Source organism: Macaca mulatta, chromosome 2 (genome assembly GCF_049350105.2).
Source record: "Macaca mulatta isolate MMU2019108-1 chromosome 2, T2T-MMU8v2.0, whole genome shotgun sequence".
Taxonomy (NCBI): Eukaryota; Metazoa; Chordata; class Mammalia; order Primates; family Cercopithecidae; genus Macaca; species Macaca mulatta.
In genome coordinates this window covers 7,394,885-7,539,063 of record NC_133407.1, presented here as the reverse complement: position 1 = coordinate 7,539,063, position 144,179 = coordinate 7,394,885, and the positions used below count along the sequence as shown (strand labels likewise).

The following is a 144,179-nucleotide window of genomic DNA, read 5'->3' as shown; positions in this document are numbered from 1 at the left end:
GTTTTCCCCCAAGTCGTGTGAAAATCCTTTATTCTGAGGGTGGACGTCACATTGGACATGGCCACATAATGCTAAGCTAAATTATTCTAAATCAATTGCTATTAGTACCTCTGTAATGGAACTTCCCTTAAGAAAATCAGATGAAATTTAAAATTGATTTTGTGACCAGAGCTCTGAAGCATATGATATAATAAAACAAAACATTCCTGTGTTTCTATCTGGGGTCTAAAAGACCAGACTGATATACTGTCAAGTGCTTTAGTTTATGAATCTAAATAGTCAATGACATGTCTGAAAAATATACATATAATGTACATATATACGTACATTAATACACAGAGAAAATTGCTTATATACATTCCATTTATTCTCTGATCTATTTTCCCCTAAGCTGTCAAGAAGCAATACAATTTTAGTTTATGTATTTTTCCATAGAGAAAACTTACCTAGAAAAAGTCTCCAATAAAAAGGTTGATTCCTCCTCAGTTCTCTTTAGCCAAACTATTAAGCATATACTTCCTAATTATTCTTTCTAAAGCACACCTTTGACCATGCTACTGCCCTACACAGAAACTGTCAAGAGTTCCTACTGACTTCCAAAAAAGGTTCAAAACCTCACTGAGATAGTCCAGGACCCATCTCAGTCTGCAGCTTCTTTCTCTGAATTGTTTTTAAATGTAGTGTCATCTCTATATAAAACAAAACACTCGCCACTCCAAAACAAACCCTAAAGTTTCCAATCTTTAGACCTGTTTTTGTACCATTTTTCCTTACTATAATGCAACTCTATACAAATTTCATTCTTCAACATATAAATGTACTATAACCATTTTGCTTAGCATTGTACTAGATATAGGAAAAAGATGTACACACTTTGATGGACTTGGTAGTATTTATTTATTTATAGATTTATACCAAATACCTCAAGGTATTTGTTAAGAGCTTACAAATAGAGAGGTAGGCCATCATTTCAGCTTCCTAGGAATCTAGAAATATCTGCATAATTCTATTTAAGTTTTTTTTTCTGAAAATAAGTTTAATGAAAAGAAAAATTATTGTCATTTTATTTCTTCCTAGCTTTCTTTTTCTTTTTTGAGACAATCTCATACTGTGCCCCAGGCTGGAGTGCAATAGTTTGACCACAGCTCACTGTAGCTTTGACCTCCCAAGCTCAAGCAGCCCTCCCACCTCAGCCTCCCAAGTAGCTGGGATCACAGGTGCATATAACTGCACCCAGCTGATTTTCGCAGGTCCATGCAACAACATCCAGCTGATTTTGACAGGTGCGTGCAACCGCTCCCAGCTGATTTTCGCAGGTGCATGCAACCGCACCCAGCTGATTTTTCTTATTTTTTGTAGAGACGAGGTTTTGCTATGGTGCTTTGGCTGGTCTTGAACTCCTGAGCTCAAGCGATCCTCCCACCTCAGCCTCTCAAAGTGCTGGGATTACAGACATGAACCACTGTGCCCAGCCTCCTCTAGCAATATTTACTCTCAAAGTGTAAGAAAAAAAAAAAAAACAGTATACACAAATATTGCTATTAAATATCCCATGAACATTTATTGAATAACTTCCATGTACTTCGAAGTACAGGAGACATTTGAAAGTGATGGAAAAATACAGAGGACAGTTATAAAGGTTAGTAAGAATTTTCATTCTTTAAGAGTAATGAAGCATAACTATAATACAAGGTAGAAAGTGACATTGTAAATAAAAAATAAAAATAAAATAAAATAATAAAAAAAAGATTTGGCTTTGGAGTTAAAAGGTAGAGATTTCTCCTGCTTGGGAAGATCCAGAAAACTGCATGTTAAAACAAGATGTTTCCATTTGTCTTCAGCAAGCGTCAACCACAATGGGAACTCATTAAGACAATTAGGTACCAAACTCTTCAACATGGATCTGTTTCCATGGTGTCAGTTCTATATGTTTATATATTTTTTTTCCTTGATCTTTGGAAGATTTCAATAAATCTACACACACAAAAGCACTGAAAACCACATTTGCCACAAAATACCAAAGTTCTTAAATATTAGTGATTTGGAATTGCTGTGTATATTCCTAGCACGGACTAGCTCTTTTTTTTTTTTTTTTTTTTTTTTTTTGGGATTTGGGAAATTATTTTCAGACTATTTTCTCCTTAGATGCTTTATGACTTAATCAACAGTAAATAGTTTCATGAGTAGTAAGAGAAGTGCTTATTTCAGGACCTCTGTTCCGTCTTTCACAAACTTAAAGTGCTAACGGAAACCTTATGAATTAATGCCTGTTCATTTCAGGGCTGCTCTTGCCCTTAGTGTATCTCTGGAAAGACATGCTCCAGAAAGTGTGCTTTCCTTTTTAAATGAATACATCGATTCCTGTGAGGAAGGGAGAAGCAATGAACACATCCTTTTCAATATTAACTCCGGAGTGTTGCTATTAATGAAGGATACGTGAAACAAAATAGTAGTTATTTGAAAAGCCAAACAAAACGATGGATTTTTAATATAGTTTAACAAATGTTAATTTAGTTTCTACAAGGTGCCACAGTTTTAGGCATAGTAGACAAAGAAATGAAAGTGGCAAACAAGGTCCACGTTTTCTACATATCTCATGTTCTGGATGTATGCGATATGGCTTATAGGGAGACAGAAGGCAAAAGGTAGGAGAAAAGAAATAAAATATATGTCATTAACAAGGAAACAAATTTTAAAACAATTTCAAATAGTGATAAGTGCTATGAAGACAATAGCTTAGGGTGAGCTGATAAAGATGAAATTGGTAGGGATCTTATATTAGGTGGAAGCTGTGGTCTAGAAGTTTGCTCCTCTGCCCCCAGTAAATTTTTAGGTTGAAATTCTAACCCCCAACACAATGGTATTAGGAGGTGAGGGCTTTTGGGAAGTGATTTGGGCTCTGCCCTCATGAATGGGATTAGTGCCCATATGAAATAGGCCCAAGAGAGCTTGTTCACCCTTCTACCACATGAAGACACGGCTAGAAAGGTATGAACCAGGAAAAAGGTGGGCACCTTGATCTGAAACTTATCAGCCTCCAGAACTATGACTAATAAGTTTCTATTGATTATAAGCTACCTAGTCCGTGGTACTTCATTATAGCAGACTGAGTTGACCAAGATAATGAGCACGGAAGAGGTAAAATAAGGAAGTGACATTTGGCCTGATTCCTAAATTATCAACTTACAAACAGCAAGACATATAAAAATTCAAGCAGTAAAGTCGCAAAGACAAAGACCTCAAGGTGGAAACCAGCTTGGAGGATTCTAGAAAAACCAAGAAGGCCTGTATAACAGAGGCATGGTGACTAAAATTGGGATGTTGCAAGATAAAATTGTAAGAATTGGTAAGATCACGTAAGGAAGATAATTTAAGTTTGCGTAGTGTACATAAATAGTTTGGATTCTAGAAAGACTGATTTGAAGCCATGATAAGGATTTCTGTATACCCTCATCATACGTTGGTGAAACCAAACTTTATTTTTATATTTATTGAAGAAGCAACAATTAAGGAACTCCTATGTGCCAGAGTCTAAAGTTGAGGGAGAAAGTAGAGAGGTAGAGACTTGGTGTTTGTCCTCCAAGAATTTTTAGAGTGAGAGAAAAGAAAGTGCTAAATTCCCTAAATACACTACATTTATTCAGTATTACAAATATTCTAAGAACTGATATAACTTCCATTGTGTAAAATCTTTGTATATGATACATCATGTAATTTTAGCTTTGAAATATAAGTATTATTTGAGCGTGTTGAAATGGAAAGTTTAGGGTGCTAAAAGTAAAGACAGAAGGAAAAATGTAGGGCCTTTTATGGAATACAGGAAGTTTCATTTATCCGTGTGTTCATAATACAGTCCATATAGGTGAGGTAGTGACGGAAAATGTATTCATTCATTCAGTGGATATTTACTGAGCAAGTACTATGGGAAGAGCAATCCTAGCTGCTCGTGAACTGTATTGAATGAGATTAAAATCATCTTCTTAATGGAGCAGTCCAGTAGGGGGAGACAGGTAATAAACAAATGAGCATAGAATACAAGGGGGCGATATTGTAGGTGGTTAAACTTTTACAAAGGGTAGTCAATAAAGGTCTCTCTAATAAGTGACATTACAGCAGAGACCTGAAGGACATAATAGAGGGACTCATGTGAACGAACATCTGGGGAAAGGTCATCACAGCAGAGGAAACAGTAGGTGGGCATGCCCTAAAGTGGGAAAACATCTGAAATGTTCAAGAAAAAGTGTAAAGAGAATGTTATGGCCGGGTGCGGTGGCTCACGCCTGTAATCCCAGCACTTTGGGAGGCTGAAGTGGGCGGATCACCAGGTGAGGAAATCGAGGCCATCCTGGCTAACATGGTGAAACTCTATCTCTATTAAAAATACAAAAAACTAGCCGGGCATGGTGGTGCACATCTGTAGTCCCAGCTACTAGGGAGGCAGAGGTTGCAGTGACCTGAGATCGTGCCACAACACTACAGCCTGGCAACAGAGCGAGACTCCATCTCAAAAAAAAAAAAAACACACACACACACACACACAAAAAAACGTGTAAAGAGACTTTATGACTAAAATATTATGGTGTTGAGAAGAGTCCAAGAAATTGCAGCCAGGACAAAAGCAGAAAGACCAAATAGTGGGCTACTGAAGTTTTCCAGGTATGAGGTAATGGTGACTGGGAGCTGGGAGTTTAAGGAGGAAGTGATGAGAATGGTTAAAATCCTGGATGTACTTTAAACAGACTGGATCTCATAATGTATCAAATAATCACAAGGGAGGAATCAGATTGACACCAAGTATTTTAGCCAAAGTAACTGGAAGAATAGAGTTGCTATTCTTTGGGATGAGGGAGAACAAGTATTTGTTAGGCAAACTAGACGTCAGTTTTAGGCATTGTCTTAGTCAGTTCGGGCACCTAAAATATGTTACCACGGATGGCTTAAACAACAAACATTTGTATTTCACAGTCCTACAAGCTGAGAAGTCCAAGATCAAGGAACTTTTGGCTTTGGTTTCTGGTTAGACCACTCTTCCTGGTTTGTAGATGGCAATATTTTCATTGTGTTCTCACGTGGCTGAAAGCAGAGAAGAAGGTAACTTTGTGTGATATTTTAATAAGGGCATTCATCCTATCATGACAGACCCATTCTCATGAAGTAATCTAACCCTAATTACCTACAAAAGGCCCAGTCTCCAAACACCATGAAATTGGCGATGAGAATTTCAACACACAAATTTTGAAGGGACATCAACATTCAGTTCATAAAAGACATAGTAAGTTTGAGATGCCTATTTATAACTAAGTGGAGATTTTGAATAGGCAGCTGGATTATATGAGTGATATGTGAGGCTAGAGAGCTCAAGAAAAATGGCTGGCCTAAAAATAAAAAATGGAAAATCATCAGGAGATACATCCTATTTAATGCCTTGTCACTGGATGATATGAACAATGGGGAAACTCTATGTAGAGAAGGGAAGGCAGCCTAAAATTGAGCCCTGTGTCACTGCACAATTTAGAGGTCAGAGAGAAAGGAAGAATCAGAAAAGCAGAAAAGGAATATCAGTAAAGAGTGAAGTAATAGGAGAGTCAAAAGAATTACAATCCCAAACACTAAGTGAAGCAAAGAGAAAGTGATCATCTATAACAAATACTCTTAAGTAATTTGAGAACTGAAAAGTGATCATTAAATTTAGCAGTGGAGAAGTAACTATTGACCTTGACCAGAGGAGTCTGAATAGACTGGTAAAAATTAAAAGTTCAGGAAAGTAGGGTCAAGAAAGAAAAGTTGGAGAAGAATTAGTGAAGATTAACTCCTTTGGGGTTGTAACAGGTGGCAAGAAATGGGAGAGTAGCTGGAAAAGAAGAAATGGACAATAAAAGGTTTGTCTGAGACAGGAGATAGGTTAACCTAATTGTAGGCTGTTGGCAATGTCTCAGTTGAGAGAAATTGATGAAATGAGACAAGGAGAATTGCAGAAGTGATGTTTTGAGTACAAAGGTTATGTATAAAAGTTGGTATCTGAGGCATTAATGGTTTATTCATACTCATAAGATGGAAAGCAGAATGTATTTGTATTAACATTTACAGGTAACTAGATATGGTAATGGAAACTTACGGAAATTCTTTTCCATTTCCTTTTTTCTTCTCAGTGAAAGAGAAAGCAATTTTATTAGCTGAGAGTTAGACTGGGAAGGAAGTGATTGTGGTAGTTTGAGGAGAGGGAAGTTTGAACAGTCCTCTAAAGGAAAAGGTAGAGAATGAAGCACTTTTCCCTAAATGGACCTTGGTTGAGAACAAAATATCTACTTGAGATTAGTAGGCATGCATTTTAAGGGGTATCGTTAAGTAATGTGTGTATGTTTTTCTCCAACATGACTTTAGGTCAATATAGGAGGAGCCCTGAGTTTAATCAACTTCAGTTTTGTAAGATTAGTAGTATGAGAAGGCCAATATGATGCATGGATGGACTCTAAGCTTGGGAGGGACAAGATGGGACATAAATTTAGTGAGCGGGAGGCTGTGAAGCTGTTAAAGTTATTGATATTAATAAAGTCTAACTATCATCAAAGTCAGTCATCAAAGTAGGATGGAAAGCAATATCATTTAGATGAGGAAATAAAGAAATTAGGATAAAATAATTACATGCCAGCATAAGAAATAAAGACCACAGACTTAATCTTAGTGTAGCCAAGATGCTCAAGAACTTTTCAGGAGGAAAGTGACATGATCACTATAAAAAAGATTAATAGAGAGGAGCAGAGAGGATAAATAGAGTAAGTGGAGATTGAAGGTGGGAGAAAAATATTATCAGTTTGCTGCCATAACTCAGAGCAAAAGCAAAGCAGGCAAAAACGGAGGAGGAGCATAGAGGTTGGGTTGTGCTCTGTTTTGAGTGTAAAGAAATATATAAATGGGATGCATCCCTCCAAGAATTTGGCTTTCAACAGTGGAGACAGGCATAAAAATAAACAATTTTGATCAAATATGAGAAATGCTATTGATATGGTTTGGAGTTGTGTACCCACTCAAATCTCATGTCAAATTATAATCCCCAGTGTTGAGGAGGCACCTGGCAGATGGTGATTTGATCATGGCGACAGATTTCCACCTTGCTGTTCTCGTGGTAGTGAGTGAGTTCTCACGAAATCTGGTTGTTTAAAAGTGTGTAACACCTCCCCCTTTGCTCTCTTCCTCCTTCTCTAGCCATGTAAGAAGTGCTTGCATCCCCTTTGCCTTCCACCATAACTGAAAGTTTCCTGAGGCCTCCCCAGTGATGCTTTCCATACAGCCTGTCGAACTGTGAGCAAATCAAACTTCTTCTCTTATAAATTACCCAGTTTCAGGTATTTCTTTACAGTAGCGTGAGAATGAACTGGTACAGCTATCCCACAGGTGTTCACAAAATTTTACAAAGACACACAGAGAGAATTAAATAATTCTGATGATTCTGCTACAAGCAAAGATGAGGGATGAAATAACTTAATTGATAACATATATATTTTAGCTGAAAGATGAGTATTAATTTTCCATATTGAGCAGGTACAGTTGGGAATGCTATGTAGAAAGAAGCATAAGCTTAAAGTCAAAGAGTCATAAATAACATGGCATGTCAAATATATAGTGATGTTTTGGATTAGACTAAGCATGTGTGATAAGGGGAATATGTTCAGATATAAGGTTATACTTATAAGTTGAAACCAGTTAAAAAAGGGCTCTACATACCAAGTTTTGGAATTTAGAGTCTTTTTCTGTAGATGAGAATTCACTGTGCTAATTGTGTAGTTTGAGAGGTTTTCTGTGTATTTATGTGTGTGTGTTTCAGTGTAGTGAGCATGTGTACAAATATCTGTTTAAAACAGTACATGATTTTTTTGTGTGAATAAATTTGTGCTTATTTGGTCACATTTTTATCTCCCACGAAGTTAGTGACAGCATAAAGCTGGTTTGGAGCTCTAATAGTCTGCCACTGAACAGAGTAAAACTAGCCATTCTTTATAGTAATCCAACTGGAAACATTGACCTCATCACAATTACACTTTAACAAATGAAGATGATCAACATCTTCATTTGCTTCTATGTGCTAGAAGCAAGACCAGAGAGACAATATTATTTGGGGACAGTTTCTCTTTAAACCCACTTCCACATCTGTACAACATTGGAATTGGCAAACTTGATAAGTCTACAGTTCATTTCATGTCTAAAACTGTGAGGACTGTGTAAAGAAGGAAAACAAAAAGCTATAACTAATATTTTGCTGTGAATACACACATATCCAAAACTAAAAGTGGCTATTCCTCTTTTTTCCAACTTAGGAATAAAAGGTAAAATCTCGTTTTTCAAAAGAGAAAGTGGCGAAAACACTAGTATGTTAACATCTATGAGGTAAACAATCATATTGAATGCTATTACATATAAACGGATTTTTAAGGGCAGCGTGGAACATTGCTGGCTGGTCTAATTAGCATAATTTTGTTAACATTCAGTTCTTACTGAATATATTTCATTTGAATTCTGAGGAATAAGCCAAAACTTTAAAACAAAGCCAGCATGCTATTCCCCTGTTTATATGTTTATCCAATTTTTGTGACAAAATGTTGTGACAAAACCACAGCTTTCAGTGGGTGCATGGAGGTTTAAGTGGTTTCATCTCAAACTGGAACCAGATGTGAGAAGTCGTGAAGTTACCAAATGTCATATTACAAAACCAAAACAAAACCGCTGTTCGATGTCTTCGTCGTTGCAAAGCACCAAAATGATGTGTTTCAAGGATCAGCAAAGATCTGAATGAAATTTGTCTTCACTGGGAATGAGGATTTAATCCAAGACCAGTAAAGGATTAAATTGTCAAGGGATTTGGGTGAAATATGTGTAGATTTCAGAGGAAACTGTGTCAACTGTTGGCCAAACTCATGGAGCCTGATGATTCATCGTGTTGAAGTCTTTTCACTGTTCTACAAACACCATGCTCATATCCACTTTGACATTCTCCTTCGTTTATGTCCCGTAGTGAAACTACTCTTTTTTTTTCCATCAGTTTCATTACTCCTCGTCATTGATGATCCAGCTCAAATTCAGTTGTCGTACAACACTTTGCATGCATACTACACTGCTTTCTGTCTGTGATCTAATGATCAACTAATCCCCTCATTTTATTAACAGGCAAAATATGTTATTCTTTTTTGTAGATTATCTAATGATCATCTAATCTCCTCATTTTATAAATGGGCAAAATATGTGTCAAAGATTCAAAGACTTGGAAAAGTCACATAGCTTACTCAAGGTTTATGATTTCTTTAAATTCCTAAAACTTTATCTATAACACAATCTCTATCTTAACTACCTGTTTATAAACATCCAGTGTGTGAACAATGTAATCCTGTGTTGTACATTAGGGGCACTACCCATTAAAAATCCTAAAATGTGAGCAATAGTTCTCGAGTGCCACAATCTGTTCTCTACATTGGTACTTTTTTCATAGGCCCAGAAATATGGGAAGAAACAGCACTACTTCCCATGTCTTTTAAACTGGTACCAAGATCTGAGATGAGCACTTTGGCTTGACAGGTTCTCTACTATTTATTGCTCTATAAACTATTTGTGTTATTATAGTGTTATAGTTCATTTTGCCTGCTTTAATAAAATTTATGACTGCCATAAATTGTGTGACTTATCAACAATTAAGACATATTTCTCACAGTTCTGGAGGCTGGGATGTCCAAGATCCAGAAACCAGCATATTGGTGTCTGGTGAGGGCCCATTCCTCCTAAAGGATGTCCTCTTGCTGCATCTTTACATGGGGAAAGGGACTAGCTTGCTCTCTGGAGTCTCTTTTTTAATAGCACAAATCCCATTCATGACGGTTCTGCCCTCGTGATCTAGTTGCCTGCCAAAGCCCTATCTTCTAATATTATCTCATTGAGAATTGGGTTTTATCATATGAGTTTGAAGAAGATACACACATTTAGACTATGACATGTGGTATTAAAAACCCTGAACTTTCTATTTGTCTCTTATCACCTATTCAACCAGGGAAGAATAACAAGATAAATTTTACTATCCCTTGGACATAAGATTTCAAAATAATGTCTAGTCGCTTGGAATCAAGTAGTGACATAGAAAACAAAATAATCTGGCAATCTAAAGTGTCTTAGTAATGAATATATATACACACATACATAGATATTCATTATTAAGAAACTAAGAAAATAATATATATACATTACATATATATTCTTACATACACATATATGTATATATCATGTATCACATAAACCTATAAACACTAAAACTCAAAAAAGCAAAATAATTTGCCTACAATCACCCTGCATATAACTAAAGTCAGAAACCCAGCTGTAAAACCAATGTTAGCATCACTGCCATTTGTTTTAGTTTCCCAGGCCAAGATTCTACCCACCATCTGATCAATCTCTTCTCTATAATGGTGATAAATTCCTTTCAAGGTGGTAATTTGTGAAGGATTCTGAAATAAGGGAAATTAGTTATATTTTTCCTCTTGAAAACTTTAAGTGCCTCACAGGACATGGCATGAAATAAGAACACCTAAGTGACACCCAAATATGACTAAATGAGTCAGCCTTCTTACTCACATCCTGGAAGTCATATTGCAATATATTCAGGATATCATTCGGCTCAAACACTTATAAATAGCTCCTAAGTGACTCTTTGATTTCCTGACTTCCCCTAAGGATGATTGGCTTCAATATGTAATCCTCATATAAATTAGCAGATTTAAGTTAACACCAAGGTCAGCAATAGTCAAGAGTGTAAGAATTTAAGGGAATAGTACCACCAACATTGAGGAGAAGTCACATATGAGGCCTTCAAGATCAAAGATTACTACTTCACTAAATTCATTTCTCATCTCTCTTCTTTGCATTCTCTAAATTTATAATTTTCTTAGATACCATTACCATTAGTTATAGTCACTAGCATTCTCTAAATAAGAAATCAGATCTGGATCCTATGATTCAACAGTTCATAGGACAAACAGTAACATATACTGATTACCTAATATGAGCTATGTACCATGCTCAGTTCTGAAAATATAAAAAATGGTAAAATGATTTTCTTTGAGAAGTTTGCATTATGGCAATTCTGCAACACTTAGAAAAGAATAAAATATGTAATTGTCTAAACATCTCTAATCAAATATCTCACGAGCATCTCAGATTTAAATGTCCTCTTCAAATATAATCCCCAGCACCATCAATCAAGTTTTCTAAAATACATCCTTTCACCAACAGATCCTGTTGATTTTTCCTCCACTGGTTTTAAATATGTAAAATACACACTATTCTTTATCTCTTCTGCTGTCGCGCTAATCTGAGCCACTATTCTTTTTCACTAGGATTCCTACAATAATCTCTTTAGATCTTCTTCCTCTTCTACTGTTTCATCCTCTTCATCAATTTTCCATTACATTAGGGATATTTATTAAAGTTATAAGTGATCTATCTGTATCCATGAAGCCATCAATATTCTTTTCATTTCATTTAGGCTAAAAAAAAAATTAAATCATGACCCTATTCTACAGCACCATGAATGCCAATCCTTATACTGTTCTTCCAATCCTATTTCCTTCCAACTTTCTTCTCACTTTTTACGTTCCAGACATTACAGATTTCTTTCTCCTCCTGTGGGGAAAAGAAAGAGAGATCAGCATCTTACTGTGTCTATGTAGAAAGAAGTAGACATAAGAGACTCCATTTGGTTCTGTATTTGAGATGCTGTTAATCTGTGACCCTACCCCCAACCTTGTCCTTGCAAGAGACATGTGCTGTGGTGACTCAAGGTTTAATGGATTTTGGGCTGTGCAGGATGTGTCTTTGTTAAACAAGTGCCTGAAGGCAGCTTGCTGGTTAAAAATCCTGCCCGTCCCTGGGCAATGGAACATCTCGGTGTGAGACCCCATTGTATGCTCTGTTTACTGAGATAGGAGAAAACCACCTTATGGCGTAAGATGGGACTTGCTGGTGGGACTTGCTGGCGCAATGCTGCTAAGAGGTTTGTGGAGATGTTTACATATGCATATCAAGGCACAGCATTTTCCTTTGAACTTATTCATGTCACAGAGATCTTTGTCCATATGTCTTACTGCTAATTTTCTCCCTTCGATGATTCTATTGTCCTGCCACTCCCTTATCTTTAAGATGGTAAAGATAATTATCAATAAATACTAAGGGAACTCAGAGACCGAGATCGGTGCCGGCGTGGGTCCTCTGTAAGCTGAGCGCAGGTCCCCTGGGCCCACTTTTTCTTTCTCTATAGACTTTGTCTCTGTGTCTCATTTCTTTTCTCAAGTCTCTCGTTCCACCTAACGAGAAACACCCACAGGTGTGGAGGGGCAGGCCACCCCTTCACCTCCTCATCTACTCAACTCTTTTTCTATCTTACAGTCTTTACATGTATTATGTCCTGTGCCTGGAAATCCCTTTCCTATTCTTTATTGCTGCTAATTTGTTCTCAACAATATATCTCAGCTGCATCTTACATTAAAAAGGAGGAGCTCAAGAAACAAAATACTTTCCTTTTCTCCACAGAAAAAATACAAGCTGTTGTGTTTCTAAGGACCAAGGCCTTATTAATTCAGAATAAAGGCAAATCGTTTTTAGGAAATGTTAACAGTTGAACCCTCTCTTGATGGCAGAAAATGGGCTAAAATCCCTCTCTTTTTTCTGTAATAAACTAAATGAGAAGGGGTGAACCTGGAGGAGATTTAAGGAAGGATTTAGAGAAAGAGTACTGGATCTCAAATTTGGATACCTGGGTCTCATTTAAGGAGTGATTGAGAGATCAGCCAGTGACCTGTAAGCACCAAGACAATGGACTGGAAGGAGTAACAACCCATTGTCTTGATGCCTGCAGGGCCACTGGCTGAGGACAGCACGCAGTTGCTCAGGCCTGTGCAAGTCTTGGGCAATAATTTCAGTATAAGTGTCCGAGAATGTTTGACCAAGGCAAGATAAAACTGTAGTTACAACTCTGATGATTAAACTTAGTGTTTGACCTTAAGTACATCACTTTATCCTTACATAGCTCATCATTTAAACTGGTAATCTCAAAGATTCTTTAACCGTCTAGAGCCTCTAAAAGCTTAAATTCCTGTCAAAACTTTTTTTCAGTCTATGGTGTCTTTGTTTATCATGTCGGGCAACATGATCTGGAAATTCCTTTGGAAAGAAGCCAGTAATTAGGCTACGTTAGGTTTGTTTTACCTTACCGTCATTTTATCCCGTATCTGAGAAGCCAGAAAAGTACTTGTGTAGTATTCACTCTGTCCTGTTCCCACCAAGTGACTTCAAAATGATTGCACCAGACACAGGTTACAGATCATGCATATGTTTTCAAACAATAAAGATGTAATTTTAGAAACAGCTGAGAAGTTACCCTGTCCTTGTTCTTCAATTAGCTATAATGTTGCTGGGCTGGAGATCTACTTGCAACAGTCCCTCATGCCTAGTTTGTTTTGCTCTTCAGTTTATATGATAGGTCTCTGGATGCCAGGAGGACATGTCAACCCCAGAAAGTGATTTTATCAGGAAGCCCAATTTAATTTTTCTGTTTTCACTCAGGTAGCCATTATTTATACTAATAAAAGATTTCTAAATTGACTTCCAATGTCAAGTGTACAAGAGTACCAGTGCTTTGGTGGCCTGAACAGTGAATAAAAGGGGTTAATAAGAATCCGGCGCATGCCACTGTTCATTGAGCTGACTGACTTGACAGCATGGCATACTTTTGAATGTCAACTCAACTTGTAAAAACAACTTGGACTCTTAAACACTTAGGTCTGTATAATAATTTACAGACATCAGATTAGAATCCCATAGAGTGCTTTGGAAATTTATTTAGGTAGACTTTATTCCAGGAAAATCTCATCATGTAAGTTTGATAGCTAAAACAGTGTGTTAAATGTTCCAGGCAATTTCCTGCTAACTTGAAATCGTGTACACTCAATATAAAAGTGATGGCCACTAAATTTTCAAGGAAAAATATGACAGTTTTTGTTTTCTTATTGAAGTCAGTGTATTTATAACCTAAGCTCATAGATCCAAAGAATTAAAAGCAAAATAGTATCAAACACAATCTGACTCACTCTATATTTTTCATATAAGAAAACTGAGGCTAGGAAGGGGAAAGTGGTTAATATGATTACACAGTCATTTACTGCAGACCTAAGAACAAAACACGACTTCCTTTACCCAGTGCGCTTTTAATTGCACCTCAGCTCACACCAAGTCTAACTATACATAAAAGTGTTTGTGTTACAGGATGTGAAGTTTCGACCTCTAGTTCTGGCATATCAAATACCAAAGTGAGACAAATTACTTTTTCACTCACATAAAGGTAAAACAAAGAAAGTTTTGATGGAAAACAATTCCCAAAATATGTATTGAATAATTAATAATCTCTTACTGGTTAAGGTAAAAAGCAATTTATCACTGAAGTCCTAATAAAATTGGAATTTTTAAATGATGGACTTCAAGTAAAAAGGAAAATAACCTGAAAGGAAAGGAACTGAGTCATTCTCTAAGGATATTTAATCAAATCTAACCAGGCACCATTTTTAAAATGGTAACTATGTTAATACTTTAACGTTTAACATTTTAACATCTGTCAAGATAAAACAAGAAGTGATAGCAAAAAAACTTCAAAGAAAATGGCCTCCTTATTGAGTTTTTCAGTGTATTAGCTCATATTATCTTGCATTATAGTTTATAATTTTTTTAACTTTTATTTTAAGTTCAGGGGTACTTGTGCAGGTGTGTTACACAGGTAAACTTGTGTCATCGGGGTTTGTGGTACAGATTATTTCCTCACCCAGGTATTATGCATAGTACTTATCAGTTACTTTTCCTAACCCTCTTCCTCCTTCTACCAACTATGCTCCCATAAACCCCAGTGTGTGTTATCCCCTTTTTGTGTCCATGTGTTCTCATCATTTAGTTCTCACTTATAAGTAAGAACATGTGGTATTTGGCTTCCTGTTTCTGCTTTAGTTTGCTAAGGATCACGGCATCTAGCTCCCTCATGTCCCTGCAGAGGACATGATCCCATTCTTTTCTATGGCTGCATAGTATTCCATGGTGTATATGTACCATATTTTCTTTATCCAGTCTATCATTGATGGGCATTTAGGTTAATTCCTTGTCTTTGCTATTGTGAATAGTGATGCAATGAACATGCACGTGCATGTGTCTTTATAACAGAATGATTTATATTCCTCTGGGTGTATACCCAGTAATAGGATTGCTGGGTCAAATGGTGTTTTTGTCTCTAGGTCTTTGAGGAATTGCCGCACTGTCTTTCACAATGGTTGAATAAATGTACACTGCCATCCAACAGTGTGGAGCATTCCCTTTTCTCCACAACCTCACCAGCATCTGTTATTTTTTGACTTTTAATAACAGCCACTCTGACTGGTGTGAGATGGTATTTCATTGTGGTTTTGATTTGCATTTCTCTAATGATCTCTGAAGCTGAGTTTTTTAATTAGATCCCATTTGTCAATTTTCACTTTCATTGCAATTGCTTTTGATGTCTTCTTCATGAAATCTTTGCCCATGCCTATTTCCTGAATGGTATTGCCTAGGTTGTCTTCCAGGGTTTTTACAGTTTTTGTTTTTACGTTTAAGTCTTTAATCCATGTTGAGTTAATTTTTGTATATGATGTAAGGAAGGGGCCAGTTTTAATCCTCTGCCTATGGCTAAATTCTGACAGCAACATTTGTTGAATAGGGAATCCTTTCCCCATTGATTGCTTTTGCCAGGTTTGTTAAAGATCAGAAAGCTATAAGTGTGCAGTCTAATTTCTGGGTTCTCTGTTCTTTTCCATTGATCTATGTGTCTGTTTTTGTACCCGGACCATGCTTTTTGGTTACATTAGCCCTGTAGCATAGTTTGAAGGAGGGTAGCATGATGCCTCCAGCTTTGTTTGTTTTGTTTTGTTTTTTTGCAGAGGATTGTCATGGCTATTAAGACTCTTTTTTGGTTCCATATAATTTTTAAAATCATTTTTTCTAGTTTGGTGAAATGTTTAATAAGAATAACATTGGGACCTGGAGCAGTGGCTCACACCTGTCATCCCAGCTCTTTGGGAGGCTGAGGCGGGTGGATCACCTGAAGTCAGAAGTTCGAGACCAGCCTGGCCAACATGGTGAAACCCCATCTCTACTAAAAATACAAAAATTAGCTGGGTGTGGGGGCAGGCACCTATTGCACCAGCTACTTGGAAGGCTGAGGCAGGAGAATCGCTTGAACCCAGGTTGCAGTGAACCAAGACCGGGCCGTTGCACTCCAGCCTGGGTGACAGGAGCGACGAAACTCAATCTCAAAGAAAAAAAAAAAACCAGAATACTATAAATTGCTTTGGGTCGTACGGCCATTTTCACAATATTGATTCTTTCCATGCATGAGTATAGAATGCTTTTCCATTTGTTTGTATCATCTTTGATTTCTTTAAGCAATGTTTTGTAAACCTTCATAAAGAGATTTTTCACCTCCCTAGTTAGTTGTATGTCTAGGTATTTTATTCTTTTTTGGCAATTGTTAGTAGGAATTCATTCCTGATTTGGCTGTCAGCTTCATTGTTGGTGGTGTATAAGAATGCTAGTGGGCAACAGAGTGAGACTCCATCTCAAAAAAAAAAAAAGGAATGCTAGTGATTTTTGCACATTGGTTTTGTAATCTGAGACTTTGCTAAAGTTATCAGCTTAAGATTTGAGGCTGGGACTATTGGCTTTTTCTGTTTTGTTTTATTTGTTTTGTTTTGTTTTTGAGACAGGGTCTCACACTGTCGCCCAGGCTGGAGTGCAGTGGCACAATCGCGGCTCACTGCAACCTCCGCCTTATTAGGGTTTTTTAAAAACAGAATCATTTCATCCGCAAACAGAGATAGTTACACTTTCTCTCTTCCTATTTGGATGCCCTTGATCTCTTTCTCTTGCCTGATTGTCCTGGCCAGGACTTCCAAAACTATATGGAATATGAGTGGCAAGAAAGGGCATCTTTGTCTTGTGCTGGTATTCAAGGGGAATGCTTTCCGCTTTTGTGCATGCAATATGATGTTGACTGTGGGTTTGTCATACATAGCTCTTATTATTTTAAGATGTGTTTCTTCAGTACCTAGTTTACTGAGAGTTTTCATGATGAATGGATGTTGAATTTTATCAAAAGCCATTTCTGCATCTATTGACAAAATCATGTGATTTTTGCTTTTAGTTCTGTTTATGTGATGAATCACGTTTATTGATATGTGTACGTTGAACCAATTGCATCCCAGGGATAAAATCTACTTGTTCATGGTGAAGAAGATTTTTGATGCGCTGCTGGATTCAGTTTGCTAGTATGTGATTGAGAGCTCTGCATCAATGTTCACTAAGGATACTGGCCTGAAGTGTTTCTTGGTTTGTTTTTGTTGTTGTTGTATCTCCACCAGGCTGATGCTGGCCTCATAGAATGAGTTAGGAAGAATTCTCTCCTCCTCAGTTTTTTGGAATAGTTTCAGTATGAATGGTACCAGCTCTTCTGTCTACATATGGTACAATTTCGCTGCGAATCCATCTGGTCCTGGGCTTTTTTTGTTTAATACACTATCTATTACTGCCTCAGGTCTGTTCGGGGATTCAATTTCTTCCTGGTTCACTCTTGGGAGGGAGTATGTGTCCAGGAATTCATCTATTTCTTTGAGAGTTTCTTGAATATGTGCATAGAGGTATTCATTGTATTGTCTGATGGTTGTTTGTATTTCTGTGGGGTCAGTGGTAATGTTCCTCTTGTTTCTGATTGTGTTTATTTGAATCTTCTCTCTTTTCTTCTTTATCAGTTTAGCGGGCGGTCTATTTTAATTTTTTGAAAAATTCAGCTCCTGAATTTGTTGATGTTTTGAGTGGTTTTTCATGTCTTACTATCCTTCAGTTCAGCTTTGATCTTGGTTATTTCTGTCTTCCAGCTTTATGGTTTGTTTTCTCTTGGTTCCCTAGTTCTTTTAGTTGTGATGTTAGGTTAACTTCAGATCTTTCTAGCTTTTTGATGTAGGCATTTAGTGCTATAAATTTCCCTTTTAACACTGCCTTGGCTATGTCCCAGGGATTCTGGCATGTTGTATCTTTGTTCTCATTAGTTTCAAAGAACTTCTTGATTTCTATCTTAATTTCATTATTTACCCAAATGTCATTCGGGAGCAGGTTATTCAATTTCCATTTAATTGTATGGTTTTGAGTGAATTTCTTAGTCTTGATTTTTAATTTGATGCCATTGGGGTCCAAGAGATTGATGGTTATAATTTTAGTTATTTTGCATTTGCTGAGGAGTATTTTACTTTTGGTTATGTGATCCATTTTAGAGTATTTCTCATGAGGTAATGAGAAGAATGTACACTTTGTTGTTTTTGGGTGGAGAGTTCTGTAGACAGCTATCAGGTCTATTTGATCCAGTGCTGAGTTGAGGTCTGAATATCTTTGCTAATTTTCTGTCTCACTGATCTGTCTAATATTGCCAGTGGGGTTTTGAAGTCTCCCACTATTATTGTGTAGAAGCCTAAATCTCTTTGAAGATCTCCGAGAACTTGCTTTATGAATCTGGATGCTCCTGTATTGGGTGCAAATATATTTAGGATAGTTAGCTTATCTCATTGAATTGAACCCTTTACCATTATGTAATGCCCTTCTTTGCATTTTTTAATCTTTGTTGGTTTGAAGTCTATTTTGTCTGCAACTAGGGTTGCAACCCCTACTTTTTTTGTTTTCCATTTATTTGGTAGAATTGTCTCCATCCTTTTATTTTGAGCCTGTGTGTGTCACTGCATGTGACATGGGTTTCTTGAAGGTAACATACCAATGGATCTTGGGTCTTTATCCAACCTGTGTATTTTAATTGGGGCTTTTATCCCATTTACATTTAAAGAACTTCCCCAACCTAAATAGAGAGCCCAACATTCAAATTCAGGAAATACAGAGAACCCCAGTGAGGTACTTCACAAGATTACCCCCAAGGCATATAATCATCAGATTCTAAAAAAAAAATCCAAACCCAAATAATTTTATGATCAATTATACTAAACTTTCCTTAAACACTCTGTTATAAAAAAAAAAATAAAAAGAGAAATAGCTATGTAATTCATTTTATTAAACCATATGATCCGAAGCCCAAAGCAGAATAAGGGGGATCATTCAATAGACACACAAAAAATTATTTTACAAGTGAGAAAATTGAGACATACAAAGATGAAGCTGCCCACTCAATGTCACACAATTAGTTAAGTAGAGGATCTGGGTGGTAAGACTTGTTAATCACAAAGGAGTCTTGTAATTGGCATTTATAGTTATGGTTTATGAAATTAGTATAATTATATTTTAATTTTTGATATTTCGGAGTTCTAGATACAAATTTTTCCAAAGCATAATAATCTATTTGTAGAGCAATAAACTAAAAATGAGCCTGGAGGACTATCAGGTTCAGTTCTGTTATTTCACAAAGGAGGGAATCAAGACAGAGGGCCCTGCATTGGTGACTCAGTCATGTATTCTTATTCCATTTGTGCTCATTAGAATAAATATTAAGTACTATGTTTAGAAAAAAAGCATGTAAAGCTAGAAATACACTAGAACTTTCTTAATTTAGCCAAAAACTTTTTAGGAAACCTCAGGATTTATTTAAAAATATTTACTTGGATGTATTTTCTTCTTTATTTTATTTTATTTTATTTTATTTTGAGTCCATGTCTCACTGCGTTGCTGAGGCTGGAGTGCAGTGGCATGATCTTGGCTCACTGCTCACTGCAGCCTCTGCCTCCTGGGTTCAAGAGATCCTCCTGCCTCGGCCTCCCTAGTAGCTGGAATTACAGGCACGTGCCACCACGCCTGGCTAATTTTCATATTTTAGTAGGGACAGGGTTTCACCATGTTTGCCAGACTGGCCTTGAACTCCTGACCTCAGGTGATCTGCCCACCGTAGCTGCCCAAAATGCTGAGATTACAGGTGACAGCCACCGTGCCCAGCGTATATTTTCTTTAAGGTCAGGAATAAGATAAAAAGGCCCAGTTAACATAGGAGTATAACAGGGGAAGAAATTAATAGGTGGTATAAAGATACCAAGGGAAGAGACACAATAGGCATTATCTGCAGACAATAGAACTGACTACACAGAAATTGCAATAGACCAAAAAAATAGAATTATGGAATTTATCTGGGATTCTAAATTCAAGATGAATTTACAAAATGCAAAACATTTTTAGATTTAAAAAAAAAATTACATTAGTAATATCCTGCTAGAGTATATATCTTAGATACCATTTGTGACAGAAAAAAAATGGGAATTTACTTGACAAAAATTTACCTTGCACTAGTAATTTATAAAGAAAAAATAATAATATTAAAGATTATGAAGAATATAAAACATGAACTAATAAAGAAATTCATTTCATGTTTATGGATGGATTAACATTATGAACATGCCAATGCTCCCCCAAATTAATCTATAAATTCAAATCAAATTTGAGTCAAAATCCACCAGGTTTTTTTTCTGGAACCCAGTAAAATTATTTAAAATTTTACCTTGAAGTATAAAAATACACAATGGTTAATTTGTAGAAAGAACAAATATTCATCCTTCCCAATAGTGGGATATATCAAAAAGCACAGGAGTTTTAAAAATACTGTGAGACTAGTTCAATAACTAGACCAATAAAACCTGAGTGAGAACTTAGACAAACATTTATGCACATATGAAATGAAGTGGAGTAGAAAGCTGGGGTTAAGAGCATAGATAACAGAGATAGACTGCTTATATCCCAAAACGTGGTTCTAGTACTTATTTATGTGACCTTGGCCTAGTGCTCACCATTCTGTGCCTCAGTTTTCTGTTCTCTAAAATAAGAATTAAAAACAGTTTCTTCTTTATTTGTTTGTTGTAAGAACCAGTTGAGTACAGCACTCAGAACAATAGTCGGCATAGGGTAGGTTCTCCATAAGTATTAGTTATTATGAACACCTATCAGAGACCTGTGTTGAGAGGCTGTGTCTCAAAGGATGTTAAATTCCATCAAATGTTTTTTTTTAATCTATTGAGATAATAATATGCTTGTTATACTTCATTTTGTTAATGTGCTATATCACATTGATTAATTTGTTTGTTGAACCATCCTTGTATCTCAGGGATAAACACTTCTTGATTATGGCACGTGAACATTTTAGTGTGATGTTTAATTTCATTTGATAGTATTCTGTTGAGGATTTTTGCATCTATGTTTATCAAAGATATTAGCCTATAATTTTCCTTTCTTGTACTGCCCTTGTCTAGTTTTGGTATCAGGATAATGATGGCCTTGTAAAATAAGTTTAGAAATATTTTCTATGCTTTAATATTTTGGAAGAGCTTGAGAAGAACTGGTACTATGTCTTCTTAAACTGTTTGGTAGACTTTACCAGTGAAGTAATCTGGTCCTGGACTTTTATTTATTGAGAGATTCTTGATTAAATCTTCTTCCTTATTATTGGTCTGTTCAGATTTTTTATTTCTTTATGATTCAGTTTTAGTAGGTTGTATTTTTCTAGGAATGTGTCTTTATTTTCTATGTTATGCAATTTGTTGGCATTTAATTGTTAATAGTATTCTTTACTATTTTTTTCCAGTAATATCATTTGTAACATCTTCTCTCTCTCTCTTTTTCTTTTCACTTTTTTTTATTTTCTTTCATTTTTGGAGAAGGAATCTTGATCTGTGGGCCAGTCTGGAGTGCAGTAGTGTGATCAGGGCTCACTGCAACCACCACCTCCCAGGTTCAAGCAACTCTCCTGCCTCAGCCTCCTGAGGAGCCCTTTTTCTTAATCTAGCTAAAAGTTAGTAAATTTTGTTTACCTTTCCAAAGATAAACTCTTAATTTGGTTTATTGTTTTTATTGGTCTCTGGTCTTTATTATGTTTATTTCAGCCATAATATTTGTTTCTTTTTTTCCTCTACTAACCTTGGACATGGTTCCTTAAAAGTTATGAGTTAGTTTGTTTATTATTTATTTATTTATTTATTTATTTATTTATTTTGAGAAGGAGTCTTGCTCTTGTTGCCCAGACTGGAGTGCAATAGTGCAATCTCGGCTCACTGCAACCTCCATCTCCTAGGTTCAAGCAATTCTCCTGCCTCAGCCTCCCAAGTACCTGGGTTTACAGACATGGGCCACCATACCTGGCTAATTTTTGTATTTTTAGTATAGACAAGGTTTCCCCATGTTGGCCAGGCTGTTCTCAAACTCCTGACCTCAGATGATCCACTCTTCTCAGCCTCCTAGAGTTCTGGGAATACAAGCGTGAGCCACTACACTCGGCCATTAGAGTTTTTTCTTAATATATGGTAAGTATCCACCAGTATAAAATTCCTTGTCGAACTGTTTTGCTGCAGGCCCTAAGTTTGGTATATTGTGATTCTATTTTCATTTTTCTCAAGGTATTTTTAAATTTCCCTTTTGATTTCTTCTTTGATCCATTAGTTCAGGAGTATGTTGTTTACTTTCCACATATTTGTGAATTTTTAAGTTTTCCTCCTATTATTGATTTCTAGCTTCCTACCATTGTGGTTGAAAAATATAAGCTTGATATGATTTCAGTCTTCTTAAATTTGCTAAGACTTGTTTTGTGGTTTAACATATGAACTATCCTGGAAAATATTCTGTGCACACTAGAGAAGATGTGTATTGTTCTGCTGCTGTATAGAATGTTCTGTATACGTCTGACAGGGTCATTTGGTTTAAAGTGTAGTTCAAGTCCATTGTTTCTTTTTTTATTTTCCATCCAGATAATCTGTCCTTTGTTAAAAATAGGATATTTACTTTCCCTACATTGCTGTATTGCTGTTTATTTTTCCCTTCAGTAATGTTAGTATTTGATTTTTATAGTTGGGTATTCTGATGTTGAGTTCATACATGTATTTATAATTCCATATCCTACTGAGGAAATGCCTACTTTATTATTATGTAATGACCCCCTTTGTCTCTCATTATAGTTTTTTATTTAAAGTTTATTTTGTCTCGTATAATATATCCACCCCTTCTCTATTTACATTTACATGGAATCTCTTTTTTCTTCACTTCACTTTCATACTGTGTGTGTCCTTAAAGCTGAAGTGAGTTTCCTGTAGTCGGCATATAGTTGGGCCTTGTTTTCTTTTATTCGTTCAGTTACTCCACGTCACTTTCTTAGAGAATTTAATTAAAGTAATCATAAATAGGCAAGAACTTACTACCGTTATTTTGTTAATTTTGTTCTGCCTGTTTTTTAGTTCCTTTGTTTCTTTCTCCCTCTCTTGCTGACATCTTTTTTTATTTAGTGATTGTCTCTAATGGTATGCTTTGTTGCCTTTCTGTTTATGTTTTTGTATCTACTATAGATTTTTGCCTTTTTGAATCTACTATAGATTTTTGTATCTACTATAGATTTTTGCATTTGTATCTACTATAGATTTTTCCATGGTAAAATCTATTATAGATTTATAGTAGGAACTAAAAAACAACCAGAACAAAATTAACGAAATGACGGTAGTCAGTTCTGGCTTATTTGTGATTACTTTAATTAAATTCTCTCAGAAAGTGACATGGAGTAACTGAATGAATAAAAAGAAACAAGGCCCAACTATATGCCGAGTACAGGAAACTCACTTCAGTTTTAAGGACACACATAGTATGAAAGTGAAATGAAGCAAAAAGAGATTCCATGTAAATGGAAATAGAGAAGGGGTGGCTATAATATATGAGACAAAATAAACTATAGATTTATAGTAGATTTTATCACAAGGCTAACATAAAACATCTTATAGCTGTAACAGTCTATTTGAAGCTTTTAACAACTTAATTTTGATTGCATACAAAATTCTACACTTTTACACCCATCTCCACATTTTGTTTCTGATGTCACAATTTATATCTTTTATACTGTGTATCTATTAACAAGCTATTATAAAATACTTTGTATTTTAACTTTTATAGCAGAGTTAAAAGGGATTTACATACCACCATTACAGTATTAGAGTATTCTGAATCTGGAAATATTAGAGTATTCTGAATTTGGAAATATTTAGATTTACTTTTACCAATGAGTTTTATACTTTGATATGCTGTAATGATACACATTCCTCTTTTTGGCATGAAGAACTCCTTTGAGCATTTTTCGCATGGCAGGCCTAGTGGTGATAAACTCTCTCAGCTTTTTTGTTTTGTTTTTTTGGGGGGTCTAGAAAACTATATCTTCTTCATTTCTCAAAAACAGATTTGCTGCATAAAATATTTTTGGTTGTTTGTATGTTCTTTCAGCACTTTGAATATAGCATCACTCTCTCCTGGCCTGTTAAGTTCTTCCTGAGAAATCTTCAGATAGTCTCATTATGTTTCCCTTGTGTGTGATGAGTTTTTTTTCTCTTACTGTTCTAAATTTCTTTGTCTTTGATTTTTGACAGTTTTCTTATGATATTTTTTGATAAATTAATCTTTGGATTGATCTTGTGTGGAAACTTTGGAACTTCGTGTCCTTGAATGTCTGTAGTTTTTCTCTTATTTAGAAAGTTTTCAGCCATTTTTTAAAAATACGATTTTTTTCCCTTTCTTTCTCTTTTCTCCAGATTCTTTCTTCCTCTTAATAACGTCTGCTTTTGATCATCTCTATTGCATTTTTATTCTATTCATTGTGTTCTTCAGGTCCAAAATTTCTGGGTTCTTTAAATGATGAACTTCTCATTTGTACATGTATTGTTTTCCTGATGTTATTGAATTGTCTACCTGTGTTTTCTTGTAGCTCACTGACCTTCTTTAAAGCAATTATTTTGAATTGTCAGGTACTTCATAGATCATCATTACTTCAAGCTCAGTTACTGAAAAATTATTGCATTTGTCTAGTAGTGTCATGTTTCCTTGATGTTTTATGTTCCTTGTAGATTTTGGATATTTTTGAGTTTGCGGAAGTCATCTCCTCTAGTTTTTAATCACTGGTTTTGGGAGAAAAACACCTCCACAGTCAACCTTCCTAAGAATTCAGGGGTTCCCTAAGACCTTTCCTGTAAATGTATTCCCTACACAACTCTTCTTCCCTCTTGGAGTTGGAGGTGGGGGCAATTCTTATGATTATATGACTTCTCTTGATCCTGAAAAGTCATTCTGGGTGCTGACAGCCATCTATTTGTTTTTCCTAGAGTGGCCTCCTAAGATGTCCAAGTTTGTGTGTCTTCTAACAGTTCTGCAGAGTTGAGCCAGGTGTCTGCCCATGTCTATGAGCCATCTGCAGAGGCTTACACTAACATTTTAGGGGAGCTTACATAGGAAGCTTGCCACAGTGTAGGATGGGTATGACACATGAAGCATTAGGGTGTTCATGGGCCATTTGAGTCATTCTACAGGTGAAGAATTCCAGGTGGATCATCCCAAAAGGCTTTTTGGTGTCTGAAGTAGTTGGTAGAATCCAATATCCATTTTTGGGTTCTGAGCTCTCATTTTTGTAATTGCCTATCTCTCTTCCCTGAACCCAGTCTCTCCTCACCACTCCACTGTGCCAGTCATCTCAGTGTTCTGCATAGGGTGAGAAAAAATGGGCCTTTTGTGCATCACTCTACATATCTGTGGAAGCTAAGTGCTTTTGCACTATTCTGTCACTTTCCCATATGGGTGAAATCATGGGCTGAAAAGTCTTTTATTTGTATTGCATTGTGCTGCTTTGGGGAGGGGTTGATGCAAATGAAGTGAAACTGTTTTTCTTACTCTTTTTCAATATGTCTCTTCTTGGACTTTTTGTTCCAACTATGTGCTGAACTTTTCTGCTGGATTCCTGGACTCTTTCAAAGGTATTCTCATCTGTAGGTGGTTGTCAAAATTTATGCTTCTGTTGGAGATTGCAGTAGAAAATTTTTATTCTGCCACTTTGCTTTTGTCATTCAAATAATTATGGTTAGTGAAGAAGATATAAAGTGATATATCTTTATGATAAATAACTACCACTCATTAAGAATTAAGATGATGAAGGCAAGCATAGAATGTAGGAAGGCATATGTTTACAAATCCTCATTCTTTCAAATGGAGAGATAACAAATTTCAAAGCTTATAAATTAGGAAATAGTTTTAGAAATGCAATCAGAATACAGCTATCTAAATTATTTTAAAAAAAAAGAAAGAAACATGAAAACCAAAGCATGCTAAAGAAAACAAACATAATCTATAAAGGAGATCAAAAGAAGCCCTGAAAACAAAGTCAAATATAAAATTATTAGTTATAAATATAGAAAATGTGCTGAATTTCCAAAGCCCATCATTGGTACTTTAATATACTTTCTAGCTCGCATTTTCTGTCTGTGAAATACTATTGTTTCCTACTCCCAAGAGCTGGTTTAATATTTGATTCACCTTTGTGTCCAGTTCCATGCATACAGTAGGTGTTACGAAATTTAAAAATGCTCAATTTATAATGAATATATTAGAGAACTTACAAAAAGATCATGGAAATGTAATTAATAGACAAAAATTTTAAAAATTAAACTTTACTTCTCAACATAAACTTCATCTAAGTCAACACACTTTTGTAAGTGATCATCCCAGCCATTTAGTTCACCCCTAAAGAACTGAGGGTCCTGGGAATGTAACCATATCAATACAGTCTATTTTACATTATTAACATAATTTACATAATTATAAATGGGTGCCCTCTAAAGACTTTTTTAAAGATTTTTAAGATTAGGAAACAAAAAGAAGTCAGAAGGAGCTGAATCAGGCCAGTGAGAATTGTGTAAGCTGAACCAATGGAGATGTCTATGGTGTTGGCTATTGTTTGTGCTGTTAATCATCAATCCTCTTCAATCAGAACATGAAGAGGATTAATTTTTTCTTGCAAATCGATGTGGATGATCTGCTGTTGTGAGCTTCATCTTCAACATCATCTCATCCCTTCTTAAAATGAATTATCTGAGTGTTAACTGCTGATTTCTTTGGGACATTGTCCCCATAAACCTTTTGTAGAGAACTAATGATTTCACCATTCCTCTACTCAAACTTCTCCATACCTTTGATGTTCATTCTTGCTTCAGTTTTAGCAGAATGTGTGTGGCTCTCTGTTAGGGGCTGTTTTTAAGTTGATGTCTTATCCTTAGTGCCTCGAATGAAATCCTGTCCAGACATATTAAAACACGTTAGTACAAGTTTATTTGAAGACACCTCATATATATTTAGAAGCCTAGGTAAAGGAAAGTGAAAAAATTTTTAAATACCATTCAAAGTTGATTGATTCTACCTTTTATAACAACATGATTTTGAGGAGGTTTGAAGAACAGTTAAGAATAATGCATTAAGCTTTACCTGCTTTACCTGAGGAATTCAGTTTAGAGCCTCAGGAAAAAAGAAACCACATGCAGACACACACAAAATGGCACACCCAAACAGGAAATTAGAGGAGGGTTTTATAAAGCCTTTCTTTTGGCAATACTATGTTTCTGTGTAGGAAAACTGTAACAAATTGCTCACTATCCTAGGACTACTAACAATGAAACACTGCTACCATCCTGAGTCTCCTGAGAGTGAAGTGAAGAAATAGTTTTCCAAAGAGAGAGAGAGAAGTCTACCTGACAGAAGCTGTGACCTTCCATCCAGAAAGCCAGCATGTAACAATCCTTGAGAAAGACTGAATAGGAGAACAAAACTCTGACTTCACTCCCCTCACACTCACCAAACTCTTGCATTGGTTAAACAACCGAATGCTAGAAGACAAAGGAGCCAATTGATTCAGCTTACAAGGTGAGCCTCCCTGAGCAAAGTAGAAAAAGGTGGGTAGAGATTCTGGAAGGACAAACAGAAGATTTCAGCACAAAGACTTTACTTCTTTTAACTGAGAGGATAAGGTTTATGTCAATTTTTTCCATGGTATTCAGATAAAAAATGCATTGTATTAATAAATGGAATGTGTTGATTCTGAGCTTCTATTTGATCCCTAATTACAGCCTCTGCCTTCTTTATATCTAATATCTTTTCAAATAAAACTGAAAAATGACATTCTCCACTCTCAGATAAAGGATTCTCAGTCACAGATCTTATTTCGTTTTCCCTGAGTTAGAAAATTGGGTTTACAATATAGTTTCTGGTCAATAAAAAATAAGTCATGAATAAATGAGTTTTCTATTCTGCAGCAATTTTCTGACCATGCAATTCTCAGTGTAGCAAAGATGAATTTATTTCTCTGCAAAGCAGAGCCAAAGAAATACCTGAAGAGTGTCTTCTCTCTTGGCTTCTAGAGAAGCCAGTCCTTTGGTGCCAAATATTACATGACCCTTTTTACCACATCATTAATAAGGACAGATATTTTGAACTGAGGATCACACCAAAGCCAAAATATGCTCTTGACCTTAAAAGACAGGATCAAACTCCACTGTACGATAATGCTTTTTTTTTCATCCAAAGACATTATTTTGGTGTGCATTATTTCTGTTACAAATCTGTCAAGCAAATTGAAATGCTTTCTTAGTCTCTCTTAGCTAGTTGAATTTGAGCTCTGTAGCACTATTATCAACTGCTCTTAAGACAGTATAATGTAGATGATATTCTCATCAATGAATTGAACTTTAGGTCTCAGGTTAAAAGAAGGTAGAATGCCATGATATATTTTCATAACCTCTTATTTTCATAAAATGCACATAAAACATGCCAGATAATGGTTCTTCACAGTAAAGTTTGAGGTTTATAATATGTTTTTATAATCTAGTCTATTTATTTTCCCACTTACACAATCATGATTTCAAACGTTCAGTTCTCTACTCCCATACCCACCTTCTTATTCTCAGAAGAGTTAAGAGATACCTGAAGAGCTCCACTTAGATGTCACATTGGTACATAAATTTTTTTATTTCTTCTTTAAATATTCCTTTCCTCTGAGATTTTCTGCTTTATTAAATGGCATATCTATCATCTAGTTTCCAAAGCGGAAATCTGGGAGTTTATTGAATTACCACTATTCATTACACATCCCACCCCATTTGCAATTGCCATAGATTGGGCTCCCTAAGAAGCAAACTCTGAAGCACAAAGTAGTATACAGAAGTTTACTAGGAAGTACCCTTGGGATCAACAGCTGTGGAAGGGGGAAAATAAGCAGTATTGGGTAAAGGGAGAAGTTGAGTTGAGATGCAGTCTCAATGGAAGCCTCAGCTAATCCCACGGTTATTCCTGAAAAGACAGTTATAACTTCATGATGATTAGTCATTCAATATGTGCCACTCCAGGATGGTGTGCAATCTCAGGAAAGAGATATTTCCAGCTAAAGGTGAGGCTTGTTAGCAGTAACATTCCCTGAAGTGTGAATTCGATTAATACGGCATCCGCTGCACCAATAAATCATCTTATCCTATCGTTTCATTTCTTAAATTGTCCTCAAGTCAATCCACTACTTTGTATCTCTACTTCTACTATCCTAGTTCAAGTCATTAACATCTTTCCCATAATGTCAACTTTATAAAGGGTGTCACTGTATCCAGTATGTTTCTCTTGTAATTCATTTTCTGCCCAGGTGTATAATCTTTATAAATCACTTATTGAACTATCTCTCTCTGCTTAAAACTCCTATTGCTGTTATCATAAAACATCAGTTCCTTATTATGACCAGTAACGCTCTAAAAATCTTTTCTCTGCATGCCTCTTCTTTAACATCCTGAAACCACTTCTCTCCCCTCAAGCTATCCTCTGGCAATAACTGCCTCCCGTGAGTCTCTAAATGTTGGTTACATACATCACTTATCATTTATCTTTATGTCCTCTATCATCAAACTTTCCTACAAAAAAAGAAAAGAACTTTCCTGTTATAAAAATGTTTTACAATTTTCTACCACTATTAGTTTAATTTGTACAAATGACTTGCTAAATAGTCTCATAAAGACAGAATCAACATGGCCCAGCATATGGCACATGTTAATAAATGTTAATAAATTTGTTGAGTGAATGTATGAGTCTCATCTAAAGTAGTTGCCTAAGTTGATATAGGAGACTATGTCAACCTTTCTGAATCATTGATAAGTGCAATGCAATAATATGTCCATCCTAATTTGATAATATAACTTTTTAAGCTTTTCATTTTTCTGCAGGAAAATTAAGCCAATTTATAATAATTGCTTATAACAGTGTGTCCTCAGATAGACTTCTGTTTGTACATCAATATATTATCTACTGCACAAGGTTGACTGAATGGTATTTTTACATTGTAGAGACTTATAATTTTACATCTTCTTCAATAACCATAATTAAAAGATCACACTGGAATAATACGCAAAAATACTGCTGTGAAGGAAAGTAGAAACAGTGAACTCATTTTGAGAATGTATCAGTTTTCTACTATGCCCTGTGAAACTTAAAGGCTTAAAACAATACAAATTCATCATTCTTTAGTTCGATAGGTCAGGAGTCAGACATCAATCACACTGAGCTAAAATTAAGGTATTTGGCACCGCTGTGTTTATTTCTCGAAGCTCTTGGGTGTTGCCTTGCCATTTCCAATTTCCACAGGCCTTGTACAGTCTTTGGCTCACAGGCCCTTCTTCTACCCTCAAAGCCAGCAACACCAAGTTAATTCATTCTTACATTGTATCTCTCTGACTAGGCACATCTGGGAAAAATTCTCTGTTTTTAACAGCTCACAATTAATTTAGACCCTCCCAGAGAATCCAGGACAATCTCTAATTATAGTCTGTGCCCCTAATCAAGTTTGCAAAATAGTTTTTGACATGTAAAATAAATATTTACAAGTTTCATAAGATTATGGTATCAACATCTTTCAGTGGTCATTATTCTACCTAATACTACCTGAGGTGGTTCTTAGAAAGATAGTCTAGTAATATTAATTTATTAATATTTTAATGATCAAAGATTTTTTAACTTAGAGATTTTTTAGTTGAATATTTAAAGTAACATTTAAACAAGTAACATTTGAACAAATAAGTATATAGAAATATATTTATTTTTATATGCTATAAATAAATACATATATTTACAGTATATGTAAATTTTATGCTAACATATACTGTTGACTTCAAATTATAGGAGATCCTCATTATCCAAAGTACTTAAAACTAATCCTTTTAAGGGGGAAACATACACTAATAAATAATAAAAATCAAGTTTAACTAATAATTTATCTTTTAAAAATATCTAAAATTCATTCGAATTTATTTCATTTCCAATTTAACGATGTGAACTATACTTGTAATTATATGGTAGTTCTTAAAATTAAAAAATGAAGCAAGCGTCATGCTTTTTTTTGTTTTTTGTTTTTGTTTTTTAAGGCAGAGTTGCACTCTGTCACCCAGGCTGGAGTGCAGTGGTGTGTGGTCTCAGCTCACTGAAACCTCTGCCTCCCAGATTCAAGTAATTCTCCTGCCTCAGTCTCCTGAGTAGCTGGGATTACAGGCATGCGTCACCACACCCGGCTAATTTTTGTGTTTTTAGGAGAGATGGGGTTTCACCATGTTGGCCAGGCTGGTCTCGAACTCCTGACCTCAAGGGATCTGCCTACCTTGGCCTCTCAAAATGCTGGGATTACAAGCATGAACCACCAAAAAATTAAAAGTAATTTTTCAGCAAAATTGTACTATAGCATGATACAACATCCTGTTCATTGACCCCTCAAAGTAGTATGAGAGAGAACACCATCTTGCTAATTAATATCCCATTTCTGATTAAGGCATACTAGTTAATTTAGATAAACATTTCTATTAAAAATAACTAGAGAAGCTAGAAGAGGTAGAGAGGTAGATGTGTAGATAGATAGACAGACAGATAGATCCATTGGAGAGATTTTGGCAAGCTAATAAAATAATGAAAAATTGCCTGTTTGATGTAAGAAAAATAAAAATGAGGCTGTGGACAGTGATCCCAACATTTGAAACACTTTGCCTATGGGGCTATCTGCCAAAAGCTACTAAGAGAAAGATAATCTGAGTCACACTTATGACAACCTTATAAGGCTGAATGGATAAAAATTAGAATTGAGGACCTGCTAACATGTCAGGTTGCTGGTAAAGCTCTGCATATTTTTGGTTCAAATTTGGAAATAATATATCCCAGGAGAAAGTGTGAACTGTATGAATACAGACTGGTACTTTCAGGGACTGCATATCAACTTCAAATAATCTTCAAATCATCTCAAAAAGTTTTCAATAAACATAAACCAAAACAGTCAGCAACACATAAAGACAAGACTACATGAAGGAAATGTAGCAGAAACAAAATAAAATAGAAGCTTATTCACAGGAGCTATAAGTATTAGAGTTGCCAGACCCACTCTGTGTAACAGAGAAAAAAATCTGCAACTGAAAGATATAAAAACTGAAATTGATCATTGAATGATAAGATTTAACATAAGCTTATGTCTGTAAGTTTAGACATAATGTCTGTAAGTTTAGACATAGCTGAAGAAATAATCAATGATCTTGAAGATGAGTCAGAAGAAAACATACTAATTAGTCATGGAGGAAAAAGAATGGAAAAGACAAAATAATTGAGTAAAACATTTAAGATATAGCGAGACAGTCTGACGTAAGTATAATTGGAATCTCAGTAAAAGAAAAAAGAGAAAGAAGGAGCACCAATATGTAAAGAGATACAGGATGAAAATTATCCAATGATGAAAGACAAAAACATTCAAGAAATCCTTTGAGATAAAAGCAAACTCTTTTGTATTTTGTATCTTTACTAATAATCCTGTAAATATGAGACAATAACAATATGTAAAAGAAGATAAAAACACACAAAAAAATCAAAAGTGCAACGATTTGACAGAAAGCTAACTGCTCAAAAGAAATAATACTTTTTAAGTGTTATCTTTATAATGCTGAAATAAAATAAATATGAATCAAGAATTCCATACTAAGAAAAATAATAAAATAAGGATCTTAAGTAACATATGTGAAATAAATTTATCTTCATATTAATAAAAATTGAGAATTTTTCCCAACAGACAAAATGAATTACAAGGAGTATTTTTCAAGAAGGAAAAGAATCTCAGATGAAAAATCAGAAATGTATGAGAAATGAAGAGCAATAAAAGCAATCAACACCAGGATGAATATAAATAAACATTGACTATACAAAATAATTACACTGTTTTAGGAATAATATATAACATACAATACAAAGTACATATGTAATATATGTAGAAAGAAAGAATTAAAATATATTACAACAATAAAAACAATAGCTAGAAATGTAGGGCTAAAAAGATTTGAAGTGTTATAAATTCCTTGTATTTTACAAGCATAATGTAAAAACACCAACTAATATTGCATTAGTCAAGAATATTGTATTCCCAAAGTAATACAAAGAGATTAATAAAAAAAAACTTTCACTTACGAGGGGAGAAAATAGAACCAAATAAACATGTATCTACACAAAAGATTATGAATATGAGGAATAAGAAAAGAGAGAGGATGGATAAATAGAAATCAAAATAGAAACATAATACATTTAAATATAAATATATCAATAATTATATTACTTACAACTAAACTAATTAAAAGAAATATGTAACTGACTTTTAAAAATGGTACGTGACTTACAAAGATGTCTAAACTGTAAGAATACAATAAAGTTGAGGTTAAAGACTGGAAAAAGTGGTAGAATATGAACAATAACTGAAAAAAAGCTGTTAAGTCTACCAGTGTTGAAGTAAACTTTAATATAAAACATTATTATCAGAAATAAAGACAGACACATCAAATGGTAGAACATTAATGCATCAGGCTTGTAGAGTATAAAGATATAAAAGACACATTTGTATATACCTAATGCCATTGTCTCAAAATGTATGAGAAAAAAACAGATGAATCCATATAGAGGGATATCTCAATACAGCTTAATCATGTACTAATAAAACAAGTGGATTAAAAAACAGTAAGAATAGAGAAAATTTGTACTATGACTAACAAACTTGACCCAATTGAAATATGTGGAACGCTGTGCCCTACACCTGCGTAACGCACATTCTTTCAAGAAACACATGGATATTCATAGAAAATGACTAACCAAAATAATTTAGTGTACATGTCTTGACACGTTCTACTAAAGGTGAAGAAATAAATACCTTATAATAGAGCAATTCCACTCAGTATATACCAAAATATATATATACATATGTGCACCAAAAGATATGCAAAATTGTTCATAGCAGCAGTATTCACAATGGCCAAGAACTGGGAAAATCCCAACTGTTCATCAACCAAAGAGTGAATATTTCACTGTCAGCATATTTATACAATGGAATACTACCTGATAATGAAAATAAATCACAGCTAAACATACCGACATATTAGAATATCACTCACCTAACACTAATCACAAGAACTCAGTCAGATACATACTGTATGTTTCCGTGTTTAAGAAAGTTTTAAAAATAAACGGTAATGAAGGCAAAAGTAAAGGGTAATATTACAGATTAATATATTGTTATGTTTGTTGAAAGGGAAGGGACAGTGTGGGGGCGTGAAACAGATGTTGGCAGCATTCTGTCTCTGAAACTGAATGATGATTACATAGGTGTTCTTTGTGAGAGTTGACCTCTGCAAATATGTTTTCTCTATGTCTTTCCCATATGTGGGCTATAAATTAGATTATATATGGGGATGTATAATTATATATGTATACATATACACATACATATACAGATGTATAGGTATACATTGTGTGTATGGATGATCCTCAACATATGATGGAGTTTCATCCCAGTAAAGTGATAAGTTGAAAATATTCTAAGTCAAAAATGCATTTAATACACTTAAACTACCAATAATCATATCTTGGCCTAGCCTACCTTAAATGTGCTCTTACATTAGCCTACAGTTGGGCAAAATCATCTAACACAAAGCCTACTTTATTATTCAAAGTATGGTTTCACTGAATATGTATTGCTTTCACACCATCGTACAGTTGAAAAATCAATAAGTTGAACTATTGCAAGTCAAGGCTCATCTGTGTGTGTGTGGTGGGGGGAGTCAGAAATTAGAGTATGAAAAATGTATACAGATTAAGAATCTCTAATCCAAAAAATCCAAAATTCTAAATACTCCCAAATTCTACACTTTTTGAGCACCAAGATGAAGCTACAGCGGGTAACTCCACACTTGGCCTGGGCCTCATGTGACCAGTCACAGTCAAAATGCAAATTCACAAGACACCGTTCATTCTGTGTCTCCAAGGAAAACAAATTACCTTCAGGCTATGTGTATAAGGTGTACATAAAACATACGTGAATTTTATGGTTAGATTTTGATCCCATCCCCAAGATACACAGATATTCCAAAATCCAAAAACTAATCTGAAGCACTTCTGGCCACAAACATTTCAGATAAGGGATACTTAACTTGTATCTAGTCAGATATTGAAGTATGAAAAAGTCTAACCTTATTTCTGTAGTTGAATGCAATGTACTATGAAGTCCCTCTGACGACTGATAACAGACAGCACTTGACCTTCACAAATAAAGGTATTTCATTCTCTTCTTTTTTTAAAATAGTCTATTTTGGGTAGTTAGACTGGATGTAGCACCAGCTGTCCTTCTTTGGCTCGGATGCCTCCTCAACAGAGCATTCAGAGTCTCCTCTAAATTAACATTGAACAAAAATTTCAAGGATATAATACTGAACTAGTGTTAAAATAGTAAGCTTGATAACACACCTACATAACTGAGTTGTTCCTTTACGTCAACTATTCATATGTATCTGTTCCATTTCCCCAAATCAGCATTCTTTTCCTTAAAGGCAAGATTCATATCTAACTCTTAAGTTTTTGTTGTTTCTACTCCCTAAAATAATATACTCCACAAACCGGGCATTCACTAAATTTTTGTGAATACTAACCATAGTCATATGCTATTAAGGCAAAATAAGTTGGTGCAAAAGTAATTGCAATTTTTGCCATTAGTGTTAAATGGCAAAACCATTACTTTTAAATGGCAAAAACCGCAATTACTTTTGTACTAACCTGATAATATCTTCATTTTGCAAGAAAAGAAAAGAAAATTAAATAAATTAAACTACTCATAGGCACACAGAGAGGAAATGAGAGTTAGTATTTAAATAAAGTGTGATTCCAAAACTAAGACTCTAACTTCCAAGCTCTGCACCTTCCCTAAATAAAAACATTATTTTAGATTAACCTGAAGGTTCATTAGACTTTTTGTGTGTACTTTTTGTGTAATTTCACTGCTCCCAGTGCCCAGGCCAAAATTGCTGGTGCCCATGCAGAAGATGGCATGATGCCCATGTGTTGACAGAGTTGTCCATAAATGCTAAAGCATGACATATTTCTCTTCTTTTATATTGACCCATTTGCTGGACATTGTTGCCCACTTGGGCTACTGTGTTTACCACAATCATGAATTGCATATACACTGTACACCATATGTCTTTAACAGAGACTTAAGACTCAGATCTTTCTTTCTTCTTTTTTTCCTCTCCTTAGGACCTAAGTACATGTCTGCAAAAGGAGAGCCAAATAAAATTCTCTCTTCCAATGAGATATGGACTCATTTTTTATACATCTCAACCTACTCTACTACTTGGAATTATTTCCCAGAAAGCTCTTTGTTGTCTCGTACATAGAAATTCCAGATAATTCTCCAATGTGGAGCCTCCAGGCATGTCCAAACATCTAAATCCTCTAGGGAGAATTAATGCCAAAATCTGTGAGCCCCTAATATATAAAAATCAAGTTTGTGTTTCCACCAAAAAAAAAAAAAAGGAAATTTAACATTGCATCATGTTAATTATTTTAGTCGCCTTACAAAAATCATTATTTATGTGTCTCTTTCTCTCACTGGTAGATTTCGGAAGAGTAGAATTTTCATTCTGAGTTTTCTAATCACTTTCTAAGCCCTTAACACAGTGCCTAGTACAAATAAGCATTTAGTTACCGTTTGTTGTTCAAATTTGCATTAAAATGGAGTAACAAGTCAAAAGATGTAAAGGAAAATCTAATGCTGTGTTCATATTATTAAGGCTAATCATTGTGCTCTAGTTTATTCAAAATAACCAAGATAATTTTCCTGATTCTACTCTGCCTTTCATGTATTAACAAGTAAAAAGAGAATCCTAAAGATCACTCCCTGTAGTACGTGTGGAAATATTTCCTTAAACTATTATATTTGCAAGGTTTTCCACTTCTACACTAAGATTTGGTAGCTGATGGAGCACATAGGGCCAGTAATAGCCGTTGCTAATGGCAACATATCTTGAGGACAAACAGGAGGGAGATCCTGGGAAGCAGCATGGAGAAAATTGTAGAGTTACAGGGAGGATATCAAACTAAAAATAGAATAATTTAGAAATCACCATCTTTCTTTGAATGGATATCCTGTCAGTCAAAGTCCCCAAACAGAAGCTGCTTGAGCCAAAACTTCCTTTGAAACCACTTCTATTCCATGGAAACTAATTTTTAAAATGCTCAGTGGTTTGGGAACATGAAGAGTCAGTTTACAAATCATCCTCTACTTTGTGAAAAGAAAAAGAAAAAGAAATCATCAAGGACTCGGATTTTAAAACCATATAACGAAGTTAAACATTAAGTCATGTGACAAATTAGAGGGACACCAGAGTAATTTCAACACAGTTAAATCATCAGCCTTCAGTCCTCATAGTGATTATACTCTCAGCTTACATACATCTCTGCATTACTGTGGTGTCTTAATAACATCTGTTAAAAATCCTGACATGTTAGTAATGTGAGGAGAAGACATCCTTCAGTGTACCTATGCCAATAAGCAAATGTCTGTTCTAGTTACTGAGGTTTTAGTCTTTTGGACTATATATAGCTCACACTTCTCTAATCTCTGTACTTCAGAATGGAGTATATTTGATAGCTCAAAGAGAATAACCAAGCTGTGATTATTAACTCTACCTGGTTAACGTGTTGGTGTAAAGGCCTGGGTCTATTATAAAATTTTCTAATAATAGACATGAAGTGAGTGTGAGTTAAATCTGAACATGATAGGGGAACTGCATTATTTTAATCTTAAATACACTACATCCATCTTGTTACTTATTGAGGTAGTATTTTTAAAATTTTTCTAACTTCAAGATTGAAAGATTATGTCCCCAATTATCTCATATTCTGCTTAAGTATAACACTTACTTCCAGAACATGCAATTTTATCCCGGAATGCCTTTGCACGTAGTGTTTACTCATCCCTTAATGTTTTTACACACTCTTCAAGTCTTAATTCAAATACTCCTCCTTTATGAAACCTGTCCCCACTCTCCCAGATAGAGGCAGTTAGACTGCTTTCTTCGTGTGCTTACGGAATTGACAGCAGCCTTTGTGCTTGATATAACATGCTTATTTTTCTACCTCTTGTCTCAGAATGCATTTCTTAGGAGCAAGAGTAACATGTCTTGCACTTTTTAGGGCTCTAATGTTTAGCACACATAGCTGAGAAAAATAGTGATTTGTTAAATGAGGCAACCTGCCTTCTACATTTTACCTCCTATAATCCCTCACTCCAGGACCACATACGCATTTTATTATGCATCAGACAGAGAGAACTTTCACTATTAAAAAATAAACTTTCACATTTTTAGTTGCAATAGTTTAGTTCAAAGATTTGTATCAGCCTACATTGCTCATCTCCTGGATGAGACGGAAGATATTCATAGTATATAATGTGGAAGAGTTGCTCTCTGTTGTATTTTTAAAAACTCCTGAGAACTGTCTCAGCTGCCAGAACATCTACCAGAGTATCTTCATTTACGTCACAACCCAGTCCTATTTTAACTTTCAAATCTGGAGAAACTAAGCATTATTGTCTGATACTTTCCAATGCACAAATTTTCTGAGAATAAGAGAATAATTTATTCAAACTTCAAGACAATCTCTGTACTTTATTGGATATGTGATATGAACCCGGTCACTTCACTTTGTCTCAAGCCCTCAAATAGAAAAGTATGATAATGATAATGACCACCTAAAAACATAGCTATCTATAGAGTCCAACTGGATGTGGAACTGTGATGATAGTCACCACCTTATGCATTTACTTTTGCATTACATACAATATTAGTATTAATCATCCCTGTAGCCTTACAGACTATGTATTGGTATCTACCTTGTACAGAAAATTTACCCAAAGTCATGGTTGTGTGTGTGTATTGGCACAGAGGATTAGGGAAACCATTAGTACAGTAATCTGGCCAATTAGTTGAAATGTGATGAGGGAACAACTGGAATGTGGAATGTGATAGGGAAATAGGACCACTCCGTTATTTGGATTTATTTTTTTATTTATTTTTATTTTTTTTGAGATGGAGTCTTGCTCTGTCACCCAGGCTGGAGTGCCATGGCTCGATCTCAGCTCACTGCAATGCAAGCTCTTCCTCCTGGGTTCATGCCATTCTCCTGCCTCAGCCTCCTGAGTAGCTGGGACTACAGGCGCCCGCCACCACACCCGACTAATTTTTTGTATTTTTAGTAGAGACGGGGTTTCACCGTGTTAGCCAGGATGGTCTTGATCTCCTGACCTCGTGATTTGCCCGCCTTAGCCTCCCAAAGTGCTGGGATTACAGGTGTGAGCCACCATGCCCAGCCCCATTATTTAGATTTTAATCAAGCGTAATACTAAGTTGTTAGAGGAATAAACCAGCAATCAACTTTTACAGGAGCTTCTATATTTAACAAAATAATTACAAAGCTAATTTTAGCAAATAACTAAAAAGGACTCATGAGATGGAACCTCAAAACAGGCCGTGTAATCCTGGTGAAGCTTAAACAAATCATTTGTTCAATGGAGGGAAAACTTACCATTATCTTAATACAAGTCAGGTATCCAGCTTCACTGCTGAAATGAAAGTAAAGATGGTTTGATGCTGATGTTGCTGTGAAGTATCAAATAATGTCATAGATGAATCCAAGTTCTCACATGGATTCCATAAATACTTCTCTCTCTGAAGTATTTATGAATGAACCACCATTCCCTACATCTTCCACTCATCCTACTCCATATGGGTAAAGGGGAATAATAATTTTTTTTTCTTTGTAAGGTAGAATATGCATGAGAGGCAATGCCAGTTAGGACATGTTTCATAGGGCTAAAATTGAGCTCATAGTAGGAACCTTTTATCTCGATAACTTGATAATAGAAAACAAATGCCAGAATTAAAAAATTAAAATCCAATGGCAATTACATATTTAAAAAGTCAAATCAAGTAGTAAAGTGTCAGTGGGAGTCAGCAACAAAACCAACTAGTTATTTAAGAAAGCAGAAAAATTAAGAGTAAAATAATGTAGTGAACAAAAAGAAAGTGACCTGGAATTTCCTGAAGCGGCATAAGGATGTCTCCAGAAGTGAAACCCAAGCCATATATGGATTATGTAGGTCAGGTACACTTGACAGACCCTGAGCAAAACAGAAAGAGCACTCAGCCCTTTTTACCAGAAAATACAAGCAATATATGCCAGAAATGAAGCCACACATTTTTGAATTTCAATGTCCGTGTATTAGTTTAACTCTACCTATTCTGTCTTCAAAACGGAAGCAAATCTCTTCTTGTAGTAGATACAAACCTATCTGAAGAGAAATATTTGATAAATTAACATTTTCTCTCTAATATAGAGGAGAATGCTTTTGAGAAAGTGTAAGATAATTTTTGAAAGCGACCTAATCAATGTGCTAACAAAAGAATTGTATGGCTTTTCCTGTTTAAAACTACTTTTAATGTTCTTTAACTTAAGCATGTAATTTTATGTTTTATACCAGAATCAATGTTTTAAGTAGTATAAAAATACTGAATTAAAGAAATCAATTTTGGCTTGCTTTTATAAACAGATAAAGCTTTAATTGTTAAGACATTTGATATAGAAAGGCATTTCCAACAGACAGTTATTTCAGGATAGTCCAATGAGTTAGTAACTGCTGCACTTTAAACCCCCAATTGTGTAGAGAGCTATCTCCCTGGGATTTTGAATTCTTTGTATTAAAGCACTAGATACTGGGCCAGATTCTATGGCTTTACTCTTCCTCCTTAATCTGGCCAGCCTTGCTTCCAAAGAGAGATTTTTACACGTATATGTGCCAGGATATTCTCTTCTGCATATTTTCTCTGAATTTTTCCAAATATTTTTTCATTCCAGCAGAAAGTTTCTTGAAAAAAAATGAAGAATGAAAAGAAAGCATAGGTGTGAAGTTCTAGGTAACTTCTTCTAATTAAAAAAGGGTGAATAGAAATTAATTATATTAAGAAGGCATGTGATATCTAATTAAAAATGGTTAGAAATGGTCAGAAATGTGGGCTTTTAAGACATCAAGCTTGAATCCACCTCAGCCACTTTCCAGCTGGGTGACCTCTATTAAATCACTGAAGTACTTTATGCCATGGTTACCTTGCTTTAAACTTATAGTTAATAGTAATACTCAGCTCATAGAATTACTGCGAGGGTTAAAGAAGATAATGAACAGTGAAAGCTGAGTGTTGGCTCTGAGTAAGCACTGAATAAACGTTCGTAACTACCATTATTGTTACTCGACTTTGTGTTTTGGTAATATTGAAGTAAACGTATCATTCTGTATTTCAGTTTCTTTCACCTTAACCCAAATATTGCTCTCCAGTTCACAGGAATGAAGGCTCATGAAGTTGTTTAGATCAGATCTTCATAACCAAATAAAAAAAGATACTTTTTTAATGAGACAAGGTTCAATAAACCATAATTATTTAATAGTGTGCCAAAGGATACATGCATACAACTATTCATGGAAGCATTTTCTCGGGAATTGGCTTATTTAATGAACTCAGAATCTTTGAAAGCATTTGAAAACTTTTAATAAATGAAGAACCAGCTGGATCTATCCTTTTTAGTTTGTAATTAAGCAATTAAGTAATTTTATACAAATATTTACACTTCAATGTGTATTGTTCTGAGTGCTTTTTTTTTACTTATTCTGTTTGTTTTATATCTATAATGAAATTAATTTTTATTCCAGTAATTTAATATATTTTTGTTGTTATTTCATGTTTGATTTTGGGTATGTGTAAGAAATATAAGCAAAACTCGAATAAGTTTTGATAGCACTCCAGTGCTGCTCAGAAAGGATGGATAAAATTAGAAAGTATTGTGGGAGGAAACGAGAAGAGGATGGCTTTTCTTACACACATATACCTTTGCATTTGGCAAATATGTACAAGGTTAAGCTCTAGCTTTACTTTTAATTTTATGCTACCATATCCACATTTATAATTAGGTTTAAGGCTAAAAGTTACATTTTAATTAGAGGTATATTGTTATTCTTCAGTTTGGCAGGTCAATGAATTCTAGTAACTTGGCAGATGTATGAGTGAGAGTTTATTTCAGGTAATGAGCAATATCAGTAAAAATGCTGAAACAAAGGCTCAATGTGAAGACTAGGAAACAGAAGTCTTTTATATTCTAAGAAATATAGAGAAACTGGCTAAGCATGTGTGATTTCTATTCAAGGAAATAGTTCATGGTGATAATTGTAGGCAAGATCATTTTAAGCCTGGACTTTGATTTATAGCTTCAATTATTTTTTTAACATTCATGGAAGCTGAAAGAGAATGTGAGTCTTGGATGCAAAAAAAAAATGTTACTTTTGTACATTTATAATTTTAATGTTATGGGCCTTAAAGCCTTCTTCTAGTTTTGGCTTGTAAATGGTAAGATGCATCCTTATACAAAACGCATGTGTGCACATACTTAATGTTAGCGTGAGATCTGTCAGCCACTCTTCAGGCACCCTGGCAACTAAAATAATATGACAGAAGGTAAATCTTTCAAATCAAGTTTAAAATACGCTTCCATAAAAAAATTCATACCATTTGTATAACACCAATCACATCAAAGTGCCATTATTTTCAAAATTAACACTCTTTTCTGTGGAACCTTGAGTTACTTAAAGATACTGCTAAAAATTCCTTACAAACTCTTCCTTGTACACAATGACGTTCTCAAAACCAGGTACACGAAAGACTCTGGGGAAATATTTGTGGAAGTGAAACACAGAATAATGTAGTCAATACGGATATATTCTCAAATGGCAGTAGTCTGACAGGAAATCAGAGACTTCAAAACTGGAAAAAGGTTTAGGGATCATCTGAATAAGTTTTTTATTTCACAGAGGAGGAACCTAGGGAAGCCTAGAAAATATAAGACTTTTCCAAGACCAGCACAGGACAACAGAGTTCCATTCTTACTTCCTGATCCAGATTACAGCAGCCTTTGTCCATGGAGACTCAAAGGGCGCCAGAGAGTCATTGTTCTAGTGAACATCTCACTTGTAATCTGCAAAGGGAAGACCTGTGGGTTGCTCTTAATGTAATTCATGGCTGGCAGCCAAAGGTCCAGTTCTGCAGAAGGCTATGAAAGGTAAAAATTCTGCATGAAGAAAACGGCGACTTGGTGCCTCTACTAAATATATATTCACCTTTAGTGCACAAAATCATAAAATGTGCACAAAACCAAAAAGAGTTAGTGTGTGTGTGTGTATGTGTGTAAGAGAAAGGGAAACAAAGAGATTTGGATAAGAAAATAGTCTCAAGGAAATGATATTAATAATTATATGAAAATCTAAAAATAAGTATAAGAACATTTAGATATCAATAGGGACTTTAAAAGGAAACTTATCTTCACTAATTCTTGACTATTTTTTATGAATAGTCAAGGACTGTTAGTCCAGTTAAGATTCACACTTGTCCTGCCTTGAATAATTCTTGACTATTTTTATGAATAAAACCTATTGCTATTCCAGCTAAGATTGATACTTGCCCTGACTTTACACAATGCACTTTATCCATAAAGGGTAATGGCCAGGCACCTGGCCTTGCTACCAAATAGAATCTGATGACTAACCTCTGTACACCCATGTACCTCTTTCAAAATGAGTATAACAAAAGAACTCACCTTATAGAATTATTTTCATGATTAAATAAACTGGCACATGTAAAATGCCCTAGAGCAGCTTGTAGTTCATACTATGTGCTCAATAAATTTTACATATTCATATATACTATTTATATACGTTTTTATATATACATATATATGTTTTAGCCCAAACTCCCAAACATTGAGTTATGAATGCTTCACTATGCCTTCTAACCTGACACTTGGCAGAAAAGAAAATTCAAAGTTTAAAGAAACTACAAAATCACTTGAGGATCATTTCCTCCTTCCTTCATCATTTTATTATTAAAACAAACAGAGACAACTAAGCTTTAAATGTTTTGTTTGATGAAATAATAAATTAAACAGTAAAAGCTGATAATTCTAGAACCATTTGCATGTGGTGTGAGTAAATTACTATAATTTCATATAGAGAGATCATAATCAGAGAGATGAGTGAAATCTGACAAGGAATATGCCTGGCTAGGAGTTACATTCATACCTACTCCATTCTATCCCTATTTAAAATGAAAATATTTATAATTTTGTGAGCAGATATCATATAATAATTGAGCTAATTCTGAAGCAAGAAAGATAAGTGATCAAATCACATATTACATATAAGTTTTATTTAAGCAGTGTATTTGTTTATGTAACAAGATATAAATTGACTCTATGCCAAAGATAGGCATTGAATACAAATTTATTTTGATGGGCCCAACATGTCTGGTGACCACACTAGGGTATATGATTTATAGTTAAAACTTCCATGTGCTAATAACTTTGATCAATGCATGGCAGATTATCTAACTAAGCTACTCTTTATCAATTTAAATGCAAGTAGGTATCTAATTTTTATTTTTGTTTATAGGTAACAAAGCATGGAAGGACCTTATTAGTTTCTTAATCTCCCTTCCCACTTGACATGACAATGCTTGCTTCCTCATTCCTGACATTTCTATTTTTGCATAAATGCTTTTAGATGTAGGGGCTCATTCTTCTTTAAGAAAAAGAGTTTCATTATCAAAAATTATTAAATAAAATTATAATTGATAATCTTGTTTCTGATGAACTCAAATTTGTATTCCTATAATTTATATCCTAAGATAATTATTTTTCTTCAAACTAAATACACCCATACTTCTAAATGGTCCTTAGGTTAACTTGCTTCTGGTTCCCACCTTATGCTGTGTCCCCATTTGGGGACACACTTGGTTGTCTGTATCTCTTTCTCATAGTAGGATTGATATGATTTGGCTATGTCCCCATGCAAATCTAATCTTAAATTGTAGTTCCCATAATTCCCACATGTGGTGGGAGGGACAGAGTGGGACGTAATTGAATCATGGGGGCAATTACTCCCATGCTGTTTTCATGACACTGAGTGCGTTTTCATGAGATCTGTTGGTTTTGTAAGGGGCTTTTCCCTCTGTGCTCTGCACATCTTTTTGCTGCTGCCATGTGAAGAAGGACGTGTTTGCTTCCCCTTCCACCATGACTGTAAGTTTCCTGAGGCCTCCCCAGTCATGCTGAACAGTAAGTCTACTAAACCTCTTTCCTTTATAAATTAGTCAGTCTCAAGTATGTCCTTCATAGTAGCATGAGAACAAACTAATATAGTAAATTGTTACCACAGAGAGTGGGATGTTGCTGTAAGGACACCCAAATATATGAAAGTGACTTTGGAACTGGGTAGCAGGCAAAGACTGGAACAGTTTGGAGGGCTCAGGAGAAGGCAGTAAGATGTGGGAAAGTTTGGAACTTCTTAGAGACCTGTTGAATGGCTTTAACCAAAATGCTGATAGTGATACGTATGATGAAGTCCAGGCTGAGGTGTCTCAGAGATAAATGAGGAGTGAAGGCCACTCTTGCTATGCAAAGAGACTGGCAGTATTTTTCCCCTGCTATAGAGATCTGTGAAACTTTCAACTTGAGAGAGATGATTTAGGGTATCTTCTGGAAAAAATTCTAAGGGGCAAAGTATTCAAGAGGAAGCAGAACATAAAAGTTTGAAAAACGTGCAGCCTGACGATAAGCTAGAAAAGAAAATCCTATTTCCTGGGGAGAAAATCACCAAGACAATGGGGAAAATGTCTCCAGAGCATGTCACAGATTTTCATGGCAGCCCCTCCCATCACAGGCTCGCAGGCATAGGAGGGAAAAATGCTTTGTGGACCAGGTCCAGGGCCCCCCCCCCTGCTCTGTGCAGCCTTGAGACGTGGTGCCCTATGTCCCAGCTGCTTCAACTCCAGCCTTGGCTAAAAGAGACCAAGATACAGCTCTAGCCATTGCTTCAGAGGGTGAAAGCCCCAGGCCTTGGTAAATTCCACATGGTGTTGGACCTGCAGGTGTGCAGAAGACAAGAATTGAGGTTTGGGAACCTGTCCCTAGATTTCAGATGATGTATGGAAACGCCTGGATGTCCAGAAAAAAGTTCGCTTCCAGGGTGGGGCCCTCATGGAGAACCTCTGCTAGGGCAGTGTGGAAGGGAAATTTGGGGTTGGAGCCCCCACACAAAGCCCCCACTGAGGCACTGCCTACTGGATCTGTGAGAAGAGGGCCACCATCCTACAGACTCCAAAATGATAAAGCCACCAACAGCTTGCACCATGTGCCTGGAAAAGTCACAGGCACTCTATGCCAGCCCATGCAGGCAGCCAGGAGGGGGAACTGTACCTTGCAAAGCCACAGGAGTGGACTTGTCCAAGGCCATGGGAACCCACCTCTTGCATCAGCGTGACTTGGATGTGAGACATGGAGTCAATGGAGATTCTTTTAGAACTTTAAGGTTTAATGACTGCCCCATTGAATTTCAGACTTGGATGGAGCTTGTGGTCCCTCTGTTTTGGCCAATTTCTCCGATTTGGAGTGGGTTTATTTTCCCAATGCCTGTACCCCCACTGTATCTAGAAGTAACCTGCTTTTGATTTTTCAGGTTCATAGGTAGAAAGGACTTGCCTTGTCTCAGATGAAACCTCGGACTTGGATTTTTGGGTTAATACTGGAAGGAGTTGAGATCTGGGGGACTGTTGGAAAGGCATGATTGTGTTATGAAATGTGAGGACATGAGATTTGGAAGGGATCAGGAGCAGAATAATATGGTTTGGCTGTGTCCCCACCCAAATCTCATCTTGAATTTTAGTTTCCATAATCCACATATGTCATGGGAGGGACCTGGTGGGAGGTAAGTGAATCATGGGGATGGTTTCTTCCATGCTATTCTTGTGATAGTGGGTACATTCTCATGAGATCTGATGGTTTTATAATGGGTTTCCCCCTTCACTAGGTTCTCATTTTTCTGTCTCCTGCTGCTATGTGAAGAACGACATGTTTGCTTCTCCTCCCACCATGACTGTAAGTTTCCTGAGGCCTCCCAGTCATGCTAAACTGTGAGTCAATTAAACCTTTTTCCCCTATAAATTACCCAGTCTCATGTATGTCTGTATTAGCAGCGTGAGAACGGACTAATACAAGGATATAATCTGACCAGCACAGAGTAGACTAGGACTATTTCCTCCAGTCTTTGGACATTACACAGACCTACAGTCTTTGTTTAACAGTTATATTAACATTTTTAGGCATCCATATAGTAGTGTTGATTTGCACTGGGCACATAAACTTTACCAGATATTTAGGGAATTTAATGATTTTGTTAGTAGTATTTTGTAGTTACTTTAGTGTATCCAGTTAACCTATCTTAGTAAGCATGATATATTGAACAAAATGTATTTATTTTGTGATGACTGAAGATCCTTCCCAGAGTGAATTCAGAAATATGAGTTTAAAGAATATATAAATTACAGAGACAGTATTCCTTCACAATGATGAAACTTGATAGCCTAACTAGCTGCACACCAGGAATGTCAAGGATATCCAGAGCTGTTGCATTGACTTCTCAGTGCCATTGATGTGGTAGGATGGGTAGGGGTGTTGAGTAGGTTTCAGAGAAAAGGTTTTGTAGTAGTCTTTCATGAACACAAATCTCATATCTGACATTTATAACTGCATTACTTTAAACATGTTCCAAACCTAGTTTCCCCAGGATTTCATTTTGGATAATACCTATATTGTAAGATGGTTTCTAGTATTAGCGGGAGAGACAATATAGTGTAGTTGATAAAAATGTAGACTTTCAAGTCGAAAATTTTTTATTTAAATCTTGGCTTTGTCACTAACTAGTGTATTAACTAGAGTAAATCCTCAATTTTTTTCTTCTGTGAATGAGGATCATAATTTATCATTTACTGTATAGAAATGAAGACTTAACAACATAAAGTTGGTGTGTGACAAGCTCTCAATAAATTATGTTGATTATAATAACTGTAAAAAATAGTACAATACTGTCTCAAACAGGTAGTTGATAAATGGTTATTATTATTTCCTAGTGCCCACCCCTACAATTTCTTATAACTTTTAACTTAAGACAAAAATTCCTGACTCAACCTGAGAGAAACCCTTGTAAAAATAATTCCCATAAAAGCTCAAAGAGGACGGCTGAATTTCTCACAGAATAACATAGTGACCTTTCTGGCATTATTTGCATTTCAATTTTTTCTTCTCCATTAGAATATAGGCATCTAGAGAGCAGGGTCTCTATTTCTATATAGCCAGCAAAATTACTTGCACATCAAATAGGAAAGATAAATGTATTTCAAACTTTACTTTCTTCATCTGTATAATAATCTTAATAATAGCTGCTCCATTAAATAATAAATAAGAGAATTGTATCTCAAGCGAACAGGTACTATGGCAGTGATATAAATTATAAAAAGATTTACAAATTTTGATTGTTGTATGGTAATAGGTTATTATTATTATATTAGTGCCTCATTGTAGGAAAATGGTTTTCTTTGGGAGGACCCAATGTCTACATTTATTACATCACTCTATGTTTAGGCACAGAATATGTGTGTTATGTGTATGTGATAAAATTGGGGATATATGACCGTTGGTCTTCTAGTGTGGCTTCTTGTGTCCTGAGAATTATCATGCCCTTAAACTTAAAGTCAGTTATGACCTACTAGAATTTATCTAGTAGAATTATGTAGTTGATGTAACTAGTAAGGATTATCTTAATGGGAAAAGTGTGTAAAGGGTGGAAGATCAAAGAGCAAGGGCATTTCATTGGGATCAGCAAAAAGTGTGGCTGTGAAAGCAGTTCTTGAAATAAGGCCAACAAGAATAATTGCAGCTCCACCCCTATAAAAATAAAGGTCAAAGCTACTGTGCTTTGGCTCAAAGCTAATCTGTAAACTGCTAGTGGCTCAAAGGTAATATGTAAATCTCTAGTCTATTGAAACAGCCCACAACATGGCAACTACATAGGCACAATCAGCCCATATGTGGAATACATAAAAATCAGTACAAAGTCAGAGTAACATGAGCAATCCTAAAGTCATCTGGAGGTTTCTGAAATCAGTCTCTTTACCTGGCAGATCAAGATGAAATAGAAATGTGGCTTTCTAGTGTTCACTTCAGGATAAATACAGGGGAAAACATGAGAAGACTTGTGAATGCAGTTCTCAAACTTCTGAAATCCATCATTGGAGGGATGATTTATACAGATGAAAATGCAGTGGGAAAGACTGGACTTAGCTGAATGACATACTTTACATTTTATTTCTATAATGTGAGAGCTTTCAAATCTATTTTTATATTTACAAAATTAAGATATTAACAAAAACAATATTGTTAGAAAAAACTAGAAAGGAATTATCAAAAGATTTTTATGCTGCAAAACAAGCATAAAAATCTTAGGAAGGAGAATTGTGTTTCCATTTAGTGCGTAGACAGCTGTGTGACAATATCAATTTCACAAAATTATACAAAACCAACTTTTCTTTGAACCCATCAGAGAGGTCACTAAACAACCAGGGGTACTAAAGTTAAAATCGTTACAATCCACCATGAGGGAAGCAAGCATACAAATTGTTTCAACTTTGGCAGAGCATTTAAGGAAGTGATTTATGGTGATGTTCTTGCTAAATTAAAGTGGTTAACGTTTTTTAAGTTGAAACTTTAACAAATTTTTAAAGTAAGTGTGTAGTCAGCACGGGAGTTTAGAATTCCTGCGAGCCCCAGACAAAAGTAAAATGCACATTTATATGTCAGAGCTCTAATAGGCTAAAAATAAAGATATCCACCTGCACAGTATCAGAGGCTAGATTCAGAATAGGAAACAGTAAATTCACTTGAAACTAAATCGATATAAATAATTTAAACTGAAATATAAGAGGAAAAAGGAATGCAGAGAAAATTAGACCTCCCAAGAGGTGTGGGAAATAGCAACTGATCTAACATACGAGTAATTGGAGTAACGGAAAGGGGAAAGAGAGAGAATGGGACCAAAAAAAAAAAAAATTGGAAAGGGTTCCTCCCAAAACTCATGAAAGAAAATAACGAAGAATCTTAGAGAACCCAAAACAAGATAAATACAAAGTAAATCTAGCTAAGCACGACATAGATAGATGATAGCCGACTTCCCATCAGACACTAGGCAATCCAAAAGCAAATATATAATTAATTTTATAATATTAAAAGAAGAAAAGTTGGCCGGGCACGGTGGCTCAGGCCTGTAATCCCAGCACTTTGGGAGGCCAAGGCGGGCGGATCACAAGATCAGGAGATCGAGACCATCCTGGCTAACACGGTGAAATCCCGTCTCTACTAAAAAAAATTAGCCGGGCGTGGTGGCGGCTCCTGTAGTCCCAGCTACTCGGGAGGCTGAGGCAGGAGAATGGCGTAAACCCGGGAGGCGGAGCTTGCAGCGAGCCGAGATCGTGCCACCGCACTGGCACTCTCCAGCCTGGGCAGCAGAGCGACACTATGCCTCAAAAAAAAATAGAAGAAGAAAACTTGTCACCTCAGAATTCTATAATGAACAAAATTTACATTCAAAAATACAGATGAAGTAAACACTTATTAGAGAAAACACTACAAAAAATTAAAGGAAATTATTCAGACAAAATGATAAGGTACTACTTGGAAATGTGAATCTGAACACACAAAAAGCAGCACTGGCCATGATAAATGTAGGTAAATATGAAAAATTATAAAAATTGTTTACATTGCTAAAATAGTTAACTATAGAAAGCAAAAATGAAAAAATGTGGGATTATGACAGGTAAACTTAAAATATATGACAATAATACTGCAAAGGATAAAGAGAAAATAGATATTTGCTATTGAAAGATTGTTACATTAAGTGGAAAATTATTATTTGAAGGAAGATTGTAGCAATATAATGATGCATATTGTAAACCTATAGCAGCAATTTGAAAATAAAACAGAGATAAAATTAACAATCCAAAATAAGAACGAGAGGAAACAGATAACAAAGAACAGATGGGGAAGAAAAACGTACAAAATAATAGTTTTAAGGTTAAGTATACCAATAATTGCATTAAATGCAAATAATCAAAATATACTATTAAAATTTGAAGATTGTCAGTTTGGGGAAATGAAAGCATAATCCAGTTCTGTGCTCTTTATGGGAACTCAGTTTTGAAAAAATGCATAGATTAACTAAAAGTAAAAAGATAGGAGAGAAGGAATATCATGTCAACAATCATAAAAAGAAAGCTTTGTAGTGAGCAAATTAATATCAACATAATAATTTTAGTAGGGATAAAATGATAAATTACATAATGACAAAGGGGTATACACCTAATAAAGAGTTTAAAATTCATACAGCTAAAGCTGATACAATTAAAAACAAATAGAGAAATTTACAATTGTACTTAGAGACATAAGCACTCCTTCATCAGTAATTGAGAGAGCAAGTAGACAAAACTCATTAAAATATGGATTTGAACATTTGAACCAATGGAACTGTTAAGATTTGTAGAACAATCCACTCAATAATGAAAATTATTTTTAAAGTACACATAAAACGTCACCAATAGATGGTATATTTTTGACCATAAAACAAATGTTGACGAATTTAGAAGAATTGACAAAATACAAAGTATATTTACTGATAATAAAACAATTAAACTAAAAGTCAATAACAGAAAAAATATGGAAAATAATCAGCCATTTTGAAAATACATTACATATGTTTAAATGACCAACAGTAAATTTTTAAATTAGAAAGTATTTCAAATTTGGCCAGGCGCGGTGGCTCACACCTGTAATCCCAGCACTTTGGGAGGCCAAGGTCAGTGGATCACTTGAGGTCAGGAGTTCGAGACCAGCCTGGTCAACATGGCAAAACCTTGTCACTACTAAAAATACAAAAATTAGCTGGGCGTGGTGGCAGCCACCTGTAATCCCAGCTACTTAGGGGGCTGAGGCAGGAGAATCACTTGAACCCAGGAGGCAGAGGTTGCGGTGAGCTGAGATAATGCCACTGCACTCCAGCCTTGGCAACAAAGCAAGACTCTGTTTCAAAACAGAACAAAACAAAAAAAGAAAATATTTCAAATTTAAAAAAAAGGAAACAGAAAATATAAAAATATATAGGATGTAGCCAGAGTGGTGCTTAGAAAAAAAATATATAGTATGTATTAATCTGGTTTTGCATTGCTATAAAGAACTACATGTGACTGCATAATTTATAAAGAAAAGAGGTTTAATTTGCTCATGGTTCCAGCAGCTGTACAGGAAGCATGGCTGTGGAGACCTCAGGAAATTTATAATCATGGCAGAAGCCAAAGGGGAAGCAGGCACATTTCCATATGGCCACAGCAGGGGGAAAAGGAGAGAGGAGAGGTGCCACACACTTTTAAACAACCAGATCTCCTGAGAACTCTTTCACTATCGTGATAACAGCAAGGGGGAATCCCATCCCCATGATCCAATCACCTCCTACGAGGCCCCTCCTCCGACACTGGGGATTACAATTCAACATGAGATTTGGGTGGGGACACAAAACTTAACCATATCATAGCACTAAATCCCTATATTACAATACAAGAAATGTCTATAATCAGCAATTTAAGAAACTATCTTAAGATTCAAAATAAAAACCTATAGGAAAACTAAACCCAAATGAAACAAAAGGAAAGAAATAATGCAAAGTAAAATCAACAAAATAAAGTGATAAAAATAATATAGAAAATTAATTAAAGCAAATACTGATTTCTTGAATAAATTAAATTTATAAAATATTAGAATGAATAATCAAGAAAAAGGCTTAAAGAAGAATACTGTATGTACAACTATCATGTACTCATAAAAAAATACTGAATGGAGAATGAAATAGGGACATCACTACAGATCCCATAGCTATCAGAAGGACAAAATAAAAACAATATGAATACACTCTAATAATTAGTGAAATGGACATATTTAAAAGACACAACCTATAAGAGTGCATTCAGAAAAAAAAATAGCTAAAGTGATTAGTCCTATATCTATTAAATCATTTAAAGTTTTAGCTAGAAACCTTTCTACAATGACAACTAATGGCATGGATGGCTTCACCAGTGAATTCTCCAAATATTTAAGAAAGAAATAATGCAAACTCCACAAAAACCCTTCCAAAAAATAGATGAGGGCGTAATTCTCTTCACTCATTTTGCAAGATAAGCATAACCCTGATACTAAACATGAGAGATGAACTTTTTAAAAACAAAAGGCCTATATCCCTTATGAATAAAGATTGTTAAAAAAAATATATTAGCGCTTAAATTCAGCAATAAAGAAAACAGAAAACATATCATAATCAAGTGGAGTTTATCTCAGCAAAGTTGTAATTCATTAAATTAATATACAAAAAGCAAAACAATCTCAACAATTGAAACTTTTTTAATTGACAAAATTGAATCTTCATTTATGACCCTCCTTCACATAAAAAAAAACACCAACAACTTTCAGGAAATTAGTAATAGGAGGAATCATCATCAACCTGAAAAAAGACATCTACAAAAAAACTACTGTTATTATTATTAATGATGAAAGAATTAATTTCTCCCCTCAACACCACCAATTGATAAGGGATGTTCATTCATTCCACATCTATTTGATATTGCGCTGGAGGAACTGGCTGAGGCAATAGATAATAAAAAATGGTAAGATACATACAGATTCAAAAGGGAGATATAACACTTTCTGTTTCCAAACAAGATGTTTTTTTACACATGTGTAATCTAAAGAAACTCACTGGAATAAAAAATAAGTTTACCAAGATCACTGAATAAAAGATCAATATATAATAATCATTCATATTTTATATAGTAGGAGTGAGCACTCCAAAATTGAAATTTTAAAAATTATAATTTACAAGAGCATCAAAGCATGAAATAATTAATAACTAGGGAAAAGTTTAACAAAATATGTACAATTTTTATGCTAAAATGAAAAACATTGTTAAGAGAAATTAAATATTTAAATAAAAGAGCAATATATCGGTCAGGTGTGGCGGCTCACGCCTGTAATCCCAGCACTTTGGGAGGCTGAGGCAGGCAGATCACTTTCAGTCAGGAGTTCAAGATCTGCCTGGCCAACATGGCAAAACCCCATCTCCACTTAAAGTATAAAAATTAGCTGAGCGTGGTGGCATGGGCCTGTCGTCCCAGCTACTTGGGAGGCTGAGGCAGGAGAATTTCTTGAACCTGGGAGGCAGAGGCTGAAGTGAGCTGAGATCTCAACCACTCCAGCCTGGTGGACAGAGTGAGACTCCATCTCAAAAAAAAAAAAAAAGCAATATATTATGTTTATGAATAAGATGACTCAATACTGATAAGATGTCAATAATTCTCCCCAAGTTTATCTGTAAGTTCAATGAGATCCCAATCAAAACCCTAGCAGATTCTTTTTTAAAAAATCAATAGGCTGATCATAAACTTCATACAGAAATGAAAGGGCTTAAAATAGTCAAATGAATTTTGAAAATATTCTAGAAGAAAATGTAAGAGAAAATTTTTGCAAACTTGAGTGAGGGAATTATTTCTTAGGGCACAAAAACTTGACCCATTAAAAAGGGGCTAATAAATAGAATTTTGTTAAAGTTAAAAATGCCTGCTCGGTGAAATAAACTTATAAAAATGAAAAAAAAAAAAAAAAACTAGAGTAAAAAACAAATCACAAAACACAAACCTTACAAAAATCTTGTATCCAGAATATATAAAGAACTCTCCCAACTCAATATTAAAAAATATTTGGACAGGCTACCGAAGAAGATGTGTAAGTACGTGACAAGATTCTCAACATCATTACTTATTAGGGAAATATAAATTAAAATACAATGGCATGTTTTACCCCTATACAATATTCAGAATGATTTAATTTTTTTAATGGCAATATCAAATGCTCGCCCTCATGCTGAGCAAATAGAACTCTTCTACACTGCTGGTGGGAAGGCAAAATGGTAGATCCATTTGGAAATCAGCTTAGCTATTTCTTAAGTTAAACATACACTTACCACATGATATAGGAATCCCCTGTCTATGTTTATGCTCAGGTGAAGTGAAAACATGTATTCACTCAAAGAACTCCACATTAATGTTTGTGGTTGCTTTATTCATATTTGTTCAAAACTGGAAACAACCCACATTTTCACCAATTAGTGAATGAATAAGCAAATTAGAGTACAGTCATCCAATAGAACAGTCATCCTTTTAAATATGCTCATACACGGCCAGGCATAGTGGCTCACACTTTTAATCCCAGCACTTTGGGAGGCCGAGGCAGATGGATCACTTGAGGTCAGGGGTTCGAGATCAGTCTGGCCAACAGGGTGAAATCTCGTCTCTACCAAAAATACAAAAAAAAAAAAAAAATAGCAGGGTTGTGGTGGTGCACGCCTACAGTCCCAGCTACTCAGGAGGCTAAGGCGGGAGAATCTCTTGAACCGGGGTGGTGAGCTGAGGTCACGCCACTGCATTTCAGCCTGGTGACAGAGGAAGACTCTGTTTCAAAAACAAACAAACAAACAACAACAAAAAAACAATGCTCATACATTTAACAACATAGATAAGACTCAAAAACATTATTCTAAGGGAAATAAATCCCAAATACTACATACTTTAAGTTTTATTCCTACGGCTTCTAGGAAAGACACAAAAAGGGACAGAAATCAAATCAGTGATTGCCAGGACCTAGGGGTGGGGTAAGGGATTGACTGCAAAGAGGCATTTAGGAAATTTGGGGAATAATAGAAATGTTTTGTGTCTTGATTGTAGTGGAAGATACGCAGCATCTGCATTTGTCAAGACTCATCAAACTGTACAGTGTAAAAGAGTAAATGTTGTGCACATAAATCATACCTCAACAAACCTGACTTGAAAAACAAGCAGGAAATATTGGATAACAATGTGAATAACAGTGGCACTTGCACTTATACCTCAACAAACCTGACTTGAAAAACAAACAGGAAATACTGGACAACAATGTGAGTAACAGTGGCATTTGCACTTATACCTCACCAAACCTGACTTGAAAAACAAGCAGGAAATACTGGATAACAATGTGAATAACGGTGGCATTTGCAGTCATATTCGTCTTTACAAAGGACCCAATTTGTGTTTCTCAGAGCACAGTTTTGAGGTTAAATGATGTATCGGGTCCCTTTTATCTACCCTCTTTCAATCTCTTTTCCAGTTTGGTTTCACCAAAAGGAAACACCACGCGAGATTGAAGAAAAGAAGTAGAGTGAAGTCTTGCGCTTATTTCATAGGTCCCATGCCCTCTGGTTTGCTCTTGACTTGCCATGTCCCTTTGTGAAATGTCACACTTCTGCCGGACAACTTTCTCTACTCAGGATCCTTTGTCTCTGTGTCCCTGTAACTATCCTTGACTCTTCAGGACTGGGGTTCTCGATACCACATGATCTCTTCTAGTTCTTCTATATGATGTTCACATCACATTCTCTTCAAATTACTCAATCTGAATGCATCACCTCTTTCCTGTCAGATTCTGACCAATACAGATAGGAAAGTTCAACCCTTTGTCTCGTCACTTCTAAGCTAAGAAGACTTAGGCTATCCATTTTACGATTTGAGCTTTAGTTTTCTCATCCATTATATTTGAAAAAGTATACTTCCTTGGCAAGGTTGTTATGGGAATTAAATCATGACATCCTAGCTGAAAAAGTTGTCATTAATATTTTCTCCCTTTCTCATCTTAGTCTCTCCCCATCCAACACTGAATATTTATTCTCTGTATCTTCTCATTTATTTGCATGTTCCCGTTTTTCCTCTCTCTTTGAAGGTAATGGAATTTTTCTATCCTGTATAAATGCATAAGTAAATCACATAGAGGTGTATAATATACAGAAGGCTGTATAAATGGCTTAAATGTACCATGGATGTTCCTGGAATAAACTGTTGCTATTTCTACTGCTGCAGGACAGTTAAGTCAAACTTTTGAATTAGGTCAACAAAATCCACAAATAGGGTGGAATCTTTGGACTGTCTAAGCAGGGACAGATCTGGAATAAATCAGCCACAGATATCACTTGTCGGCATGCTAAGAGAGGCATTTCAAATAAGGATAGAAGGTATGTCAATAATATTGGCTTCTGGTAACATTACGATGCATCCATTAATTCTATATTGAGAGTTTTCCATCATGTGGATTCAAGCTAATATAATTGTTTTATGGCAGTAATGTCTAAACAAAGGTCCACAATTAGGCTGTATTTTTATCTTGATTTGTGAACTGTGTCTGCCAACTACTCAAATTTCAAGCTTGTTGACACATATGTTATCCCTGGAAACCCTTCATAAAAATGAAGCATTTTACTGTCCCACAAGTCTGTGTGCTCTGGTCAGTTGCCTCATCTAGATCCAAATTAACCATGTAATTGTTCTTATACTAGTGAGTAGTATTTTAAATGCCCTTTCTAGGGAAACCAAAAAGAAGAAATTTATTTGTTTTTGTGCAAAAATATAATCTGGTTTGGATTCTCTTTTCTAGCTTTTAAAGTAGTGAGACAGAATGCAGTTGTGGGGAAAGAACTGGATATGGAATTAGGAGGATCTGCATTTGAAATCCAGCTCTGCGACTGCTTCTTAGCTGTGTGATCTCATAAAGTCACTTAATTTATCTGAGCCTCGGCCTCTTTACCTGTCAGATGGGGACCCTCTGGTGAATCAAATGAGCCATTAATAATCTAATAAGATAGCATGTTACCTTTATAAGTTAGTAATTCATTTTAAAAAATAATTTGTGCATGTAAGGATGCAAATGTGATTAGTAAGAGATAGGAATGGAGGAAACCTTCTGCCAAAGGCAGGAATATTTTGGTTAAAAGGAAATTAAAGTACCGAAGAACAAGAGCAAGATAAAAATGATTACAACGTCTTCATTTATAGCTCACATGTCACAGCTCAGTATTTATAGGTTTGTTAGTGACAGCCTTCCCAGTATAGCAATGTTAATTACGAAGTAGCTGTCATTGTGTTTCACTGACACAGCACTGTGCACCTGACTGAGGCTGAAACTACTCATTATTTCCATAGCTGATCATTTAAAGGTCCAAAAATTATACCAATATATCAGTTTGTGTCTGATTATAATCTCCCTAAATCATACTTTGAGATTCCCTGGTGATCTGGTGATTTTTAACAAATCTTAGTGCATTTTATTTCCCAAATATGATTTGTAATAACCAGAGCTGGACTAAAACCTCAGGAAGAGGTGATGGGTGTGAAACTGAACACAATACTAAATCTATACTTAAATTTTCCAGAGCCTATATTTCTATTGCTATTTAAATGCCATGATCAAAGCAATAGATAGACTAAATATGGAGGGAAAGGAGGGAGGGAGAAACTGAAGAAGGGAGGGAGAGGGAGGGAGAGAAAGAGGTTGAAGAGAGGCTTGGGAAAATGCTCAGTGGAAAATCTGTAGAAATGATGTAAGAGAAAGCAAAGGCAGGGATTGGAGTAAGGGGTGTATAACTGAGACTATAAAAACTCAGAGAGAAAACTCACCATCAGGGCTGAGTTTTGGAGAAACTGCACAGACAGTACTCTAAAGTTAGAATCTCCTGATTTTTCACAAGGTAAGTTATATGTAAAAATTGATAAAGATTTAGTGCTTTTTTTCTTTTAACTATTATTTTTACTTTCACAGACTCTTTAAATGTTTTGATTACACTTGATTTTCTTAAAATTAGAAAATTTTTTGGTAATATTTCCCTCTCTAAAATGAGTAGAAAAAGATATTTTTGTAATGCAAACTTAAGGTAGAACTAATTGCTTACTCAGATATTTCATATGTATTACATTGCTTTTTGCTTTTCTTCCATTTCAAAACAAAGAGAAAGTGAATGCAAAATAATAATTCTATATATGTGTTAATAGTATTATTTTGCTTTCCTCAAAATTGTTTAATATTAGAAAAATGTTTAACATAGAAGAGTGGTCTAAACAACCTAGATAAAAAAGAAAGGTTTTTTCTCATTATTTCTATCAAGATTGGAACTTAGGAAACATCCCTAAACTAAGGAAATTCTATATCTTATGTTCTTAAAACCTAATGCATCTTCTCTTTTTCTCCTTATACGTTAAATATGCAAATGTAATCTTAATAACATAGTTGGAGTAGACCTAGAGTATGTCTATTCTTCAGTATTTGTAGTGCTCTTGCTAGTCAATGATTGAATTGAGAGTTAATCTGAACCATACATCTGAGTTCTGTTTGAGAAGAAATTTAAAATTTTATTTCAGGTTTAGTGTGCACTCAATGAATTCAGTTCTAACAGTTCAAATGTTGTTTCTTTGAGTAACAGACTCTATAGGTTTAGGAATGTGATTATTATTTGTTTATGAGTTTTCCTTCTAAAAATTTAACATTTTTGAGAATGAATTAGGGTGATTTTAATGCCTATATAAGTTATAGAATTGATAATGTTATACCAAAAACATCAGGGACATTCTGTGTCTTCTGTTACTTTGGTACTACTCTTCAGCACTCTTACAGAACTTTTCTAAGGAGCACTTTCTGTAGATAACAGTTCAGGTCTCCTTCATGTAAGTGAATTTTACTATGGCTTCATTCAAAAATTATTTAGAGTCTTGAAGGTTGACATTTGCGTTCTCCCTCTTATTTCCCAGAATTTTTAACTGATTATTATATAATGAATAATGAGCAGTAGACAAGAAGATATCTTCAGTTGATTGGGCACGGGAACCTCAGAGCTTTCATTTTAACTTCAAATACTCTCAATGATTTGAACATTTGATTAATAAAATTAGATTAATTGGACTTGTCTCAAAAAATAACTCGAAGTAAAAAATCCTAATTTATCATTCTAGCTCTGCTATAATCCACCTATACAACTTCAGGCAAGACTGAAGCACAAATTAAGGCTTGATAACATTGTATCTTGTCCTTGTGAAAAGGACAAAAAAAAAAATAGAAGTGCTAGGGATACTGAGTATAAAAATATTTGAGGAAACCCCCATGTCAATCAGTTTTCCCTATATTAGAGAATAAAATCTCAGTATCACAGAATCTTAGGATTAATCTTTAGAGCTAATTTAACTGTTTTGCCAATATTTCATTTACTATGACTGTTACCTACAAGCAACTTTTGCTTAGATTCAATAGTTCAGTCAGAGAAATACAACCTTTGGAGGCAGAAAACTAGACTTCGAATTCTAGGTCTGACTTCAACAGCTGTATGGACAAATCATTCAGCTTCCCTGAAGCTTTATTCTCTTCCCCTCAGGAGTTTGTGAGGATACAATAGGTAAGCTACAACAAGGTGCTAACTCTGGGTATCTCTCTTAAATGAACCAGCTCTCCAAATGGCTTAAGATCTCTCAGATTAAAGGCATTTTTTTAGCTAGCCCTTTCTCTTCTTTCTTCAAATAAGTGTCATGGTTCATCCCTGGAGCAGTGACCCCTTCTTCCTTATTGCCACTACTTCAGCTCAGGCCTTAATACAAACCATCTCCTCCCTCCAGTAACAATGCTTCTGCCACCACCTTCTGCTCCCTCTTCCTCTTCAACCATTTCTTTTTTTTTTTTTTTTTTTTTTTTTTTTTTTTTTTTTTTTGAGACGGAGTCTCGCTTTGTCGCCCAGGCTGGAGTGCAGTGGCCGGATCTCAGCTCACTGCAAGCTCCGCCTCCCGGGTTTACGCCATTCTCCTGCCTCAGCCTCCCGAGTAGCTGGGACTACAGGCGCCCACCACCTCGCCCGGCTAGTTTTTTGTATTTTTAGTAGAGACGGGGTTTCACCGTGTTAGCCAGGATGGTCTCGATCTCCTGACCTCGTGATCCGCCCGTCTCGGCCTCCCAAAGTGCTGGGATTACAGGCTTGAGCCACCGCGCCCGGCCCTCTTCAACCATGTCTATATTATTATCTTCTTTCCTCTCCCTTGAGCAGGTTCATTCTCTCTGAGTCTCACTTTTTCCATCTATTAATTGAGGGTATTAAATTTGACAATTTTTAATGATTGCTTCCTCTGTTTCTAAAATTCTATATTCCTATGATACCTAAGGCTATAAATATGTGAAAATTCCACTTTAAAAATATTATATATAATGGTATTAAAAATTCACTTTAGGTGGCACGACTAGAGCTAGAAGAATAATGATGCCTCAGTACAGCTGGGCTTTCTTTTGTTTCTTTCCCAGGATTACATTTTCTATAGTTGGAAGCAATTTTTATAGAAATATTATTACTCAAAATAATGATAATGCACCAAATGTTAGAGTTATTTCTATCTCTCTATAGTGAACTTTTCTACCGCCATTCAATATTATTTTTCTTTCTATATTTTATTTTCTATCACTCTGCCATAATTCTAGATTTTGAGGACTAATTTTGTTCCTTAAAACGAAGGATAAAAATATTTTTTCATAAAAATTAAAAAGTAAAAACATTTTGAAAAGTTGCCATATTTCAAAGGCAATATCACGATGGTGATAACTGTTATTTATTGAGTAACTAATTTATGCATGCCGCTTTACCCAGATTACTTCTGATCTTCATACTAAGCCTACAAATTAGGTCTTTCCCCTATTTTTCTGAAGAAGATGTTAAAACAAAAAGGCTAAATGACATGCCTAATCAGCATTCAGATCCAGGTCTATGTAACTTAAGAGCCAGCCTATTTCTACTAATTCACTTTGTTGTATTAGAAAATGTACATACAATACTAGAAGTTAGGAGACCAGATTTCTAAAGTAACTCAGCTTGTCTCAGTTCACAGATTTTTAAAAAATAGAATTATAATGTTTTCTATATAGCTCTAACATGACTTGTAAGGATGACAGCAGATTAATTTCAAGATAATAAAGCCCTATGCAAATGTGATTTTTTGAAAAGGTTATGTATGACAATTCCATTTGAAGAAAGTGGAAGCATTCCAGAAAGGGTCTGCTCTTGCAGAACAAAATCCCGAAGCAGGGCAAGTGGTTGAGGAGTTTCCACCTGAACCAGGCTGTGAGCAACCGGAAGACAGAGAATGCGTCTTCTTTACTTTTATATCCCCAGTGTCTGACATGCAGTGTATGCCTAATAAATGCATCCTGCTGTTGAGTATTATAAAATTTATATTTTTGCCCCTTTGTTTACATGTTAGAGGTACTTTTCATTATTATGTAATGATGTTTTTTGTTTTGTTTTTTTTTTTGAGATGGAGTCTGGCTCTGTCGCCCAGCCTGGAGTGCAGTGGCCGGATCTCAGCTCACTGCAAGCTCCGCCTCCCGGGTTCACGCCATTCTCTTGCCTCAGCCTCCCGAGTAGCTGGGACTACAGGCGCCGCCACCTCGCCCGGCTAATTTTTTGTATTTTTTTAGTAGAGACGGGGTTTCACCGGGTTAGCCAGGATGGTCTCCATCTCTTGACCTCGTGATCCACCCGTCTCGGCCTCCCAAAGTGCTGAGATTACAGGCTTGAGCCACCGCGCCCGGCCTATGTAATGATGATGTAAGATTTTGATCAAATATTTTATATAAGTACGAAGTGGGGTAAACGGTGAAGGGGGTTGTGATATTCCACATTAACTTCAGATTTAAATATGCTATATTTAACTTAATTTATCCAATTTTACCCTCGGAAAGCCTTTTAATGCTGCATAAAAAATTGCCTATGTATAGAATGGCCAGCTGATATGTGCAACTCTGTTAGCTTTTCCCTATGTACAGTTTTAAAGCTATTTTTCCATTAGTGGCCATTAGAATTAAACAACAAATTTCCTTAACAGAATTGCCTACAATTATACACTAATGTTATTTTCTATTTTTAAGTAACATAGTTTTATATCAAGAAATATTTAGTTATTTGGGGATTTAGGTACAGATTAATGTATGAAAAAGAGAAATCCTAACGTTTAGAGGAATGATCATTGGAGGTTAGTGATGCATGTAACTTTCATTAGAATGAGAATCTGTGATGTGAAATACTAAAGGATATATCAGGATTCCAGCATGAACTTCATCACATTTTACTGTAAGTGTAGAAACATAGGCTAATCTGTTATCTTCCCTCTACCTTGGTTTTCATATCAAGAAAGCTGGGATATTAATAACTGCCCTGCATTCCTGTTTACCTTCCACATAAGGCTGCTTCATGCATTCATTCAATGCATACATTTGACCCTATGCCAGGCATTCTGTTAGGTGCTTAGATGCAATGGTGAACATGACATGGTCTCTGCCCTAAATGAGTTTGTAACAACTAAACACTTTGTGAAACATCCGGATCTGGGTGTTTAAAATAATAATGGAATCTTTCTTTAAAGTGGCATTGTAGGTTTCCGGCTTCTTAATTTTTGCAAGAAAGAGACTAGTAGTATTAATCACAAATCCAAACAGAAGGGAAAAAAAAAAACAGGCAGAGATACTTAAAAATAAAATTTTAAGATTTTGAAACGCTAAGTGTCTAAAAAAAGTGAAAGTGGTGCCATTAGAATAAATCAGTTAACACATGTTCTAGTAATTTATCATTGTTCCTAATTTGTTGCCTTCAGGAAAAGTCATTTTAAAATGTAGGTGTCTGCCACATTAATAACATTGCATCCATAAAAATATTACTTTATAAAAAAAATTTGTTTGGGAGATGGAAAAAGGTTTTACACTTACACAAATAGGTTATACTCGAAAGAGCATGAAACTGGGAGTCTGAAAATGAAAATTGTTGTTCTGGCTCTTCTAACTGGTTTTGTGACTTTGGAAAATTTGCTACTGCCGATTGAAGAGCACCGACAAATGGGAAGAACACATTCCTGATATTTTAATTTTTTTTTTTTTTTGAGATGGAGTTTTGCTCTTGTGGCCCAAGCCATTGCAATGGTGCAATCTCAGCTCACTGCAACCTCCGCCTCCTGGGTTCAAGCGATTCTCCTGCCTCAGCCTCCCGAGTAGCTGGGATTACAGGCACGTGCTGCCACGCCTGGCTAATTTTTTGTATTTGTAGCAGAAACGGAATTTCACCATATTAGCCAGGCTGGTATCAAACTCCTGACCTCAGGTGATCTGCCCGCCTCGGCCTCCCAAGGTGCTGGGATTACAGGTGTCAGCCGCCGCGCCCAGCCAGTATTTTAATTTTTTTTTTAACAAGAAATGTTAAATTTCTCAATCTCAACTTGCTCCTTTTTTTTCAGGAATCCAAAACATAAATTACCATTACATAATTTATTAAAAATAGAAAATTTCAGAAGGAAATTCTTAAATAAATGGCTATGCACCATGAGTATTTCTCAAATGTATTTTTTAGGAGGATGATATAGATGATGTATATGATAGTGACAGGGGCTACAAGCCACTAGCAATCTTCAATTGCTCTTGGGTGAAAATCCTCAATGATTTTAAATCTCTAATTTGAGTTTATGATGATCCCAAATTTCTTACCCATTTCTAAGCTTCTAAGTGCCACAGCCACACTCAGTTGCCTTGCTTGTGAGGCAAAGTTCATTAGAGACTGGAACCGCAGTTTCAATAAAAAAAGAGACCACAATGGCGGGAGGTCCCAATCTTTGCTTTCCAGCAGGTAAGTCTCTCAATCATCTGGGTGCTTCCCTAATCAAAGAAAGCTAGAAAAACCTTCTTTAAAACTTTGTTCAAGTATTGTCACTTATTGAAATATCGAGATTACCTGTATAACGACAAACTACAATTTATCCTTTTGGTTTTTTCAATGTAAGTTTTGCAGATTGTCTCTGTGAGTGGCTCTAAGTTCCCTAAGTGACTGTTGAGTGTAAATTTTGTGTTTACAGAAAAAATTTGGCTTCAAACATCTGCCTTCAGCTACATAACAATCACTTCAAAACAATTATTTTTAATCATGTTTTAAAATATAATATTTTCAAATTATCTTATAGTTTACAAAATGTTTCTACGTACTATTTTAGTTTCCATTGCAAAGTTTTTAGTTATAATAAAATACAAATTAAAATAGTGTAGTTTTCTCATAGATAAATTTATATCCTCATATATTTTTAGCAAACAGTATTAAATATAAACTTAAAAGGTTTATTTCTTTTATTTGAACTCTAAGCTAATTCCATAATTTGTGCTCTTTGTAAATTAATTTAAGATCAACTAAAATTAAATAACTTACATTTTGTGAAGAAAATCAGTTTCATCAGACAGTTTTGACAATGTGGGAGTCTTGTTCAAGATCATTAACCCATTAAGGAGCACAAATAAACCTCCGATCCCTGTCCTTCAAGTCTGAGCCTGAGTTTTTCCCCAGCATAATGTTGAATATCTATATATTGTCTGAAAGAGGTTTGTTTTTTGAATATTTATTCTTTCACTGATGGAGGATTTTGGGAGTTACATCGTGTAAAAAAATATGTATACATGTATATACAACCTCCACCAATATCACACATATTTGTGATATTGGTGGAAGTTGTAGAGGTTTGAAAATTCTTATTATCAAAAATTCCTATTTTGTCTTCACCAATTTTATATCTACTAAAATTAAGATCATGATTACTGAGAAAATATTCAAATGATTATTTTATCTTGACAGACTGTTAATTCAAAATGCAGGCGAGTAGTACTCAATTATTTTTAAATTATTAATATTATTTATGTTATTTGCAACATTTCTATCTGATAACCAAGTTAAATATCATACCAGCTTTTCTGTCTCTCAGCTTAAAAGAGAGGATATAACTGCGTTCTATGGCATCTGGAACCTCAGTTCTAACACTTTTTGTTTTGAAAGGGTAGGGAAACGAGCATACTGACTTATGCATGATAGAAAAAAAAGAGAAGTAAGAAAAAAATCCTAAGTAAGGCTGGGCACAGTGGCTCATGCCTGCAATTCCAGCACTTTGGGAGGCTGAGGCAGGTGAATCACCTGAAGTCAGGAGTTCGAGAACAGCCTGGCCAACATGGCGAAACCCTGTCTCTAGTAAAAATACAAAACTTCGCCGGACACACTGGCAGGGCCTGTAATCCCAGCTACTCGGGAGACTGAGGCAGGAGAATCACTGGAACCCGGGAGGCAGAGGTTGCAATGAGCCAGGATCGCGCCTCTGCACTCCAGCCTGGGCAACAAGAGCAAACTCCATCTCGAAGAAAATAAAAAAACCTAAGTAAACATTTTAAAATATATTACCATATGTCATCAATTTTGCCTCCATTTAACATCTCTGAAATTGGAATTAGTCTTACATTGATAAGCATATCAATTTACTTGGTGGCATTGGTTTTTTTTTTTCTTAAATGTTCTTAAAAATTGAATGTCTGACCATAAGCGACATCCAAAAATCAAGGATTTGGAGGTTCTTTCTTTTCAGCTAGAAATACTTGATTTTAAAAATACGGAAAGTGAAAGAGGGAAATATTTGTGTCACAGCCTAGATGCAATTTTTTGCATAAACTGGCTGATTTGAGAAACTATCAAGTCAGTTTTCCTAGCTAAATCTGCACTATTACCATTACCTACATGTTGAGTGTCTGCACTTTTACCAGAAAATAGCCAGCTTCACCAGTGAACTTTAAAAGCCAGAAGCAACATTAGAGGTCAGTTAGACCATCTCCATTTTACTTGGTCTAGAGAGGAAAGTGTTTGCCCAACATCACATCATTAAGTAGCAACAGAGGCAGTGAAGAGCCTGAGTCTCAGAACCCTTGCCTCAGGTCTTTTTTTCCGTTACAGCGAGCTATGCAGACTTTGTGTTAAGCACTGTCCCTTTTAGGCCTTTTCCTAAAACAAAAAATTATTGTCACTGTGTCATTTATTATTCCTGAGAGATTATAACTTAATGGAGTGGGGTAAGAACGTACTATGTTTTACAGATTTACTTATGAGCCAAGCTGACTCACGACTTGCCTGGAAGAACACCAGTAGTTCAATGAGGGAAGATTTTAGACGGTGTTGTCGGCAGGCACACATGGTCATTTCATGGTGTCAGAACTAAGGCCCCTTTATAAAATATCCTGCTAAATCTCTTAAATGTATGTGCTCTGTCATGGTGAGAAGAGAAAGTGAAGAAAATGTAGCCACTGAATTAGTTTGTAAATCCTTTAATTAAGTCCTTTATTTTAAATTTTTGTTCAAATGAGACTGGAGTCTATTTTGAGTATTTCCAATCAAGGTATTAGGGTAAATAATTAAAAATTTCTGGACAATATCAAGATTTACCCATAAACCTAGTACTTTTGTGAATTTCTAATTGTTGGATCAACTATCCATAAGTCAGATGTTAATCATAAATTTGCAGGTTGAAGAGAAATGTCCTTTACACCTGACTTATTTTTTTCCTTCAACACCAGACTTCACATGCTGATAGTTTAAAAGTCTTATTGATTAACAGGTGCATGAGACCCCATACTGGCTCACATTGCTTCCCTTTTTCAGCCTAACCATCTCTAACATTTACACCTCTCATAGCAGTTTGCTCTTTCTTTCATAGATCAGTGATTTTCAATCTCTTTTTGTCTGCCCCAGCCCACTTGAGAGATTTTTTTCACAATGATAATGGCTCATTGTGACACTGATTTCTACTAATAAAAACATCTTTCTTCATCTTAACAGGCTTCTCGTTAAACTCTGGTTTAAATATAATTAAACCACTTTTTCTTTATTGCTGGAATTTCAGAACCTTTCATGTGAATTGGAACTCTTAACACCTCTTTAAAAATGTACGATATATCCCAAATATAAATGACAAAATTTTATACCTCCTGACAAAACTTTATACTTCACCGCCTTATTCCATATACCATCGTTCTAGCCAGTTTGAAAGATCCTTTCAGGGCGTAATCAATTCTTACATTTGGAAAGTCCTTAAAATAAAGCATAAGATGTTATACAATATGTTTGTTTATTCAGCAGAATTACTTGAAACGTCAAAACACGTACTAGTCCAATTGTCTAAAAAACCAAGGAAGTACACAGATAATCTTCTTATAAGGCAGATTCTATGGCTGCTGTTTCTTCTGAAACTCCACACTATCCAGAGAAATATTACTCAAAAATTACTTTTAAAAAATGATGTGCTAAAAAAATGCAAACACCTTTACTTTGGTGTATTCATGCAGTCAATGAACATCCTTTCACTGAACCTTCTGTGATCTAGAGTATACATGGTGCCTAGGAGATTTTAAATCATGGGCTATATTTATCCACTATCAACAAAATAGGAAAATGGGGCTGAACTTAGACTTTTCCTTTCCTCCCTATAATTTCCTCCGTTTCTAATTTTGGAGCAATCAAGTTTCAACTAGTTAATCAAATGTCTTTTGTGTGGCAGGTGCCAAGGTGTTTGTTTTCGTTAGTGTACCAAATGCCATATTTAGGAACTTGGCCTTTTGGTTAACTGGCTACAAGTATGGCTTTAAACCATTAAATGTGTGTATTTAAACTCAGCATTTATTTTTACATCTCCTTATCCAAATAATCAGGATGTGGTTATCTGTAACATGATACATCATGATTTTTTCCTATGTACACCCAAGCACAAAAATATATACCTCAGACATAATCATCAATATTATAAACACTAATCATCCTGTGCCATTTATAAGATTACAGAGATGAGGAGAAACCTGGTAAGTGAAATGTACATAAAAATAGTTAAAGGAAATCCACATGGAAAGACATATAAAATTGGGCAATTTTCACATTTGAAACCTATTTTTATGATAAAAAGCAAGAAAGGAAAACATAAACAACTGTAGTTTGTCTTTGATTAAATGGGACAACAATTTCTTTTAAAAAGATATATCAGGCCAGGCATGGTGGCTCACGCCTATAATCCCAGCACTTTGGGAGGCTGAGGCAAGTGGATCACATGAGGTCAGGAGTTCAAGAACAGCCTGGCTATCGTGGTGAAACTCTGTCTCTACTAAAATACAAAAAATTAGCTGGGTGTGGTGGTGGGCGCCTGTAATCCCAGCTACTCAGGAGGCTGAGGCAGGAGAATTACTTGAACTTGGGAGGCAGAGGTTTCAGTGAGCTGAGATTGCGCCATTGCTCTCCAGCCTGAGCAATAGAGTGAAACTCCGTCACAAAAAAATAAATAAATAAGATATATCAGAGATATGAAATCATTTAAAAAATACAGTTATGTTCTTAGTATGTCCTCCTTTATGTAAAGTGAAAGAGACATCAGCAAAATCAGGAGAAGAAGAATACAATTAAGTAGCTGGCTTCCTAAAGTAATCACTAATGCAGGTTTGGGTTGATATTTTCATCAGATAACTATTGCATTCTTATTGGTTATTTTCCCAGATTAGAGACATAGTTTACTGGGTTGTTTTTGGGTTTTTTTTGTTTTTTATGCTTACGGAAAATCTCAGTTCAGATATCAAGTTAGTGAAGAGAATACAGAGAAAATTTACTGCTCCCTTCTAGAAAAAATGGAATACAGAGAAGTTGCTAGTAACTAGCATTATGAGACAAGATTCTGAAGTAGACTAATTGGTGTCAAAATGAACAACTATTTCAGATATTACATGAAAATCAAAACGATGTTTGATAAATAAATGTTATAGACAGTGCTAAAATATTGTATCTCCATTTTTTTCTTAACCAACATAGTTAATCCAGATACTATTCTGTTTACATAAAACATTTGTTCACATGCCAGCATGTAACATTTATTATTAAAATCTATGCTGTTTAATAGTGACAAGTTGGTTTTTGTTGTTGTTTTCTTAGGAATGTGGGCAAAAGTTTTATAATTTTTTCCATTTCTTGCGTTTGAAATACTCTTTGATGACATCCTAGGCCTAAAATTCTTTGCCATAGACCTTAACTGCTACACAACTGCAATCAACCATTTGTCAGGGGCTTCCCTCTCTGTAAGTTTTACAGAGGCTGACTGTATTGGTCCATTCTCACACTGTTATAAAGAAATACCTGAGAATGAGTAATTTATAAAGAAAAGAGGTTTAATTGGCTCACAGTTATGCAGGCCGTACAGGAAGCATGGCTGGGGAGGCCTCATGAAACTTAAAATTGTGATGGAAAGCAAAGGGGAAGCAGGCATGTCTTCACATGGCCAGAAGAGGAGGAAAAAGAGAGGAGAGGTGCTATACACTTTTAAACAACCGGATCTCGCAATAACTCACTATCAGGAGAGAACAGCACCAAAGGGAGAATCTGTCCCCATTATCCAGTCATCTCCCTCCAGGCCCCACCTCCAGCACTGGAGGCAACTCATGGCAGTGGGTTAGCAGTGGCACGCACTCGAGCCTCTGCCTCTATGCAAACTCACTGGGGGCAAGGAAAGAGCCACAGTAACAAATTCTTCAAGAAAATGTCAAAAACAATCTTGGTACACACCCAAACAAATGTCATTATTAAGGAAATATTTATTGATGCCTCATATTCTTTTGCATACAGATTATAAATAGTAAATGAGACAGAAGGGGTATGCATGAATGGATTCAATCCTCTCAAAGCTCTTTGGAGATGGGAATTCCTTCTCATTTCACAAAGGAGTATAATGAAGCTTGAGTAGAGTAAATGATACATATTCAAGGTTACACTGATACTAAAGCAAAAACATGACTCAAATCCAATCTTACAGATTCCATTCTAGCACCCACTTTCTCTTGACTTCCAGCAGGTTTCCCAAATGATTTTTTTTTTAAAGAAAATAGAGTTTCTTGAGACTTCTTGTTCACAAAGGATGCATTTGGAAGGCTTTCCCACTGCCATGTACTAAGCAGCAAAACTTGGGTTCAGGCCGACTTTGTTCTAGCTCACACTCCACGATCTTCCCTCAGTAGAGCAAGGCCCCATTTTACCTACAGTTTTGTAACTGCCAGTAGTCAAACTAGCAGCAGGTCAGCCTGATGTAGGCCATAGATGAGCTTTAGTTGGCTGGATAGTGGCTTTTTAATCTAAAAAGTCAGACATATATAAATAAAGCATCTTTGTGCTCACTACCCAGAATTAACACGTGTAAGATTTTTACATATTTGCTTTAAATTAAATATAGATTAAAAACTGATTCCCTTATGCTTTTTCTATCATTGTACTCACTTTTTCATCTCTGCAGAGGTAATCATAATCATGAATCAAGTTCCATTGGTTTATATTTTATGTGTATATATTCCAAAATATATGGTATTGCTTTGGGCATTTACAATACTTTCCGTTTCTCCACAAAACCGTTTTGTGAAATCCATGCATACAGACAAACATACATTTAAGTTATTTGTTTTAACAGTAAATATGTATTTAAGTCATTTACTTCAAGTCAGTAGTTGGAATAAATCTCAATTAATAAATCTATTTTCTCTTGAATGGGGCACTGGGTTGATTCCAGTTTTTGACTACTATAAACAGTGAGGCTATGAACTTTCAGATACATGTCTCCATATAAACACTGACAGCTTCTCAGGAATACACACATACCTAGAAGTGAAATAAATGTTTCCTAGGTAAGAGATAAGCATTTTAAACCTTTTCATAGTGTCCAATTTTCTCCAAATGATTGGATTCATTTTCAACTCCACCAGAATTTTTTGTGATATTGTTTCCCGAAACCATTCTAACATTGCAAGGTTGATCAACTTCTTACCAATCTAATGTGTGTAAATGGCATTTTGCTTCTATTTTTATTTGAATTAAAGAGATTGTATGTATCGTGGAAGGTTTTGTTCATTCACTTCTCCTCTTTTCTATGAAATGTGTATTCATAACTTTGCTCCATTTTTATTTAGTTGTGTGTCTATCTTTAAAGTTACATTTAAAGGGTTTATTTACATTTTCCAAATGCTAATCTTTCTTTTATGTATATATTGAAAATACCTTCCATTAAGTAATTTGTCTTTGGATTTTTTATTGTATCTTTATGTAATTTTTCAATTTTCATATAATAACATCTGACAGTTTTTTAATAACAATTTTGAATCTTGCTTATGAAATCCTGACATAACACAAGGACATAAAGAAATTCTCCTAATTGATGGTGGGGGTTTTGAAATTTTGAACTTAAATCTTTTTAGACACTATAGTGTCTCTGGTTCACCATAGACCCAATCAGGACTTATTCTCTAATGCCTTGCCACTGTTACAAATTTCTCCTCAGGTACATATATAATGTCTTAATCTCTAGATTTGAGAGTAAAAAAATAAAGTTACATTAGCTGTATTTCTCAGATTGTGGGTTAGTTTGAATTAAATTATTGTTATAGCTGTACAACCCTAATCCAGGGTCTCCATGGAAAAGAAACCTTGACAAAATTCATTCTGGGGGATGGACAGCTTCTATTACATATTATTTACGTTTTGTAGAGATGCGCTCCAATAGACCGAAGCTGAATAATTTGGCTTACCATTTGCCTCTAACAGTCCTTTTAGGAGCTTTTGTTTTTTATCTTTACATTCCAAATGAATCAATGCTAACTATGACATATATAACCCTCAGATGCTGGACTGGAGATTGGCAAGTGCACATTTCATCCTGGCTGTGACGCTGACACTGTGGAACTCAGGAAAAGTCCTCTCAGTAGATGTAACAACAACAGAGGTAATGGAAACTAACTTAGAGAAATAAATATATATGTTTGATATATCTTATAAATGATGTTTATATATAAAAGAATATATATAAAACCATATTTCATATACATAAATATAACATATATTTATATTTATAAATATAATGTATATCTTTATATATTGCATATATAGTCTTTTGTAAACATGTCATTTCTGCTAGAGTAAGAAAGAGGTGCAGCTACCAACAAGAAAATGTACACAAAATAAAATAGAGAAATAACACAAAATCAAGAAAATCAGTATTTCTTATTGTCTTCTTTTTATTGCCAACATGACATTCAAGGTTGTGAACTTGAAATGAAAAGAGCAGTAATCATGATCTTCTCCTCACAGAGGAGTCAGAGCAAGCCAGTTATCTAAATGTGAAAAGAAACTTAAGAACAAAGACTTGTATTCCTTGAACAAAAAAAAGCTTTAAAAGAAAATCCATTATTACAGCCATATTTAATTAAATCAGTTATTTCAGAATGAAGGGCTTTTATGTAAAATTTGAAGTTGTTTGCATGCCAAAATTTGAGTAGTTTTGTTCAAACTTTTAATTACGGTACAAATGTTTTTGTAGTGCTATGACTAAAGTACAAAGAAAAAGAAATGTGGGGGCATCACAAGGAGAAAAATTAGTTTATTTGATCTTATTAGAAACATATATACATGTTTCTTAAATAGCATCAAGTGAGAGTCTCAAATGCATTATATTGGAGGACAAGTTTTGTAAAAGTTTTGTTTTTTTTTAAGATTAAAGATATTTCTTAGAAAAACGATTGTTGAGTGTGTGTTAGTTGGAAAAATAAAAGCATGTTTTTGGAGGATGCTTTGAAAGATAAAAAAACCTTTGCCCTTTGAAGGTTTATCTCCTTCTTTAGGGTTTATTTTGGGTTATTTCTGCATCCTTCCCATCTCCAGTTTCTATGTTGTCAGGATTATACAGGGAAGTGATAGAAGCTAAGATCTCAGTAGTTTGAAACCATATTGTGGGCTTTGTGCTGTAAGTAATAAAGAACTATGAGAGATTTGTAATTTTCTTTTTATATGACAAAAGTAGTATTGGGGATAACTAACTTTATAACAGTATTACGGGTGAAATAGAGAAGCGAGAGATAGCAAATTGTAAGGTGATTAAGGGCGTACACTAAGCAGTAAGGAGGCCTTCATTTAAAGTCACCACTTGGATGACCTGAGGTCAAGAGTTGGAGAAAAGCCTGGCCAACATGGTGAAACCCTCTCTCTACTAAAAATCCAAAAATTAGCTGGGCGTCATGGTGGACACCTGCAGTCCCCGCTACTTGGGGGGCTGAGGCAGGAGAATCACTTGAACCTGGGAGGCAGAGGTTGCAGTGAGCCAAGATTGTGCCAGCCTGTTAACAGAGCAAGACTCCATCTCAAAAACAAAAACAAAACAAAAACAACAACAACAAAAAACACTACTGATGGGAATCAAAAATAGCAGCCAGAAGATAGATTGTCCTGCAAGAACTGACCAGACTTAGGGCACATATGACTGGATAAGGAAACAGGAGGCTCAATAGCTTTCAGTTTACACACCAGGCTACAGGTATTTTAAAAGAGACTTGAGTCAATGATTAAAGGGCTTGAAAATGCTACTCTTTTGTTCTACTGGAGAAAGTGAAGAGAACAGAAAAATGTATTAGTCCATTTTCATACTGCTATAAAGAACTACTCAGTCAGGTGTGGTGGCTCATGGCTGTAATCCTAGCACTTAGGGAGGCTAAGGTGGGTGGATCACTTGAGGTCAGGAGTTCAAGATAAGCCTGTCCAACATGGTGAAACTCCATCTCTACCAAAAATGCAAAAATTAGCTGGGCATGGTAGTGACCACCCATAATCCCAGCTACTCAGGAGGCTGAGGCAGGAGAATCGCTTGAACCTGGGAGGCAGAGGTTGCAGTGAGCCAAGATCAAGTCACTGTACTGTAGTCTGGGCAACAGAATGAGACTTTGTCTCAAAACAACAACAACAACAAACTGCCCAAGACCGGGTAATTTATAAAGGAAAGAGGTTTAACCGACTTATAGTTCTGCATGGCTTGGGAGGCCTGGGAAACTTACAATCATGGCAGAAGGTGAAGGGAAAGCAAAGCATATTCTTCACAAGGTGGCAGGAAGGAGACTGAATCACCAAACATTTATAAAACCACCAGATCTTGTGAGAACTCACTATCGTGAGAACAGCATGGGAGAAATCATCCCCATGATTTAATTACCTCCACCTGGTCTCTCCTTTGACATGTGGGGATTATGGTGATTACAATCCAAGGTGAGATTTTCGGTCAGGTCACAGCCAAACCATACCATTTTGCCACTTGCCCCTCCCAAATCTCAGATCCTCACATTTCAAAACACAATGATGCCTTCCCAACAGCCCTCCAAAGTCTTAACTTATTCCATCATTAACCCAAAAGTCAAGTCCAAAGTTTCATCTGAGACAAGGCAAGTCCTTCCACCTATGAGCCTGTAAAATCAATAGCAAGTTTGTTACTTCCTAGATACAATGGGAGTACAGGCATTGGGCAAATGAACTCACTCCAAATGGGAGAAATTTCCCAAAACAAAGGGGGCACAGACCCCATGCAAATTAGAAATCCTATAGGGCAGTTATTAAACCTTTGGAGATCATTCCAAAACCATTTCCTTTGACTCCATGTCTCACATCCAGGTCATGCTGATGCAAGAGGTAGGTTCCCATGGTCTTGGACAGCTCTGCCCCTGAGGCTTTGCAGGGTACAGCCCCACCCTCAGCAGCTTTCATGGGCTGGCATTGAGTGTCTATGGCTTTTCTAGATGCACAGTGCAAGCTCTTGGTGGATCTATCCAATCTGGGGCCTGGAGTACTGTGGCCCACTTCTCACAACTATACTAGCCAGTACCACAGTGTACTGTATCAGGGCTCCAACCCCACATTTCTCTTCTGCACTGCCCTAGCAGAGGTCCTCCATGAGGGCTCCACCCCTTTAGCAAATTTCTGCCTAGACATCCAGGTATTTCCATACATCCTCTGAAATCAAGGCAGAGGTTCCCCAAACTCAATTATTTACTTCAGTGTACCAGCAGGCCCCAAAACATGTGTAAACCACCAAGGCTTGGGGCTTGAACCCTCTGAAAGAACGACCTGCCTGTATGTTGGCCGCCCTTAGCCACAGATGGGATGCAAGGCACCAAGTCCCAAGTTGCATAAAGAAGCAAGGCCCAGGGCCTGGCCTATTAAACCATTTTTCCCTCCTAGGCCTCTGGGCCTGTGATGGGAGGGGCTGCCGTGAAGCCATCTGACATGCCATGGAGACATTATCCCCATTGTCTTGGCGATTAGCATTTGGCTCCTAGTTACTCAAGCAAATTTCTGCTGCTGGATTAAATTTCTCCTCTGAAAATGGGTTTTTCATTTCTATTGCATCATCAGGTTGCAAATTTTCCAAACTTTTTGCTCTGCTTCCCTTTTAAACATAACTTCTAATTTCAAACCATCTCTTTGTCATTAGATAAAACTGAATGCTTTTAAGAGCACCAGCTCATATTTTGAATGCTTTGCTGCTTAGAAATTTCTTCTGCCAGATACCCTAAACTGTCTCTCTCAAGTTCAAAGTTCCACAGATCTCTAGGGCCAGGGCAAAATGCCACCAGTCGCTTTGATAAAGCATAGCAAGAGTCACCTTTGCTCCAGTTCCCAACAAGTTCCTCATCTCCATCTAAGACCACCTCAGCCTGGACTTCATTGTCCATAAAACTATCAGCATTTTGGTAAAAACTATTCAACAAGTCTCTAGGAAGTTTCAAACTTTCCCACATCTTCCTGTCTTCTTCTGAGCCCTCCAAACTGTTCCAACCTCTGCCTATTTCCCATTTCCAAAGTTGCTTCCACATTTTTGGGTATCTTTATAGCAGCACCCCACTCTGTGTGGTAATAATTTTCTGTGTTAGTCCATTTTCATACTGCTGTAAAGAACTGCCCAAGAGTATGTTATTTATAAAGGAGAGAGGTTTAATTGACTTACAGTTCTGCATGGCCGGGGAAGCCTCAGGTAACACAATCATGGTGGAAAGTGAAGGGGAAGCAGGGCACCTTCTTCACAAGGCAACAGAAAGAATGAATGCAGGAGGAACTGCCAAACACATAAAACCAGCAGCTCTCATGAGAACTCACTCACTATCACAAGAACTGCATGAGAGAAGCTGCCTCCATAATTCAATTACCTCCCCCTGAACTCTCTTTTCACATTTGGAGATTATGAGGATTACAATTCAAGATGATGTTTTGGATGGGAACACAGTCAAACCATATCAAAAGACAATAGAAGGAATAATCTTAGAAGAAAAACAGAAAGTGAAGAAAAATCAAAACCAAGGTCAATAGTCTGGCACATGGAAGAATCACTAGAAGTGGAAAGAGATTCCCCAGAGCAAAAAATTTTCCCACATGGGAATATTCTCACGATCTCAGAAAAAAGGCAGTATTTGTGGGACTACAGAATGACTCAAGTTGTTAGTAGGAGCATTTAAGAAATGCTGTCATTGGGCCTCAGAGAGGAAAAGACAGACCTCACAAACTGAACAGCTACAGATTTATGACTTGGATGAAGTGCAAAGTGGCAATAGGTGTAAGAAACAAACAAGAAATTTTACATGGCACACGAAGTTATTCGGATATCTCAGACACATTGCAGACACAAATACTTGCTGATAAATCACAGGGATAGAGAAGGTGAGATGCTGAGACACAGAGACTAAATTTTTATTTTTGTATCCTTCATGTCCAATGCAGAACCTAGTACATAGTGGATTAGTAATGGCTTGAGTTAGTAAATAATGAATGAATGGTAAAAAGAAAATAGCATGAGATTTGGTTTGGAATTCATTTAATAAATATTCATCAGAAATTTGCTGAATACTAACTATGAGCAAAATATGAGATGAAGCATGAAATAAATCAAATGAAAGACTAATTAGACAAACTCATTGATTCAAGATTCACCCTAATAACAAATACAAATGTATTGTAACCAACCTGGCACAAGGCAAAAAATAATAAGTGCAATGATGAAAGAGGTATATAGCAAAGCACTATGAGAATGATAAGGAAGGATGAAGTTGTTGCTGGAAAAGAATCTGAAAAAATGATCGGTAAATATACTAGATGTTAAAGGCATTCCAGGAGTTTTTCTTTTCTTTTCTTGTCTTGTTTTTTTCCCTTGGTTATACCCCTCTTCTATGTGTTTCAGTCCCCAAAGATCTAGCACTCTCTATGGAAAATAACTTCATAAGAAATTGTAAGTCCAGGCACGGTGGCCCATGCCTGTAATCCCAGCACTTTGGGAGGCTGAGGCCGGTGGATCACCTGAGGTCAGGAGTTTGAAACCAGCCTGGCCAACGTGGTGAAACCCCATCTCTACTAAAAATACAAAAAATTGGCCAGGCATGGTGGTGGGCACCTGTACTCCCAGCTCTCTGGGAAGCTGAAGCAGGAGAATCACTTGAACCCGGGAGGTGGATGTTGCAGTGAGCCAAGATCACGCCATTGCACCCCAATCTTGGCAATAAGCGCAAAACTTTGTCTGAAAAAAATTATAAAATGTTACATGATGAGAATGTCAGCTAATGGTAGCAAAAGCCAAATGCATATGTACATACTTGAAGTCTCTTTGTCTAAATTAATGGAATCACCTTTCCTTGCCTTATAGGCCTTTGATTCTGGAGTCATAGATGTGCAGTCAACACCCACAGTCAGGGAAGAGAAATCAGCCACTGATCTGACAGCAAAGCTCTTGCTTCTTGATGAATTGGTGTCCCTAGAAAATGATGTGATTGAGACAAAGAAGAAAAGGAGTTTCTCTGGTTTTGGGTCTCCCCTTGACAGACTCTCAGCTGGCTCTGTAGATCACAAAGGTAAACAGAGGTAAGTGAACTCTTAGAAAAGGAAAGTTTTTATTTTCTAATTATTTTATTCTGGATTCTAAAACAGAGAATTCCACGTGAAAAATACAGTGAAAACTTTGTATAGAAACAGATTTGACAGCATGTTAGCTAATCTATAGGTTTAATAATACAGTTTTCGAAATAACTGTTTAGGGAGCAAAATGACTTCCACAGTGTGCATTAGTATTTTTGTCATAATGTTTCCTAAGTAAGATTCTGTCTTATGCAGATATAAAACAGTTATTATAAGACATTACTGCATTTGGGAGGTGACGCAAAATGTATGCTCAGTGGTATAAATGTTCTGGTGAATTGAGTTTTCCATTTACTAGAGGTAATTGGAATACCCTTTGGTTTTTACCGTTAATACTAACCTTTCCAAATTGTGTGAATGAATCTGAGTGAGAAGCTCTCAGAACTTGGAGTCAGAACACACGTGTTTCTGTCAAATTTCTGTTTCTTTCCATGTGACTTGTAAAGTAACTTATCCTCTCTGATCCTCAGCTTATTTATTCACAAAGTGAGAACAATTACTTGGTTCCATAAAATTCAAATAAGATAATCAAATGTAAGTGCTTCATAGAATGCTAATTATTATAATAGATTTAGAGTAGTGAAATATCCCTTTAGGTCAGTAATTTAAAGTCATCATTTCAAACTTAGTTCATTTTCTTCAATATCTGTTCTTCATACTGTACATTTCATATTAGAAGTGGCACAAAAGACCACCTAAGTACCGTAGACAGACACTTGGGAAATTGACCCAAGATTCCTTTTGTTCACCCTGAACATTTCTCACTAAACTCTCTAAATACTGTTTGCCTTATATATTAAAAAAGGAAATTGTTTATCACAGCACTATTCACAATATCAAAGTCATGGAATCACCTAAGTGTCCAACAGTGGTGGACTGGATAAAGAAAATGTGGTATGTAGACACCATGGAATACTATACAGTCGTAAAAAAGAAAAGAATAAAATTATGTTCTTTGCAGCTACATGGATGCAGCTGGATGCCATTATTCTAACTGAATTAATACAGAAACAGGAAATCAGACACTAGATGTTCTCCCTTCTAAGTGGAAGCTAAACAGTGGGTATCCATAGGCATAAAGATGAAAACAGTAGACCCTGGGGGCTCTAAAAGGTGGAAGGGAAGAGGGAGGAGTTGATAAACTACCTACTGAGTATTATGTTCACTATTTGGGTGATGGGTTCACTAAAAGCTCAAACCCCAGGATCATCCAATATACCCATGTGGCAAACCTACACATGTATACCCTGAATCTAAAATAAAATATTGTTTAACAATACTTTGTAAAAGATAAAATTTATTTCAAATAAATAAATAAGAAAATTTTAGGAGCTTCAGTAGTGCAGTACTTACAAAACAGGAAGCATTAGACGTACCTCATATATGAATATTTACACAAAAGTCATAGATAAAATGTTAGCAAATAGAATCCAACGGCACTTTTAAAAATATAATACATTTTGACCAAGGGGGCTTATTCCAGGAAAGTACATATGAGTTAATATTAGTAATTATATAATGTAATCTTTCATATTAATAGAACAATAGATAAAAATCATATGATTATATCAATAGATGACAGAAGAGGTATTTGACAAAATCTAATATTTATTAATGTCTAAGGAAGTGCAATGGAATAAGAACTGAGAAACACTTTTTAAACATGATGTATATGTATGTGTGTGTTTGGATTTTAGCCCAAAAGCCAACATCTTATTTAATGGTTGAGGCACGTACTGTGTTCTTAAGTCAAAAAACTCAAAAGCAGAAACATGTCAGCTCCACTTAAGTTAAATTACAAACTTAACACAATTCTAATAAAAAGTGCCATCAGTGTTGATGATAAAGTTCATTTAAAAGAATAAAAGCTAGCATAGCCAGAAAAACTCTGCAAAAGAGACAGAAAGAAAGAGCCCTACCAGATATTAGTAAGTAAAAGAATATAGTTTGAATAAGTGACGTTGGGATATGAGGAAAAAGATAAAATTAATTCATTCTCAAACTATACATTATGATAAATTCTAAAGGCATCAGAGATTTGATTGAAGAAATAGATGAACCTATGCAGGTACTAGAAGAAGACATTGTTGGAAGTTCTACATAGAGAAGGAATAGAGAAGGTATTCTAAATTCAGTTGTAAAATTTGAATAGAAAAAATAAGGAAAAAATTAATTACATTTTTTAAAGTTTTCATGACAAAAGATACCATAAAACAAAGTAAAAACACAAAGAATAAACTGGAAAAAATGTTTGTAACTTAAATCAAAGGGTTACTATATTTAATATATAAAGAACCTTGAAAAATAAAGAAGAAAAAGAACAAACTATAGAAAAATTGGGGTAAAAAACAGTAGTCAATTCATGAAAAAAATGTAAATTGCCTTTAGCCATGTGAAGAGATGCACACCATTCTTGTTATAAGAAAAAAGTGTGCTATGATTTTACTGATATACAATTCCTCACCTGATAGATTGATAGAAATGGATTTTTGAAAAACCAAAATAATTACTGAGGCTGTGAGAAAAAGGCACTCCCACGTGGTGCTGATTGGAGTGCAAAATGGAACCCACGTGGAGGGGAATGTTGCAATATCCAGCAGAGTGGATGTGTGCTTACTTTTTGGCCCAGCCTTCCTTCTATTTCTAGATATCTCTCCCAAATATATACTAGTAAAAATGTGTTTAGCAGAAGAAAGCATGCATAAGGCTGTTCATTTTAGAACCACTTTTTATAAACTTTTTATTTAAAAAATAAAATTATAAGCAAAATACAGAAAAATATTGACACCTGTGATAACAAAGAAATGACTCTTAAGGGCAGTTTGTTGTCCTAGGGGAATAACTCTTTTTCGGAGGAGGCTTACTGGATCCTTTAAGTGAAAAGTGGTGTTGACAGATGGCCATCTGGGCATTAGGGTTGCCCATTTCTCTTGGATTAGTGATTGTTTTTAGGAATTTTAGAGCATAGACTGAGTCATGAGTGCACGCTGATATTAATCAGAAACATAAATTTATACTAATATGAATGTTTTTTGGACATTTTGAAATCATGCCATATCAGGTGTTATATTATTTAACATGTTCAACTTATAACTTTATTTCATTTTTTCCACGCCGTGAATCCCCTTTCTTATTTGCATCAAGAATGACAGAATTTGATTATCAAATAAATACATATTTGCTTTATTTCACAATACAAACTCAACCATCTCAGAATAGCAATACCAAGATTATCACCAGCAATACGATTTCCCAAAATAGTTTGTAGTTAATAATTTTACTGATGCTCAGATTGTCATAGTTTAGCTAATCAGAACGTCCTCAAATTGGCTCTTGAGTTCTTTTGAACTGAAATTAGAAATAATAAGTTTCCTTGCTATCAGGTATGACAAGATATTCAAGCTCACTTCGTACATTTTCTTCCCCAACTCTGCCTGGGGAAACAAAATTATGAGTTTTATAAAGAAATATTGTGCAAAGGAGGATTGTAATATTTAAGGTTCATTTACAATGGGCATTTGGCATCGACAGAACAAGTATTTCTATGTATACATTCAACATTTTGCAGCATATTTGCATTCAAGTTACATTTCCAAATTCTATGCCAAATACAGTCTAACTCACCATCACAAATCCCTCAGATATTACTAAAATCCTGTTTATTTGGTAGGAGTGCAGTATTATCTTATTAGAAAATAATTTTATATTCCTACTAGATAAACTGTATTTTTACTACTTCAATGAAATTCACTGACATTTTCTTCCCAGTTGAATGCATTAAATCTGTTTAAATCTATGACTGAAAAATCTTTAGGAAATGCTAGTTATCAATTCATTGTTTTTGAAAACATATAAATGAAGAGAACATTAAACCTACCTTTCTTATATGGCCTTCACCAGTAATAGTAGAGGAGCTGGAATTTTCTCTTTATAGAATTTTTGCATCTAAAACAATCAAGAAATTGTGGAATTAGTAAATGAGGTAGAAATTTCTCTTTATAAAATTATTTTGGCTAAAAAATGACAGAATTAGAAAATTTCTATTTTGCAAATCCTAATGAAATGATGGGTCTAGACAATTATCATTAACTGCTGTTAGCATCAGAAGAAGAAAACAGCAAGTCATTATATGCCTTCCGATAATAGAACCCAGCACTACCTATAAAATAGTATTGCCAAAAGCAGTCTTGTCTCTAGTTCTATACGTACCAATTTTCAGGAAATGTGAAAGACAGAAGTGAGTTCAGAGACACTACAGGGATGCAAATAGCAAAATCCAGACTGTGGGAAACTGCAGGACAAATAATCCAGTTTCTTCCATAAATAAATTACAGCGTTTGAAGGGATTAAAAAAGAGATAGAAAGGGAAGGGGATTCTAAAGTAGAGGGATTTATTAACCAGTTAAAACGTTTTACGTGTCCTGACTGAAACAATGATCCTTTAAAAAATTAATACACATAACAGACAATTGTGAATGTGAACAGTAATTATTTGGTAATGTTAAATAACTATTATTTACTTTTAAATATGAAATGATACAGACCTTAAAAATGAGAGAGATACCTCAGTTAAATATTTAAATATGAAAGTATTATCTGATTTTTAAAAAAGTAATGCAGGAGTGGGAGTGGAATGGATGAAGTAAGATTTGCAGCAAACTGATAATTATTGACTTAGAATGATGTGCACATGGGAGTTTGTTATACTATTCTATTTTGTCATATGTCTGAACTATTTTATAGTAAATTCCTTTAAAAACTAAGCAATGGGTGCAGCACACCAACATGGCACAAGTATACATATGTAAGAAACCTGCACGTTATGCACATGTACCCTACAACTTAAAGTACAATAATAATAAATAAATTTTAAAAATAAAAATAAAAAAATAAAAGAGAAAAAAAAAAAAAAAAAAGAATTCAGGGTGAGTCCGCAGTACAAAGTGAAAGCATGTTTATTAAGAAAGTAAAGGGAAAAAAGAATGGCTACTCCACAGGCAGAGCAGCCCCAAGGGCTGCTGGTTGCCCATTTTATAGTTATTTCTTGATTGTGTGCTGAATAAGGAGTGGATTATTCATGAGTTTTCAGGGAAGGAATGGGCAGTTCCTGGATGAGCGGTGAGGACGACCAGAGGTTCTGTTGTCACCATCTTAGTTTTGGTGGGTGTTAGCTGGCTTCTTTCCTGAAACCTGTTTTATCAGCAAGGTCTTTATGACCTGTATCTTGTGCGACCTCCTATCTCATTCTGTGACTAAGAAAACCTAACCTCCGGGAATGCAGCCCAGTAGGTCTCAGCCTTATTTTACCCAGCCACAGTACAAGATAGAGTCACTCTGGTTTAAACATCTCTGACAATATGGACTTGTAGAACACATCTTTTTAATAAAAATTTACTTTATATCTAAAAAAAAATAAAAATAAAAAATAAATAAAAAATAAAAATAAAAACTAAGCAATGAGATAAACAGCAGATTAGACCTGGTAAAAGAGTAAATAAATTAATAACATAATAAGGTCAAGAAAATGACTCAATATGTCAAAAACATATGAAGAATAGAATAAAACAAATTAATGTATAGTTTAATAAGAACTTTATGGGAACAAATAAGAGAAAAATAATTACTATTTAAATAACTTTGGGGCCAAGTGCAGTGGTTCACAGTTGTAATCCCAGAACTTCGAGAGGCCAAGGCAGGTGGATCACTTGAAGTCAGTAGTTCAAGACCAGCCTGCCTAATATGGTGAAACCCCATCTCTACTAAAAATACAAAAAGATTAGCTGGGCATGGTTGTGGGCGCCTGTAATCCCAGCTACTCGGCAGGCTGAGGCACAAGAATCACTCGAGCCCAGGAGGCAGAGGTTGCAGTGAGCCAAGATCGCAGCACTGCACTCCAGCCTAGGCGACAGAGTGAGGACTCAGTCTCAATAAATAAATGAGTAAATAAGTAAATAAATAAATAACAGGATATTTTATCAATACTTTTCAAGAAATAGTGAAAACATTTTCAAATTCAGTAATTAAAACAAATTTTGGCGCACATAACTAGTGCCCTTTCTGACAGGTTAAGTGGATTATTCTGCTAAGAGAAAATCTTGTAGGAGATGGCTTAGAGGCGTAAACATTAAGGACACATTCTTGGCTGGGCGCGGTGGCTCACGCCTGTAATGGGAGGCAGAGGCGAGTGGATCACCAGGTCAGGAGACGGAGACCATCCTGGCCAACATGGTGCAACCCCGTCTCTACTAAAATACAAAAAATTAGCTGAGCGCGGTAGTGGGTGCCTGCAGTCCCAGCTACTCGGGAGGCTGAGGCAGGAGAATCACTTGACCCTGGAAAGCGGAGGTTGCAGTGAGCTGAGATCGGGCCACTGCGCTCCAGTCTGGCGACAGAGCAAGCCTCCGTCTCAAAAAAAAAAAAAAATATAAATAAATAAATAAATAAATAAATAAAATTCTTAAAAGGGCTAAGTAGCACGAGAACTCACTACTAGGTGATAAGAATAAGAAATGGGACAAGAAATGAAATTGGGAAGGAGAGTCAGGGGTCACAAAGGAGTGCTGCATTCTGCAACCATTCATATTGTTGCCTTCTGGAATGTGCGGTGCAAAACCCACATAACCTAGTCAATATCCCTGGAGCTAGATTGCAAAGGTTTCATCCAATACTGTATAAAGCAAGAAACGAATTTAGTAGAATAATTGATGACCCTAGGAAATTAAAAATGAACTGTTTCTTTTCTCCTTTTCTCTCCTTTATCTTCACCTCCTACTATTTTGAGAAGTTTGGCAGTGTTAAGGAGCGAGAGGCATTTGCACAGAAGCTCATCCATGGGCTTCGAAAGTTGAGAATTCCTCCTAATGTATACTCTCTAGTCTTTTATATTTTTATTTTTTATAGTTGATAATTTATGCATTCGAATTAAATTCCAAGGACACTTCCTCTGAGATGTTTCAGCAGCATTTTTTAAATATACATACAGGAATTCCTCTTTTTGTCTTTAAAGCAAATATGAAATTTGTTTTGTATATTCCAGAAGCAGAAAATGATGAAAGATAAATAATGTTATTGCATAAAATATTTCTATAGACATTTCTGAGTTTTAGTTAAAAACAATTTCAGACTTGTTTTGAGGTGTAATGATAGTTCAAACATAATACAGTGTTAAAATTTTCTCTCATCTGTTACTAAGGCTTCAGCATCATTTAAAAAATTACATATATATGTCACATATATATAAACCACAAGACTAAAATGTCACGTATTTAGTAACAAGAATGTATAGCTTGCAATGTTGCAACCTTTATGTAAAAATAAAATTTTATAAAAATTATAATAATTTCACGTAGAAGAGCTGTACTGAGGGTTATTTACTGCTACTTTTTCAAATTCTATGAGACAAGAATTTTACTCCTTCCTTATGTGTTGTTAGATTTTTCACAAGACCAGGAATTATTTGTTACTGTTATATGCATAAGTATGCACAAAAACTTCATGAGTTTCTTATAAATGTCTGTGGTTTTCATGTATATGCCCTCATGTTTTTCCCTTTATCAGGCACGCATTCTCTATCTTTTCATATTTACTGGAAGGTAATACATCTGAGATGCACTTTCCATACTCTGTGCTTAAAGATCACATACATAACTTAATTCAGGGATTCATAAACTTTTTGTGTCATAGGTCACTATAGCAGTTTGGTGAAACCTATGAACCCCTTCTCAGAATATTGTTTTTAGAGTGATAGAATTTATAAGAGTTCAAAGGTTACCCACTGTTTAGAAACAGAATTATCAAAATCAATTTTTTAAATTAATTTGCGATATAACATATATAAAAAATTTTAAATATTTTATTTATTAATACCTAAAATAAGATGTAAAGATATGACTGCAAACAATAGCTGTAGCTGGGTGCGGTGGCTCACGCCTGTAATCTCAGCACTTTGGGAGGCTGAGGCAGGCAGATCACCTGAGGTTAGGAGTTTGTGAGCAGCCTGGACAACATGGTGAAATCCCGTCTCTACTAAAAATACAAAATTCAACCAGGCATGGTGGCACTCATGTAATCCCAGCTACTCAGGAGGCTGAGGCATGAGAATCGGTTGAACACGTGGGAAGCAGAGGTTTCAGTGAGCCGAGATTGTGCCACAGCACTCCAGCCTGGGTGACAGGGAGACTCTGTCTCAAAAAATAAATTGTTGTAACTAGTGCAGAACATAACCATTTCAAAGTATCTATGATAACTAAAATGTGCTTTGAAAGTATCTGTGATTTATATGAGTAATAATGTTCAGACACAACTATTACTATTATTTCTTTTCTATATTCATAAAGTAAATGCTATTTTTTAAATTATTTTTATGGGCCGGGCGCGGTGGCTCAAGCCTGTAATCCCAGCACTTTGGGAGGCCGAGACGGGTAGATCACGAGGTCAGGAGATCGAGACCATCCTGGCTAACACGGTGAAACCTTGTCTCTACTAAAAAATACAAAAAACTAGCCGGGCAAGGTGGCGGGCGCCTGTAGTCCCAGCTACTCGGGAGGCTGAGGCAGGAGAATGGCATGAACCCGGGAGGCGGAGCTTGCAGTGAGCCGAGATCTGGCCACTGCACTCCAGCCTGGGTGACAGAGCAAGACTCCGTCTCAAAAAAAAAAAAAAATTATTTTTATGTATTTATTTTTTTGAGATGGAGTCTTACTCTGTTGCCTAGTCTGGAGGGCAGTGGCTTAATCTTTTTTTTTTTTATCTTTTTTTTTTTTAGATGCAGTTTTGCTCTTATTGCCCAGACTGGAGTGCAATGGTGAGATCTTGGCTCACTGCCTCCTCCACCTCCCAGGTTCAAGTGATTCTCCTGCCTCAGACTCCCGAGTAGCTGGGATTATAGGCATGGGATGATAGGTGCCTGCCACCATGCCTGGCTAATTTTTGTATTTTTAGTAGGGACTGTGTTTCTCCATGTTGGCCAGGCGGGTCTCGATCTCCTGGCCTCAAGTGATCCGCCCACCTCTGCCTTTCAGAATGCTGGGATTACTGGCATGAGCACTGTGTTCGGTCATAAATGTTATCTTTCATTTACGGGTTAATGGAACTAAAGATGTAACCCTTTCCCATCTACATGTATAGGCCCCAGAATTATATTGCTACATAATGCCAGATTTTAAAACTCTGAGTCACCAGGGTACAAAATGCATTATTTAATTCTAAATTACTACAGAATATCAGAAAAGAAAAAGAAAATTAACTGTACTTTCAAAAAGGTCCACCAGGAGATGGAAACAAAAAAACTCATGAAAGCTAGGGAAAACAAAGATGAAAAGAAACAAATATAAAAAGCTAAACAGGGAAAACCCTATATCAGATCATATTAACTTGAGACAAAGAACCACCTGTTGTTCCTATGTTGTATTGCTTAACATATTTTTACCTGAATAGGACACTAGCTTCATTTTCTGATTCATGTGCAAATTACTTCAATTCTCCAGGCAACACTAACTCAACTATACTTTGAAGCCCAAAATATTTTCCTTATTTCCATTCACTTGTTTAAAGTCTGAAGTTATCATTTTATTTCTGTTTTCTTTTTTTCTTTTTTTGAGACGGAGTCTTGCTCTGTCGCCCAGGCTGGAGTGCAGTGGCAGAATCTCAGCTCACTGCAAGCTCCACGTCCCAGGTTCTAGCGATTCTCCTGCCTCCGCCTACCGAGTAGCTGGGACTCCTGATCTCAAGTGATCTGCCTGCCTCGGCCTTCCAAAGTGCTGGGATTACAGGCGTGAGCTACCAAGCCCTGTCTTTTTTCCGGAAAAAATAGTATCTACTATCTGAATGACTCTTTAACATTAGAAGATATTGATGGCTGGACGCAGTGGCTCATGCCTTTAATCTCAGCACTTTGGGAGGCCGAGGCAGGCAGATCATCTGAGGCTGGGAATTTGAGACCAGCATAACCAACATGATGAAACCGCATCTCTACTAAAAATACGAACTTTGCCGGGCGTGGTGGCGCACGCCTGTAATCCCAGCTACTTGGGAGGCTGAGGCAGGAGAATCACTTGAGCCCGGGAGGCAGAGGTTGCAGTTAGCCGAGATCACGCCATTACACTCCAGCCTGGGCAACAAAAGCAAAACTCTGTCTCAAAAAAAAAAAAAAAAAGATACTGATGATTGGCCTAGAATTTTTCTAAATAATGGTTTCTCTCACTCCTTCACACAACACTAAAAATGTCTTGCAAATAGTCACAGTAATAGTGCTGTACATTTGAATTTAATTACTATTAAACATTTTTACAACTCTTATTGCTTTAATTCTCACATTTAATATTTTAGGACAGTAAAGCAAGAAATGCCATTGTGTTAGGGTTCCAACAAGAAATAGGTGTCACCTTTGAAACAGGAAAATTTGAGGAGGGTTTTTTCAAAGGAAGACTATTTACAAAACTCTGGGTACAGGCAGATAATAATGGATGGCACAGCAGCCCATGGTGGCCGGAAAAGACAAGAAAGGAAGAGGTTTCCAAAAGTCAGAGAGTCATAGAGTTTCAGATGCCTTGAGAAAAGTAGTGACTTGGCCGGGTGCGGTGGCTCATGCCTGTAATCCCAGCACTTTGGGAGGCTGAGGCAGGCAGATTGCCTAAGGTTGGGAGTTCAAGACCAGCCTGACCAGCAAAGTGAAACCCCATCTCTACTAAAAATATAGAAGTTAGCCGGATGTTGGTAGCATGCACCTGTAATCCCAGCTCCTTGGGAAGCTGAGGCAGGAGAATCGCTTGAACCCGGGAGGCAGAGGTTGCAGTGAGCCAAGATCGCACCACTGTACTCCAGCCTGGGCAACAGAGTGAGATGTCATCCCGAAAAAAAAAAAAAAAAGAAAAGAAAAGTAGTGACTTTTTTTCAGGAGCATACCTCCCTGGAAGAGGTCATGCAAGGAATGGCCAGGAGAAAAGTATCCTGACCTGTCTCCAGCTCTTCCTCTGTTCTCTCTTCCCCAAATTATCTATTGCTTGATCCACACCAAAGCCAGAGGGCACAGGAACATTTACGTGTTCCAAAAAGCTCAGCCTTCTAGGACTAAAAGTAGGGTGAGAAAAGGCAGCGTATATCTGAGAGCAGAGGGAAGACAGCCAGCAAAATTCTACACATTCTGGAGATTTAGGTCAAGAAACACTTTGCTCCAGAATATTGTTATTATATCGCCTAATTGAAAGAGAAAAACTCCATAGGTCATAATCAGAGAAAACAGTTTTTCCTCCCATCCCCTGCATTCCAACCCACTCAGGGGGAGTTGTTGTTCACTACCCCTTGAATAAACCAAAAGGCAGGTATTAATGGCTCTACTGGTCACATCGAAATAATAAGAATCCCTCTGGTTACTTGTACTAGAAAAATAACCATATAACAGTCATTCAAATAACCATTCTTATATGTGACCTCAAACTATGAATATTAATAAAGCTTCTCTTTCCCCTAGCTTGGACCGACCCCATTCATCCTGGAAGGCTTCAGTGGGAAGGAGCTTGTGTCCATTTTATATTCACACTCTCCCTTACCACAGTAGGCTGCCTTTTGTCTCCTCCAGAACTGGGGGTGGAGATGCATGCAGAGAAGTAAAACAAAGTCTTACTTGACTTAATATGATGACCTGTCTTTGTGCTCTCACGACTTTGCTGAACGCTCAAAGCTGACTCATTGTGGAATGTTTCTGGGAGTCACATAAACCCTAGTGTGAACAGTAACATAGACGTTCTTACCTCCAAGAATACTCTTCTTCTGCCAAGTCTGTTATGCCCCTCATCCTCATCCTATTCTCCCGTCTCCTGCATTTGACACCACCATCAGCATCCTGCTGGGTTTGCTTCACCTGTCAGCCCTGGCAGAAAGCCCTTGGGGCAAGGTCCCTTCTATAATTGACCCAGGCTCACTCTCTCCACATGCTCTACATCTGCCCACAGAAAACCCACATCCTTGACTCTGGTTACTGAAAGTGAAGCTGTTCTTGGTGCAGTCATCTCTTCAGCCTGGTATCAAGCCAGTTCTCACAGTTTCTTGCCCTTTAGATTTCATAGACACTATTTGATTAGGTTCACCATGCTTCGATGGGCATATTTTAAACTTGAAGTGTTTTTCTTAAAGCCCTTTCCCCATAAGAAGGAAGAGGGGAAATGCCATTGTTTTTCAATAACTTGCTCCCAAGAAATTCTCCTTTCGCGAGCTATTCAGTAGGAATCCCTTTATTGGATTGAAGTTGGAAAAAATTAGTTTGTAACAACCTCCTCTGGAAATACTGCATAAGTCTAGCACCTCACTTTGGAATGCAAAATGAAATACTTCCCACATACTTTCTCTCTCCCTTTCTCTCTCTTTTTTATTCAGCCTTTTAAAGCCACAGCAAAAAACTGAGAAAGCATCCCATTTTAGTATTCTGGCACACTGCTTTTTAAAAATCTCTATCACACACTAAGAAGGAGGTATTGTTACCAGAAAGTGGTCCCAAACCAGACCCCAAGAGAGGGCCCTTGGATCTCACACAAGAAAGAATTTGAGGCGAGTCCACAGAGTAAAGTGAAAGCAATTTTATTACAGAAATAAAGAAACAAAAAAATGGCTACTCCATAGACAGAGTAGGGCCCAAAAGCAAGAGAAGGAATGTGTCCACTTTAGATATAATGCTTGTTTACATATAAGATAACAAAGCAAAAAAGAAGAAAAAATCTTTGGGGAGATGTGCACTACTACAAGGGCTTGTGACAAAGGACTGTTAATGTTTGTGTAACTACTGTCTTCCACAATAATTTATATTATTATATTTAAAGTGAAACTTATTTTTAAACTAAGAATGCTTTTGTTCTTACGATATCGTAACATCAGGACATTTCCTGGGCCTACTAAGTCCTGGATTTCTTCCATCAACATCATTAACATGTTTTCTTAACTGTAAACATCCTCTGACTAAAATGCCTAACCTTCTGGGAATGCTGTCCAGCAAGTCTTAGCCTCATTTTACCCAGCCCCTATTCAAGATGGAGTCTCTTTGGTTCAAATGCCTCTGACATTAGGATCCACATTTTATTATGTTTTCAGAGAGACAAAATGATTTCCCTGAGATTATGTTGACATAAATTACATGCCAGATTGTTTAACTCCAAGGCCATGACTTTCCACTTAATTTCTTTGCAGAAAGTAGCTTTCTACAAAGCTACTAGAGCGAGCAGGAGGGAAAAATGGCAGCGAGGGCAGGCAGTGAGGCAGATGCTTACATTCTTGTGAGGCTCTGATTAGCCTAAGTAAATCTAGGTTTTACATGTGAAATGAGGAAGTAGAGGGAAAAGTCAATTATGTGTTGCCTCAAGCGACTTTCTACAAAGAAATTAAAGTTCTGTGTGAATAAGGTATTTGTCAAAGGCCAGGAACAGTAAGATTCACTTAGAATATATGCATTAAAGGAATACTTGTAGAATTATTGTATCCATGATATATGGATTTCTATCCTACCGGGACTGCAGCTATCTCAATTCTTGCCTCCTCAGAAGAAAGACTTTGACTGAGGGGCATAAAGCAGAAGAAGAGACCTAGGCAAGTTTTAGAGTGGGGGTGGAAGTTTATTAAAAAGATTTAGAGCAGGAATGAAAAGTAAGGTACACTTGGAAGAAGGCCAAGCAGACATCTTCCAGTTTGACCTTGGCCTTAGGGTTTTATATGCTGACCTACTTCCGGCATCTGGCGTTGCTCTTTCGGTGGAATGCCCCTAGGTCATGTACCAGTTAAACACCACCATTTAACCTCTTAAAGCACATGCTTGAGCCCAGTCACCCAACTCCTGAGATCTTATCAGGAAGCTGCTGATCACCAGTTTCAGATAGTTCTGATCTATACGGAAACTGCCTTTCTCTGTACTGGCTGTGACCAATTATTGCTTTAGAGAGACCGTGTGACAAATGCCTGACCATCACCTATGGTTAACTGGCTTTCCTGGTGAGGTGTGAGGCCCTCTTCTGCTCCGTTCCTGTTCATGCCCCAGTACAGCTCTATGCACTGTAACGATAGGTTCAGGCTAAAGTTGAGACTAGCAATGCCAGATTCAATTTGTCAGATATGATTGCCCTTCTTGACAAAAATCCCAAAGATTACGGTAAAAATTCTAACATTTTCTTTTCTTTCTAATTTGTTGTGAAGAAATGCCACAGAACTAGGCCAATCGTGGCATCTCAAGGTTTATGCTTTTCTTTTTTAGCTCTTATTTGGTCATCTCCAGAGGACGTAGTTGAAAACGAGCTCCATTTCAGGTGTGAGAAACAGAAAAGGGATTCAGTATTAATCGAAATGTGACTAAGGCATTTCTCAATCAATAGTCGTGTATTTGGCCAAAGTTGAAGATACTCGTGGGAAAAAAATCCAAGTCACAGGAGCACCTGTGACCTGTGTTTTTTCCAAAGGGTGTTTTCAAGGGGAAAGAGCATACAGGAGGGGGAAAAAGGCAGGAAGGGCAGGCAGTGAGGCAGATGCTTCCATTCTTGTGGGGCTCTGATTAGCCTCAGTAAATCTATATTTTACATATGACAAGAGCAAGTAGAGGGAAAAGTCAATTATGCATTCTCTCATGCTCAGTAAATCTACAGTTTACATATGATAAAGTAAACATGTGAAAAGAGGGAATAGAGGAAATTGGGCTGTGATATGGGGTTGTGGAATTATAGCTCAGTTTAGAAACAAAAGGAAGGCAGTAGTATTGACTCAGTTCCCTAACTTAACTTTCCCTTTGGCATAGTGATTTGAGAAGATTCCATGTTCTTTCACAAGAGTGTGCTGCCCATTTAAGCGCTGCCTTCTTACACAATGGAAAATGCCTTTGAGCATAATGATCTCGGGCCATTGTCGCCAGTGACTGTTCCTTACTGCATGCCTCTTCTCCGCTCAGCTCAAGAACACAGGATGAGACAGTCCTGTTACCTTTTCTCCCAACCCAACTTATGTATGAAGCTTTAAAACTTTCTCCCAAAGGGATAATACTCGATTATTCCATATATAGGCTTTGCAATGTATTACACACCCTAACCCCCAAAAGAGCATTCGACAGGATATTTTTTGTATTAAATCCATTCGCCGAACAGAAGTTTTAGAGGTTTTAAAAGTTTCATTAGCTCCTCAAGGTTCATGAGCCAAGCAAATGGAGACCCTCTCTGCTTTATATGATAAATTCCATATTTCCGGTGGAGGGTGTCCAGGTTCTCGGCGTCTTGAACAAAGAATTAAACAAAACACACAAACAAAGCAAGGAAAGGATGACACAAGGAAAGAATGAAGTGACAAATGCAGAAATTTATTGAAAATGAAAGTACACTCCACAGGGTGGGAGCGGGGCTCAAGGGCCCCGTTATAGAATTTTGAGGAGTTTTACATACCCTCTAGAGGATTCCATTGGTTACTTGGTGTACGCCCTATGTAAATGAAGGGATGAAATAAAGTTACAAAGTCACATACTGGGCACACCCTATGGAGAGGATATTTTCTGTCATAGCTGAAGTGTGCATTGGGCTTATGTTCCCTGCCTCCAGACCCTATTTTCCTGCCTCATCTACAGCCATTTCCAAATTAAGCATGCCAATACAGTCACTTAAATCTCATTATGTGATTCCAGTACTCATGGTTTCTTTCTGAATGCCTGTCCATGTGGCCAATCCCTTGAGATAATACATCAGAAGCTGACATTATGCCTAGTCAGCTCCATCATCATAAATTGAGCAGAATCTGTTGAAAAGTGAATGATCACTTTTGACACAGAATCCTAGAAGTCAAAAGTAAACTTCCTGCTAAGTGAATTAGCACTTTCTTTTGTTATTCAAAACTACCCCATTTATTAAGTGGGGTAACACCCCACTTAATAAATTATTTTCCTTCTCATCCTTCACTGGTTCTTGCCAAGACCTGCATCTTGGGCTCTTCTCACATGTCAGTCCTTCCAAGGTTGTATATAGTGATATCTATCCTAATGTAAACATTTCTTAGCTTTGCATTGTAATTTTAAATTGCAGTGACCAAGATTGCAAGATTCATGGAGGATCATTTATTTTTTCTACATGCTCCTTAAGTTTTTCCTACGTTTTCTAAGTTTTTTCTAGAGCCCCCAAATTGGGTGTGGTCTCTTCTCTCCTGGAATTACCCCATTTACTAAATTGTTGAGAAACAATTTACCATTTGTTTCTGTCCTGGATGTGAAGGGCCTGTTAGGAAAAAATTGGCTTTTGCCGTGTCCTTTATTCACTCCTTCCCAGGGAAGGAATGGCCACTTCTCTGATGGGTCAGTTTGGGAGGAGTAGGTGAGCCTGTTCAGGTTATCCGCTTGCTTCCTCTTTTTATTGGAAAACAATGACTAGTTATAAAAGTCTGTCTAATACAGGGAGAAAACAACAGGAAGCCCTATGAAATTCACATGTAAAGACACATAGTATGTTCAGGTTGATCAGTAACAAAAATGACATTTGGTTTGCTATACATTGACCGCTCATATTTTATTTCTCTCCTGTTTCTGAATGTGGACTTGAGGAAAAAAAAAGCAGTATGTTTTGATTCCTTAAAACCATATCACCATTCAGATGTAATGTGCTCCTTCATCCTATCATTCTGGAATTTGAATTTAAATTTTAACTTGGTTTTGGGCACTTTGATTCTTTTCCTTCTCATCCTTCACCGGTTCTTGCCAAGACCTGCATTTTGGGCTCTTCTCACATGTCAGTCCTTCCAAGGTTGTATATAGTGATATCTATCCTAATGTAAACATTTCTTAGCTTTGCATTGTAATTTTAAATTGCAGTGACCAAGATTGCAAGATTCTTGGAGGATCATTTATTTTTTCTACATGCTCCTTAAGTTTTTCCTATGTTTTCTAAGTTTTTTCTAGAACCCCCAAATTGGGTGTGGTCTCTTCTCTCCTGGAATCTCAGAGCACCGTGAATCTCATGATATTAGATATCTATTGCTATGCAACAATTACCTACAATGAACAACAATACACATTTTTGTTTTCATACACTTTTTGTGCACCAGAAATCCAGGAAAAGCTTGACTCATTTTTTTCCAGCTCAGGGTCTCTCTCAAGGTTCCAGTGAAGATGTTGGCCTAGGGCTTCAGTCATCTGAAAGTTATACTGAGGCTGAAGTATTCACTTCCTGAATGGCCCACTCACTTGGCTGAAGGCAGGAAGTCTCCGTTCCTCACTGGCTGTTGGCAAGAGGGCTTAGTTCTCTGCCATGTAAACCTCCCTACAGGGTTGTTAGCATGCACTTAGGAAATGGCAGCCAGCTTCCCCCAGAAGGAGTGATCCAACAAAGTGAGGCAGAAGCTGCAATCGCTTTCATTACTTCCAACAGTGTCATTTCCACAATAGTCTATTGGCTGGAGAAGTCAGCCTATTCAATGCGGAAGGAGACTACATAATGGTAGAATTATTGGGGTCCACCTTGGAGCCTGGCTAGTACACTCATGTAAGGTTTATACTATAATCATTAATTTCCCTGTTTTACTAATCTAAATTACTGAACTATTTGAAGGAACATTCTTTTTTAGTGATTACTGTTTTCTCCCATTTTGGATAGTACTCAGTGTTGGTGGAGCTCTGTGCCTTTCTTAAAGGAGGACTAGCATTTTAGTGCCCTTTTAAGATGTAGTAGTGAAATCAGACTATCGAGTTTAAGGAACATTTTCCACACTCTGATTCGAAGTTTCTTTCCTTGGATCTCGAAACCATGAACAGGATCAGTAAAAGTTGTTGTATCCAACAAATGGAAGGAAAAAAAGTTTTAATGACACCTGAAACACCTATTAAGAACAGTTAAACAACATTTAGACATGGAAATTTTAAATGAAGTGCTAGTCTGTAAAATAAGCCTTACAAAATTTAAAGGCATAGTTATCATAAAAAACATGTTCTCAAGCTACAGTGTGATTAATTAAATGACAGAAGGATAGCCAAAAAGAAGGTGCAATTCTCAACTCATTTAATGAGAATAACATTATCTAAACACCAAAACCACATATGGAGAGAATAAGAAAAGAAAACTGTAGGACAGCCTCATTAATGACTACAGATAGAAAATTCCTACCAAAAAAATAGCAAAACAAATCCAGCAATGTATTTTAAAAAATGCCATTATCATGTTGTTTATCACAAAAATACAATATAAGCTTAATTTACTTTGAAAATCAATTAGTGGAGTTAACAAATTGAAGATATAGATCACATCATCTCTATAGATTCAGAAAAAGCATTCAGTAAAGCTAAACCCCCACCTATGATTGAAATCACTAGTAAATTAATAATACAGGGAAACTTTTTTTAACCAAGTAAGGGACACTGTTAAAAATGCCTACAACATATATTCTTAAATGATGCCACTTACAACAACAAAAAGGTCTCTGGAGAAAATTTTAACAATTTATTTGAAGATGTTAAAAACACTCTAAATAAATGATCTTGGATAGTAAGAATCAATATCATAACTATTTCAATTCCCCCCTAAATGAATTATACCTGGATTTAATACAATTCTAGTCAGAATAGCGATAGGATATTCTATGGAACTTGACAAGCTGAATCTAAAATTTCTGAATCATTAGGCATGAATATAGATTTTTTTAAAAGAAACATGATTTTCACTCACCCCATAAATACAAATTAAATTTGTTCTTGTTTGTTTTGTTTTGAGATGGGGTCTCGCTATATTGCTCAATCTGATCTGAACTTCTGGACTCAAGGGATACTCCCTCCTCAATCTCCCAAGTAGCTAATAGTACAGATATGAGCCACTGTGCCTTGCACAAATTAATTTCAACGTATTAAAAACTGAAATGTGAGAGGCAAACCTACAAAAATATTTTATGACATAGGAGAATATCTTCATAATATTAGGGTAGAGGTGATTTATTACATGAGATGCAAAAATATTGATGTTTTAAAACAACATCAAATATTTTTTAAAAAATCACAATAAAGAAGATGAATCACAGATGGGAGAAGATATTTGAAATTTATAACTCTCAAAGTCTAATATTCAGAGTATTCAAAGCCCTCCTACAGATAAATGTTTAAAAGAAAAGAAAAAAAAAAATAGAAAAACAGGAAGCAGATTCAAACAGGCACTTTCAAAAGAAGAAATCCAAGTGGCCAATAAACAAATGAAAAGCTGAGCAACATCACTAATATTCAGGGAAAGTAAATTAAAACCACAATGATATATGATTACCAAAGCATTAGGCTAGCAAAATTAAAAATCCCAGAACACAAGGATTGGCATAAATTTGAAATGATAGGAACTATCATACACTGCTCTTGGGTTCGTAAATTCATACAATAACTTTGAAAAATAATACGACACTATGGAATAAAATTAAGTATAGGCATAGCTGTCATTTCTACTACTGGGAATATACAGTAGAGGAATCCTTACATGAACACCAAAGGCATGTACAGCCGAACAGTACATAACAACAACAAATAGAGGAAAAACCTCGAATTTCCATCTACAGTAGGATGGATAAACAAATGGTTGTGTATTCATGCAATGAAATATTATACAGCAGTGGCTGGGTGCAGTGGCTCAAGCCCGTAATCCCATTACTTTGGGAGGCCAAGATGGGCGGATCACAAGGTCAGGAGATGGAGACCATCCTGACTAACACGGTGAAACCCCATCTCTACTAAAAAATTAGCCAGGCCTGTGGCAGGCGCCTGTAGTCCCAGCTACTCAGGAGGCTGAGGCAGGAGAATGGCGTGAACCTGGGAAGTGGAGCTGGCAGTGAGCCGAGATCGCGCCACTGAACTCTAGCCTGGGTGACAGAGCAAGACTCCGTCTCAAAAAAAAAAAAAAAAAAAAGAAAAGAAAAGAAATATTACATAGCAGTAAAACAAAGGAACTACAGCTCCACATGTCAGCTTGGAAAAATCTCAAAACACATAATATTTGCTGAAAGAAGTAGAGAAGAATTCATACATAATTTTTGTCCCAGCTTGATGGAGCTATGATTGACATATAAACTGTATATATTTAGGGTGTACAGCATGATGTTTTGCTACATGTACACATTGTGAAATGATACCACAATCACATATCTATCACCTGACAGTGACCGTTTTTCGTTTTTTGTTTTGGTGAGAACACTTGAGATCTGCTCTTAGCAAATTTCAAGTATAGATTATTATTAACCTCATTAACAACATAATAATTAATATTTACATTATTAGCATGTTAATATCAACGTTATTAACTAGAGTCACAATGATGTACGTTGTTTGTAGTACTCAATTCCTTTTAAGTGAAATTCTGGAACTGTCAAGTAAACAACAGATTTTTGAAGAATACATATAGATTCTGAGATTATGAGGAAAATCAAGGGAATTATTAGACCAAAATTTAGTCTATAGATTACTCTGGGACTGAGCCATGCAACAGTTGCAGTTTGGGAGGAGGAATACCGGAATTACTAAAGTACTGGTAATGCTCTATCTCTTATGCTGCTGCTGGGAGTAGGGCTATTTTTACTCTCTTTAAATTGAACACAGATAAATGTATAGACTCTGTTATGTGTGAAGTGATTCTCAATAAAAAGTTTAAATACAATTTTTCCAACTGCTGGTTTTTAGAATGTAAAATACCTTTAGAAATGGAGTTATCCAAGACTATAAATGTTAAAGAAAATCTTGTTTCACATAGGAAGTTTAGATTTTCATGTGAAAATTAAAGTTGCATTTAAAATAAACAATCTAATCATTTTCATCATATTAGTTTGATAAATATTCTATATCCTTAAACTACTTTACTTACAGAATATTTCAGAATGGAAAACGTGGGTTGTTTTAAATGCATATATCATATAAGCCATGTCATACCATCATTTTGTCACAAGAGGGACTAGATAGTCAAAAAGTACGACTTTGCCTTTTGGTTTTAAGATTAGATTTTCTAGCTAACGTTAATTTTTCATCCACTATATTCATGCCAGTGAATGTGTTTTAGAATATAGTACCGTTATATATACATAGATATTTCATATCAGCAAAAATGTTAAAATTACTACTAGCTTGCTGTCTCACTTCTGATGGAAATAGATTGTATAGAAAGTATTTCACCAGGCTGTTACAGTTTCTGATTATGTGCTTTATGAAAATTATTTTTATTTTGTATTAGTACTAAAAATTTAAAAGTGAATTGATTTATATATGTATATTTGTTGTATTTATTTTTCTTATTTGATTTCCAGATATCTGTAAGCATTTACAACCAATCTCCAACTTGATAACATGAATCGAAGTAATTATGAATTTATTGCTAGAGTAAAACCATGAGTTACTATTTTATCCAGTTGACCAGTAGTTTTCACTTAAACTCGCTTTGAGGAACCTACAGTGTTTCTGGAAGGTCTGTCAGTGGCCACTATATATGGAGTAAGAGGGATACTTTTTTACCGGGACAATTCTTTACTTTTCAGATATTGCTGTCTTTTATAAAGCTTTTTATCTACAGAAATAATTACAAATTGAAAACCACTGGACTAGCCTGGCAGGAAAAATTAGTATCAGTTGAAATGCAGGAAATGTTTTTACATGTGTTACCTCATTAGCTCTTTTCAATGTAAAATGTGAACCCTGAGAGGTAACCTTTGTCTTGTTCACCATCGTAACACCAATGCAGAGAACAACACATAACACATGGTTAAGTCCGTGTAACACATGGTAGTGCATGAAACATTCAAATATCACTTAACAAATAAGTTTGTTAAGTGAATAAACAGCTCCAGAAGACGGGCATAGCAAGTATTATCTGAATGTTATCAAAAAGGAAAGAGTAGCTTAGAATAACAGACTTGCAGAGGGTCATACTATCAGTAAGTAAAAGAATCAAGTAGAACCCAAATCCTCCATCTCCTGGTTTCTAATACATTTTGGATCAAATCTGGGGGAAAGAAGGTGAGGAGAGAATGGGGAAAAGGGAAAGAAAGGAAGTAAAACAGAATTTATTTTGCTTTCCACTATACCGTAGCTGCGTCTTATTTGATTGAGCAGGGAAAGATCAACTGCAGTAAAGCAAAAAAGAAAAACACGTTTTCACTTATTTAGGTTCATTTTTGAGAAAATAAATTTTGGTAGGAGAGACCAAAGGATGTTGTTTTAATCATATGTATCTCTAAAAGAGTAAAAGGGGCCAGGCGTGGTGGCTCACACCTGTAATCCCAGGACTTTGGGAGGCCAAGGTGGGTGGATCACCTGAGGTCAGGAGTTCAAGACCAGCCTGGCTAACATAGTGAAACCCCATCTCTTCTAAAAATACAAGAAATTAGCTGGGCGTGGTGGCAGGTGCCTGTAATCCTAGCTACTCGGGAGGCTGAGGCAGGAGAATCGGTTGAACGCGGGAGGCAGAGGTTGCAGTGAACCGAGATTGCGCCATTGCACTCCAGCCTGGGCAACAAGAGCGAAACTCTGTCTCAGAGAGAAAAAAAAAAAAAAAAGTAAATGTATTATTTTTTTCCTGACAACGTCTATTTCTAAAAGGAGTTTGGGGAATCAGTGCAGGTATCATGTGACTGCTTTCCCCAGCTGCTGTTTCCTTCCCTTTCTCACAAGTCCTTCAAACACCTGGGAGGATTGGTTTTTCACTTCCTCTCCTTCACGTTGTTGGCAGAATTCAGTTCCTTACAGTGGCAGGACCAAGATCCCCATTTGCTTTCAAGAACTAGTAGGCTGGGTGTGGTGGCTCAGGCCGGTAATCCCAGCACTTTGGGAGGCCAAGCTGGGTGGATCACCTGAGGTCAGGAGTTTGAGATCAGCCTGGCCAACATGATGAAACCCTGTCTCTACTAAAAATACAAAAATTAGCAGGGCGTGGTGGCACGCTCCTGTAATCCCAGCTACTTGGGAGGCTGAGGCATGAGAATCGCTTGAATCCAGGACGCTGAGGTTGCAGTGAGCCAAGATCGTGCCACTGCCCTCAAACCTGGGTGACAGCATGAGACTCTGACTCAGGGGGAAAAAAAAAGTCTTGGAAAGTATGAAACACATGAGAGATTTTTACTGTTGTACCTTGTACGTTAAAAATATCTATAAACATTGATTAATTCTAATTAAAATAATGTACTTAAAGACAATTAATATTTACTTAATACTTTCTCTGTGCCAGATTCTGTGCTTGGTGCTATGCACACAAGGCTGGGATTATAGGCATGAGCCACTCGGCCTGGCCTCCAAGACCTTTACTAAGTTATTTACTTCATAGTAATATCAGGAGCACTGATATGACCATGTAGTTAAGGAAAAAAATTGGCATAATTATTTTCCTCTACTATTTACATTAAATCATCATCAATCTGAGAGTAGTCAGTTACAGGTTTTTGAGGGAAAAGGCTATTTCTGACTCATTTCTTCCACCCATGAACAGCCGCAAAAAGAACCTTATACATAGCAGATACACAGTAAATTATAATAGAAAAAACAATTAAATCATAATAAGAAAAGCCTCCAAGGCATTGAGGTTTTCATTCATGTTTAGTGTTTAAACTAGTATAAAGTAATTATTGGTAAATAAGCATAGTTTAATAATATGATACTAGGAATTACAGAAGAACTAAAAAAGTTATTGAAAATGTTCTGAAGCAAATATTTTCTTGACTGTTTAAACTCCTGAAAATTAAGTTTCCTTGTGAGACACTATGTCCTACATCACTGAGATTTTCAAGCAATGAAGTATATCACTATCGGTCAAAAAATGGAAGCAGGTCAGGCACGGTGGCTCACACCTTTAATTCCAGCAGTTCAGGATGCCAAGATGAAGGATCCCTTGTGCCCAGGAGTTTGAGATGAGCCTGGGCAACATGGCAAGACTCCCATTTCTACAAAGAATTCAAAACAATTAATCAGACATGGTGGCACACACTTATAGTCCCAGCTACTCAGGAGGTTGAAGTGAGAGGATCACTTGAGCCCTGGAGTTTGAGGCTGCAGTAAGCCATGATCACACCACTGCACTCCAGCAGAATTCCTTACATTTGGTGGGAGAAGAGCCTTTTAAGTGTATTTCTCATTACAAAAGTGTTTGTCTGCTGGTAATGTTCTGTTTCTTGGTCTGGGAATTTACTACACTTAAAATCTGTACATGTCTAATACTTTTATAATATGCCCTCCTTTCTGCCCTCTTTTCTGCATGTATATTTTGTCAACAGTAAGCCTAACACTATTTTAAGCCAGTTACCTTTTCTATGAGATAAATCACTGATTTACATAGGCTTCTTAGACTCTCCCCACTGTCTCTTTCTTCATAAAGATTCACACTGGTCTTAATTCCCACGGCCAGTGAAGGTTATACAACAAAAGTTCTGGATCCTCTCTTGTTAGGATTTTGGCTTGATAGAACTAAGTGATGACAATATTAGCAAATCAAATTGAAAAGTTTCTAAAATGCGTCTTATTTTTAAAGGGGTAATTTATAGAAAATATAAGCTGGAAGTTATATTAGACCTTTGGTAGTACTGTGTGGATTTTTTATACTTCGCTTTAATAATGAAGATGTTTAATTTATTTCAAACAGTATTTAACAAAGAGAATATAAGCAAATGTCGACTACCACATACAAAGCTTCTCTGGGTGAAGTCTAAGGGAAGACATGAGAGGCACATTTACCTCTACATTCAGTCTTAGTATCATACTCTTTCCTCTCCCACCATCATCCTTCTTTAGATGAGCCATTCTGAAGCAAAGTTTGTGAAAAACTACTGTTCCAGTTTAATCTTCACCAAATAACAGGAAAATACAATTTGAAGGGGGAAAGGATTTTCTCAAACTAAAGCACTTAGTTGGCAGATTAGTATGCTGATAAGACCTGGCTTTTGGTTTGGTCTATTTGAATTTGGATAAGTTAACTTCTCTAAGCCTCAGTTTCCTCATATGTAAAATGGAGCTAATAATATCTAGTAATATCTACTTCCACAGATGTTGAAAATATGAGATAGTGTCTGGCATATAGTGGGTACTGGTGAGTGAGAACTATCATGTTTATTCCAAGTCCCAAAGAAAGCCCCCAGATCTCCATAAAATAAAAGAACAAAAATAATGATCAATAACTTGCACTTTAGCTTAACAATGTCCTCCTTGGTTTGTTTCAGGAAAGTAGTAGATCATCCAAAAAGGCGATTTGGTATCCCCATGGATCGGATTGGTAGAAACCGGCTTTCAAATTCCAGAGGCTAATTGATTCCAATTGTGAGTACAATTTGAATAAGTAACAATATATGCAGGCATTTGATTAACATTTCACAATGGAGTAATCAATCTATTCTTGCTTATAAGTTCCCTTTTTGATTTCCTAGCTTATCAATTCACTTTTTCAATCATCTATGTATTCAATTAGTATAGTATATTAATGTTAAATCACTTAAATGATAGTTAAAAAGCAAAAGAATGTGCTAGTTCTGCTTTACTCTCCAAAATTAATGATTTAGTTGTTTTCAGACTCCTATGTAATTAACCATTGAATATTAATATGCAGATAAGGGTTAAAATCCTAGTCAATATATTAAATCTCCTTCATAAATATATAACAATCCCTGTGTTATGACGAAGACACATTCAAGTGATACACATCATTTTGTTTGCAATAAGTACGTTATTCGAATTCTGATAACGTGGAGCATAGGAGAGAAAATGCACAGCAGAAAGAGCATTAGCTATGGAATCAAAATGCTTTAGCCAAATCCTGATTATTTCATTCCTTCATTAGCTTGTTCCTGTTAAGATAGTTTATTTTTCTACAGCTTGTACATTTCAGTAATAATGTAGAGGTATTATGAAGATTAAATTAGATGCTTGTAGGTATTATGAAGATTAAATTAGATGCTTGTAGTGGGCTTGTAGTTGATGGATTTACTTTTGGAGCAGGTTTATTTGTGGGTTTTCATCTTCTGGGTTTCACGTTAACACTTCACGTTAAAAGTAAAACTGCTACCTAATTATGGAAGCTTTGCTTGATTTGAGGTCAAGTCTAGACACAGCTGCCTAGTATAGGGGCCAAATGCCCCCTGGAGCTTTGCTAACAGCCACTGACATGAGGCTGATTGATAAATACGAGAAAAATCACACAAATTTATTTAACATTTACACATGGGAACCTTCAGAATGAAGACCTCTAGTCTCCCTGGAGGTACAGATGCTTATGTAACATCTTAAGGTTACAGAGAGAATGCAGACTCAGAGCATGGCCACAACCAGGTTTTATCAATCGTTCCAAGGCAGGTGATGGGAGAGAGAATGGAAGAGGCTTGGCTAGCAAAGGTGGACTTGTTATGTTCATGAAACCTCATCGGCAGCAGCCCTCAGAGAATTTAGATGGTGAATGTTGATTTTCAGTCCTTTAAAGGTATCAAACTCTCAGTTAATCTTTCCTAGATCTGGACAAGGGAAGGGCTGGCTACATTAATGCAAATTCTCTACAGATCTACAGATGCAAATTTCCTCCACGAAAGACACATTTTCGGGATCACTTCAGAATATGTTAAAGAAATATATTTTGGAGTAAAATATTTTTTATTTACTTCAATCCCCACTTTGAAACTTAAAAAGCATTTCACATATTAAAAGCCAAACTAATAGCTTTGGAGAGATTTGGAATAGAGGTTGTTAGATAGAAATAGACAAAAAATGGAAAGACAAATTGGGATAAACAGAAAAAAGTAATTTAAATATATTATCTCACGTCTTGTTTAGTCAGTCTCTTAGTCCTGAGAATAGATCGGTTCAGTTAAATCGCTGTGTCCCATTCCAGAAGGTGACACTGAGGGTGGACTAGGCCTCTATAGGTGATGCAGACAAACAGATCTTTAATAAGAAGTATTATACCTAGTATACCCTACACTAGGTATCAAGTATTTCTAAGGAAATAGAAAAAAAAAACAACAAAGGTTAAAAAATGTCTAGAGCGGTCTATAGACTAATTTTTTTAGCGTCTCTGAGGCATCTTCAGAATGCAATGGCAATATGACAGATTCTTCTGAATTGTGGTTCAAGTGAACTTTGAGAAGTCTACATCAACAGGCATGAAGGTTGTTTACATGTAAGTGGCTGTTATTTATCTCAAAATTTAAGTTGTCTAACTTCAGTCTGCAGGGCTTTATGAAAAGCACAGTTTTAATTTCTAGAGATTTCAGGTCAGAAAAAAATGAAGGAAAAAAAATAAAAACCTTAGCTAGGAGACTTGTAGCCAAGAAAGAATTCAAGATTCAGTCCAAACTATAGGCAAATAATAAAAACTCAAAAACAATGAATCAGGTTAGAATCTAACAACAGGTGTCTGTATAGTTTTGTTTTGAAAGATAATTTTTCTTTCTCCACTTCCCCATTTCTACCAAAGACAAGTCATAGTCCTTATTTATTTGCAAAATAAGTTTCAGTCATATTATATATTATACTTGGTCTGATTATTTGCATAAAGTACAGCAAAAATGTGATTGGCCATATAATGTCTTTTGAAATTGGCTTTACTGAGACTTTCCTTATAAGGAATCTCAGATAAGACTTTCAAAAGTTTCTTGAGGTTAACCAAATCAAAGATTTATTTGTGCTTGTACATGCCTGTATGAATTGGGTGAATTTCTCTCTTCTCAGGGTCCCAAAAAAACTTGAGATTCCTGGGCCTGTCAGAAAGTGACATTCTTTACTTAAGCAGTCCCCAGCCTTTTCGGCACCGGGGACTGGTTTCCTGGAAGACAATTTTTCCAAGGACCAGGGGACGGGGGGAGGAAATGGTTTTGGGATGAAGCTGCTCCTCCTCAGATCATCAGGCATTAGTCAGCCTCTCATAAGGAACACACAACCTAGATCCCTTGCCTGAACAGTTCACAATAGGATTCGTGTTCTTATGAGAATCTAATGCCACTGCGGATCTGACAGAAGGTGGAGCTCACGTGGTAATGCTCACTTGCCCACTGCTCGCCTCCTGCTATGTGGCCCAGTTCCTAACAGACGACAGACACGTGCTGGTCTGCAACCCAGAGGACGGGAATGCTGCTTCACTTACCACAGGTCAGGAACTTTGTAAAGAAATCACACAGGCAAGGTATCAGGCAAGCCTTTCCAAGAGGCTTTTTATTGGCTCTATAAAGTCAAACTCAATTCCTCAAAGTAGTCTGGACATTTCTGAAAATATGCCACTCCGCTCAAACCCTTGATGAAATAACCAGTGTCTGAAATTGTGTACTGTTAAAAAAGAAAACATATTCTTCCTGAACTTATACAAAACATTATATTCCTATAAACTAAAAATGCTCACAAATAGTTTCTAAATTCTGAAGAAGGCAGGTAGAAATATGCTTCAAATTTTGTTCACAAAAGTATGCTTTACTCAATCTGTTGTAAGATATAAACAGCCCTAAAAAAGTGTTTTAACTCTGAAAAAAAAAAAAAAGAAAAATAATCAGCAGTGTTTCAAACAAAAAAAGTCATTAAAATGATTTCAGTTTTCTATTACTTTTAACCAATGTAATTAACTCTTGCTCTGCTTGATGTTGGGTTACCAGTTGTCATGAATGCATCAGCTTTTTAATTAGAGTCCTAAAAATTTTGGGATTTTTACCTAATCAAATTGTATAATCTCCAAAGTTATTAGAAACCTGTACTTAAGAGTACTTATAAAAGTACTTTCCATGAATTTCCATAAAGAAGCAAATTTTGGATTATAGCTGATTATAAACCACCTTTTAAGAAGAGTCAGAGTAAAATAATGATTGTCTGTATATGACAAAAGTCTTAGACTGGCATGGTTAAAGAAAATTGACAAGAAAAATCAGTTATTTCTATAGCATACAACAATTTAACATAATAATTATAATGAAATACTACTGATAACATATGCTAAAACATATCAGAATTTTAGGAATCTCATACAATTTTAGAACACATCTTAATACCACATTTATATAAATATATTGCAAAGTAAAACACATTTCAGACTTGACAATGCTTCCTGTATGATTTGAACATGCCAAATAAACTGTATATGTTTTTATTGGACTTCCACGGGCTCTAATATTCCAAAAGGTAGTTTGAGGTAAAAAAGACTGAATTTAGCATTTGAATTTTGATTTTGGAAAGTTTATCAAACATCAAAAGTTTAAAATATTTGATATCACAAAATAAGATCACAGGTCTCTGTAAAATAAGACATTCATTTAGCTAAAATAATAATTCAGAGATTTCAAAAAGCATAGAGAGGAGACTCAGTTTCTTAAACAATCATAAGGTCTAATAAGGACAGCATGAGGCAAACTGAATCCGTCTCTCCCCATCTCCCCTTCTTTTTTTTTTTTTTTTTTTTGCAGCTTACTCAAAAAGTAAATAAAATTTTTACTACCTCTTATTAATACTACATTAAAAGATTATTCAAAGGAGAAAACCAAATTTTACCTTTGTATTCATGTATTATTAATGCTAAAGCTAATTTTAATACAAGTTTATAAACAAATCCATACAATTTCAATCAGTTTTATAATCTCTTACAATTTTTAAAATTTCTTCAATTTAAAACAATCCTTAAAACCTCTAAACTAGACAAAATAACTTTAACAAAAACCAAGGCTGGGTGTGGTGGCTCAAGCCTGTAATCCTAGCACTTTTGGAGGCCAAGGCAAGAGGACCACTTTGAGCCCAGAAATTTGAAACCAGCCTTGGCAACAAAGGGGCACCCCATCTGTACAAAAAAAAATTTTTTAATTAGTCAAGTTTGGTGGGGCAAGCCTGTAGTCCCAGCTACTTGGGAGGCTGAGTTGGAAGGATCACTTGACCCTGAGAGGTGAAGGTTGCAATGAGCCGTGATCACACCACTGTACTCTAGCCTGGGTGACAAAGCAACACCCTCTCTAAAAAAAAAAAGAAAAGAAAAGAAAAAGACCACAGACACACAAATTTACATGCCTTTTTATAATCCTTCTTACCAAAAACATACTCTACTTCCTTACACACTTTGCATATTTTTTCTCTTATATCTAGTAGTTTTGACTACATGTGGTTATTATAGTGTTAATAATTAGTAACTTTTATCTTAGTAAAAAACCTAGGAAGTAGGTAATTTTAATTACATATCAGATGCAGAGCCCAGGACAAAAGACAATGCCTGGAGAATCTAATTTCTCTCAGCATCTCCCACCAGGGGAGGCATACCTGGGATAGGAGAGATGGACCAGGTGTCATCCCCGAGCCTCATCATAGGCATCTGTCTAGACCTCTGAATCGAAAGATTCAAATCAAGATACACAGACTCAGAAACAAAGTAATGAAGTATCAAAAATCTCAAGCAATAGCTTTTTGGCCGTAAGCCTGCCTGATCAATGGACTCAGACAAAAATGTCTAAATTAAAATTCTGAAGACATTTCAATCTTATTTTACCAATAATTCTAAAACTATCTTTATTTCTCCAAGATTGCTAAATTCACATGAACTTGAAAAGCGTTTGGCCTTAATTTATGAGTACTCATTTATTTTTAAATTATCGTGGTACCATGTGTAGACAGTATTAAACATGTATAGTTATAAATGCATATATACATATACATGTATGGACAGAGACACACAAGGTATAGCATACACTCTGCACACAAAGACTTCATTGTTTTGATTTTAGAATTTTAGCCATAAGACAGGTAAAACTCTCTAGTCTAAAAAGACAGATTCAAACTATGCCTTTGTAAATGGAAAAATTTAAGGTTTATATGGAGAATCCTTTCTGAGTTTCAGAGAAAACAGGTAGCAAATTTATATCTCAAAGTACAGAGAGAACTTGATTTTTCAAGAAGCTTGGGTGTGTCAAAGGAAGATTAAAAATGGATGCCAAGATTCCTTAGGAATTAACCATAAGATTGCATAAAGAGAGCAATCTCATTTAGATAAGTAGCTTTTAATTTAGTCTGTGTTTTTCAAGTAGACCACTGAGGTCAGGACAGAACTCATTAAGGAACAAGGCTAACAAAGTATGTTTAGTTTATAGGGCCTAATAATTTAAATATGAAAAAAGTGGACGCGGTTAAAAGGCAAAGCATTTAGATGTTTAAAAATCAAGGGTTTCTGAGAGTTGAACAATGAGAACACAGGGAGGGGAACATCACATACCAGGGCCTGTCTGGGGATAGGGGGCAAGGGGAGGGATAGCATTAAGAGAAATACCAAATGTATGCGGGGCTCAAAACCTAGATGACGGGTTGATGGGTGCAGCAAACCACCGTGGCACATGTACAGCTATGTAACAAGCCTGCACGTTCTGTACATGCATCCCAGGACTTGAAGTATAATAAAAAAAAAAAAAAAAACAAGGCTTTCACTGAATCCCAGGTCCCCCCCAAAAGAGGAAAGCACCATGGAGACCAGGCCACACACTTTGGGCACTTTGCTGCAAATACATTTTTCTAGGTGTTTAAACCGCACCGTTGCTTGTCTAATGTGCAAATAAATGAATAGCCCCCTTTAGTAACAACCATTTATTGGAAACAATATAGTTGGCCATGTCTAACACTGTTTCTCTTGCCTCGCTATTACATACACCAAAGTCAAGTTCTCTCACAGTATCAAATAATTTCTAGTCAAAAGCCAAAGCGATCAGGTAACACAACACAGAAGAGAGCAGAGTTTTAGACCTGAGAGGAGGTTGCCTACGACGCTTGAAACTGCAAGGAAAGAAGACTCCCAGAAAGCAGTCAGAGGACTCAGAGTAAACTTCTGCTGAGTTCCTGAAGGAGTGTGATCTGTTAGAAGTCTTCTCTAGATCATTTCCTGTGGTACCAAAAATGGCAGAGAGGAAGGAGAAGTAGGGAGAAGTGAAAGTAAATGGGAAAACAATCTTTTTTGTTTGAGATGGAGTTTCAAAAAACTCTTGTTGCCCAAGCTGGAGTGCAATGTCACAATCTCAGCTCACTGCAACCTCCACCTCCCAGGTTCAAGCGATTCTCCTGCCTCAGCCTCCCAAGTAGCTGGGATTACAAGCATGCGTCACCACGCCCCACTAATTTTTTTGCATTTAGCAGAGATGGGGTTTCACCATGTTGGTCAGGCTGGTCTCGAACTCCTGACCTCAGGTGTTCCATCTGCCTTGGCCTCCCAAAGTGCTGGGATTTACAGGCGTGAGCCACGGCACCCAGCATAGGAGAACAATTTTTAAGAAAAGAAGGGAACAGAGAGACATGCACATTAAAAAAACAAAAAAAGTTTTAGTCCACTGAAAAACAATGTCCAAAAACAGGATCCAAAGAGAAAAAGCAGAAAGACACACACAAACACACACACACACACACATACACAGCTCAGATATCAACTTTTAATTAAGCTGATCTTTAACCATAGAGCTTTTTAAAAATCCCTTTAGTTTTTATTATCAGATTTTAACTGGGACAAATAGCTGATCTTAATATTTCTGGCTTTGATTTTTTGTTTGTTTGTTTGTTTGAGACAGACTCTTGCTTTGTCACCCGGACTGGAGTGCAGGAGCACAATCTTGGCTCACTGCAACCTCCGCCTCCCGGGTTCAAGAGATTCTTCTGCCTCAGCCTCCCAAGTAGCTAGGATTACAGGTGTGCACCACCATCCCTGGCTAATTTTTGTATTTTTAGTAGAGACAGGGTTTCACCATATTGGCCAGGCTGGTCCTGAACTCATGACCTCATGATCCACCCACCTTAGCCTCTCAAGTGCTGGGATTACAGGCGTGAGCCACCAAGCCTGGACTTCCGATTTTTTTTTTTTAACCAAAAGTATACTCCCTGGTAAAATTAATAGGCCTTAACCAAGGTTCTGACTTAACCAAGGATGTATGAGGTGTCTCCAAAGAAGTGAATGACCACTCCCAAAAAGTCAAAAGTCACACAAATGTCAAACCAATAGGGCTCCCTGACTGGGTATCAAACCCAGGCCTTGATGCTGAAAGCATGGAATTTTAACTAATAGACCACAAGGCAGGATGGCTTTTATTGTTATTCCCTCAGGCGATCTCTTACAAAGGACTTTAAAAGTTTTAGGTCGAATTTTTGCTCTTTAATTTAGTCAAGAGAATTTTAAAGGCTAGCCATGACCCTATTATGTATCCTTCTTTCTTTCTTTCTTTCTTTTTTTCCTTGAGACAGTGTCCTCTGTCACCAGGCTGGAGTGCAGTGGCACAATCTTGGCTCACTGCAACCTCCACCTCCCGGGTTCAAGTGATTCTCCTGTCTCAGCCTCCCGGGTAGCTGGGACTACAGGCACACGCCACCATGCCCGGATAACATTTGTATTTTTAGTAGAGACGGGGTTTCACCATGTAAGCCAGGATGGTCTCGATCTCTTGACCTCATGATCTGCCACCACAGCCTCCCAAAGTGCTGAGATAACAGGTGTGAGCCACCATGCCCAGCCTATGTATCCTTCTTTTAATTTAATCTTCTCGTCCGTTGTTTGGTATAAGACATCTCTAAATTTTTTTTTTTTTTTTTTAATTTAGGAATTTTAGTCTAACTTAAAGGATCCGTCTTCTGGCCACTGACAATTAAGATTTCCAGTGGTGTACTTATTCCAGTAACAACTCAATCCAAAAGCCTCTTCATGTAAAGCCCAGAATGTAATGTTAGGGCATAGAAGAAACAATGCCAAAGATTCCCCCAGCAAAATCTCACTCCCAGAAACGGGCTAAGATAGCAAAAGACTCTTGTTGCCACAGATATTAAGAAACCCACAGATTTGTGAGGGGGGTGCCAGTCACAGATATGTTAATCTGTGACACCGGGTGTCCCCTCCTGGGATTGGACTTTCCCAGCATTAACCAGGCAACAAGGGCTGAGAAAACAAAAGCCCCTTATGGACGGGACTTCTTATGACAAACCCCCGCCCCCAAGAGCTTGGGAGATTAGTCACAAAAAAAGTCGGGTTCCCAGGCATTTTTAGGATGACCACCTGATGTGACCCAAAAATCATGCCCTTCGGGTGGTGGAGACCAGGAAAGAATGCTCCCACTTAGTGAGCTGTCAGGCTCTCCAGGACATAAAATTGAACAAGAGGGAGCTTTATTTGCTATCCCTCTTTATGAACAACACAGAAAGACAGAGACAAAGGAAAAGACTATTTCTGGGAGGAAAGAGATCACACAATATGAATATTCATACCACAAAGTACCAAAAAGTACACCAGAGATACTATACCCCAAGTTAAATCACATAAATCTTTGTCTCACGTTACTCAAAATTGTGCAGAGGAAACAGTGATTTTTACCATTCCCTGACCAGATTACACAGAGAGACAGAGGCCAAGAGCTTTTCTGGTAAGAAATTCTTACTCTTTTTGCCAGCAGATTAGGTCTTGGGTTCTCATAACTGTGACTTCCGGCAGGGTGAAGTTTTAATCTCCCTGCTCACTGCACCAAACGGAAGGTGCCAAGGGCTGACTTTAACCTTTGTCCCTTGGAAAGTTTGCTGAAAATCACTGACATGCGGCAGATCTAAGATTAGAAGGAGAAAAGGATACAGCTTTATTTAATGTGTATGCAGGGGAGCCTTCAGAATGAAGACCCAATCTACCAGTGGGGTACAAAAAAGTATTATATTATCTCGAGGTTACAGAAAGAATGCAGGCTCAGAGCATGGCCAAAAACAGGTTTCAGTGGCAAGAGAGGTTATGGGAGAGAGAAAGGAAAGAGGTTTGACTAGCAAAGGTAGTCTTGTTATGTAGATAAAACCCAGCAGCCCTCAGAGAGAATAGATGGCAAATGTTCTTTTCTGACCTCTAAAAGTATTAGACTCTCAGTTAATCTTCGCTAGATCTAGACAAGAGGAGGGCTGGCTGCATTAACGCAAATTCTCCACAGATGCAAATTTCCCCCACAAAAAACAGCTTTGTGGAGCCACTTCAAAATAAGTCAGAGAAGTATATTTTGGGTAAAATATTTTGATTTCCATCGCTGGTTCCAAGACCAAACACTAATTTCTTCTCTGATACGTATTTTCAAAAGGACGATAATTTGGTATTTATGCAATGGCTTTCTGAAATCATTAATACATTGTACCAAAGTTTCGAGTTTTTAGTAGACTTTAGCTCTAAGCAACTCAAATTCAAAGAAATATTTTGTCTAAATTTTCCTAGCTTCTCTAGATGAAATTAGCAAGTTCTAGGTCTGTGCCACTGAAATCAGAATGTCAACCTGGTAAAATTAGAAATGTGACTATTGGCCGGACGCGGTGGCTCACACCTGTCATCCCAGCACTTTAGGAGGCCGAGGTGGGTGGATCTCCTGAGGTCAGGAGTTTGAGACCAGCCTGGCAAACATGGTGAAACCTCATCTCTACTAAATACAAAAATTTAGCCTGGCGTGGTAGCATGTGCCTGTAATCCCAGCTACTCCGGAGGCTGAGACAGGAGAATCACTTGAACCCAGAAGGCAGAAGTTGCAACCAGCCGAGGTCGCGCATCATTGCACTTCAGCCTGGGCAAACTCCATCTCAAAAAAAAGAAAAAAGAAAAGAAACGTGACCATTAATTGTGCTACCACTTGCTGGCACATCCATTAAGGCTTTTCTTCCAATAAGGTGAGACACATGTTGTGAATTATACTGACAATTTTTATTTTAGATTTACGTTGACATATATTGACATACCATTGTTCAAATAAATTAATATAACTCAAACACAGCAGAAATCTTGTTTAAATGGCAGTATATTGTGGGATTCTTGGTAGAATGTGCAAAATATACAATTTTCAATGTGTTACAATAAACAGAAAGTAGTATTCAGGTTTTCTTTGTTCTTTTGTTTGTCATGGCAGTATCCTTTGAACAAAGATTAAAAACTCAAGCAAAATAGAATATAGTTGGTACTTGAAGAAAGGAGTTGTGAAAAAGACTTTTTATAATTTTTATTAAAACGAGCATAAGCACTTAGCTTATATGTTTAAAATATTCTTTTAAATGCATTTTGAACTGAAATTGTTATTTTACATTATGATCTTCAAAATAAAAATGTGCCATGTAAATAAAGGCTATAATGGAACAGCATGTAATTAAATATTTCACTCTTCTCACGTGAAGTTGATGGACTTCCACCTGATCTACAGAGTTCTCATTAGCTTTAACAATCTCAACTTTCATTTTTGCAGATGCAACTTCCCTGGTGAAATGTCACAGAAATGTGGAAGATGCTTCACTGAAGTTATTCACACTTCTTAATGATTACATTTTCAAGGAACTGACCTTCTGCAAATCCTTTCCAAAGCTTGAACTTCAGTCCATCACATTACAGCATTGTTACAGCTTCAATTAAATTGTGTAAATCATTTTGATACACGTTCATTTAAAAATTATATATCTTAATTATTCAAGAATGGTTAACTTCCCCTTAAACCTTACTTTTAAAAATAATAATTGAAAACACAACACAGTGAAATGCCGTCTGTATGGATTTGCCATGCACATGTTTGTAGTCAAAGAATAATAACAAAAGACAGATTTGCTTCTGTAAAATTTAGATATAATCTGTTTGTTATTGGGGAATAAGGAAAGGCAGTGCTGTATATTTTCTGTTAAGTACTTTCACTTCCCTATATTCCATTTTTCCAATAGCCTGATTGGTAACAGTTATGAAATTAGGCTTCTCTTTTCATATTCAATTTTCAATCATGTTCAGAAAAATAAAACACAGCCCTAATGAGCATATTGCCTTAGAATTAAGAAGGTGAAGGACATTACTCATTTGTCAAACGTAGATATCCCTTGTCCCCTAAAAACTTTCCATTTTTCTAAATTCTGATAGTTAAGAGAAGCAGTGTCTCATTAGGAGTGGAGTAAGTACACGCAGAAGTAAAAATGAAAGTAGGAGGGAAGTCAAAGAATTACCACCAAGTAGTAAACCACCATAACAGGTTAGGGCCAGCTAAGCACACATCATTTTAGCTCAGTACATTTCAGCATAGTACAATGTGATTTTTTTGATATCTTGGACTCATCTAAGAACCTGTTTACTCTGTTTCATATATTGGCTTATTTGGCTTCAATTGCCTTTTTATCCTTAAGTCAATTGACGAGCATAATGATTTTGAGAATGATTTCTTTAAAATGATTCAGATTATTTTTGAATGGCTTATTAAAACGTAAGTTTTGGTATTGTAGAAAGCTCAAATCTCAGTAATAACTATGATGTTATTGTAGCTTGGACACATAGGCCCATTGTGCATTGGATATACTTTGAAAACACACAAAACTCTTCTCAAGTGAAGTATTTTTCACACAAAAAAACTTTCTATGGAACAGAGATTCATCATAAGTTACTTAGCAGAAGTTTATAAAGCATCTGAAAAACACTTCCTCTGTAAACCCTGAAAATCACTGTCTGATATGTGGGATGAAAAAAGGCTTGGCCAGTAGAGCAAAGGCTTGTTTTAGCATAAAAAGAGAGTACTGTGAGAAGGTGTCTTCATATGAAAGGAAAAAGAGAGAAATGGGCAATTGCTAATCTTAACTAAAAATCAATGGACTTCTGTGATCCAAAGAATAAAATAAACTCAAAGAAACATGACAAAAAAAATTAGATAAAGAGTTAAACTAAGAAATTGACCTTTATAAACAATGAATTTTTCAGTTATCCAATGTGCTTTTTAAAGATAAAGTTTAAAAGAGGCAAAAAGAGGTGAAAGAAATGAACATGTGTACTTAGAATATATATTGGTTTTGTATGTAACTTCTTAGTTTTTCTGGACAGTTTTCAAATTGAAAGTCTTCAAAATTAATTTAGGAAAAATAGTAAATAAAATTTTTTTCAAATTATGGTAGAGGGCTGTAGCAAAGAGAAGTGAATTTTGGGAAAACTAACCAATTCTGTTTTTCATAAATGTGTGTTAGAAAGCTAGCAATAGCACATAGGGAAGCATCCTGGAGGACTCATGATTTGAAAGAATTATTTAAGAAGTTATGATATCCTTGGCTGCCTTTCCCCAACCTTGTGATGAACTATAGAAATGCTCCTATTGCTTACAAGCTCTTTCTTTCCTTGTATTCACATTTGGGTATCTGTAGCTTCTAATCCAACTGGGTTCTGCTTCGTGCTTTGACAAAAGGTATTAAAACCTACTTTAGCCTAAAACTTTCTCATGGTAAATATTGGAAGTTGGATTATGCAAATCTATTTCCTACATTCTTTATTTTTTAATTCAAAATTAGATTATGGCATCCAATTTAATTAAAACAAGAAGTCACAATATATTGATTTATGCTATAGTTTCATGTGTAATATGTTTTCTCCTAATATAATATATACACAATTTCCATGAAGGGAAGAAAATGTTTTCTCCACTTATAACTCATTTTATTTCATATTTTAATTTTTAGTATTACTTCATTCAGAATAGAAAATAAGTCAGCGATATACTAAATAATGGGGCTATTCTTTTAACGTAGCAGTAAATTAAGACATAATTTTTGTTAAGAATATGACAAATCATCTCACTTATTTATCCAATGCATTAGGTATTACTAATCCAACTGTATTTCAACTTGAAGGGACTCTTTTGTTTTGTTTCAAAATAATGTATTACCTTTTTTCTCTTTGTTTCTGCATGAAGCTTTATACAGCAAATGAATATATGTATACGGAGTTCTGGGTTCTAGTGTCAATTACATAATCAAATTTCAAAAGAGGATGTTAGTTCCTGGCTATGTTGTCCTAAAATTTACACACACTACAAAATGTCTGTCAAATTGTACCTTTAATCTGTTCATAGCTTTAGGGAATTAAGTTTCTTCAACCAAATTATGAAAAAAATAACTTAATAGAGTCTTCTAAAAGGAAAAAGTATGAAAAGCTTTCTGAATGATATTACCCTTTATGCCGAAAGGCTCAAGATGCTTCAATATGGTTCAACTTTTCCAAAGTTAATAAACATGAGATGATGAAAGCAGGAGTTTTCATCTTTATTTATTATAACACATTTGTCGTTTGAAAAATGGTCTTGCTCCAGACTGGAATGCAGTGGTGCGATCGCAGCTCACGGAAGCCTCCATCTCCCTGGCTCAAGCAGTCCTCCCACCTCAGTCTCCCAGGTAGCTGGGACTGCAAACACATGTGACGACTCCTGGCTAATCTTTGTATATTTGTAGAGATGGGGTTTCACCATGTTGCTCAGGCTGGTCTCAAAACTCCTGAGCTTAAGCCTGATGCCCTCCACTGCCACCTCTGCATTCCAAAGTGGTGGGATTACAGGTGTGAGCCTTTGATTATTTTTTTTTAGACCGAGTTTCACTCTTGTTGCCGGGCTGGAGTGCAGTGGGGCGATCTCGGCTCATGGCAACCTCCGCCTCCTGGGTTCAAGTGATTCTCCTGCCTCAGCCTCCGGAGTAGCTGGGATTACAGACATGTGCCACCACACCCAGCTAATTTTGTATTTTGAATAGAGACAGGGTTTCTCCATGTTGGTCAGGCTGGTCTCAAACTACTGACCTCAGGTGATCTGCCCGCCTCGGCCTCCCAAATTGTTGGGATCACAGGCATGAGCCACCATGCCCAGCCCCTTAATTTGTTTTAATAGATTAAGCAATATTATTCATTTTATCTTATAAGACAGCTATATCTTAAGCACCACACAATGTTACGTAGATTAAACTGTATCTTCTCCTCCCCATATTGCAAAGGGTGGTACGTAGACTGATCTGGTCAGCTATCACAGAGTAAGCTAGCCATTAATATTCTTTCATTGTAAAGTTACTTTGGCCATATATTTGTGCCAGCACAGATTGTAAACAAAATTGAGGTTGACTATCCAACTTTTAATTGACTAAATAAATTTGTTTAGATGTAAGCAAGGGCAGTATGATGTATAGACGTGAAACAAAAACTAATCAAGAGAAAGCCAACGAGTTTTTGTGGTTTTTGTTTTTTTGTTTTTGTTTTTGTTTGTTTTTTGTTTTTTGGTTTTTTTTAACCACATTGTGTCTAAACTCTTACAAGCATGCTGAGAGTCTCAAATAATTTCTCATGTTGTGGAGAAGGCAGACATGAAAATTAAGAAAACAAAAGGCAAATCATTATTTTAAGAAAATTTTCTTAACGTTCTATCTTTAAGACATCTAGTACTTTTCCCCCAGAGTTTAATAAATCTGTTTCTCCTTTAGTAATGTATTCATTTGTTGGGGTAGTCTCAATGACCATTGTTCAAATTCATAGAAAAGAGAGGTGGCCAACACAGTCATAAAAATGAGAAAGAACAATAATGCATATTTGCCATGTAACATGAGACAACATAATTTAACCTTCCAAGATGCTTTTCAAAATGTTTTAATTAATAGTTCAGCATAGTCACAACAGGACAAAACTTTACATGAGCAATGAATTTATAGAAAGCATACAATAGATACAGCATTTTCATCTCTAGCTCTACAAACCCATTTTGATAATGACATGCCATTCAAAAGTGCAACTGATTAGTGATTATTCACAACATAAACCTTAAGCTTATTACAATTGACTTAGTAACAAGAACAAGGTGAAAACATCATATGCAGAATAAATGCCAGTTTCTTTGTGATTGAAACAGCTACAATTTTAAACAGTAGAGTGGGTAGATACATATCTTTTCCTGATATTTTTATCTTTCTTTGCATCCTGAGAAAAAGCTTTAAACACAGTATTTCCAAAAGCAAGCTAAAGAAGAAAACAAAATACCTTTTTTATTAGAAGAATATTTGATAAAACTTTCTCTTGAATCAATAGCTTATGTGTGGCTCGATGAGAGAGTGAAGTTTTTAAAAGGGACAGTCAATGTGGTAGCTACTAGCCTTATGTGGATCTTTAAGTTAATTACAATTAAATAAATTAAAAATTCAGCATCTCCATCATACTAGTCATGTTTCAAGTGCTCAGTAGCACTTGTAGCCAGTGATTACCATAATGGGCAGTACAAACTAGAGAATGTTCCCATCACAGAAAATTCTACTGGACAGCACTATTGTACATTATAATACATATAATACAGTCTAGAGAATTCGATGGACTGCCCTATGAGATTCATCCCTCTATTTTACACTTGAGGTAACTGAAATACCAAAAAGAAAGTCACATAAGTAAAAAAGCAGTGCTAATGACAGTCTATTTATTGAGTGAAAAGGAAGGAAGACAGTTTGAAGGTCACTTTGCAGACCATAAAATGATATTTAATTAACTTCATTTATCATCACATTTAGCCTTCCCACTCTGATCATAAAATGATTCTTCAGAGAAATCAAACCAAATATATTGGCATTTCAATCTTCAAATATATAAGTGAATCATTTTAAACCTTCTGTAGGTTGTTACCGATCACTTGACAGAGAAGTTGCATCTGGCTAATTATCAGCTTCTCTAATTTCCTTTTACTTAACGACCTTATAAAACTAAGTCCCTTGGGAGAAGGGTCTTTGATTCATTGTTGATCAGCAGTATTTACAGTGAAAAAGACTTGAAAAAGATATAATCTCTCATTGAAATGAATGATAAATTTCTATCTGCTTGCCCAGGTTTTCCTCCCCAAATACACTGTAGCCCCTGTGTTTATCACCACATATAAACAGTGTTATGATATCACTCAGAGCCTATTTTTCATTTCTTCAAGAGCCACAGTTTCCCTTAGAAGCCACATTCAAACCCTGCAAAAGCAGAAGTCTATTTTCAGACATTGAAGTGAGGCACCTCACCCACTAATCTAACCTTCTTCTTTTTTCTCAGTTTTTTTTTTTTTTCAGATGAGGCCTCTCACTATGTTCCCCAGCCTGAACCACAGTGGCTATTCATAGGCATGATTATAGAGTGCTACAGACTCAAGTGATTCTCTAACCTCAGCCTCCTGAGTAGCTGGGACTACAGGTGCATGCCACCATGTCTGGCCAATCTTCTTCTTATAGTATGCTTTGGAAGGTTATCATCACTGTTCTTTCTGTCCTTTCAGATGCCTTTGAATATCTGAGTCTGGCAGAAGAACATAAACTTACACTTAGCCAAGACTTATACCACATGAACAGTTCGATTAAATATACAATGGAATATAGTTTGGACAACTTTTTGGATGTGGTCAAAGGGAACTGTCATGAGTCATATTGGTGGTAGAGCCAATTCCCCAATGTTTATAGCATGCACCAGTTATCATTTACATAAAGTAAAACCCCGAACAACTTTCTTGTGTCACTTAATGGCTGTCTTGTTAACTCTTGTATTCTCTGTTTTTAGCATGACGCTAGGAGTTGAATAGCTATATTTGTAGCAGATCTCTATCGACAATATATTAAAAGATTAAAGAAAGGTACAATATTTCATAGTAAGCGTAAGTTTTTACTTTCTTAAGCTGGATTTCTGGGTCTATTTCATCTTCATATGTTGTTATTCACAGTGGTTAGTCTCTAGTTATGGCAACATTAGAACACTTCATGTGCATTGTGGGTTATGTTCAGCTTTGTCACCCAAGCTGGAGTGCAGTGGCACAACCATAGCTCACTACAACCTTGAAATCCTGGGCTCAAGGGACCCTCCGGTCTCAATCTCATGAGTATCTGGGACTACTAACGTGGGTCACCACACCAGGCTAATTTTTTAATGTTTTTGTAGAGACACAGCCTCCCTATATTGGCCAGGCTGGTCTCAAACGACTGGGCACAAGTGATTCTCTTGCCTTGGCCTCCCAAAGTAGTGGGATTGCAAGTGTGAGCCACTGGTACCTGGCCTACAAACATGTTGCAGTATCTACTTGCTTAAAAATAAACAAAAAGGGTTTTGTGTTTTTGGTTTTTTTTTTGGATGCTTTCAAATCATTCTAGCTGATGTACCAAATTTTTTTCTATTCCTTAGCACAAAATTCTTTAAGATAATTTTCTATCACCAGTGGTTCCAGTTCTATAGTCATGTTTTCTTTAACAAAAAGTTCACCAAACAATCCTTGGCAAGGCCATTAATGACCTTTCCTCCACTGAATTCGACTGGAAGTTCTCAGTCATCATTTTACTGGATCTATCATAGTGAAACCAGCCCAATAGTCCCATAGACAGTTGTTTTTGGATAATCAGAAATTGACCCTTCTGCTGTTAAAGCTTAAAGCTTGTATTTGTTTTAGCTGAGTTTCTTCCTCAGGAAACGACCTTTAGGCCTCTCAAACAAAGTGTCAAAGGGCAGGGTGCAGCAGCTCACGCCTGTAATCCCAGACTTTGGGAGGCCGAGGTGGGCAGATACGAGGTCAGGAGATCGAGACCATTCTGACCAACATGGTGAAATCCTGTCTCTACTAAAAATACAAAAATTAGCTGGGGGTGGTGGCTGCATGCCTGTAGTCCCAGCTACTTGGGTGGCTGAGGTAGGAGAATCGCTTGAACACAGGAGGCAGAAGTTGCAGTGAGCAGAGATCGCACCACTGCACTCCAGCCTGGTGACAGAGCAAGACTCTGTATTTAAAAAAAAAAAAAAAGTATCAAAGAACTGAAATTCACGAGATCACCACATCCAGACAATGAGATATTGGACCCCTCATTCATCATGATTGCTTCCTTGCCTTTCTGACACATAGTTACATTTCTTCCCTGCTATATAAACCCTAGTTTTAGTGAGTTAGAGAGATGGATTGACACTGAGCTAGCTTCCATCTCCTTGGCTGCAGCACCCAATTAAAGCCTTCTTTCTTGGCAATACTTGTCTCAGTGATCAGCTTTCTGTGCAGTGAGTGAGCTGCAGGACCTAGACTGAACCCCTGGTGTTTTGGTAACAATAGCTTTGGATAGACTTGAACTCCTTTTTCCTGGAAACAGTTTTTTTTGTTTTTTTTTTTTTTTTTTGAGATGGAGTCTTGCTCAGAAACAGTTTTTTTACTTGACTTCTGGGTGTTGCTTTCTTGCCTCCTTCCTTGTACCTACTCCTACTCAGCCTCTTTTGTTGATTCTGCCTCATCTGCTCAGTTTCTGCCCTTGGAATGATCTGGGCCTCAGTCTTTAGATATCTTTTCTTTGTATTTGGAGTCACTCCCTAGATGGTCTCTTCACAATGCCAAACAATATTTCTATGCGGACAACTGTCAAATGTGTATCTTTAATCTGGGCTGATTGGAGATATAAATTCATATTCACTAACTTCAAATTCATACATACATTTAATCTCCTACTCAATTTACTACTGGAAGATTTTATTATCTATGGCATAACAAACCCAAAATATGTGGTAGGAATACAACTCTTCAACTATTCCTAAAACTTCTCTATATTTCCTAGGGATCCCACATCCCCATTAAGTTAAATTGGGATCACATACATAGCTCTGGCAGTTAAAAGCATATTTACCTGCTTCATCTGTCTCCTGTCCTACTATAGGTACATGGAGACCATGTGTTCCACATAGTGTATGCATGAAGTGAAGGAAAAATGATCAGCATATGTAAGACTTCATGTAAACTCGATCAAAATTTGAGATTTAAAGGCTATTTTGTTAGCTTGCTTAGCATATCCCAATATACAGTTTGATAATGTGAAGTGAGGGTGCTGCTCTAAAACATACCTAAAATCTGACACAGTATCAGCAACTCATTAATGGCAGATATGGAAACTGATATCATAGGTTTGAAAAATTAAGAGGTATTTTATTAAATGACAAAATAAGTGGTAAAACTGGCATCTGCAACAGCTTGGGATTCCGACCATGTGCCTAGAGCTCCTAGAAGAAAGCCTGGAAAAGAGCAGATTGGCAGGTAGTATGTTCAGGTTGCCACTGATTGCAATTATCCTTTCTCTGTTGCTCTGCTAACTGTTGGATTTGTATGGGGTGAATAATAACTCTTCTTTTCAGTTAATAGGTCTGTGAATGAAGAGTAGCTTGGCTGGGCATGGTGCCTCAGGCCTGTAATTCCAGCACTTTAAGAGGCCAAGGCAGGTGGATTACTTGAGGTTGGGAGTTTGAGACCAGACTGGCCAATATGATGAAAGCCCCATCTCTACTAAAAATTCAAAAAAACTAGCCAGGTTTGGTGGCAGCACCTGCAGTCCCATCTACTCGGGGGTCTGAGGCAGGAGAATAGCTGGAACCCGGGAGGCAGAGGTTGCAGTGAGCCAAGATCATGCCACTGCACTCCAGCCTGGGCTACACAGTGAAACTCCGTCTCAAAAAAAAAAAGAGTGGCCACATTATATCTGATGAAGACTAGTAAATGTATCCTGCAAAGCCTGTTCTTTGTGCTGAGTGCAGTTACTAGTAGAGATTTTGGGTTGTCTCTGACGAGAATGAGTTGAGAATAGTCTATGTTTTTAAGAAGAGATTGAAGGATAGACTATGATAGAGGCAGTGCTCACCAAGTACTATAAACACTTCCTTATGTTTACTAACCTTCCTTGCCTTATGTTGGTGGTAGTCTGTGACTAATCCCGGCCAATGGACTTCAGTAGAAATGATGTGTGCCCCTTCTGAACTGAGGCAATTGAAAGCTGGGATGTATCCTTTATCCTCTTCTGTTTTGCAATGTTGGAGGCAGTTAAGCTGTATCAACATTCTAGATGACAGGGCTACAGAATAGAGCGGTGCTGTGCTACAAGCATTGGACTTGATTCTCGATTTATTACACTATGTCTCTGAGATTTAGATTAAAACTGTTAACACATAATAGCCTAAGCTATACTGATTCAGGAAAGGTCCAACAAATCTCTATTTCAACCTTTCTCTTGTACTTTCTTCTCCTCAAGTTATCCTTGGCTCAATAAACAGAAACTGTCCTTTGTTCCTCGTTGCTCAAAACAAAAACCTTGGAGTAATTTTTGACACCTGCCTATTTTTTATACTTCATGTGTAATTCTTCAGCAAAATTGGTTGACTTTTATTCAAAATATATCCCGAATCAGATCAGCCTGACCAATATGGTGAAACCCATCTCTACTAAAGATACAAAAATTAGCTGGGCGTGATGGTGTATACCAGTAATCCCAGCTACTTGGGAAACTGAGGCAGGAGAATTGCTTGAACCCCAGAGGCAGAGGTTTGCAGTGAGCTGAGATTCTGCCATTGCACTCCAGCCTGGGCAGTGAAACTCCATCTCAAAAAAAAAAAAAAAGTCACTAAATTCCCTCCCTCCTACCCTCCACTTCATCTTCTGCCACTTTATCCTTCAGCCTTACTAGCTAAGTCACTTAGCAGTTGGGTTATTTTCAGCATGAAATTTAACCCTTCTGAGATGCAGTTTTCTCATCTATAAAAAAAGTCATATTAATAGCCATCGTATGGGATTCGTGTAGAAAATAATTGTAGTAATAATGATCAAAATAATTTTTTTAAGTTAAGCTTGCATAGTACTTACTACATACCAGGGATTATTTTAAATTAAATTAACTCATGTACTCCTCTCAACAATCCCATGAAAATTATTATCATTATCCACATTTTTAGGCAAAGAAAATGAGGCAGAAGAAATTAGATAACTCTCCAAGGTTGCGTAGGTAGTCAAAGTTAAAATCTGAACCCAGGCAGTCTAGCTCTAGAGTCTGAATGCTTAATAACTATATTTTGAGACATTAAAATATAAAATGTCTGGTATATGTTCAGGGCTTGACACTGGTCGACCTTCTTCCCTCAGTAATATTGTGAAAATATGATTTTACAGAAGTTAAAGACAAATCTGGTATAGGGGACAAGTAAAAATAAATATGCCTTAGGAAATCTCTCATCACTACATGAATAAAGAAACAGTAATACGATAATTTTCAAAAATAAAAACAAAGACAGTAAGAAACAATAATTTCCTAGGAAAAGTTATCCAAAAGCATAATCCAAAAAAGTAATCTTTCTAAAATAAAATGCTATGAATCGAACCTTGGAACAAGTGTTATAGCAATGAAGTTTCCCCTTATGTCAGAATAGATTCTGTGAAATTTCAAATTGACTTAAAATGGATTATTTCTATTTGTGGTCTTTTCTGCTTCAGTGTTTAAGCCAAAATAGCAAGGGTAAGCCAGAGTTTATACAATAAGGACCTATTTTATTTAAACCTGAGAAGTGCGAACTTGCCCCCTGTTGCAAATACCAGAAAGCTCAAATACGTTTATATGGTATCATTTTTATCGGAATTTTTTTTTTAATATGAACCTTTTTATTGATCACCAACATAAGATTAAGAAATGCCCACTGAATCATCTTCCTCTCAGAAATAACTGCAAAAATCATCTTTTGGAAGTCAATATTAAAACCTTGAAATAAAAGCTTACCTCGTTTGCTAGGATGAGAAGAGAATAGACCATCTATGGCATAGGACATGTCAGAATCCTTCTCCACTAGCTGTTCTTTTAGCTTTTCCAGCTGATAAAACTGTAAAATGATAATTAATTAGTCTTCTATAAAGCCATGCTGTTGGCCGGGCGTGGTGGCTCATGCCTGTAATCCCAGCACTTTGGGAGGCCAAGGTAGGCAGGTCACAAGGTCAGGAGATCGAGACCACCGTGGCTAACACAGTGAAACTCTGCCTCTACAAAAAATACAAAAAATTAGCTGGGTGTGGTAGTGGGCGCCTGTGGTCCCAGCTACTTGGGAGGCTAAGGCAGGAGAATGGTGTGAACCCAGGAGGTGGAGGTTGCAATGAGCTGAGATCGTACCACTGTACTCCAACCTGGGCAACAGAGCAAGACTCTGTCTCAGAAAAAAAAAAAAAAAAAAAAAAAAGCTGCTCTTTATTAAAGAAGAAGAAAGATGAAAGAAAGAAAAAAGGAGAAAAAATGGACAAAAGAAAGGAAGAGAGAAAAAGGAGGAAATGGAAACAAAGGAAGAAAGAAACAAAAAAGAGAAGAAAAACAGGAAGCATTCATTTAGGGGCTGACTAGGAAAGGTACATGACTCAACAAAAGATCAGAAAGAAATAGGTTTTGGGCAAAAGGAAGTCACCTCTAGCTGTTAATGGGGAACCTGTAGATACAGCCTGTGTACTTGGACTTTATTTTGTGTCACCTATAATGAGCAGGTCTTTTCAAGGAGCTACAAACTATTATGTCAATGCTTGGATTTCCTGAATTTTTTTGTCTTTTCTAGTTGGAAGGAAAAAGTATTTTGAGGCCCTAAGATTTCTATCTAGAATTCTACTTATTTTAATTTTTAACAAGGTTATGAATTGCCTTAAGCCCTGAAGAGCTAACTACAAAAGTAGGGTTCAGCCTGAACCACTGTTTATCTCCATGTTGGTGCTACTCAGAAGAGAATGATGAGAATAATTCTCTCTCCCAAACGGCCATACGGTTTGCAGAATAATGGAATTGCACAGAGAAAATGGTGTTGCTAGTGGCCCCCATCAAGAGGGCAGCACTTCAGGCTCTTCAAACCAGCTGCTTCAAGCCAAACAGCTCTGCTTTTACATGTTTCATTTGCTGGAAAAACACAACATTTGGGGGAGAAAAGATTCCCACTGTTTAAAAACAATAACTTCAAAAACATCCATCTATTTATAGCCTCCCATTTTACAGATGAGGAGATTTCAGTCTAGAGAATTTGTTTGCCCCAGTTTTCATAGTTTGGTAATTGCAAAGCTAAAATTAGAATCCAGATTTCTAGACATTATATAGAAAGATCACTTCAGCCATAGTTTTGTTCTGTTTTGTGTTAGTATAATTTGATTTTTCTTTTCCTGTAAAATAGCTTCACCCTTTGTTTAGCAGGAATAGAAGTTTTACATGGTAGTATTAATAATTTCTTTTAAAAAACTTTATGCCAAGAAGAAATTTCCTTATAATTGTTATTAAAATTGATCATTTAAGTATTTCACATTCTCACCTGGTTAAGTTCTTCCAGTTTGTTAGGCAATGCTAGATCTGCAAGACACATTTGTCATGTGAAAAAACGTATATCGCAAGTGATATTTAATTTGCTTCAGTACATACATTTAGGATCTTATGTAGAAAGCACAGGTCTTTTTCGTATGATTTGACATCATCCACCCATTCCTAATACAAAATCTCCAGTATATTTTTTCAATGCCCATAGTATTGAAATGCAATCAGTTATGACATCTGAAATATCTAACTTTCAACAATAAGTACAAAGTTTTTCTAAAGTAGACCATAGTTCTAACATGACCTATGATTTAGAAATAAACCATTTTTGCTGGCATGTGGAAATTCTCATAAAACATTAAATGGGAAGAAGAAAAGCAGGCCATGTATCCTATGCATAATTCAATCAAGAAGAAAATTCTCCAAAATACTAATGCTAACTTGCTACAGGTCTTAAAATTTGGGTACAAATTTTTTGTTTTTATAAATTTCACTTATTTTTCAATAGGAATATATTACTTTTAGTTTAAAAACCCTGAATTTTAAAAGTATTTATGAAGTTATTCTTTTAACTGGCATTTTGCTGTATGAATACAGACATTTTTAGACTACTTCAGATGTTGTATGGGACGTAGCACAGTATCATTTGGTCACATTTTCTCTTAGGCTAGACTTGCTAAATTTCTGACAAAATCTCAGTCATTTCTTGGAAGACAATCTGATGGATATTTGTAAGTCAGATTATTCTGTTCTTCAAATAAAAATAATCTCAATTGGTGTAGCCTAAATTTTTCGTTCATCATCTATACTCTAATCATTTCCTAAAATTGAAAGATTTTGATTAAAATAATGCTAAATTAACTACAACAAAGCTGCAGTTAATTTGTGAAATTTCTAGAAGAAACCTATGAATATAACATTTTTGAAACATTTAATAAAAGAAAATACTGGGGGTACTAGTGGAGAATTGCACAGATGAGAAGAAAACATGAATAAAGGTAACCATTTTTTTTTAACTATATGGTTACCAATCACATTAGGACCCTCGAATTGACCAAAATAGGCTTTTAATATTTGTTAATAACTCCATGGATTTAACATAAATATAAAACAAAAAAAAAACACTTAAATCTTTAGTGTAACATACAAAGGAGTAATTATTTCATTTAATATCAATTAACATTTAGAAACAGCAAGTCTCAAGACAAAATAGATTCTGTTATTTTTTAATAAATAGAGCTTGACTTTATCCTTAACTCACCAGTGTTGAAAGGTCTTTGGAAATCAAAATTTTTATTCAGTAGAGCCAGCAACAGTTCCTCACGATTTGGATAATTTTTGTCTGGAAGTATTTCGTTTCCTGTAATGATCAAAAACCACCATTTTCAATCTGAGTCACCGAAAATATTTCTAATTAAATTGGTCTTGCAGGCAACTATCAATTTGTATATTTAACAACAAAAGAAATGTAGAGAGAGTGTATAATCCAAAGGGATAGGTCATTAAAAAAAAAGGATTGAATATATGTTGAATGCATACGGACAAAGAGAGACAGACACAGAAAGACAGAATATATGCATATACCTGGAGGGTTGCAGTTTTTCCTGTGATTACTTCTGGGTAGGAGAATTGGAGGTGAATTTTACTTTCTTCTTTTTAATCTCTGTTTCTAGAATGTTCTACTATTTTATTTAACATAAGTATAAACTAAAAGTAGTTTTCAAAAGAAAAAAATAACATTTTATTTTGTGATTTTATTTGATATACACATTTATGTATAAGCCAGTTCATGTTCCATGAATTTCCTTTAAAACATCCAAGGAAGATCGTGGCAGAGCTAGGATGTTGTCAACCTCTTCCGAATTGACATGTTTTCATCTTTGTCAATTGACCTCACAGTCATTCATTCCTCAGCTGCCTAAATGTCTCAGTACTATCATTATCTTCATTCTGGAGTAGAAATTGAGACAAGAGACTTCTAACAAGCTATAAAACATGAAGATTCAAAAAATATCCATTGACAAATAATTCAATTGAAATAATAATTAGTATATTACAATGAACTTTAGTGAAATGGCCTGAAAAATCAAACCTTTATCACATAATTTCTGTAAGATCATTTTTTCTTCTCGCTGCCTTCTTGTACTGTTAGAGTGTGAGTAGAATCAATATTAATAAGATTTAAGTTTAGGAGTGAGTACATGGTTTCAGCTAGAGAAACGACTTATAAGTTGATTAGACTATTTCTTAAAATCACCTGTCTTTCCTGTCTCTACAAAATGTTAGTTGATAAATTCAAACAGTTAAATGGCTAATTAAAAAGAAGAAAATGAATAATTTGGGGTAGGTGACAGAATCACAATTTTCTACATTAACCAAAGACACTTAATTGTTGCTCAATTCTTCAATTTTCTTTGCTTCATAAACATAAAAATTATTGGTAAAATTTTCTTTTGAGTATTTAAAATACCAAAAGAATATCAAATTTTGCTCAGCATCAACTATACAAAGACTCTCAGAGATAGTTCGGTTTAAAAGAAAGACATTATTATGAAATAATGTAATTTTTATTTTAATCATTCATTAAAAATGTTAAATTGTAATCTTCGAAATGTTTTCATTGAAAAAAAGACGGGATATTTCAGAGCCAGATAATAATAATTACTTGTTTCAGAAAGACAACTGTGATAAGAGAAACAGATTCATTACCTTCAATTTAGAAAATGTATGTGACTAAGAGTAATCTAACTAGAAGAGTATGGATCTAAAGCTTTTTTCCCCTTAATTCACAGTCCATTCCTCTGCATAGTTAAGTGAAACATTTTTCAAAAAACAAAACTGATAGATTTGCCTTTCTTTATTAGTTTTGCTTCCAATAATTATACCTCTATAACTCTTTGTCTTCAGAAATTCCTCATCACTATCTCTTAAGAAAAAACACCTCTTTTATGGGAGTCTCTGAAGAAAAACTTTTCTCAAGGAATTTTAAAAAGTTGATTTCTGAAGTTAAGATACTGGCTAAAAAAAAAAAAAGCAACAGAAAATGAGTCTTTTGTTTTTTGTTTTCATACTTAGTTTTAAAACAGATTTAAAACAAAAAATGATGTTCCTAATGTTTCTTTGAACAGAGTTAACATTAATAAAGGAAATATTTGAATATAAAATATCTGAGTGTAGACATACATTTGACACAAGAGATGGCAAAGCTGTTCCAACATGAGAGACCGTTTTTGCAAATATTACACAGAAAATGGTGATTCGTTACTACTCGAGATACTGAATCTTAAAAAATTTAGTTGTCTCTTTGCTTTCCATTTACGTGGGAGGGTTTTGACTGCATAGAGACAAGAAATTTTACCAGAAAGAAATCTGGAAACTCCCAAAACGACTATATTCCCAAAAAGAAATTTCCCATAATCTTCGTGGTCATGATACTCTCTCTTCCTCCGCTGTTAGGCAGCTTGCCCCATGTCAGGCTCATTCCCTCAGGCACACTTTTAGATGGTCCCTACCAGATGTAAGCTGGGAGGATTGTGCCATTTGTCTTGGAGAGTTCTAACACACAGAAAAAAGCTGATAAGCCCAACTTTGTAGTCTGTGTCAGCAGATAAATGCTTATTTTAAAATTATATTAAAAGACTAAAAGAAGTCAAATAGTGAATTTAAAAAAGGTATACATGGAGAAGAGCTCACTCTAATCGTGGACTATCTAGATAGAAAATAACCTTATTAATAATTTAATCTTCCTTATTTAGATATAGTAAAACTGAGATCAAAGAGGTCTCTGAGAGAAATAGTTCCACTGTTGCTGCCTGTGATATATGCATATAACTGTGTGGCATTCTGAGGTCAGAGGTGTTATTTAACTGTAATCTAGCAAATGCTTTTTAGAGGCAGATTTTTCTCTATTTCATATACACATGAAATTAGAAATTACAGTTACCTAATCCTAATTTTGCAAAGTTTTCAGCAAATAACCACATTTTTCCTCTCATGTTTACATTATGTTAGAAACATTGGAAATTTCATTATTTCCTAGAAAGAGCAATGGAGACCGATCAAATGCAATGATTGTGGCTGGCAAAAGACAGAATGTGAGTGTCATGGATAAAATCCAGAATCTTTGATTCCCAGGCTTGTATTTAGGTCCCTGAGACTACTTGTTTTTCAATGGGTAAAATCCTCATAAATAAATAATAAGGGATTATGCAATTTTATTTCCTCTGCCAACAGAACTACTCTACTTTTTATTGACTGAGGTTACAAGGTCTAGTAAAATGGAATTAGAATCAGAAATTGGAAACTTGATCTCTTTTCTCAATCTAATGTCATGTAAACAAAATTTATTACATTCTGTCTTAGTTCCCCTTAAGTAAGCTGAGAGTAAAAGGTTATCTCCCTCTTCCTGACAAGGAAGTCAGTTAGATGAGAGAAACAGCAAGAATTTCAGGCTGGAAAAGATATTAGAGAACATTACTTTAAGTCACTATTTTGGAAACATAAAGAAATGTATTAAAGTTTCAATGAGGCTAGGTTGTTTGCCTAATAAATCACTACTAAATCTCGCTCTATGAATTCTCAGTTTAAGAGCTACCTTTTCTATAGAAGAACCAAAAATTTTAAATAAAAATTATATACATTATAATATTAAGAGCAGAAACTTATTTTCACTAATTTTATCACGGTGTATATTTTCTAGCTGTCATAGATGGAATTATTTCATTTCACATAAGTATCCTAAGTATGTTGGAAACGTGATAAAAAATGTGTAATGTAGGTGTTAGCATTGCCCTCCTGAAACTGCTATGATTTCCCCCAATGCTTTATTTTCTGCAAATCTCTGCAAATACAAGTTTCTATTTTGATGTATTTTTCTTTGTTGTACTCTCTTTTCAGAAAGAACTTACTAATAGTCTTGTAAGATGAAAATCTCCTTTTCCTTTCCCCAAGAGAGAGTTCTGAAATATGAAGAATATAATACTATTGATACATTCCCAATCTTTGGTCATGGACTACAAATGAGAAACAAGCACCCCAATATTTAAAGTATAGTTGAAGTGAATTTAGTGCAATATTGGATAAAATTAATTTGGGTAAAATTAATCTACTTGAAAAGAACAGCATTGAAGATGACATTTAATTCTGACCAGCAACTACTTAAGGAAGGTTTGGCTGTTAACTAATATTTATTTCTTACAACATTATTTCAACAATGGCAGAAAAATCAAAGTTGCTCAAGTAGAAATAGAAGAATTATTTACCCGCCTGCAGGATTTTAAATTGATGTGCACGTACCTTGGGTAAAATATGGCCGTCCACGCACAGATTGTAAAAAGATCAACACAGATGACAACGTTAGGAGTCCAAAGCAAAGAGTGCTTGAGAGGATCTTGTTCATGTTAAAAAATCTTCTGGACTAGCAAAGAAAAGGACTTTCCAGGTTAAAATGGATATTTCTATGGCTTTGGAATTCAGTACAGCTTAGTTGCAAAAGGCAAATGTGCCTCGGTTACGAATGCTCTGGATAAAGGAAAAAGAAAGAAAGAAAAGAAACCAATAAAATGCAATGCACCTTGTCCACATGATTCACTACTTGGAGAAGTGACAGGTTCGTTAGAGAGTCAATGGCAGGAAGAACCCAATCAATACATCTCATACCCGCCCATTTCACTAAAAGCAGGCGTTTCTAGGCATGCCCACACATTCAAATAGATGCACAAGGATGAAGCAAAATCTCTTGAAATAAAAAACTGTTGGATTTTCATAACTTATGGTTTAATTTCCTGATTCCAGGATTAATTAACCTCAAATCTTATTAATACTAAAGCTGAGAGCATAGAGGGCAGGTGAAAATGGGAACAATGTCTTTCATTTGACTACTTTTGAGCTAGGTGGTAGTCTTCCTGATAGTGATGTTATTTGCAACTATCACTTTATCCTTTTTTTTTTTTTTTTTTTTTTTTTTGAGACGGAGTCTCGCTCTGTCGCCCAGGCTGGAGTGCAGTGGCCGGATCTCAGCTCACTGCAAGCTCCGCCTCCCGGGTTCCCGCCATTCTCCCGCCTCAGCCTCCCGAGTAGCTGGGACTACAGGCGCCGCCACCTCGCCCGGCTAGTTTTTTGTATTTTTAGTAGAGACGGGGTTCCACCATGTTTGCCAGGATGGTCTTGATCTCCTGACCTCGTGATCCGCCCGTCTCGGCCTCCCAAAGTGCTGGGATTACAGGCGTGAGCCACCGCGCCCGGCCAACTATCACTTTATTCTTAACCAACTGAATAAACTGGCGAAAACCTCAAATTTGAAATGAATCATAATGGGATCACATTACTGTCTCACTGTATTAGAAAAGGATGGCTTCATTTTGCTGCAAGCAGCACTTTTAAAAATTAAGGCTGAATTTAATTAATTCGAATCTGGCAAATGTCCCATCAGTTACTCTCTTTAATACTTGCTTTAATTTTGCTGGTTTTCCTTTTAAGTCAAAGTCTTTCGGCATATCTCCAATTTCCATTTTATGGCTCCAGGGATGCTATATTATAATGACCTCTGGTCTTGGCATTTACTTGTCCCAAAAGACTTGGGATGTATCCACTCTAAACTTGACTCCGTTCCAGTGCATACACTGCAGCACATGATGGCGTTAACTAAGGAGAATGACTAATCTTTGTACTAACTGGTTGCTTAGTAAAGTTTCTGAATGAAATCTACATTACTTCATTTGATATTTAGGCTTGTTTCTCCTTTACAGATTCATTTTTCACTATATATTTTTGTGTACCAGCCACATTAGACTACTAATGCATTAACATATCCTGCACTTTCTGCACTTCAGAGCGTTGCTGACATGGCTGCCTAGAATCCTTTATTCTACAACTGGCCATTTTACCTACTGATTTCTGAAGCTACCGATCAAATGCCATCAGAACTGTTTAGCCTTTTGGATCTTTTTTCTACTTTGTGTCATAACTTTTTTTTTCTCCTTTGGACTGCCACAACATTTTGTTTGTATATCTACTATAGTTCAAAATTCATTTCTCCTTTCATTAGTTATGTATTTGTGTGTCTGCCTACAGTATCAAATTGTAAATACGTTGAGAGCACTTACAGTCATAGTCATTTCTGTTCCTATGTGCAAGTACCATAGTGGTTTGTGGAAAAAATGAGTGAAAACATGTTTGATGTGTGACTAAATAATAACCAAAATTTCTAGTAATTGAAAGACAAAAATATAACTCCCTTAAACTTTACATCCAGTTATAAAGCTAAATAAGCTGAAAGAATAATTGCAACACTTTGTGTCTTACTTTCTTAAGTAAGAATTCAACCATGAACAATGATGAACACAGATCCTAAAAGCTTATTCTTCCATAGCGTTTCAAAACCTCTGTCATTCAAATATACCTTGATGATATCTGTCCTTATTTATTTAATAAGTTATTTAAATTAACTTTCTAAACTCTATTTTAAAATATTATATCAAGATGGAAAATAGGAAGTCAATGTCATGTGATAGAGAAAGAATATATACATATGATGAAAAATTGTACAATTACAAGTCATATACATAAAAAATAAGATATAAAATAATAAATCTAATCTATAATTTAAAATAAAAACCTGAAAATAGGTTTTGCAATGAAATTGGAAATTTAGATATGCACTGTATTAAAGACATATTCAACTTTTATTGCCTTAATTTATACTTAACTAAAAAATTAAGTATAAATAAGATTATTCCACTTTTTTTGGCCGGGCGCGGTGGCTCAAGCCTGTAATCCCAGCACTTTGGGAGGCCGAGGCGGGCGGATCACAAGGTCAGGAGATCGAGACCACAGTGAAACCCCGTCTCTACTAAAAATACAAAAAATTAGCCGGGCGCGGTGGCGGGCGCCTGTAGTCCCAGCTACTCAGGAGGCTGAGGCAGGAGAATGGCGGGAACCCGGGAGGCGGAGCTTGCAGTGAGCCGAGATCGTGCCACTGCACTCCAGCCTGGGCAACAGCGTGAGACTCTGTCTCAAAAAAAAAAAAAAAAAAAAAAAAGATTATTCCACTTTTTAAAAAGCATTGATGTAAACTGCATGAGGAAATCCAATTCTCATGGGTAAGAAGTTTTCTTGAAAGTGGAAAAATAATTTAACTGTCTTTTGATAAGGTAGAATACTGATTATTCATTTCTTTTCCTTCTTTCTTTCTTTTTTTCTTTCTTTTTTCTTTTTTTTTTTTTTTTTTTTAAGATAGAGTCTCTCTGTCACCCAGGCTGGAGTGCAGTGGCGTGATCTTGGTTCACTGCAACCTCCACCTCCCAGGTCCAATTGATTCCCCTGCCTCAGCCTCTTGAGTAGCTGGGATTACATACCACCACCCCTGGTTAATTTTTGTGTTTTTAGTAGAGATAGGGTTTCACCATGTTGGTCAGGCTGGTCTCAAACTCCTGACCTCATGATCTGCCCATCTCAGCCTCCCAAAGAGCTGGGATTACAGGTGTAAGCCACTGCACCTGGCCCCAGAATGAATAATCAGGGCCAGGTACAGTGGCTCACACTAATCCCAACTCCTTGGGAGGCTGAGGTGGGCAGATCACAAAGCCAGGAGTTCATATTTATAATTTTGTTTCACATCTTTTTTCCACAAAGTCTTGTTTTAAGAAATCTGATATAATTTCCAAAATATTTTTCTGCCATATTTTAGGTAATATTGGCAAAGTGATGAAAACTAAGTCCCTAGCTGTCCTTCTGTAATGAAGGAGATATAAAGACTTTCCCAGACAAGCAAAAGCTGAAGGAATTCATCACCACCACACCAGTCTTACAAGAAATGCTAAAGGGAGCTCTTTGTGCTGAAAGAACTGAGTGCTAATTAGTAACATGAGAGCAGGAATGTATAAAACTCACTGGTAGAAGTAAGTACACAGTCAACTGCAGATACTCTAATACTGTCATGGTGGTATATAAATCACTGATATCTTTAGTACAAAAGTTAAAAGACAACACTGTTAAAAATAGTGCTTTAGATGTATAAGCTACAATAATTTGCTAAGGAATACACAATATAAAGTGATGTAAATTATGACATCAAAAACAAAATGTGAGGAGGAAAAGTAAAAGTGTAGAGTTCTTTTACATGGTCAATATTAAGTTGCTATCTGCTTAAGATAGTATGTTATAATAAGATGCTTTATTTTAGCTTCATGGTAAGCACAAAGCAAAAACCTATAGTAGATATCAAAAGACAGAAAAATATGGAATCAAAGCATACCACTAGAGATAAATTTTAATCACAAACGAAGACAGCAAGAGAAGAAGAAGCAAGAAAGGATATACAAAACAACCAAAAAACAATTAACAAAATAGTAGTAGTAATTTTTTACCTATAATTACTTTGAATATAAGTGTATTAAATTCTCCAATCAAAAGACATAGATGAATAAAGACCATACCCAACTATATGCTGTCTACAAGAGACTCATTTCACTTTTAAAAATATATATAAGTTGAAAGTGGGCCAGGCTTGGTGGCTCATGCCTGTAATCTCAGCACTTTGGTAGGCCGAGGTAAGTGAATCACAAGGACAGGAGATCAAGACCATCCTGGCCAACATGGTGAAACCCTGTCTCTACTAAAAATACAAAAATTAGCTGGGCATAGTGGTGCATGCCTGTAGTCCCAGTTACTTGGGAGGCTGAGGCAGGGGAATCGATTGAACCCAGGAGGCAGAGATTGCAGTGAACCGAACCCATGCCACTGCACACCAGCCTGATGACAGAGTGAGACTCCATCTAAAAAAAAGAAAGAAAAGAGAAAAAAAGTAAAAGGATGGAAAAAGATATTCCATGCAAAAGAATAACAAAATAAATGGGATAGTTAAGCTTACATCAGGTAAAATAGACTTTAAGACAAAAATGCAAAATGAGACAAAAGAAGGTCATTATGTAATGATAAAGGGGTCAATTCATCAAAAGGATATAATAATGTTAAATATGTCTATACCAAATATTAGAGCAGCTAATTATGTAAAGCAAATATTAATAGATCTGAAGAGAGAGATCAGCTGTAATACAATAATAGTAGGTGATTTCAATACCCCATTTTCAACAATGGACAGATCATACAGACAGAAAATCAATAGGGAAGCATGAGACTTAAATGAAACTTTAAACCAAATGAATCTAACAAACATATACAGGACATTTCATCCAACACCAGAATACGCATTCTTCTCAGGTGCGTACCAAATATTCTCCAGGATAGGTCATGTATTAGACCACAAACAATTAACAAATTTAAGAAGAATGAAGTCATATCTCATATCTTCTCCAACCACAATGGTATGACACTAGAAATAAATAATAAGGAATTTCAGAAAATTCACAAATACATGGAAATTAAACAATATGTTTTCTAAACAGCTAATAGACCAAAGTAGAAATTAAAAGGGAAATATAAGAATATCTGGAGACAAATGAAAATGGACACACGATGTACCAAAATTTATGGGACACAGCAAAAGTAGTTGTAAGGGGCAAGTCTGTACCAATAAATGCTTATATTTAAAAAAAGAAAATATCCCAAATAAACATCTATTACATCTCAAGAAACTAGAAAAACAAATCAAATACAAACTAAGCCCAAAGTTCGTGAGAGGAAGGAAATAATAAAGATCAGAACAAAAATAAATGAAATAGAGACTAGAAGAACAATAGAAAAAAGCAAAGTAAATAGGACTTGTTTTTTGAAAAGATAAGAAAAATCCACAAAATGTTAGCTTGACTAAGAAAAAAAGTGAGAAGACAAATAAAATCAGGAAGAATGTAATAGAAAAAAATTATAATTGACACCACAGAAATGCAATTGATCATGAGACCACTACAAGCAACTGTATGTCAACAAATTGAATAACTTCAAAAAATGGATAAATTCCTAATTTCAAACAACTGCCAAGCCTGAATCATGAGGAAATAGAAAATCTGCACAGACTAATAATGAGCAAAGAGATTGGATTGGTAATTAAAAGCCTCCCATCAAAGAAAAGCCCAGAAAAAATCTGATGGCTTCACTGCTGAATTCAACCAAACATTTAAATAACTAATACAAATCATTGTGACACTCCTCCAAAAAATTTAAGAAGAAATAATACTTCCAAACTTATGAGGCCAGGATTACTCTGATACCAAAGCCAGATGAAGACACTACAAGAAAAGAAAGCTACAAGCCAATATCCCTTACAAACATTGACACAAAAATCTTCAGCAAAATACTAACAAACCAAGATCAACAACACGTTAACAGGATCATTCACTATGATCAAGTGTGATTTAGCCTAGGGATACAAGGATGTTTTACATACACAAATGAATAGATATGATCTACTGAATTAATCGAATGAAGAACAAAACTATATGATAATTTCAACAGATGCAGAAGAAACATGATAAAATGCATATCCTTTCATGATAAAAAACTCTCAACATGTTAAGTATAGAATGAATGTACCTAGGCACAATAAAGCCCATATATGAAAAACCCATAGCTAACATTATATTCAAAGGTAAAAATTTGAAACCTTTCCTTCTAGGATAAGGTTTCATACAACATAAGTATGCCCACTCTCACCATTACTATGCAACGTTGTACTCAAGTCCTAGCCAAAACAATCAGAAAAAAAGAAAGAAAGAAAAGGTGGCCAAAACAATCAGAAAAAAAGAAAGAAAGGAAAGGCATCCATATAAGAAAGGAAGAAGTTAGATTGTCCCTGTTGCAGATGGCATAATCATGTATGTAGAAAACCCTAAAGATTCCACCCAGTAATTTAGAAATACTATATGAGTTCACTAAAGTTGCAGGATACAAAATCTACATTCAAAAATCACTGGCCTCTATATATACTAACAATGACCTATCCAAAAATGAAATCAAGAATGTCATTTGCAATGGATATCCCCTCCCAAAATTATTAGGAATACATTTATCAAATAAGGTAAAAGACCTGCATAGTGAAAACAATAAAACATTGATGAAAGACCCAAACAAATGGAAAGATAGGCTGGGCTTTCATGAATTGGAAGAATTAATGTTGTTAAAATGTACATACTGCCAAAAGTGATACATAGCTTCACTGCAATCTCTCTTAAAATTCCAATAACAATTTTTTACAGAAATAGAAATAAAAGCAATCCTAAAATTTGAATGGAACTACAGAAGGCCCCAAATAGTCAAAGCAATTTGGAGCAAAAAATTGCTGGAGGCATCACTGTATACTACATTACTGCAATATACTACAATACTATCATTATCAAAGCAGCATGCCACTGGCATAAAAACAGATAAATAGACAAATGGAATACTATATAAATCCCGGAAATAAATCCCATTTAAGATCAATTGATTTTCAACAAAGATGCCAAGAACACACCACAGGGAAAGGACAGTCTTTTCAATAAGTGGTGTCAAAAAAACTGAATATTCACATTCAGAAGAATAGAAGTAGACCCTTATTCCACATGATATGCAAAAATCAGCTCAAAGTAGATTAAAGACTTAAGGCCTGATACCGTAAAGCTACTGCAAAATAACTACTTTTTTCCATTTCTGTACAAAAGTATATTGGAATTTTAAGAGAGTTGCATTGAAGCTCTATATCACTATTTACTACCTTATCCCACACTATATGCAAAAATCAACTCCAAGTAGATTAAAGACTTGAGACTGGATACTATAAAACTACTGTAAAAAAACACAGCTGAAAAGCTTCATGACATTGATTTGAGCAATGATGTTTTGAGATATGATTCCAAAGCACCAACAACAAAAGCAAAAACAGACAAACAAGGTTACATCAAACTAAGCAGTTTTTGCAGAGGAGTTAGTATCCAAAATATCTAAGAAACTCAAACAAATCAATATCAAGAAAACAGCCCAGCTTTAAAACTAGAAAAAAGACCTTGTGGAGGGTCCTCAAAAAATTAAAAATAGAACTACCAGATGATCCAGTAATCCCACTACTGTTTATATATCTAAAAGAAATGAAATTAATGTGTTCGGTGCACGACCATATTCATTGTGGCATTATTCCCAATGGTCATGACACTGAATCAAGCTATGTTTATCATGGGATGAAAACATAAAGAAAATGTGGTATATATGTACAATGGAAATGTCTTCAGTCGTTTAAAAGAAGCAAATACTCTCATTTGTGATAAAACATATAAACTTGAAGAATATTATGTTCAATAAAATAAGACAGGCACAGAAAGACAAATATTTATATTTGTCATAATTTAACTTTTATGTGGAATCTAAGAAAATGTGAACTATTAGAAGCAGAGAGAATGGTAGTTACCAGGAGCTTGGGTTGTGGGGAAGGGAGAATGTGAAAGAGATGTTTAAAGATACAAAATATCTGTTAGATAGCAGGAGTAAGTTTCAGAAATCTACTGTACAGCCTAGTGACTCTCATTAATAGCAATGTATTTTGTTGTTGAAAATCACTGAAGCAGTAAATTTTAAGTGTTCTCACCACACAAAAATGTATATGAGGGAATCATATGCTAATTTCCTCAATTTAGTCATAACATAATGTATACATACTTCAGTACATCTTGTTGCACACAATAGATGTATAGAATTTTGTCAAATTTTTAATGAATTGATATTTAAAAACAGAAATAGACAAAGAAGTCCCTTTTCCATGACCATTTCCATCCACTTTGGGGGAAAGCCTGCAAAGACCTTTGGTTAAATCTTTTCTCTCTCTCTCTCCTTAATAAAATACTAAATTCTTGTCATGAGTGCAAAACCAAATCATTCAAATAAAAGAAGACGTTTACTATTGATTGTATTGAATGGATAAATGAAGTTAGAATATTTGTTTGGGGAGTTCTTGTTATACACATTTATAGTATATAGCAATATTATTGTTGCAATTTATTGAGCAATCATCACATGCCAGGCCCTGTACTAAGCACCTCACAAATGGTACCTCATTTAATTTCCATAGCAATCCATCAACAGTTGTACAACAATTATAATTTTTCACACTTTACAGTAAAAGAAGACAGTTTTGGAACCAAAAGTGAAACCCAGATCTATCCAACGCAGAGCTACATGCTTAACCCACATGATCTCTTGCCCACATATCACAATTGGGGAAACACAGAGATGGAAAATGATTGGTCCAATAACAGAGACCCCATTTTAAAGAAAACTTAGAAACATTTTAACTTTGTATTTTCAATAGCAATACTTTAATAACTTAGTCTATATATCAATTACAAGATATAAATGGCATTTCCGTTTTGTCAATGAAGACATCATCAAGTTATAATTTATAGGGAACAGATAGCTTTAAGATTCACTTGCATCTGACTATTTCTCATGATGAGTGAAAAGAAAAGCACAGATAAGTGTTAGTATGGTGACTCAAACTAATTTGAATAATTACTTTCAGACTCTAGTAAGCTCTCGGTCTTACTACTTCTTTTGTAGTAAGAAAATTGAAAAATTTTATTTTTACTTCTCTCTGATTATTAATTCCTGGTAGAATTCCTTACATGTAGTTAAATGAAAGAAAAGGCGGGGGAAGGAAGGAAGCAAAAGTAGAGTTTCTGACATCCTAACAAGACAGTGCTTGGAGTTCTTTTTTTCGTTTAAAAGTGTTAACAGTGGCCTGAATTTGTTGAAATAAAGTAGAAACATCTGTTCAAATATTTGGCCTTTTATAAAAATTGAGTCTTTTTATTGTTAAGTTGTAAGAGTACACTGTATTCTGGATTCTAGTTCCTCATCATATACATAATTTGAAAACATTTTTTCACAATCTGAGGGTAGTTTCACTTTCTTGATCATGTCCTTTGAAGAACAAAGGGTTTTATTTGAAAAAGTCCAATGTATCTATTTTTTCTTGTGTTTCTTGTTTTTGAGTACCATGTCTAAGAAACTATTACCTACTTCAAAGTCACAAAGATTTATGACTATATTATTCTCTAAGAGTTCTATAGTGAAACTCTAAAATTTAGTCTTTGATCTACTTTTTTGTTTGTTTGTTTGTTTTGTTTTGTTTTGTTTTGTTTTGTTTTTTTGAGACAGAGTCTTGCTGTGTCACCCAGGCTGGAGTGCAGTGGTGACACCTCGGCTCACTGCAAGCTCTGCGTCCTGGGTTCATGCCATTATCCTGCCTCAGCCTGCTGAGCAGCTGGGACTACAGGTGCCTGCCACCACACATAGCCAATTTTTTGTATTTTTAATAAAGATGAGGTTTCACCATGTGCACCAGGATGATCTCGATCTCCTGACCTCATGATCCGTCCACCTTGGCCTCCCAAAGTGCTGGCATTACAGGCGTGAGCCACCATGCCCGGCCTGATCTACTTTGAGTAAAGTTTTATATATGGTATGAGGCTGGGTTTCACCTTTATTTATTTATTATTTTCACTTGTGGATATCTAGTTGTCTCACCACATTTGCTTAGAAGATAATTACCTCCCCCATGAATGGTCTTGGTATCTTGTCATAGATGTACGATTTTATTTCTGAACTATAAATTTTATTCCATTGACCAATTTGTCCATTCTTATACAAGTAAAATATTGTTTATTAATGTAGTTTTGTAGTAAGCCTTGAAATTGGAAAGTGTGAAACTTCTAATGGTCTTTTGTGAAAAGCTGTTTTGATTTCTCTGTATCCCTTGCATTTCCATATACATTGTAGGATCAGCTTGTCAATTTCTGCAAAAAAAAAAAAAAAAAAAAAAAGAGGTTGCGGGGGGAAGCTAGGATTTTGATAGAAGTTGCACTAAATTTGTGAATTAATTTGGAGAAGTATTCCATCTTAAAAATATTATGCCTGGATCTGTGAACACAGAATATCTTTATAATTAATTAGGTCTTAAATTTCTTTCAATGTTGTTTTGTAATTTTCAGTGAACGAGTCTTATGCTTCTTTGGTTCAATTTACTCCTAAATGTTTTATCTTTTTTATGCTGTTTCAAGTGAAATTACTTTCTTAATTTTATTTTTGCATTGTTCTTTGCTAGGACATGAAAGTATAATTGATTTTTGCATAATGATCTTGTATTTTGCAATCTTGCTGAATCATTTTATTAGCTCTGTTTTATTTATTTGTTCATAGATTCCTTAGGATTTTGTACATAGAAGATCGTGTCAACAAATAGAGACAGTTTTACTCTTTCCTTTTCGATTTGGGTATCTCATATTTCCTTTTCCTACCTAATTGTCCTGACTAGAACCTCCAGTACAGTGTTTAATAAAAGTGGTGAAAGTGGACCTTTTTGTCTTTTTCTTGAGCTTAGAGGGTAAAGCTTTCAACTTTTACTGTTAAGGATGATGTTAGTTCTGGATTTTTTTGTAACTGCCCTTTACCAGATTGAGGAAGTTCCCTGCAATTTCTAGTTTGTTGAGTGTTTTCATTATGAAACGGTATTACATTTTGTCAAATGCCTTTTCCTCTCTATTGAGATGACTATAGAATAAAATTCTCCTGGGAGGCAGAAGTTGTGGTGAGCAGAGATCGCACCACTGCACTGCAACCTGGGCAACAGGGAAAGACTTTGTCTCAAAAAAAAAGAAAAAAAAAAAAAAAAAACAGAATAAAATTCTCATCCTTTATTCTGTTAATATGGTATATAGCATTGATTAATTTTGTTTGTTAAATAAACCTTGTATTTCTGGGATAAATCTTATTTGGTGATGTTGTGTGTTA

General features: G+C 35.9%; 2 protein-coding genes and 1 long non-coding RNA gene across 6 annotated transcripts; 1 reads left to right on the top strand and 2 right to left on the bottom strand.

The window, feature by feature from the left end:
* Positions 1-55,347: 55,347 nt before the first annotated feature.
* On the bottom strand, positions 55,348-113,215 carry LOC106997177 (uncharacterized). 2 transcript variants are annotated; one of them, XR_013414497.1, is made up of 3 exons: positions 113,033-113,215; positions 82,602-82,669; positions 55,348-55,739 (listed from the first exon to the last, which is right to left on the bottom strand). It is a non-coding gene; the product is annotated as an uncharacterized LOC106997177 (long non-coding RNA). The 2 variants fall into 2 exon arrangements; XR_013414498.1 differs by having other exon boundaries at positions 55,348-55,720.
* Positions 58,658-103,946, top strand: OSTN (osteocrin). The gene is made up of 4 exons (XM_001094278.4): positions 58,658-58,837; positions 72,633-72,734; positions 78,456-78,670; positions 103,862-103,946. The coding sequence occupies exons 2-4, from the start codon at positions 72,633-72,635 to the stop codon at positions 103,944-103,946; spliced, it is 402 nt and encodes a 133-aa protein (XP_001094278.1). The 5' UTR covers positions 58,658-58,837.
* Positions 113,216-118,994: 5,779 nt separating the features above from the next.
* UTS2B (urotensin 2B) lies at positions 118,995-133,082 on the bottom strand. 3 transcript variants are annotated; one of them, XM_028843562.2, is made up of 5 exons: positions 132,765-133,082; positions 128,731-128,829; positions 127,471-127,508; positions 125,922-126,021; positions 118,995-120,675 (listed from the first exon to the last, which is right to left on the bottom strand). In XM_028843562.2, the coding sequence occupies exons 1-5, from the start codon at positions 132,865-132,867 to the stop codon at positions 120,632-120,634; spliced, it is 384 nt and encodes a 127-aa protein (XP_028699395.1). In that variant the 5' UTR covers positions 132,868-133,082; the 3' UTR covers positions 118,995-120,631. The 3 variants fall into 3 exon arrangements, with proteins under 3 accessions (XP_028699395.1, XP_077850256.1, XP_028699396.1); XM_077994130.1 differs by having other exon boundaries at positions 118,995-120,356; XM_028843563.2 differs by having other exon boundaries at positions 118,995-119,376.
* Positions 133,083-144,179: the final 11,097 nt, after the last annotated feature.

Coding starts and splice junctions, on each gene's coding strand:
- OSTN (XM_001094278.4), top strand. CDS start 72,633: ATGCTGGACTGGAGATTGGCAAGTGCACATTTCATCCTGGCTGTGACG. Junction 72,735..78,455: donor TAGATGTAACAACAACAGAG/GTAATGGAAACT, acceptor CTTGCCTTATAG/GCCTTTGATTCTGGAGTCAT. Junction 78,671..103,861: donor GATCACAAAGGTAAACAGAG/GTAAGTGAACTC, acceptor GGTTTGTTTCAG/GAAAGTAGTAGATCATCCAA.
- UTS2B (XM_028843562.2), bottom strand. CDS start 132,867: ATGAACAAGATCCTCTCAAGCACTCTTTGCTTTGGACTCCTAACGTTG. Junction 127,509..128,730: donor CCAAAGACCTTTCAACACTG/GTGAGTTAAGGA, acceptor TGTGTCTTGCAG/ATCTAGCATTGCCTAACAAA. Junction 126,022..127,470: donor AACTGGAAGAACTTAACCAG/GTGAGAATGTGA, acceptor ATCATTTTACAG/TTTTATCAGCTGGAAAAGCT.